Here is a 130,472-nt window from a genome sequence, read left to right on the forward strand (position 1 = left end):
CTGATGGGCATCCTCCCAGCTTTCTGACCACAGAGGCCAATCCTGACCCACCTCACCGCCTCTTCTAACAACACGGGTCTCCAGGAGACAACGTGTGGGCTCCAGAGCTACCCAGCTGGGTTTTTCCTCCGAGCCCCCTTTAAATAGCACGTCCCTGCCTCCTCCACAGCCTGCAACCTTCTGCTGAGAGGAAACCCGAGCATCTCCTATCCGGCACGTGCCCTCCCGTCCCCCAGACAGACCTCACAGGGACACGCCAGCGGCAGCAAGCTCCGGAAGCAGGACACAGCCACCCAGAGGGTTTGTCGAGACCATCAAATAATAATTTACTGTGATTCAATCTGTGGCTTTGTACAGTTGCCGGGGGTGGGAGGAGGCCAAAGGGAGGAAGGGATGGGGAAAGAAAACAAAAAATCCGTTTGCTGCAGGCCCAGGTGAAGTGCGAGATAGTCCTTGGAGGGGCTGATGCACCCCCTGTCCTCTTCCTCCTCCTCCTCTTCCTCTCCCCCTGTACTCCTCCTCCAGATCCATTTGTTTCTTCCTTCGCTTCACCTTTCCTCGCGCTCTGCACAGGGGAAACCTCTCCAAGTCGCGGTCCAGTCAGCTGAAACGAGAAGAGGAAGGATGCTAATTAGTCCCCCTGGCTCTCAGAACCCGCAGCAGCCCTTCCCACTGCCACCCCTCACCTTCTGGGACAGCCCTGCTAGTGCCCACGGAGGGAAAGCCAAGGGCTCTGCAGGCCATGGAAGCCTGGACCTGGCCAGGAAAGGCTTCTGTACATGTGCCAAAGGGAACAAATGCTCCGAGGAGCAGCAGGTGAGGCTCTGGGGGCCCACCAGACCCTCTGCCCTGCGGTGATCTCCTCCTCCCTCCTCCAGGAAAGAGGGGAACCATAAGGCGAGTCCACAGCAGGGCAAGGAGCCAAACCTCTGAGCTCCCCCGGCCACACACACAGCCTTTCCTTTTGTGTCCTGATGTTCTTCCTCCTCCTCTGCTCTTGTCCTCAGCTGGCTAACGCGAGCTGGCGTGCCTGGCGTCCAGTTTGTGACGCTGGAGCTGCACTGCCCGGAGGAAAGGGCTGTACCTAGTCCTGTAGGGCAGGAGCCACGCAGCAAAACATTCTCCTTTCACTCTTCTAGTCTCAAGCCTCCTCTCCTGCCTGCTGTGGGGGATCTGCCACGGGTTGTGCAATTCACAGAGGCATCTCAGGATGCCTGTGCATCTCCGCAGGGGCTGTATGTGCATCCCAGTGCTGCCCAGACAGGCCCTGCTCCTCCGCCCCCATGCGAGCAACCCACACAGGGTGGCAGCAGAAGACGTGGGTGACACAGGGCACTCTTTTTGCAGAGGGAACCGGAGGGGAAAACCCTCCTGGCTGCGGCCAGCCCTTTTGTTTGAAGCCAACGCCGGTCACCAGCAGTCCCCGCAGGAGGGGGCGGCAGCCTCAGCGCAGCCCGCGCGTCCCCACGTGCTGTGAGCCACGAGCCAGGGCAGGAAGCGAGCCCCGCGCTCACATCCCCATCCGGAGGAAGCGCCGCTGAACATCTGGAGGGGCCCAACATCTGGAGAGCTCTCGGCAGCCGGGAGGGCGCTAGGCACGGCACACGGCTCAGCCCCCAGGGCCCACACGCTGCTCGGCGGGGAGCGGAGGGGTGGGGTGCTCGGCCGGGATCTTGCTCATAGGAAGCAAACGCTGCCAGCGATGGGGTTTTTTGGGGGAAGAGCGCTGCTGAGCTGGCGGCCTTTGCCTCAAAAAGCAAAGGAGGGAAACCAGCTGCCCACCTCCACCTTCAGCTGGAGCCTCCAAGCACAGTCACTGCTGTACTGCTGCCTTTCTCTTTACAGCTGTGTGAAGGGATGAAGGGGCAGGTGGGATGTCTGGGAGACCCCCCAGTAGACATCACACCAAGAGTGATGGGTGTGCAGGCTTTTCTCCCAAGCCCCAGCCCTAGGGACACAATCTCTAGCTGTCCCTTACACGTGCATGTCCCTGGGGTGCTCAGCCCCATTGCCTCTCCCTCCTTCCACTACAGAATTCTGCTATCCAACAGGATTGCAGTGACTTAAATACATTCAGAACTTAAAAAAAAGCAAAAAACAATCAAGGAGAGAAAAGAAAAATAGGCAAGCAAATATAGACAATCTGAACAACTCCTTTTGGCTCCAGCACGCACCGTTTGTAGAAGCAAAACAGCCCCCTTATGGCTAATTCTCGGCATTGCATCAGCTTCACAAATCCCTGGGGATACACCTAATGGGAAAACTCTGCTGAGGAACAGAGGCCTTTCAGTCAGACGCTCTGCCTGTGAAATCTATCTGATTTTATTCAGATGCTCTGAAGCCTCAGGACAATGCGATGTATGCATTAGGAGGCGATGTGCTCACACAGCTCCTCATCTAAGCAATTACAGGGTCAGCCTGGCGAACACGCACACCTCGAATACCAGCATCCCTCCGCCGTCGGAGGGTCAGCATGGGAAGGAGCTCTCCTGGGGAAAACATGACAAAAACATGTCTTTTTTTTCAGTGTTCTGTAGAAATTTGTTCTGCTGAATGAGGGGAAAAAATAAACAACCCTTTCCTCCCACACATTTCCTCAGGAAAGTGGGAAGTTTTGCCTTACCTATGTTTTGACAGAAGATGCTATTTCAGTCAGAAATCACTTGAATTAAAAAATAGCCATCGCTGAAATGTTTTCCGACGCATCTGTTCTCCGGCAAGTCCCCCTGCCCTGCTTCCTACATGCCCTGCTGCCCCCTGTCCCCGCTGGTGGCACTCACCGCAGTCACGAGACGACACATTTACAGTTCATGCAGCCGGGGCCGCTCTCGTCGGGCGGATTCAGCTTGCGCAGTTTGTGCTGCCGGATCTCCCGCACTAAGGTGTAGAAGGCATCCTCGACGCCCTGCAGGAAACACACCTGGCTTGTAGCAGCTGCCCGCTTTGAGAAGAAAAAGGGCTGGGCCTGCCGGCCCCCGGGCTGCCTCCACGCGGCGCGGATTGCCGAGCTGGAGGCATGAGACTAAGCCAAGAGGACAGAGAGGAATCCTAGCACAGCCCCCAAACGGTGAGCAAGACTGAGCAAGCGACAGCACGGCCAAGGATTCCTAGTGACTAAGCAGCTTTCAGCAGCCTGAGCAAGGTCTGCCATCCAGGAGGAAAGCCCCTGCTCGTGACGGAAGGTGGGGCGCCCCTCTGCCACCTCTGTGCTCTGGCTGCCTGCAGAGCAAACCCCCGGGGAGGCTGGAAAAGCACCGTGCTGCTTCAGGGCTGCTGCCTGGGCTGCCCTGGGGTTCCCCTGGCTCTGCCTCCTCCGTCTTCCCAGCAGAAACTGGGCCATCCCACGGGCTCGGACCAACACAGATCCTATCTGCCAGAGCTCCTGGTACTGCAGCAGCACGAAGGCATTTAGAGGCCAATTCGTGAGCTTACGTAGCAGTCATCTTCCCTTTGCTGCTGCCTGAGCACTAATCTTCTGCAGATTGGAAGCGTGAGCCCTGATGGGGAGGGGAACATCCTGATGGAGCATTTAGCCTCAGGGAAGCAGCTAAGGCCAGCAGATCTGTCTGCAAGGCACGCAGAGACCAAAGCACACGCTGCCGCTCTGCACTGCCAGGGTTTGTCCTGCTGGGGCACCCCGAGACAGAGGCAGCAGCCTGGGGATGGGCTGGGGATGCTGCCACGAGAATTTATTTCCCCGGTGCCATCACTGAACAGGCTCCTCGGGCCATCAATCACAGCTTGCACACAAGGCAAGGCCGCGGCCGGCTCGGGAGCTTTCCGGCAGCTCCTTTCCCAGCATCTCGGCAGCAGTAAATCAGTGCCCATGCTGGCTTGCTCTAATTCACGCTCCCTTCCCTGCTTGCCGCCACTTCGGAGCTGTCAGAGAGACTTACAGCACGCCGGGTAACGAGCAGCTGGAGCGCTGCTCGCCCGACAGCCTGAGCACACAGCCCTGTCATCGTGGCCGTGCGTCAGTCCTGCCCCTGTCCGTCAGGGAGGCTGCTGGCAGAGCCACGCCATCTCCCGCTGCCCCTTCGCACGCGAGGCAGGGCAGCTGGAGGGAAGGCTCACCCCTCTGCCAGTGGAAGCAACTGTCATAGCCCCAAAGAAGCTGCAAACACCCAGAAGAGGGGGTGAGAGGGAAAGGGTTTGTGACTTGATCAGCTGGTGTTGCTGCTACTCACGGGCTGCAGGCAGAAAGCAACCCTGGACGTGGCTCTCCAGGGTTATAGGAAGAAAGAGGGGAAAAGGGAGCAAAGGGAAGATTTTGGCAAGGTACTGGTCTGAGTGTTAACTGCTCCTCCTCCTACCTGTCTGGTTTTGGCCGACGTTTCTATGTAGGGGATCCCGTAACTCCGGGCCAGGTCCTGTGCTTGCCGCGTCTCCACTGTCCGGGCTGGCAGGTCACATTTGTTCCCCACCAGCACCATGGGGACATCATCTGAGTCCTTCACCCTCTTGATCTGCTCCCTGTAACAGTAAGAGATGCTGAAGTGAAGGCAGAAAAGGCTCCAGAGCACTCCCCACTGGCACGGAGGACAGGTTGCTTCTTCCTCAAGCTGCGCTTCCCTGCTGCAGCGTGCCTCGGGCAGGGCTTTCAGGAGGACAAACGTGACCGTAGCATGTAAGCAAGTAACCAGCAGCAGAATAGTGGGGCAGTTTGGGAAAGAGAAACTAAAAATGCTTCTGCTCTTTAAGTGCAACTGTTTAAAACTTCAGCTTGAAATTACGGTAATCGATACCAAGACAAAAGCTTACCACATCCTCCCAGCGCGGCGTGAACTAAATAAAAACAAATACCCAAGCAGCTACCTGGATGCTTCCAGCATTTTAGATCGAGTTATCTTCCTGAATGGGTAAAAGGTAAAAGTCACCCGAAAAAACACCTGCAACCAGAGTTTGCTGAGCCGATGAGCCAGCGTTTGGCAGCTGTAGGCTTCTCCGCAGATGCACAGGATTTGCTTCGTTTCAGCTTAGCTCAGTTCACTTAAAGTTGAGGAACCAACTGGGAACCAAAAATGCAGTAATGCTTGCTTCTCCATTCCAACCCCTGATTTAAAACTAGGTGGGCGAGGACGAGATCTACTACTTCTAAAATCCTAAAGGCCATTATGACCACAAACAATCCACTCAATTCCCTCATGAGAGATAATAACTTCCTTTGTTTAATAAATCATTTAACTTGGGATGCAAAACAGCTTTTTTTTTTCTTTGCTCACGCATCCAGGACAATTAACGTGGTTTTATTTTAAAGTAATAAAGCATTTTTTTTTTAAATGCTGGTTTCTCTATCTTATTTGAATTCAAAATTCCCATCCAAAAGTAGCTGGACATGCATCACACGCACAAAAAAAAAAAAATCAATCATCTTTTTTTAATATAGTAGAACACAGAAATGAAGCCTGAATGTATGTCAGATATGCCATAAAGCCACTTAAATGCTCGATGTAACATCCTGATCAGCAGACCCGAGCACTAAATCTAGGGCACAGGCTACACTTAGCTGAAAAGAGATACCTCCTAATGGGTCTTAACCAGGGAGAATGAGCATTTCTCTGGGGAAAATTATTTTAAAAGTGCAAATGCAAAGAGCACATGTGAAACGAGATTAAAGCCAGTGATTTACATCATGATTAAAACCCGGGCTTGAAACCAAGCCATCCTGTGAGTGATTCACAGGCACCAGCACAAGGCAGTGGGATGAACGCTACCGAATCCCTCAGGTGCTTTAGGAAAATCCCATCCTTTGTCCTAGGGTTCAGCTAAACCGAGCCAAATTAGCCTCCCGTATAGAGTTACTGCCACGAACACGCCTGTTAGCTGGAGCCATCTCACCAGCTCCCACCACAGAGTTAGGAAGGGCTGTGCCTGCCCCAGGAGCTACACAGTTAGCTGGCAGCCACGTTCGCAGCACAACTGCTGCTCAGCAGCTGCCCGGGGGCACCCCAACACCCGGCCCCACTGGGACCCTGCTGTGTGCGGAGGGCGACCCGCTGAGTACAACCCCCAGGGTTGGTCTGCTGCCTCCCCTCTCCTGGATGGATCATCAGGATCACCACTCGGGGTTTCCAGATGTGACTCTTTTGGTTTTCCCCGTAAAACCATCTGGGCTGCTCGTGCCAGCAGGCAAGGTTGTGCCGGGCCAGCTCCAGTGGCAGGGAGCTGGGCACGAGCAGGAGCAGGAGGAAACTGCCATGAGTCACTTCCTACACTGCTCTCAAAAGCCCCTGGCTGGCTGGCAAGCCATCCCTTGCATCCTCTGCAAACACCTCCTGTCCCAGGCAAGTCCTCAAAAAGGCCGAAGCTCCCCCTCCAGCTCCCCGCACAGCAGAAGTTGCTGAGATCGATTCCACTAACAAAACAATTCCATTAATTAGGGAGGGGAAGGGAGGGGGTCGTAAAGGATCAGCTCTCCCTTTAGTTACCATAAACACTTAAACATTACATTACCGAGTCCCCAGCGGCCACAAGCAATCCCTTTGGATGGGTTTTATCGGAGGCACTGACATTAGCCGTCTGCTCCCTCTCTTCCCTGGGGAACGGCCACTCGAGCTAATTGCCTGTGCTGGCAGCCAGTGCCTCCACCGCAGGGCCTGAAGCGAAATGGAGGGCAGGACGGGGCCGGGACGGGGCCTCCCCGCGGCGCTCACCTGTACTGGTGGATATCCTCGAAGGACTTGGTGTTGTTAATGGCGAAGACGCAGAGGAATCCCTCCCCCGTCCTCATGTACTGGTCTCGCATGGCGCTGTACTCCTCCTGCCCCGCTGTGTCCAAGATGTCCAGCAGACAGGTCTCTCCATCAATGACCACTTGCTTTCTGTAGGAATCCTGCCCGGGGAGGGAGGGAAAGTGTTAAGGGAGGGCACGCAAGGGGAGGTTGGCTCCTGCCACCCCTCGGCACCAGCACTGACTGTTTTCCTAACTTTATTTAGGCCTGGCTAGCCCCTGCCACCTCCACTCCAGGCGGTGAGTCCCATGCAGAAAGGGGAAACACAATTGGAGGCTCCTGGCAGCCGGGCTTTCCTTCCAGCAGCTGGGATATTCGGGGCTGGGAGGTGTTTAACCCGGCCGGCCATCCAGCACCCCTGACACGGATCAGGTGCCAGAGGCAATCGCCACCAGTGAGGCTGCGAAGCGATGGCGAACCTGCTGGTGTCATGCAAACGTGAAAAAATAAATAAAGGAGGCCGCCAGGAGGGTGTTTCCCACAGCCAGCCCCTGCCCAGAGGGGCTCTGGGGAAGGTACGGAGCACCCAGGCCCTTTGAAGTTGTGCGCTTGCCCTGCGGAGGAGACGATTACAACTTATCGCACGTGGGAGAAGCCCTGGGAATCACCACGAGCGCTCTCCCAGGGTCTCCCTCCGAAGGTCTGATTTTCAACACGGGCTCCTCGGAAGCACCGCTCCCTCCTTCCACACCTCCCCGTCACAGGGATCCTGCTGGGGCAGCCCGGGGGTGTCTCTGCCAGCCCTGCCCCATGCCCAATGCAGTTGTCTTGACTCTCGGCCACAGGAGGAGGCCAAAAAGCGGGACAAACACACAGCTGGGGGGCTGTGACAGCGCCATGACACAGCTCTGCCTTCTGCAGCCGCTTGTGGCGGCTACGGTTTCGGCTTAAAACTACTTCAAGCGTCTGCTGCTCTTCCAGCGACCACAACAATGTTATCAGATGAGCTCTGCCCCTGAAAAATAGGCCTGCAGACAAAGAGCAGACACAGCAAAGGTCAACGGCGGGACCGGCAGCGGTGCGGAAAGGGAACGAGGCCAGCACGGACTCCACCCTTCTGCTCACTACAACACCAGCGGCGGCTACCGGGCCTAAGGAGGCCTCGCTTCACCCCGCAGGCAGGGCCACGGCATCGGGCCCGCGGCCTTCCCGAAAAGCAGAGGGCGGCCGAGGCAGGGCCCATGAGCTGGGACCACGCTTCCCGTGGCTGTTATCCCCGTCCTTTGCTTCCATCTACACAGGGAACCTGGGCAGCACTGGGATCAGGGAGCTCACAGTGCTGCTGTCATTAGCCTGTCTGTAATTAAACACCATCTCCACTCCCATTTACAGCCTCCTCGGGGCAGGGGGGCACTGGGGAGGGCAGACGGTGCGTGTTTGGCTGCTCTCACACCAGAGCTCCCTCCCAGCCCGGCGCCCTGGCTTGCAGCCAGAGGACGAGTCCCTCAGTGCACGACATTAACAGCAGGCAACATCCCACAGCACCCCATCCCACACAGCACCCCATCCCACACAGCACCCCATCCCACACGGCACCCCATCCCATACGGCACCCCATCCCGCACGGCACAGCCCCTCTGTGCAGCGTGGATGCTGACACCCCGCAGCTCCCCATCCTCGGCCCCTGATGTCTTACCCCATCTTCTTGCACAACAGACGGGCCGGGCTGCCCAGCTGGAACAAGAAGTGCCGGCTGACAGAAATAAACCCCGCCGTCCCCGCTGGACAGCGAGCAGTGGCTCTGGGCTCTGACCTGGGATCCCAGACAGATTCTCCTCCAGAAGTTGGAAGGACCGAATTAAGTGATCCCGGCTCTCCGGCAACGTTCACACAGGAGCCAGAAATTGCAGGCACTTGGGAGAGGACACTTGGGGCTGCCTGCAGGAGCAGGGACACGGCTGGGACATCGCTGGTGCTGACCCCGCTGTCCCCATGGCTGCAGCACAGCAGAAGGACCCCACCAAGCTAGGTGCCCAGCCCCCCGTGTGTGTTAAACGCTACGGTCAGGACACGACCTGAGGCTAAGGACTGCTAGAAGTTGCGAGGCAAACAGGAGGGTTTCTCAATGCAGCCTGGCTTTTTGCTCCATCCCCACTCGCGCGCTGTGGGACGCTGCCAGCAGCAGACCCAGCAGGACTGGCGACTGCAGAGGAAGGCAGGGATGGCCACGTCCCACCCTCCTGCGGAAGGGTCCAGCCCTTGGAGACCAACGCCGTAAATCCACGGCAGGAGGGAAGAGGGAGCACCAAAACCTGAAATCGCCCACAGCAGTCACAGGCAGGAAAATAAAACAGCGCTCTCGCCTGCGCAGAAGTTGGAGATGGAGAAGAAGGCAACGGGGTCTGTATGCAAGGTGCAGCACTGAGACTCTGGAGCCCTAAATTAAATTCCAGGCTCTGCTACGGACCTTCTAAGTGACCTTGGCCAAATGATGTAATAGCACGTGTTATTAAGTGCTTTTTCTCCTTCCCATCTGTAGGATAAAACCATTTCTGCCTTTATACTGAGCCCTGTCTCTCTTGTTTGTTTAAGTTGTGAGCTCTTCAGGGTGGGGACTGCACATACAACACCTACCAGAATAGCTTTCTGACCTCAGCTGGGACCTTTTAGGCTCTGTGATAATAATAATAACAACTGCGGTAACCACAGCTGTATTTAGACACATCTGGTGGAGAATCCTCCAGGACTGCAGACAGGGAGGTTATTGTCTGAGAGGCGTGACCGAGCTGTGATTTGCATTCCCAGGGTGGACTTACTCCTCCTGCCAGCAGCGGCACCACGAGCACGGTCCTGCCCAAACCTCCCCCAGCCCGAGGTATAAATCATACGGTGGGTGATCCGCATCTCGCAAGCAGGGGGGACGCAGTGCAAACAGCTGGAGAAGGGGCTGGGTTTAAAAGGTTAAAAAATAATAATAATAATTGTTGTTTACACTTGAAATGCAGAAAAGTGGATTTTGAGTACTGAACCTCTCCTGCACAGGTACTTGGCTGCCTCTCAGGTGGGGTACTGAGCCTGACAGACCAGGCTCAACACAGACAGATCCCTGCTGACTCCAGACGAGTACATCCATCTTTTGGACGTTCATCTTTTGCTCCCCGTGATGGAGAACGAGCAGCAGTGGGCCTTGCGGCACACCCCAGCTCTCCGCCTCCCACTGGAGGATGAACGCGCTGGGCTCTGAAGGAGGACAAAAGCCCAGAGCGCAGTGCACAAGCTCCCTGGGCTGTTTCACGGAGCCTGCAAGCTGCAGAAAAGAACCGCAGTGTCATTTTTCCTACTGCAGAGCAGATCTATAACCATGTATTAGGCAGCCCAAAGACAGTCCCTGAACTTTCTGCTCTGTGGAGTTGTGGGGATCTCTTAAAGATAAAATATAAAGAAAATAATCATCAGTCTTCAGCTCTGCTTGGGCTCTTGACCCCACACTGCTTTGCCTGCCTCACCCAAACTGCAGGACGAGCTCTGACAGAAGCCATTTCATAAGAAAAATCTCCAAATGTCCTGCATGGGAAGTCAGTATCTTCACTTTGATTTCACAGAAGGAGAAATGGAAGCACAGGCACAAAATGGCCCATCGGTCCCAAACCTTTAATCTCTCCCTGGGAGGCGGTAAGGAGGAGTTTTGTGCTGCCTCTCCTGGCTCTGCCTGCTCCTGCTGCATCCCTCGCTGCCTCTCTCCGGCAGACACTGCTGTCCTTCTTCAGGACGCACACATCAGTCGCTGTGACCTCCAAACACACAGGCGGCAGCTGAGAAGGGCTTTACAAAGCAGAGGACCGTCCCTGCTCAAGTTCAGACTCAAGCCCAAGCTGATCACATGGGGTTTGCAGCAAAGAGCACTAGGAAAAGACGCAGGCGGCGCCGCTTACCTCTATCGTGGGGTCATACTCATCGACGAAATGGTTCTGGATGAGCTGTATCGTCAGCGCGCTCTTCCCCACGCCACCAGCTCCCACCACCACCAGCTTGTACTCGGTCATCTTCCAGCCGACCCCAGCTCAGGACCTCCAGGAGCAGCCTGACCTGCAAGGAGAGACACGGCCACCACGTCAGGAGAGCAGGGGGCACAGATGGGAAGCCGGGAAAGGCAGAGAGGCTGGGGATGTGTGTGGTTTTCACAGGGATTTGCAGTAGCCACCAAATTCTCACTGCAGGGTGCTCTCCAGCACTGCCCTGGCCTCTCCTCCCAAGCCCTAAACACGGCCAGAAATGGGGAAAATGTGGGATGTCCCAAGGGTCAAGGACTTTTTTTATTCTCCCCATCCAGCACTCCAACTACCCTGGAAATTTGGCCAGAAAAAAACGCCATTTGTTTTGTTCTGTCATGCCGTGCCGTGCCTCTGGGATCCGCTGCCTTTTATGATCCCATTCCCTGGGGTCTCAGACACGGGATGACCTCACCTACAACACGAGGCTTGGTCTACGGTTACAGTGAGGAACTGCAGCATCCAGAGCTCTTTAACCTAATACCCTCCCCGCGTAATGAAGGCTACTTTAAAATGGGGAAAGAAATCAATCAAAGCCAACACAAAAACATGCCCAGCGCCTCACCCTTGGTGCTCTGCAATCCTTCAGCCTGACAGGCCGCGTGCAAACTTGCGAGTGGCGCGAGGTGAGGGAATATAGAGGATGGAATAAGGGAATACAGAAGGCTGGCAGAGACCACAGGGGAGAAGGATGCTACCAGCGAAAGCACTAATTGGGAAGGCTCGTTATAGCCAGTTCCAAGTCGGGCAGCAATGCGGACTTGCCATCACCCTTCGGCGGGGGAAAATTCCCCCCTCCCTTAAATTCCTGCTCCCCTCCTGCTGAGAAAGAGGAACTTCAGCTCGGCGCTTACGGCAGGAAGATTACAAAACCCCGAAGGTTTAAATAGCAATCTCGCCGGGCTGCAAGCCCTGCCTGCTGAGAGCCACCCCAGGGCAGGCATCGCCGCACGCGTGGTCCCTCCACTCGCTTGGCATCCCGCAGGCACAGCTCGCACACCACCAGCCCGCTGCTCCCAGGGGCGAGGGCTGCTCCTGGTAGCCTGGTGTTTGCCATCCAGCCACTGGCAGAAGCTGCCACCTCTCCTGCGAAGACGACGGAGGGTGTTTTTGGTGCTAAGGCTGGCACCCGGTGTACCAGCAGCAGCCACCCTGCGCCCAGCCCCTGTCCGCATCTGCTGGATTTGCTAACGCAGCAGAGATCTCCTCTAAAGTAGGCCAGAACTTTCTGACTTCAATCCCCATCTGATTGCAACCTTAAACCACTCAGACAGCTCGATCACCCGCCCGGGCTGGGAGCAGTCAGAGCCAGCCACCTCTCTCTCTCCGGAGCCCTTTTCTTAGCTGCTGGCTCAGCAGCAGGAAGACAAACAAAGAGCGTGTCCTTCTCAGCACTCAGTATCTCAGGAAAAAGCAAGGGAACGGCTGCAAAAGAGCAAGCACAACCACGATGCAAAGCAGGACCTCTGGTGACTGTGGCTTTCCCAAAAGGGGAAGGCAGGGAAGGGAAGCGCGGGGGCTTCTGCCAGGGAGATGGTAACGGGCATGCAGGGTTACCACACTGCAGCACGGGGATTTGCTGGATGGAGATGCACGGCCTGACGATAAATGTTGTGAAAATCTTTCCTGGTGTGAGAATTTCCAGTGGAGGAAAAACAAGAGTTTGCGTTTCTCAGCAGCTCGTGCAGAGGCCAGACAGAGCTGACCCAAAAGAAAACACAAAAGCACAGCTTCCCAGTCCTGCACCACGCGGGAACAGCGCTCTGGAAGGCTGAGCTGGGTCGCTGCCCGGTGTTTTCCCCACCAAACCAAACTTATCACCTCCGCAGCACCCAGCATCCTTCCTGAGAGCTGGATTCCCAGCAAGCCACGCAGGGCAGCGGGACCAAGAGCTGAGCAAGACCCCAAGGAGATGGGAGCCGTTCAGGAGCGCACCGCCTGGGAAAAGGGCTGGGATCTCAGTGCCAAGCCAAGGGCCCTAGCGTGAAGCTGGAGCTGCTGCTGCATTTCCTGACCTCGTGGATTTTCTCCCGGAGAGAGAGGGCTCCTGGCTCCCATTCAAGCTGTCTAGGAAAGCCCAGCCGAGCGCTTCCGCCTGGCAGCAGCAGCTGCTCCCAGCCCGCTAGCCCCCGAATCCTCCCCCGTGGATTTCACGTTTCCACGATGAAAGTTTTACAAACGCTGCTCACTGCTGAATGCTTACACCCCACCTGTCAACCGGCAGCACGTTTTAATGCACCCAAAAACAGTTCCACCTCTGCAAGTATCTTTGAATAGGTCTCATCCCAAGAACTGAGGAACCTTTCAGCCACAAACGCCGCAGCGTTTGGATTTAGTTCCCTTTGGCAAGGATTCCTACCAGGCAGAGCAGCCCCAAGTCCTCTACAACACACGGCTCATCTCAGCCTGTCACCAGCAGCCCACCATGCCTGCAGTTTGGGAATCCTGCCTGATGACAAGGCAAACCCTGCTGCCTGCACCCCTCCCTCCACCTGCTCACGCACAACACTGCCAGCAGCGTCCCAAAGCACAGCATCCTAAGGGCCTGATGAACCCCCCCAGGAGCACAAAATGCCACCTCTCGTTTTCACTCAAGGGTCAAAATGCTGATGTTCTCGGTGGCCTGCCTGGCCTGAAAGAGGTTAGGGAGTGCAGAGCTGCTGCTCTAGTGTGAATCACAGCCCATCCGATGCTTCATTTTCACTTACTTGCTGGTGTTTTTTTTTTGTTTGTTTGTTTGTTTTTACATTAACCAAGAAGTGAGCTGCAAATCTAACACAGTGTGCTTGGCTGCTGGCTTCGTATCTGCAAACTCAGGCGATGCAGCCTGCAAGATGAAAAGAGAGAGGGGTGCCAGAGGTGTGAGGAAAGTTGCAAATCATGGCCCTGCTTTGGAGAACCAGCTTGGACATAATAAAAGTCTTGCATTAGAGAGAGAAAAAAAAAAAAAAAAAAGCAGTCTAAGAGGAACAGAATGACTTCTTCCATCCTCTGCAAGCTCTTTAAGACCTGCAGGAACAGGCAGCCTGTCCCAAGAGACTGAGCACAAAAATATTGCTCCAGAGGAGAAAAGGGATAAGGAACGACATCACGTAGGAGGCTCAAAGCACAGGCAGATGTTCAAGGGGATGCAGGAAACCTTGGAGGAAGAAGAGCAGAAAGCTGCAGGCAGGTTCAAGTCAGAGGCAAGCCTGAAAGAGAAGGATTGTCTCTGCAGCACATTCGTAAGCCCCAGCACTTATGTGCAAACCATGGCTTTGCACGAGATCTTCAACAGGCACAGACAGGTCCTGGCTCTGGACACAGCTTTAGTTAGAGCACCTCTGGCAACAGATCGCCTCTGCCAGAGACTACCTGACCACAAAGAAGTTAAATCCCAGCTTTTTTTCGCTTGCCATCGTGCCACCAGGCAGCGTAGGGCCTCCAGCCCTCAGTGCTCTCCTAGAAGACAGGCGAGGGTGGCAGGAGGTGGTGCTCAAGCCTCTGGTCATTGCATGGGCCAGCAGAGATGGGAGGAGAGAGGAAAGCAGGATGGGACCATCCCCACCAGCACTGCTGACAGCTTGCTGATCTCTGGTTTCTCTCTGTTCGTGTTGCACCTTGCCTGGTAGTTAATAAAAGCAGTACAGTTACCTGCTGCTGGCACTAAGCTGGTCTGACCACGCTGCTCTTGCTCACCCGCTCCTAAATTTAACGAAGTTCTTTCTCGCCAGCTCCCTCTGTAAGAAAAGCACCTGGTAGTCACAGCGATGCCAAGTGGTTTTATTAACATACCAGAAAGCAGCAAACAATCTCCGTAAGTCGGTAACACAACCAAGAAACCAGCTATCCAAGAGCTTTCTCTCTGAACTGATACTCAGGAAAGGAGTCACCCCTAGATGATACAAAATACAAAATCTTGAGTATAAACAAAACGATTACACTCAATATAAAGACCAGCAGGCCCCTTATCTCAGGAGCCTATAAACCACAGCCTGACCCCAAGGAACAGCCAGTGCAGCACTTGCCATCAGCTGATCACCAGCGTTTCTCCTCTTGGCCCGAGTGTAAGCACAGACAACTTCCTCAATTCCTCAATTTCTCATTACACTTGCACTCACCAGTGAAGGGGAACTTCCAGCAGCGCAAAATGGCCCCAAGATCAAACTGAGTGTGCCTGGGCTGCTCACGCCCACATCTCCAGAAGCTCTGCGAGGTGCCGTAATGTCCTTGCAGTTTACGGTGGGACCTTCACCTCCCACCACCACTGCTTCTCCCTGAGAGCAACCAGCCTGTCCCACTGGGGTGTCTGCAGGAGAAGCACACTTCCAAGCCACCCGTGGCTTATTTACAGAGATAACACGTGCTGCTCTGCACGTCACTCGCTGCTGATCCACGGAGAGGTCTGAGGAAATGGGCTCCTCTGCTTTCCCCTCCGGCCCACAGCACAGCCTCGTAGGGCCAGGCAGGTGCTTATGGAGAGAGGGACAGGTACCCAGGGAAGTTAAAAACACAGCCCATGTTGCAGGTAACAACTAAACCCATTAAAATCCTGGCCTCTGAGCCACCTCTTGACCTGGTACCAGGTTGTAATGCCTTGGGGTTGGTCACGCACACCGTCCTCCTCCTCATCCCACAGGCCGGCAAAGCCAGGCAAAGAAGCCATCGCCAGCAGCAAAGGCAGAAACTAAATTGAGGCAACTTCCCATCCAGGGCCTTAGTGGGAGGCGAAAAGCTCCACGTGCAGGTTTTGGATGGGAAAGCCGCTGGTTGCCTGCTGGGTCTTTGTGTCTGGCTGCCAGAGCTGACAGCTCCCCGCGGAGCAGCGCTTCCCTGCGCAGGGATGCTCAGAGAGGCAGAGTAAAGCGAGGGGGAAAGCCCAAATCGCCCTCTGGCTATCCTTGTGAACTCACAACTGTGCCACCAGCACGGGGAGGGGGCAGGGACAGGCAGGGACAGGATGCCCTGACGCACGGATGAGGCAGGGTAACAGGAGAAAAGAGAGCAGCCGACACTGAAACAGGCCAGGGCAGCGACCAGAGGCACTCACCAACCCAGGGCCGCATTTAACACTCTGCAGGGGTCACAGGCAACATTTTGCAGCTGAGATATGCTTTTTTTTTTTTTTTTTTTTTTTTGAGTTGACAGCAACCAACACCATGTGTCAGGGAAAAAAGCGCCCCGTCCCCAAGAACTGCGCTCTCCCTCCACGATTTCCGTTCTCCTCTCCTTCCCCACCCTGCCCCGTGCCTCCGAAGCAATTGCTGACAGGGAAAAACCAAAAAGCCGGTTTCAGGAAACACATCTAAGCCATTTTCATTTAGAAAAAAAAATTTGCAATGGAAATAGGGTCTGGCTGTTGGGCTTCCTGCTTGCTTTAAAGCCTAACGTATGTGAATAACATAAGGAAATAAATGGGTGAGGAAACAAGGTCTGTGCAACTGGGAAGCTCTGAGAATTGTCTAAATAATGCTTTGAATTCTTTCATTTTTAACATTTCATGGAAAAGAGTCTTTAAAAAGGTCAATTTTGGGAGCAAAATGCTATTGGAAGAGTATCAGTAAGCTTTGGTCCCTGGGAACAAAACGGTGCAAGCCGCACACGCCCCGTCTCGGTGGAGCTACTGCAGTGGCAAGATGCAGACAGGGAGCTGGGTTTGGGGAGTGGAAGGAAAGGAACGGAGCCTGTTGGTCAGCAGCAGGAAATGAGATGAAAACATCTTGAAACAGCAGGAACCCCGGATCCTCACAACCCCAGTGGCACCCAGCTCCAGCAGCACACCGGTACGGGGCGGCAGCTCCCGGCAGGTTCACCCTGGAGCAAAAGCAAGGCTCCAGCATCCCCGTGTTGGTGTGTCCGAAGCCCAGCCTCCCCGCGCTGCTTCCCCCTGCTCCTCGCCCAGCGTCCGGCTATTTTCAGCCCAGGGGATTTCCTGGGCCTGGCACAGCTTGCGTTCAGTAACCCACAACAGCTCTCTTTCCCAAGGACTTGTCCAGCCTCCCCTGAGCCCACGTACGCCCCTGCCACCCACACTGTCCCAAAGCAAGGAGCTCCACGGGTCTGCTCCCCGCAGGGGGACAACACAACCCTCGTGTTGGAGCCTAACTCATCTCTGCCCGCGTCCCCAGCCAGCCCCTAGGTCTTGTACTAGAAGGGGAACAGCAGGGTGGATCCCCACCCACCCTCTCACACGGGGTACCCCAGGCTGCTAATCACATCCTCCAAAACGTCATCTTTTCCAGGGGAACGTGGCACAGCCTTTTTCCCCCCCATTTTTCGAAACACGGGGCAGAGCAGCACGTTTGCGACAGCCTCGGCTCTGCAGGCGGTGGCGGGTGAGGGAGCACGGGGACAGCCCAAGGAAGGAAGGAGAGCGAGTTCCCTGCCTTGCCCTCCCCGTGGGACATTGATAAAAACCTCCTCACGCTCCGTTCAAAGCCAGAGCTCAAAGGAACAGCTTGAGTGACCCCACGGAGCCAAAATCAGATATTTCTAGAGTGTCTCCTTTATTAGTGAGCCATTTCATTTCCGTGATCAAATATAATGATCATTCCTCCGCACTCATTTAGCCCTTGCAGAGCTTTTGCAGGCACAAAAAAAATGCACTTTTTTTTTTTTTTGCAGAAAAGCAAGTGCCTGTGCATCTTGGGGAGCCAATAAGAAGCGGGCAGCTGGGGAGGGAGATAAAGGGAAGCAGGCAGGCACCTGCTGCTGAGACAGACCCCTTTCTGCCCCCGTCCCCCCGGGGCACGTTATGAGCACGGTGACACAAAGCTGTCCCAGCCGTGCTGCGCTGCTCGTGGGCATGAATATGCATCAGGCGTTATGCAGCAGCTAGTCCAGGGCACGCCGCTGATTTACAGGCTGAGCAGGACAGCTAAACAAATCCCTTCCTCACCCTGCAATCCGCCCAGGGTGAATCGCTCTGCAACAATAACGCTCTCCCTGACGGGTGCCTGGGAAAGGGGGGCCCAGAGAGGGAAGAGAAGGAGCTGACCCCACTCAGCTGCATCACAGAAGAAAAGCAAGGTGAGGATTTGCGCAGACACACCTCGGCCAAAGCAAGCACTTCTCACAGGACGAACTTCTCAGCAAGACACGGCTCAGGAGGACGACTGCCAGGGCCCAGCAGCGAGGTGGGTGCATCCTGCAGGTAGCATCAAGCAACAGTCACAGGAGGAGAGAGGTCTAAAGGCACCAGAGCCAAGTTTGGATCAGGAGCCTGTTTGTTAAATTTGGGTCCTGAATTACTCAAGCCTCACTTTGCTGCTCATGGTAAGTTAGCCACAAGAGGACTTACTTTCTGTGATGCTCACATTCCCTCCCTCTGCAGCAGCCTGGATTTAAAAAAAATTAAAAAAAAAATCAGAGCACTGTTGCTGTGGGTGCGTTATTTAAATGAATCACTGTCACGGCACAGATCTGCTGCAAATAAGACTTACACGTCCCGATACTGGAAAGAGAGGATTCTCCCTCTTTTGGCTGAGGAGTGACAGATGAACAGCCACGGCGCAGGGACTCCATCCTGCCTGCCGTGCAGCTGCACCCATCCCACGCCGAGAACTCAGAGCCCAGCAATCAAGCACATAACTCCCCTCACAATGAGGAACCCGCCGCAATTAAGTGACTCGGTCACGGTCACACAGGAAACTTATGGTAAAGCTGGGGATTTCTGCTCCCTCAAGTTCGAGCCTTTGCCACAAGACCGTGCTTCCCGTCCGCAGCTGGGCGTGCAGGGGACAGGATCACCATGCCAGCTCCATCACCTCCAGCATCTGCGGGCAGAACTGCACCATCAGCAGAAGCTGGGGGGGTGGTTTCCTTCCAGAATTTCCTCAGGAGCCTGCAGCAACGACGACGTGCAGGATTTGGGCAGGCTCACAGCCAGCTTCCAAAGGCACATTAAGGTTGAAAAGAAACCACAGAAAAGCGAGGCACCAGACCTGCAAGAGATGTGGCTCCACCTCAACGCAGAAGTTAACTGAAGCTTGACAAGCTGATTAACAAGTAAATAAAGCCTCCAAGAGCAGCAGAGCAGCTGAGGTTCCCCTGATAAGGCCTAAAGGTTAGGCACCAAGGTCTTCTTGAGATCCCTGAGAATATTCTCCCTGTTTTGAAACCCGGTGCTGCGTAACTGGTCCCTGGATCCTGGTCCGTGGTGGAGGCAAGGAGGAGGTCCGGATCCGGCCATCTCACTGCATTTCACGTGGCCGTCACACCCCAGGGACCCTGCCCTGCCTCTCAGACTCGACCATGTGCTGGCTCCACGCAGAGCAACTGTCCAGGGAGAAAAAGGCATCGCGGGGCTCTGAGGAGCACCGGATCAGCACAAAAGCACTGGCAAGCACTCCCTCCAGTCACACCAGCCGGATTTCCCAGTTATCTGAAAGATAACCCGAGCTTCCAGAACGACAACTCGCTGGGCAAAACTGAGTCAGGTTGCTTACGAAGTAAAAGGACGCAAAGCTGAGCTGTCCATTTTTGAAGAAAAAGGACAAAAATAAGGGAGTTTGGATGCAGGCTCTGAACTGGGAGCAGAAAGAAGAAAACGTGCAAGTCTCCAGAGAGAAAACGGCAACCAGGGACCAGACCTGCCCGCAGGGTGGCACAGAGGAGCAGCTGGTGCCATTCCAGCAGGTACCTGGCGATCAAACACAGCTGGTGCTTACAGAACACAGCAACAGCATTTCACCTCCTTCTTCAGGATCTGCTTTCTGCTGCGGGTACACCAAGGAAGAGACTGTGCAAAGTACTGCCCAAACGTCTGCAGTGCAAGCTGGAGAAGTCACAGCTTGGGGAGAGCAAAACTGAGCAACATGAGCCCACAGGTACTCATCTAGCTGAAACGTCCTTTAATGTCCTTTTTCTTTTCCCCTCAGGCATGTCAATATGCCTCCATCATAGATCAACCTTGAAGGGCAAACTCCCCCGGCCCCGCAGCAGCAAGAAACGTTGATGTGCATCACATCGCGGGACGGAGCCAAGAGTACGCAGCTGGACAGGGGCAAGAGGGGGCTAGAGGAGGAAAAGCTGCTAACAAAAAGAAAGGGGACAGGAAAGTTGTTTGATGAAATTAATGCTGAGGATAAAACACTCGGCACAAGCCTGCTGTTATTTGTATTAGTAAAAAAATAAGTATGAAGCCAAAGGGCTAAAGCACCGGTCTAAACAGGCACTGTCAGCTTTCACGTGCACAATAATAGGCATGCTTTCTTTCCCTGTATTGTTATTTCCAGTATAGGCAATCAAAAGAGGAACTTTTGAGCTTTGAACTGTGCTACACTTCCCAGGATAAACAGAGTAGAAAAGCAGCATTCAGTCTGGCTCCCAGCTCAGTTCCTTAGGACAACAGAAGTAATGCCTGGGCATGGAAGATGTCATAGAGGATTCTCAAGTAGCCCCAAAATTGTCTTTTCCTCTTTCCAGTGGAAATCAACCCTAAGTATGAGACCCAGAGCAGGGTCTCGTCCTACTGGGTATTCTCCAAACAAGAAAGAGGGTTCCTACACCTCCCCTCAGACTTTCTGATCCTGCTGCAGGAGCTCAGCTCTACAACGCTGAGGATGCACACACTGCAGACACGTTCCAAAAAGAAACACAGCAGCGTTTATTGGATTTATTCTTGGACTTGGTAAGGCTCATGGAAACGGTTCTGTTTGGCCTCAGAAAAGAAGAACCACAAAAGGCAAATTCAGAGCTTCAGAATTTCAAAACTTCACCTGACAGCCCTGAGCCGCTATGTGTGTCTAGTATGGAAAAGGTGTGAGATTTTTAATTTTCCAGAAGAAGGGAGAGGCTAGCCCAAGCTACGAGTCACAACCAAACTCCTGAGTGTCCAACCTGATATCTGACGTTGGAGGATCGGTTTAAGGGAAAGATAGAAAGTATCATCAATGAAGCCATTAAAGCCAAGCCAGTCAACATTGGCTTAAGGCTTCATGTTATCTTTGTTTTCAACCTTAGCACATACGGAGCATTTAACCCTCTCAGCATCTTGAGACAGGAACAAGGCAGAGTGACATGTCCTGGGAAATGAAGGATTAAAAGTACAAGTACACTCAGTCAGGAGGCACAGAGGAAGACTGCAGAGCAGCTCTGAAAGTCAGCAATCAAAAAAACAAGCAGAAACATGATGAAACATGATGGACCAATTCAGCCAAGTGAAGCATGGTAGAGTCAGAACAAGTGCTGAGGTCTCTTAATTAACCCAAATCCTACCACCTTTGCGTTCCCTCCTGTTCCTCAGCACTGGCTCACGAGGATGAGCAGAGCCTCCAGGAAGGAGCTCCTGCGAGGGGAGCAACAGAAAACCAGGCCTGCAGGTGTCCCATCGTGGTCTCAGGGTTTGTCCAGCCTAGGGGAGCTGCAGGCACATTGGGTAACACGTGGGGACCACAGACAGAACTGCTGTAGCCGAGACCCATCTGATTCACAACACTGTGGCTTTGGTTTAAAATATAAAAAATTAAATAAAATGACCTTCCCTTCAGCCCACTGGGAAAAATCCAAGCATCTCCCTTCAGTCCCCTACCATATAGCAACGCAACCTCATCATTGTGACTAAAACTTACTTGATATATGCTATTAAAGTGGGGGTTAGGAACAGCTAAATGGCCAGCATTGCTCTGAAACAACCAAGTGCTGGGAGCAACTCACACTATCACCCTTCAGCCTTCATCAACCAAACAGGCCCCGTCCTTTCCTTCCAAGGTGTTCAGTATCTGCCCTCCCAAGCACCAAAGATGGTGATTTTATTTCATTTTTGTCAGCTTGCTACTCTAAACATGAATTGCAACAGCTCCGAAGCTGCTGTTTGAGCTTAATGGCCTGGTGCTACGTGTGGCCTGAGGCCTCTCCACTTATCCTCACCCCTACCTGCAGAACTTGCCCGCGGTACCTCTGCTGACTTGGTAGAGGCCGTGAGGGCAACAAATGTCCAAGCAACAACACATGTCACGGGCTCAGGTTGTTCTGTACGAGTTAGAATAAGAAAATGAGAAAACGGGCAGGTGATATGAGCTGGTTCTCCTAAAAACATCGCCTTCTCATGAGGTGACGCAAGCTTCCCAGCTCCTGTCACAGCACGAGCCATCTTGTGAGCCTCAAGTCAGGCTCTATCCGTAAGACATGGAAGTGATCCCTTCAAGCCAACAGCCACAAAGAGCAGTCACATCGTCTTTACCTGTGCACCACCAGATCTTTCAGAGCTTTGTTGAGGGCCTGGGGGCTCTCTTTTGGTTTAGTGTTGGTGGTGGTTGGGTTTTTGTTTTGTTTTAAAGCAAACAGAGAACAACCAAACCGTCCATTTCTCCTTAAAAGCTTGGTAAGAAGACAAAAAAATCCTTCCTTGGAAAAGAAAGATAAATGCAGAGATTAAGATTGAACTGCGATTTTTATTTTTTTTTAATGGCCTTGCCAGTATCATCAGGCCTCCTGGAAACACACTGAAATGTGGGACTGGCTGTAAGATCTCAAACATGATTATTTGCTTTTGCAGGAGCCTGGAGGAGACACAAGTCACCAGCGAGGTTTTGGGAAGTGATGATGTACTGATGAAGGCTCCCTCCTCCATCTGGCAGCAGCAGACTTCACCAGCATTGCTCCTCAGGGCTCTTAAGGCATACACAGCACTTTGTCATTCTCGGACATCGTTCACACCTAACTGGAAATAAACTGCTTCCTCATTTCCCCCTTAAACCCACTCTTATTTTCAGAAAGCAGCTCCCTGAGGACTGTGTCTGTCCCTACAACGAACCTCCAAGGCCACAGCATGGCGGAGTGGGTACGGTTCCTACATAGCTCTCATTGTTCCCACACAGGAACTTCAGCTGAAGCATTAAAAAAAAATAAAAAATCAATGTTTGCAAAAAACTTTTTTAAACAGAAAAAGCCCACAGAAAACCACCAGCTTGCATGTCAAACAAGCTAACTTTAACTTGAAACACTACTCAAGCAAAAATAGACGCTGCACTGTTCTGCAGGGGGAACATATTCACAGAAGAGGAAAATTCATACTTGAACAGCAGGGAAAAAGCAGCGAGCTCTGAAAGCCTGTCAACTTAGCCTCAAAATCCGTCCTCAAAACTTGGGGTAAATGAACTCCTAAATGAACTCCTGCAGTCCAGGACTGATTAGGATCCAGGATTTGGATTTGGAAACCCCTACCAACCACACATCTTTTGTACCACCACGCAATGATGTCCTGCTCCTGTCCTGCCTCAGGTAGGACCTGCATCCCAAACCAGGGTTCAGTGGCTGGACCTGGGCTGTTGCTGCCCCAGGACAGGGAGCAAGCACGTCACACAAGCCATAAACACTTATTTACAACCCACAGGAGGATGAAGGGGCTGCTGAAGTTCTGCTGGCCTGTCACCACTGGTCATACTCTGTTCATCTTCAGCATCACACTTAGAAACGTAAGCAGAAGTTCGTGTGTCTTTCTCCGATGTCTAACACTGGGCAGAGGAATGGAGATGTGCTGCAAAGGAGCTGTTCCCAGCGGAGGCTGACATTCCACAGGCTTAATTTGTCATTATTTCCACTTACTTCTGATCAAACTCGAGATAAACTACGTCAACCCAAACAAGAATCTGACTTCACAGTCCAAAATTCTGTTCAGACAAAAAATTCACGCAGTCGGCCTTTTTTAAAGCCTCCCACATAGCTGCAAGGTCTGCAGAAGACACTGAGACCATTGTGAAACAGTCAGTGCCCCAGCTGGGCTCTAGATGACAAGTGCTTCATGCCACTTTTTAGCAAGTTGTTTTTTGTTGTTTTTTTTTTTTAATTCTGCAGCACCAGAGGAACTGATGCTCTTGAAGAGCACAGAAACCCAAGGAATGCTCAGCACACTCCAAAACACCATGAATTGCTGGCTACACGAGGTCCACCCAAAGCTCTGCAGCCGCACCTAAAACGAAGCGTGCCATGCACCCACCATGGACATTTATTTGCAAAGCACCAGGTTCTGTCCCGCTGGCTGACATCCTGCAGCCTTCACGCTGCTGCTCCTGGGTGATGGATGATGGCTCTGTCCTGCTGGGCACCAGCCGGCTGCAGTGCTGAGCTCAGCACCACGGCACCCCAGCGCCACGACCTGCCTGCACCTCTCGCCCGCAGCCAAAAGCTGCCAGCAGCTCTCTGAAGCCGCGTTCGCAGCGCCACGTTGCCTCTGAAGGCAAACCACAATGCGCTGTTTCAAAGCAACCAGCTGATGAGGAACAACAATAGGCAGAAGAAAAAAAAAAAAAAAAAAGAAAACCACCTTGAACCACTCCCCCTCCTTTCTCTCACGAGAAGCTTATAGTAATTGCAAAGCATGAGAATCTGAACAAACGCCCTGCTTGGGCAACTGGGGCCATCCCCGGGAAAATATTTGCATCTAGGGGATGTGAGAGTTGTGCAACCGGCGAAGTATCAAGCCAGATAAGGCAGAGACCTTTCACTAGGCTTCAGAGAGACACACTCGTCACTCCGTGATGCTGACTCAGGCTAAGACAAGTTGCTTTAATTTTCTCTCCCTCCCTCCAGCCTTCACAGGGGAAATAATACCAGCCTACTGCTCAGGCAGTTTGAAGCCACCGGGCGCTATTTGCAGAGCTGAATCAGAAACCGAAGGAGCCGTCGGTAGGAGCACAGGAGGGAAGATGGCTTCTCCGTGATGGGAGCCTGGTTCCCACCCGAAAGGTCTTAAACTCGTAAGGAAATTCCTCGTGCAACAAGGTTAGCTCTGCCTGGGACACGACATGCAGCTTTACCCATGTTCCATTATTTCCCGTGCCTAAGGCTTGATGCAGTCTTCTGAGCCCTGCTGGATTTAGTTACACATACATCTCGTTTGGGAATTAGACCAGAGAAATTAGTTAGGAAGGTCACACGGTTACAAAAAATTGACAAAGACTGAGGGCTCCTGGTTCCTGCCGCCAGCTTTCCAACACCAGTACACCTGCCTGTTGAGCCGGGAGAGCAGAGCAAACCCACGGCGCTAACAATCCCACGTTAATGTCTCTTTGGGCCCTCGCTGACTTGGCTATTTCCCCCGTGGAAGAAATAACAAAAGCAGCTACCAAAGAAGAGCTGGGAAATGGGGCAGGTCCACCAGCGATGCACCCGCTGAACCCACAACCAGCAGGCAGAAGGCACAGCAAACAGCGGGAGGCGCGCAGGGAGCAGCGAGTGCCTGGTGCTGTGCCAGGCGTTGGGACACTCTTCAAACACGGCCACTATTTGTCGTGCCAAAGTTCAGAGGGGAAGGACGGCAATGAACGCAAAACGCATGCTGTGGGGCTGCACTACCAGCCTCTGGGGCACCTTCCTTCGGGAATTAAAGGCTCCTGAAAGTTTTCCATATGCTCTCCATCTCGGCTGCAGAGCCACATCCATCCCCTCGAGCAGACCTCATGCAGCCCCAGCCCTTCACATCGTGGGATGTAACGCAGAAAAGCTTGTCCTGGATACAGGCAGCTGGTTAAGAGAGCAGGGAGAGGTCAGGTGCATTGCAAAGGGAGGACGAGGCACCACATAGCAAACACTGAGGTATTTTTGCCTTTCTCTGCAGCACGCAACAGGAGCTTCCAACCTGCGGTCAGCCCCAAATTTTCCCCCTAACATACTCTCCGTGACTGCAAAGACACTGGAGCCCCTTTGACATTTCCAGGTCTCTTCGTGGGCACATTACGGTTGTGACATTTGGTCTTCTACTGCACAGGGTCCGTTTACTGTACAGCAATGATTTTCTGCCTTTATCAATCCTAAAAAAAAAACACATCCCTGTGCAGCTTTCCGAACAACACACTTCAGCTCCCTGACAGCACTTCTTGTTTGTACTGCACGGCTTTTGCAGACCCTTCAAAAACCACCCAGGGCTCCTCGCCTACATCAGGAGCAGCGGCTGAGAACCGCAGTTAAAAGGCCTGCAGCAGCTGGAACACAGCAGTGGCTTTCCTGAGGCTGTCCAGAACTGAACGCTGATTTACAGGTATCTGACCTCGCAGGAATTAATGCTTCAGTAAGCAGCAAGGTGGGGCACAAAGCCATGTATTTTTTGGGGGGGTAATAGGATTTGATGCTAACCACACAGGCATGGGATAGGACAAGAAATGGGGCAGGGCAGGCGCGGTGCTGGCTGCCAGCACAGGGACTGAGGCTGAGCTCCGCAGGCTCCTGCTGCAGCCAGCCTCCTTGCTCCCGAAACACCTGGTGCATCACGTTCCTGCCACCGGGCTAATTCTTCTCCAGGAGAAGGCATGATGGAACAAGCGCTCCCAATCAAAGGGGAAACTCAGCCAGCGAAGAAAATCCTCCCCGGGCTACCAGGCTTTATTCCTACCTGTTGGCTCAGCTCAGGTTTGCAGTTTTTTCACAAATGGCTCTCGCCACCTCCGCCCTGCTCCCTGAAGACCACTCTGCTTTCCACAGCAACCACGAAGGCTGAGCACCAGTGGGAAGCAACCCTACAGAACCCAGCTCCGTTAACACAGCAGTGCTCCAGCGTTAAGGGGCATGGGTTTTACCCACCAAACCCCAGAGCACTCACGTTTGCTGCCCTTGTAACCTGGAGGCACCACAGGGTTAACCCCAAGTCCCCACGCAGGTGTCTCAGCTCCAGATTTAGGATTTCGAGGTCTCAAGCCTCTGCTTCACAGGAGGGAGCTGCTGGGAGGTATCTGCACCCTTCTAGCTCTCAGCCAGCAAGGAACTGCAACGAAACAGCTTCTCAAGCAAAGCAGTAGAGGTTTACCAGGTAAGACAGCACACAGCTAAGGACAGGCTATATTCAACGCTGCCTTGCTCTCTGTGCTACTCTTCCTGGCAAAACAGAGGCAGTCAAGGTGGGATTCATCTCACCTACAAGAGAGCCCATCAGCTGGAGCCTCCCTGCGATCGATGGGAAGAGACAGGCGCAATCTGTCTGCCTGCTTTCAGACATCTGCATTAGGACGAGATGAAAGCGCTCGTTTCCTCCGCCGCGCATCCACGGGGGCCGAGGGTAAGCAGCCGAGATGTGAGATGTCAACGTCTGGGCACGCAAATTGCACCCTGATGTTTCTCATCCTGCACCGAGCTCGGAAGCTTTTCAGCGAGGGACTGCACCCAACATGAAAGCACTCCCAGCCTCCGAGGCCTGGAGGTAACACCACACTTCAAACGGCAGGAGAGAGACCGATACTCTCGAGTATCTACCGCAGAGACAGCTCCGCAGCGCTTTTCCCTGGAACGATATTCCAAGTGGATGCAAGGCGTTTCGGGGGCCGCTGGGCTGCCGACGAGGAGGCAGAGCTGCAGGTCTCGACCCGCCTCTGTACCAGCAGAAGAAGAAGGGGAAGCGTCCCAGGAGCCAAATGTTCAGTGCTGTGAGAACTGCAGAGCCCGGCGAGGCTGCAGCTTTCACTTTACACCCCAAAACAGGCACTGGAGCCGGCAGGGAAGGATGCACGCACACAAAGGGGCTCAGGGACAGACACAGGGGACAGGGAAGGAAAAAAGACCTGTGCCATCTGTGTGCGCCACGGGCAGATTTGGGATTTGCAGAGCAGTCTTGAGGATTCTCTGTTTCGTGACTTCTGATATATGATCCTTTGGGGCTGGCAACGCCGGGGTTTGATGCAGACAAATGCTAAATAATGAGTCTGGGGGCAGAAAGCCAAAGCAGAGAGCACACATTAAATGGAGCTGTCACGCTGCTAGACTGGCCGAGGAGAGATTGAGGAGTTATTGTAAGATTTGTGAAGCCATCAGCCCTGGTGCTACAGAAAATAAGAAAATTAGGCTCAAAGAGGGACTGCAGGCAGAATAACTTCCCTGACAGCAGGATAAATGAGGAATAAGTTGCTACAAAAAGCCCTCAAATCAAACAGGGGAAAAAAGCATGGAAGAGCCTGCACAACATTTACCTACAGTGGAACTGAACTGAAGGGTTCAGAAAACAAAAAGATGTTCAAATTAGCTCCCTGAAAGGATGATTTATAGGTGGCAGAGCTTTTTCTTCTGCATCCACCCCACTTTACGCCTACGATGGGGTCTGCAGGCTCCCACCTCAGATTTCAGCCATCATCTCCGTGCACCTTCATCCCAACAGGTACCTGCTCCCACTGCTTGTCCTGCTCCACGCATCCGCTGCCAGCCACAGCAGGAGCCCTCTGACTATTTTGATTTGTTTTTTTTTTTGTTGTTGTTGTTTTTGCCTCCCCCTCCCTGGGGATATTTACTAAAGCTGTGGCCTGAATAAGCTTGTTCTGGAGGCAGGCTTTGAAACAAAGATGAAAACCCAAACTGTCCTAAGAGATGCCGCTCCGACTGCCGGCCCATGCTCGCTGCAGCTCGCAGAGCTTTTCAGCCGACTTCAGCAGAATTTGAGCAAGACCTTGTAACCCTGTCGCAATGCAATCGCCAAGTCCTGCCAAAAACCATGCGCTCACTAGCATGCTCTGAAAAACCCCAACCCCCTGTTATGCCCTCAGCTTTCCCTCTCCTCTCCAGGAGTTCACACTTCGGACAAGGCTGGTTTTGAGGGCCGCAAACTGGCCTACAAAACCAACTCCGGACTTCTTTACTTAGAACTGGACACCTCTGCTCCAAAACTCCAGCTGGATTTCCGTTGTTGTCTTAAAAGAGCCCTGCGATTGTCTTGTTTTCTCTTTAAAGCATAGAGATTGCGGGGAGAGAAGCTGCACCCATGCACTGTAACTGCAGCTCCCAGTCAGCTGTCCTGCGCCTTCAGCAGCCCCTAGCCAGGGACTGGAGCATACAGCGACTTCCCCAGGCGTTAGACTGTGCAGATCTGACCCGCCGTGCCACCATTTATCACCAAAACCAGTAATAATTCATTCCTGCAGAGCATAAAATGAACCAACTGGCTTCCACCTGGAGCTACTGCACGGAAGACTGGGGCCTGGAGGGTTTCCCGACAGCAGCAGCAGCAGCACTGTGTATTTTTAAAGCGCTGGCTTGTGTCAGATATTGCAGAACCACCAGGCTGGCTCTCTGAAATCCTGTCTCCACGCCTGCTCTCTGCCAACGGGGAGCTTGCTGTACTGCAGGCTCAGCAGGCAGGGACCTGCTGCTTGTGTTTTCCCAGAGAGCGGCTCCTGAATCACACTGCCCCTAATTCCGAGCAGGCAGGACGGGTCTCAGGAGCACGGATGCAGCCTCAGCCCTTTCATCCATTTCCAGCAGCAAGAGCTAGTCTTAATTTTCTATCTGCAGGCACACCAAAGGACTCATCCTTTATGTGTGTTCAGCAATGCAAGCTCCCAGAGACACAGCCTGGCTCCTGACGTGCTGCAATCCTCCACCCTTCCCTCCTAATCCATCCGATCTCCAGAGGACAAGGGGGTCTTCTCCTCACCCACCTCGGAGCACCTCCACAAACACCTCCCTGGCATCTCCTGCCTGCCACTCCAGCCGAACAGCCTCCCGTTACTCACCTCCTCTCCTGAGCAGCTTTATCATCCGCTCCTCTACGGTTTCCCTGAATTACCCCAGAGGTGACCGTATTTCAGCGGCAAATTAAACTGTCACAATACATTCCTTTCTACACTGTTTTTTAAAATATGTGAGCCCTGGCTGCAGGAGAATTGTTTTGGATAGATTAGATTAGGTGCCTGGGAAACGAGTTCAAAAAAAAAAAAAAGCATAAAGGTTTTTTGCTTCTCATAGAAATCTACCTCTCCCTCCACCACCACCCCACCCGCCAGGAAGTTTTTTTATCCTAAAATACCTCATCAATTAACTGCATCTGGTGTTTTACATCCACTCTTCTTTCCATGAAAAGTGCCTCAGAGCAGCTGACGAAAGAGAGATGGCTCATTTCAGAATTACCTGCTGCAAGCAGAAATCAAGAGCCAAAAGCTCTCTGGGTTTTTCATCGAGCCTTCCTCTTCTCCCTATCCAGAGGGCTACCACATTTTTGTCAATTACTCAAGTTTTCTCACTATTTTCCAACCCACAACAGGCCAAGACACTTGGGTTTACTATGGGGCACCAACTCATTCCTGAAGACATGATGCCACTTACAGCTTTGAAGATTTACACGGAAGGGACATTCACATCTGTTTGAAGACCTGATACCAAAAATATTTAAAAATAAAACCCCGCTTTCTTGAGGCTCTTTGTGGAGAGAAAGCCTTTCACTCCAACCCTCTAGCATCTTTCAAAGAAACTCTCCCGTGGAGGCTGAAGCTGGGCTGCAGTGATATGACCAAGAGAAGCCCATGCTGCAGCTCCAAGGCACCACCAGCAGCGGCTGAGATGAAGTGACAGCATTTTCAGCCTTCTGCACCTGAAGAGATCTCTAACTAGGTGTTGGAAACCTTCGATCCCTGATCCCTTGACACCGGTCGTATCGCAGGGACGGGAACGCAGAACTGACACAGCACCGGGCAACACGTTTGCATTGACCTTGCCAACAGGGTCTGCCTGCTGCAAAGCACAGCCTGTCTGTCCACGGCAGGAGCCCAGCAGTACCTGAAATGAGTTACCCAGTCAGATACGGATGCAAGGGGAGACCAGAGAAAAGTCAGTCACAGAATTAGCACATGCCTAAGCTGGAGTCTGTCCCGTTTGCCTCCAAGCGACTGATGTTTTACCCATTTACACTGAAAAGGTTGACTTCTCAAGCCCACCCTTCTTTTTCTGGAAGATGAATTCTAGCGTCTTGTGTAACACCAAGCGCTCTGACCTCTCTTTCTTGCTCTAACAAAGCCAGACACAGAGAAAGAGCACACATGCTACTGTCACTGCAGAAATACATGAGCCAGTGCCACACCAGGAGGCTGCTGCAGCAGCTAGCTGGGTAATGAAAAGGACAAGCGACTAAATAAATCACTTGCAGCCTAATTTCATATGTTCAGACCTATTTTATACACACTCCTCTTTGGTTTGGAGAAGACTGTGAATGGAGCTGGATGCAAACCACAGAAGGGCTGAAGATGGTGCGAAGGAGGCATCAGAGCAGATCGGGCACTAGAGCAAGCCCTGACTGCCTGACACTCCAGCTGATGAACCGAGTTCGCTTCTCAACGAGCCTCCCAGCAAGATCCCGACTCGCTTCAGGCCTAAGTGCTTGCAGTGAGACTCTCCTTAGAAGACTCTTCACCAGAGCCTGCTTTTCTCAGGGAGACTCTCGGCTGGCCACACTGATTCAGCCTGGACTGGCAGGAAAGCTCTCAGCCCACCTCATGCAGCAGGCTTGGGGATGCCTTCTTCCACAGATCTCGTCTTTCACTCCTCGCCTCTCCTCCTACAGGGCTGTGCTGAAGAACAGCTTGAGGGAAAGCAGAAGTGCCCAACCCCATTGTGCACAGGGGCTCCTCTCATTTCACTCCTGCTCCCTGACTTTTTAGATCTCACTCACCGCCTTCTCCCACTGCCAGAGCATCCTCCTCTTCGTTTCACAGGTCACAGCTCCTCCCCAGTGTCTGCTGCTCTCCAAGGATGCTAAACAAGCAGATGATGTACAGGCATCTTCCCCGAGAACTGTAGCTGTGGCAATGTCTCTTTTTTGCATTTGTCAAGTTACCGCTCCCACACGCATCTAAATTCAGCTCCATCAGCTCCTGAATTTAACTTAAATGTGAGCAGCCTGATTTGTAATGGGCTTAGCTATGCAAAAGGAAAAACCCACTTACAGATGTGCCCAGTGCTGTGTTATGCAAGTACCTATCCTCTTGCTGCCTCTGCCTTACCAGAGCACCCTCAGCCAGGACACCCCCCTTTTTTAGGGGACATTGTGCACTGAGCCACCCAGCACCCTGCTAGGCATCACTCCCAACAAAGCAGAGGGTCCAGGGAGAGACAGCAACAAGCTCAGCCAAGAGCAGCGAGAGAGCCAGGGCTCCTGGGTCCTCAGCCTTGCACTTTACCCACCGAGCCCTCTGTCAGCACCGGCTCTGGCGAGATGGATGGCGTTCAGGGATCGCACTTCACCGTCAGACAGACGCCACGGGCAGGTCGTGCATTAAGGCGGGGGTATCGCAGCCAGCATGGAAAGAGCATTCTCTCTGACGGGAGACAGACCATCCTACTAAAATTTAAAGCTGGATTCCGGCTGCAAGGAGTTGGTGATTCCAGTTTTGCTTTGCCTGAACAAGCCATTAATCAGCGCTGGTTTTCATAAGACCAAGAAACAGGCGGCAAGGACAGGGAACCGAACAGATAATCACAAAGCGTTTTCCTTTGGATAGCTATCATGCTAAACTAACATCACCAGCTTTCTTCTCTCCCCACAGCAAATCAACTGCACAGGAGCACTCCTCCTGGCCTCCTCCTCCCCGGTCAGTGGTGCTTTGTAACTGCAGGCTGCCCAGGCTGCTCCCTGCACAGTGCACTCGAGTGTTATCCAGGGCACTGCACGCAACCCAGAGGCACGGCGTAACTCACCTCCAGCAGAGACCTTTCCTCCTGGAACGAGAGGGCGTCATCGCGCAGCTCCTAGCACCGAAGCAGGGAACTGTGACATCCGTGCCTTAGCTCATTCGCTGCAGCACCACCACTGCAATCATCAGCGGAGACAAATCACTCGCTCTGAACGCTTCCATCACTTGCCTCTAGACTGTCTGAGCTTTGCTGCCAAGGCAAGACAAATTTCCTCCCCTGAAATGCATCGCTTTCTATTTCTCGCATTGTTTTCAAGAATATTCTCTGTAGATTTCATCCAAAAAAAAAGAAGTCTTATCCATAACAGCATGCTCTTTTTTAGGACACTTTAATCTTTTAATACAGGATCTGCTAAGGTGAATATTCTGCTTGGTCAGGCACAATAACCTGCTCGCCTCCTGCCACTAAACCAACCAACCTGACATCCAGGCTCTGAAAAGTAACAATAAGGGAGAAAACTTCCAGTGCCCTAATAAATCCTCCTGCCCTACTGAAAGACACCTCCCGGATGTAACCTCAGAGGGCAGGAAAGGGAGGAACGACGATGCCGAGAGCAGGGAACCAGGAGGTCCAGGAGGGTTGATGGGGGTATGTCAGGCAGCAGATGAAAACAGATTGCATAAGGATACAAAAACAAAGAACAAAGTCTGCCATTTGGTCCTAGTCATTCTCTTAGGATACAAAGATACTGGGATATTTAGTCAAAATCGCTTCAAAAAAATAAAAAGGCATAGGGGAAAAATAAATGGCAAGAATGAGAGCTGGAAGAAAACTCCAGAATTGCAGAAACACCCTTCTCACAGCAGCCAGAAAGTCAGGGGAGAGCTGGAGGAGCATCACCACTGAGCAAACATCTTCATATTCCTACACAGACACTGCCTTTGGTTCAGCTGGCTAGGAGCGTTCAGTAAAAATCTCCACCAAGGTGGAAAAAAAGGGGAAGATGGTTAATTTAGACCAAACAAGCATGAAAAGAGAGGCAGAAGAAAGAATGAAAGAAAAACAATGACAGAGAAGTGAAAACACTACAGGGAAAAGAGAAAGGGGAAGGAAAAATGAAGTGAAACAAATACTGAGAACAGCTCAGGGAAAGAGAAACCACGAAGGAGTGGAGTGAAACTGGAAGGGAAAGATAAGAAGAGAAAGAGGAATGTGACACGGCAGAGCAGTTGACTTGCACTTAGCAAATAAATCATTTGTTTAATCTCATCTGTATTTGTCAAATAATTTATTTGATTAATACTCTTTCGTGGTCTTCACCCAGCTATAAAGGGGATCAAATACCGTTTCATAAATGTACTTGCTAGATTAATACAGGTAACACCGAACATCTTCTACATTTTTATCTGCTGCCTATCAAGCTCTGGTTGTAAGCTTACACTTCAAAACTATTATGTAGAAAGCTGATAATAAATTACAATTAGATAAGCGTGCTCAGCGCACAACCATTTTGCTTTCCTAGGCTGCCAGAAGCAGTGGCACAGCGTGTCTGGGAAGATGGCAGGCGAGACGGGCCCTGGCTGGCACTCCTGCCTCTTCCCTTTTTCTGCAGCCTTCCCCCCAAAATCGCTCTGCACGGGGTAGTTTTTGTCTCTGTTTTCATTGTATGTAACGTTCCCCCATATTCAACTTCAGAGAGCTGTTTTAAGTCAAGAACATGAAGTTTTTGGTCTGGGTTACAAACACGGGGAGAACCGACCCTAAATTAGCAGGAGGGTCAATTTGGAGTGAGGGGTGTCTGTGCTGCACGGCTACGTCTCAGGAAGCAAAGTTTGGGAAATTAGCTTTGCTTCTCCCAAAGGCAAGGCAAGTTGGGTGAAAGCGATGTGGAAAACGATGCACCAGTACCTCTCCTTACCCGCCCAACCCTGGAGGCCACGGGATGCTGCTCCCACCTCCCGTTCACCACCTCCCGGAGCCGGAGCCGAGCAGCAGATTTACAAGAGAACCACCCCGAGGGTAGCTCCCCGGGGCTCTCCGCCAGGCAGAAAAGCGCCCCTCGGGTCTCCAGCCTTGTTTAAATATTGCCGCATAAGCGATACCCCCGAGCTGAGCTAATTATTGCTAATTACAGGATCGCTCGAATGTAAACATAGAAGGTAGGACCGGGCACGCTTCGCCGCTCGTTTGTTCGCCGAGACTGAAAGAAGGCGTGCTGACAGCTCCCACCCCAGCCCGCTCCTTCGCGGGGAAAACAGCCGTCAGTCTCCAGGCCCACCGAGGAGCCCGAGCAGGGAATTCAATCAGCATCAGCCGCCCTGGTGCTGAAATGAAGCAGCTCGCTTGTTATTAATCACACTGGGAAGGCGCTGGAGGAGCAGAAAGAAAGGAGTGGCGAGGCTGGGTGCACGGAGGGGGGACACACACGGACTCTGTTACGAACACCTGGGAAAATCGTGCAAGGCCCCGGCAGTAAAAGCAAAATACTCGGGAGCTCTGCGAGGACAGAGAGGCCAGCAGCTCTGACCAGGGAAAACCAGCGCCCATCAGCCTTACAACTGATGCTCTGGTCTCTGAGGCAGGCAATTCCTCACCGATTTGGGGTCAGACTTTGCAGAAGAGCCTAACCCCCAGTAACTGTTGAGTTAAGGTAGCACGAAGCCCCGTGGGCTCTGCTGCTCAGTCCCTCTTCCAAGGTGCACGACCCAGCGATGCCACCCAAGCGGGGTTAAGTCACAACAAAGCCACCCCGGGGCTTGTACCCGGCCTGCACCTTACAGGGCTGCCCGGGAGCACCTCTGTGCACCGCAGGTTGACGAGACACCACTCAGGCCATTTAAGCAGCGCAGCCGTGCCTCACACACACCGACCTTCGAGCTGCTTTCAGCCTTTCTGCCATCACCCCCGAGCTCACCAGTCCTCTCCCGTTGCTCAGCGGCTCTTTTGTCCATGGGCATGCCCCACAGCACACGTCCAGGAACCAGGCGGGCTGAGCTCCGGGGCTGCCACCCTACAGAGCTGGGTGTCCCTTGGATTAATGGGGGTGCCGGTGGCCCCACAGCACGGGGCACCTTGCCCCACGTACCTGCACCCCCGCCACCTGCATGCGGCCCTATGGCACGGGGCAGCGCCTGGGGGTGCCCGGGGGGGTGGCAGGGGGGACAAGGGATGGGGACAGGGGGCAGGCGAGGGGAAGGGGCACAGGCAGGGGGGGCAAGGGACGGGCAAGGGGGCTCGGGGGCCGAGCCGTGCTGCTGTGGGGCCGCCCCCAGGGCTCGGCACAGGGCGGGCAGGCACCGGGGGGCTGCGGCTCGGTGCCCCCCGCTCCCCCCGGGGCCGGGGACACCCCAAACCCCCCCACCAGCGGCACCGGGCGGGGGCGGCCGCCCCGCTAACAGGTGGCTGCGGCTGTGCCCGGCCGCGGGGCGCTGCCCACACCCCCTCCGGGTCCCCGCCACCCCCCCCCGGTCCCTGCCACCCCCCTCCCCGTCCCCCCGGTCACTCACCGGCTCGCCCCCCCCTCCCCCGCGCCACGGAGGGATGCGCGGAGCGGAAGTTTGCGGCGGAATAACGACGGCTTTCTTCGCAAAACGCCCCGAGAGCCGAGCCAGCCGGGGCGGGGAGGAGGGGGGGGGAGCCCTCAGCCGTGCGTGGGGCCGGCGGCGAGGTGAAGTTTCCACCGCGGTGGTGGAGGCGCCCCCGGTGCGCAGCGCCCCCCCCGCATTGGCACCGGGCGCCGGGGCGCTCCGCCGCCGCCGCCCGGACAATGCGCGGCCGGGCGGGGGGAGCCGAGCCCCGCCGAGCCCCGCCGAGCCCCGCCGAACCCCGCCGAACCCAGCCGAGCGGAGCCGAGCGCGGCCGAACCCTGCCGAACCCAGCCGAAGCGCGCCCCGGCACACGCCCAGCTCCCCCCCTCCCAACGCACACGCAAGTCCCGCCCAGCTGTCACTCACCGCCGCCCGGCGCTTCTGATAGGTCCTCCCCGCCGCCACCGCCCTCCCCGTGGGCTGCGCCGCCTGTCAATCACGCCCCGCCGGCCCGCCCCCCCCCGCCGAGGACTGGGAGCGGGGCGGTGGCGCTGTGAGGCCGCCCTGAGGCGCGGCCCCAGGGTGGCGGGGGGGGAGCCGCACACGACGCCCGCCGGCCCTCCTCAGGGCTCCGCCATCGCTCGGGGGAGGCTGCGGGAGCCCCCCCCGGCGCCCAGCGAAAGCCCCGGTGAGGGGCGAGTGCCCCACGGCCGTTGTTGCCCTTCCCTCGGCCTCGCCGCCCGCCGTCGGGTTTCCCCCACCCGGTGGTGGCGGTGGCGGTGCCGGGGGAGATGGGGCTCGGTCACGGGCAGCCGCCCTGCGGCCTGCCGGCACCCCGTGTGCTCGGGCAGCCAGCCCGGTGAGGGCTGGGGGAGCCGCCGGGCTGCTGCCGGCCCCTAGCTGGTAGCCTGAAGGCTAAACCCGACACACAGGGCGCTTAAATGGCTCCTGGACATGTCTAGGGAACACAGAGCTCCAAAATTGTCCAGGAGCCACATAGGCAGGTCATCAAAGCACAGGTAGACGAGCTGGGTCAGCACAAAGGCAGCTGAGGTACACGCTAGGCAAACATAAAATACTCAGGTGTCATGTCTGAAGCGGCTCTGTCCGACCCTACCTGGGTGCCACAAGCAGCACGGTTAGATCTGAGCTTGTAAACCCCATGGGCACGGCTCCCTTCTGTGCACCCGGCTGTGCCAACGCAGCGCTTGTGTCCTGTCCCAGCACACCTATGTTATCTAATGCTTTTGTCAGGCACTGCAATTCCCCTGCTGCTGCGGAAAGTGAGCAGCAGATCGTAGCACCTCGCAAGCCGGGAGCATGCAGAAGGATCACGCTTTGAGGCAGGACAGTGCGATATGCCTGCATGAAGCCTGTGTTCCTAGCGCTGGAAAAACACCGCTCGCTCTGATGTAATTTTCAACCACATCACCACAATTTATTGTTTCCATTAGAAAGGTATCTAGTAATCTGAAAATTGATCTAGAAACCATTGTTCTAGATACTACAGTTGACACACAATAAAAAGAAAGCTCATGCCCTGCAGAGCTCATAGCTGGAATAGATTAAGCAAGTTCTAAGGACACCCGTCGAGAAGCCGTGCAGGTTTTTTCAGGTCTCGTAGCCATGTGTTGCACCAGCACAAGCAAACCTGCCAGAGCACTTTCTAAAAGCCAGAACGCAAACAGACGGGTCCAAACGAACAGGGCGAAGCTTTGACTTACTTTGAGAGTTGTTTGCTTGCTCCTAACAAGCCCTCCTGGTTCTGAACGACCTCTCGCTTCTCCACGAAAGCAAGGACCGCAGCTCGCAGGAACACGGCATCTCTCCCGAGCAAGCCAACGGCAGGAGCAGCAGCGAACACAAAGGTGATGGGTTTCTCCACAGGCAGCCACACGTACGCACAGCGCACCGCCTCTCCGCCCTGCCTGTCTCGTCTTGTCTCACCACTTTCTGGTGAGCAGGCAGGGTACTGGGGCGTGCAGAAATCTTGCCTTTTGAAGCACCCTGAAAGCAGGGTTGTATTTTTCAGTACCTAGGTGGCCCAGAAGAACTGATCGGGGAGCAAAAACCAAACGTAGTGTAATAGACACAGCTATGGGTGAACCTCAGTTTCACGCCTCTTGGGCTTCTCAGTGACCTACAAGAACCGAGAAGCACCAGGAGACGGGACTGAAACTGCCTCTTGCTCATTCCTCAATGCCAGATCACATCAGGATGTAAGATACCTGAGGACTATTTTTTGTTGGCGGCCTGCTGGAAGACAGAGGCATAATCATCCATCGGTGAGTCATAACCACACAATCACACAGGGATGATGACATAAACTTGTGAAGACACAGAGCGTGATACAGCTTAAATATGTCTCCCTGCCCCCCGTTTTGTTGTTGTTCATGTTGGTTTTGATAAAAAGGCAAAATACTGGGATAAGACCCTGAGTTGCTGCAAACCAACACAGCTTTTGGCAAAGCTGACAGATTTACACTTGCTTAGGATACAGCCTGATCTACAGATAGAACCCTCTTTTTTTCCTTTGTGGCAAACTTCGAGGAGGGCAAAGAGAAATATGCACCTCTCTAGAAATCCTGAAGAGATACAAACCACTGCAAGCCTTGCTTGGCAGGAAAGGAAGGCTAGTCTAATACTGGGCCTACTGACACACAGTGCAATAAAAAGGAGATGGGGAGAATCTCACAAGAGCCTTACTGCCACAGAAATACTGTCAAAACAGAATCTGCAGTGAGGTTGAAAAGCTGCTCTGTCATTCTGATGCCTTCATTTTTTCGTGATCATCTTCACCAAACTGTACATAGCATGCAAGCGAGAGGCCTTATCTCATAGCCTTGCTTCTCCCATCAATATTAGTATGACTTGTTAAAACAGCAGTCTAAATTCAGTCCTGGAAACATACATCACTGATTTTTCTAAGTGCTATGACCCCCAAAATAATCGTAATTCCCTCTGTAACCTCTGCAAGAAGAGACTTAGCATGACATGCAAACATACAAACACAAGTTTATGACAGACAAACTTAGGCCACAAGCTTCCATAATAACTGAGCTTGCACATCAGCTATAGGTCAAGGCTATCCCCCAAAATTTTGGGATGTTAATCTATTTTACGGATTTTTGTACCAGAAACACCCAGGTAATTGCCAAGTTGAACTAACCTCTCTTTTGTCCTTAAAAAACAAAACAAAACAAACAAACAAAAGAAAAACACAACACCCAGCAAAAAAAACAAGAAATAAAAAAGAAAAAAAAAAAAGAAATAAAAGAAATAAAAAAGAAATAACAGTTGTTTTGTTGTTTTTGTTGTTGTTGTTGTTGTTGTTGTTTTTAGCTTCACAAGGATATTTGTTTAAATATATCCAGATTTTGCTCTCAGCTCTATTTTTCACCAAGAAAAACAGAAGGGTATATCAATTCTCAGCAGGCACAGAGGGTAGATGAGTGGTGTCAAGTTGCTTTTGTTGTTCTCCTGTGTCTTCTGTCACTTTGCCATATCCACATTTTCACCTAGCTGTGTTCTAATTATGCAGACTACTTCCTGGTTCTTTCTGTAGCTTTTGAGCTCTGGCTAAATTCAGGTAGTCCATTTTCCTGGATGCATATTTTCTTCTGTGTAATTGAAACTTTCTTGAAGTGTTTGCAAGGAAGACTGTAGCATTCTGCTCTCCTTATCATTGTCTGAGAGCGTACTGAGAAAAACAGAGGATCTGGTGAACTCTGCTTTCCCACAGCACCATACTCTTCATGATTTTTTAATTTATTCCTTCTGCAGCTACACCAGACTCAATACACCTGCAAGTACTTTTCCTGTACTAGGATGTTTTCCTTGCTCATCTCTCCCTGAGCATAGGGGATGAGTAATGTCATGGCAGAAAGCAAACTGATACATGAGAGAGTTTTAAAACTTTAAGTTTTCTAGGGAATGCAAATTGTTTCCTTTTCATATCTGACAATGCAACACAAGTAACTTGTCATGGCAACCGATTTATGAAACAAAAAAACAACAAACAAAAAAAGATCATTACAAGGTGGTTTGTTGCTATAGCAAGGGAAGAAGCTGAGACCTTATCCTTTCTGTTCACTGGTGAGCTGCACATCATCTAGGTAACAGAACTTGTCAGTAGAAGTTTATACTGTAAACTTATTTATATAACCTTATGTTATATGTGGCAGCACCTCTGTCAGCCTCCCTGATACTTGGACCAAAACCGAAGTGCAGTCAGAAGGAAAGAAGGAAGTGTTCAAAAGAATTGAAACAAAGCTGGATTCTCAGAAACACAAGGCCTAATCCATTTCCGCAGCAAGTGATGCAACTCTGCAGATGCCAGTAAGGGATGAACCTATTTCTACTGAAATTAATTTGGCTTCCATTCTTTGGCAGTTGCCATTCTTTTCCCAATTGCTTTTAAGGGGAAAACTCTTCTCTGCAGATCTGGGAGTATTCTGGAGTTACCTGGGACAGAGGATGGGATAGGCTCCCAGTCCATGTTCAAACCCACTCTCTTTAAAGGGATGCTTCAGGGAAGGGCAGACCGCTCCATATGTGCAGGTGTTCAAAGAAGCCAGTGGAGCTACCCTGCACTTAAGGTAGGCTCATTTGTAAACCTCGAGTAGGTCTAGAACACACACAAAAAGTTTGCTTTATGCCTGAGCTAGAAAGGATGCCTTCTGGGGGATAGCCTTGAAAAATGAAAGAAAACCTGAAAGTTTCTTAATCCCTAGGCTATTGATATGAGCTACAAGCAACACAGCTCCAACCGAGTGATAGAATAAAACATATGCTCTCCCTTTCTATTTTAAAAACACTCTCTCGCAGTTAAAGTTTAGCCTGTTGATGTAGTAGTAAAGTGGTCCAGCATGAGAAATGGCAGCCAGCCTTCTGAGCTGCCTGGGGACTTAAAGATAAAAATGTTGTAACTCCCGGACAATCCTTGTCTAACTTCCTGATGAGGTTGTGGAGAAAATACTGCTGGATCACAAGCCCCAACAATAGCACGACTTGGAAAGCAGCCTTTGAGAGAAGTGCTTAATGTATCAGATAAATCTATATGGGGATGCAAGGCTATAGCTTACTCCTGACAATGAATTGTTGTGCTGTGAATGACTGGCTATAAAAACACTATGGGGAAAATCTGAGTCTTCTGCAGCACAAAGAAACGAGGAGGTAAATGAAAGTCATTAATTACAGAAGAAAATGCATGCTAAAACTATTCAACGCTATAATTTAACACAGTGTTCTAGAGAATGGAAGAAGTCTGTCATCTAATCCTTACTGCAGATTGCACCAAAAGATACCACAAGTGTGAACTTCTGCCATCGTCCCAAGGGGCTGTGACGCACAGAGACACCTGAAACTTGGAAGCAGAAGTCCAGCTGAGATACAAGACAGAGGAAGAAAGAAGACCAGTGAGTCCTGGTTTCTTTCTTTTTTTTTTTTTTTTTTTTTTAAGACAGATACTGAGCAGAACTAGACAGATTTCCTGTAGTAATTAATTAACAAAACCAAACTCTGAACTAATTAATCAACCCAAATCAGTTAGCAAAACCTTCCTCGCATACCATCTCCAAAAATATTGCATTGCTTCAGATGACCCAACTGGTGGCTGGGCCTACTGTATTTTTAATCCTAACAATAACAGCATTAAGGTTGGATTTAATTATACTAAATAAAGTACTCGAGCTTCTTTTAATCAAACCATTTGAAACATTGCAGAAGATTCTGGGTGGACAGAGCAAAATCATTGATCTCAGAGAGTAATCTAATCCATGTCACAAACTTTCTCATCATGGATTTCCTTTTTGAAATAAACAAAGAATTCAGGCAGCGCCTTGCCGGGTACTCCCAAGGACCCAAGCTCCCCCAGAGAAAGAGAAAGATTCCTATTGACTAAATGGATTTTGCTACCAGTCGGATTTGATCAATTATAAACTGAAAATAGAAACTCACAGACATGAGATGCTCTAGAATCACAGAAGGAAAAGGCTTTGTAGTCAGAGCTTGGACATGGAAGGTGTGCTCCACAGTTTAAGAATACAAACAACTGCTGATTCCTTTTTTCTATTTAAAACAAACAAACAAACAAAAATACACAAAAATGGACATCATTCAAAGACTGGTCACTTTTAATGGGCCAGTCTCCTTGTAGAGACACTGTAGGAATGAACAATTGTATCTCCCTACGCATGACAGGTAGTAGTTATTAATGTGAAACCCTCACCTGGGAGGACGGTGGTGTGTCAGGACATCAAATTATGCTGGCGATGGAGAGAGATGAGTTGTAAATCATATCCATATAGGTCAGAGGCTGTATTTAGAAGTAGTGGTGCTCTCTACCAGTTGCAGCCTGATGCGAAGCACACTGCCCTCTACAGAACGCGTCCCATTTGTTCCTGTGGGTACTTAAGTCCCTAGCAAATGTTGATTTTTTGACTTTTTTGCATGGGTTATAGCTGATTGTACAATGAGTTGAGAGCCTGAGGTACTTAGAAATGGCACAGATTCCTCTATGAGATGTCCCTGCCTGACCAAGAGGGACCAGGGCTGATAAGTGTCCTCTGTCCACTTCCACGCAACCCCAGGCCTCTCTGCCAAGACTGCCAGGGTAGATCAGCAAAGGTCAAACAGGGTACGAGGTCTGCTAATGGAGAAATCTGCAAGTTAGGAGCCATGCTGACTTTCCTGGCAGCGGTTTGCTGGCACGTGTGCAAGAGCTTTTGTTAGCTGTCAGCATGAGTTGAACGTCAATCATTCTCTTGGAGCCTGATCCTCAGATCACTGTACTCTGAGGGAGGTTTTTGCCCTCATCTTCACGCAGCAGCAGCTCAGGTCTCTGGAAACAGAAAACCCTACTTCTTTTTTTTCTTTTTCTTTTTTTTTTTTTTCTTCTTTCTAACAAGCCCTTGCAATATTTAGGCCCCTTGTGATTTTCATTTTCAGACCCTATGGAGACGTTTGAACACTGGCACACCAGCAGTTTCTTTATGGGACAGTTCGGATCACTTCCCATGCTCTGGGTCATCTATGTCACTTTTGCTGGCAGGAGCCAGATTTCCAGGCGTGGAAACCAGATGAGTTGCTAAGGGATGTCTTGGTCTCTCTGTCATTTCTGTATTCACTGATGTGCAACAGATTTATCTTCGTGTAGTTCGTCTGCTTCTCTGTAGCAGATGACTTTGTACTTAAGTCTGAGAGACCATTCCACATGCACTCCTGGACAAGACATTCTCATTCTTTTTGAAAAAATCTTCTTACTCCTTTGTCAACTAATGCTGATTTCCTTTCAGTGTTGGGGAACAATTGTTAATTACATCTGTTTCTCACAGAAATTTCAAAGCAATGTTGCGCAGCATGATTCAAGTATGCACACATGGTAAAACTAGATAGAATTAAAGACATTTGTGTTTATCCTGTTAAACTACTGGTTTCTTTCCCTTTGATTGCTTTTTAATGTGCTGGCTGCACATTGTCTCTATCCCTGCCACGCATCCTTCCTTCACATCATGAGAGTCAAGCTGCTGACCCTTTTCTTTTCTGTCACATCTTCCATTAAAGTTTTATTTTCCTTCCATAAGGATTCTTCCATAAGGATCCCCGAACCTCTGTGCCCACCATTTCCATCAGCCCCTTCATCCTCTTCAGTGATCACCTAAAATCTGCACTGGCCTCAGCCTCCACCTTACTTACAGCAAAGGCAGACTTTCCTGCAGTGCAGCCACTTGCCACCACAGCTAGAGAACCCGAGTTATACTGCTCCCTGTGAGCTAAACGTTTTTGAAGTCAGACCTCCTGTAAGATTCCTAAGTCAAGATGTCCTAATCAACGTGTAGCGCATTTCTTCTTTGGCCTCAGACTCTTGGCATTGCCCTTCCTACTTCCAGTCAATGTACTTAAGTTGAGAAAATAGTGAGACTGATGTACTGTAACACCAATTAGAAATGTGTGAATCCAAGTGATTGACTGAATTTTAGCCATTGACTACGAAAACATGAGTAAGCTAACATTAATCTACAGATGTTGTATTAACACTGAGGGATTTCCCAGCCCTCATTAGCAATACACTTTGATAAGGATAGAAAGCGTTAGCTATATTTTCCTTTCAGTAAGCTGTTTAATCATCAGAGCTTACTGGCATTGGGATTTGGGAGACTTACACGATCACAAAGTGAATTAAGAGTAATGCAATACTCTCTCTCTGGCTTCCCTGTGATATCGCACAGAGGAAGCAATGGATTCAGGTCTGCCCTGTTCCCAAATTTAAGGGCACTGGAACATTTCAGGCACCACGTGGGGGGTGAGAACTAAGTGGGAAGGTGCTGCCTCCTTAGTCAAGACCTTCCTCATTTCTAGGAGCATTCTTGTAACAGCTGTCCTGCAGTGACCAGCACGTGCTGGTGAACTTGTTACGGCACGGTGAGCAGCACATTCTTGCTGATCACTAAGATCTGATCCAAAGCTTACTGCAGGCTATGGGGAAGATTCTTTAGTGGCCTTTGGACCACTGTGTGGACACAGAAACACAACAACTGGTAGGTGCAAGGGGAGAGAACCCTATATTACCACTGCATTTCACCCAGAAGAGATGGCAAAAGAGATTCTACATCCCAAACCTGTATGTCCCAGAACAGTAAAATCAACATAAATCCTACCTAACAAGTAATTCAAAAGCACTTTCTCCCCTTGTTTCTGACTCATCTGCACCCCAGCCTTTTTGAGGATCTGGGGTAATGAGAGGAGAACAGCGCCCTTTTTGTGGCCACCACGTGCTCACGGGGCTGCCAGCCTGCCCTAGCCCTGTTTTCCAGTCGCTCTTTTAAAGTGCTCTCTATCACTGAGCAGCTCTCATTTAAAGTTCTCAGACATGAAGTAATCCTTCTAGCATTTCTAGAGAAAAGCTGACAACCATTAAACCTGTTTTACAGGTGGGCAGGCTGAGCTCCAGGCCACCAGAGATCACAGAGCATATTTAGGGCCAAACTGCCTGGGCTGACACGTTCCCCCTGCAGGGGTGACCACCTAGGAGGAATATTAACCCGCTGAGTTAGAGGAGACGAGTGCCCAGGCAGAGGGGAGGGCTGGCCACACAGTCTGCTGTGACTCTGTTTATATACCTACGTATACACATGACTACAGAGTAAATAAACCTAGCTGGCCTTGTGGCTTCCATCCAGGAGTCCCTCGAATGAAGACTCAGTGTACAGTAAACCAAAACACAGCGCTCTGCCCTTTATGCTGAGCCATCAGGCAGGTGGAAATGGAAAGCTGTGCCCGCCTGCTTATTCCCGAGTCACCTTCTTCAGCATTTGTTGTTGCCCAGTGTGTTAGCGTGCTGCTCGCTGGAAAATAAATGACTTAATTCACTGCAGCAGTGAGGACACTATTAAAAATTAACCCTGGCAAATGGTCCTGCATATTTTTCAGGCAGAGCCAGACAAGGGGGAAGAGGAGAGGAGTGCTGTTGAAATCTGATTTGCAGAAAAGGCAAGTGTTGAGTTTTTATTAATATGGATAGCTCAGGCTTCGCTTTAATAAGTGCAGTTGTTGGCAACTGATGATCAAAACTCAGGGAGTTTAAGGCACTTTGTAAAGTTAAAAGCAGTCCAAACAGAGAAGACCCACTAGGCATATTGCAGGGAAGGTCAAAGAGTGGGTAGGATAAACATGGATTATTTTTTTTGATGTGTAATATATTACCAGCTTACAGAAATAAATGAATTTATTTCTGTAATCACATGGATGTTATCACTACCTATAAGAAATGTGGTCCATAAATGAAAACTCTTCAGTTTTGGTTCACGTATGGCACCTTTTTCTCATGGCATCACACCAATAATCATATCCTATCTATAGCAGCATGCAGAGTATATTTACAGAAATGAAGGGTTTGCATTAAAAATCTGAGGGAATAGATCAGCTGTCAGACAGATCCCTCATTTTCTTGGCTTCGCCTGCCCCCAGCACCCACACGGTATCCATCAAATTGTCTCGAGACAAACCCTTACAGACCGCATTTTAAGCAAACGGAGGGCTTGGGCAGGGTGCCAGGCTTGGAGAGCAGAGAGCTTTCTGTCTGTGCTGACGGTGGGTGCCTTCCCACTCCCTGCTGTCTGCATGCTGCAACCCAGCGCAGGGGAGCTCAGCTTTAGGCTCAGCAAAAAATCACTTGGTGCTCCTTACTCCCTTTGTGTCAGTCAAAGAAAAGGATTTGCTCTGCAGCCTGCTGCTGTTAGTGATCCAGACGATGACACAGAAATGGCACCTCGTTCTGAGAGCAGGAAAACAAACTCCAGCCGTGTCAGTAAACCTCATTCATCTGGCTTTGGTGTAGCAGCGATCAGCATGCTCCATCCCAAGCCTGTTGCTCCTTGGGGCCGCCCCAGACCCTTGAACAGCTCCATCCGTAGATGGGGTGATATCTGTAGACAGGCTGGAGGGTAACATAAGCTGCTGTGCCAGGTGCAGTGACTGTGCAAGCAGATCTGCCCGCTGGCTGGCACGCTTCTCCCAGAAGCATCTCATAGCTGTTGATTTCACACGCTGTTCTGCGATCTAAGGGCCAAGCTGGGGTCTGCGTGTTTCTACCGAGTCACCCGCCTGTGTCCATGTGGCAGAAGTATTTCAAAATGTCAGGCTTAAGCAGATACTGTGTTCCAGCGGGGAAGATGATATAAAGCTCCTGCATAAACAATGTTAAGAGTTTCCTGGTTGAAAGGTACTCAGCTCTTGCTATGCCCAAGCTGGAGACTTCTCCTACTCCAAGATCTTTCCTTATCTGTGGCATTTCAATGGCCATGGTTGAAATATTCTCCAGATTAATTCCTGCTTTTTACTTATTCTCTCTTCTTTATCTCTCAGACAGAGCTTTTTCATTAGCCCTTGTTCCTGTCTATCTTAGTCAGTCATCTGAGCCCCCAGGCACCAAATCCCTTTGGCTCCATTGTCCGGCTCCAGGGAGGGGCCATTTCATCCATGGGGAGTGTTGTGGAATAAGCAGCCCTGGTCCTCTCCGGGCCAGGACCTGGCCATGCCCCACGCCACGCAGCAGGAAGACTTCCAGCCTTATCAGCAGGGTAGGGTGGTCACAGGGACCTCTGTTTCTAAGCAGCAAAGATGTTTGCCTAACACAAAAATACAGCGTATCAGAAAGTCGTGCTTGCAAGCCTTAGGATACTCCCTGAACGTATTTCCTAGATAGCTGCTGTATAAATGATGAGGAAGTGATTCAAGCATACGATCACAAACAAGAAGGTGTGTTGTGTGATACAAGATTCCTGCCCTTGCTGGGAAGCTGACTCTGTGACAAACAGGATTTTTCACTGTATGCTTTATGATCCTTTTTTCATTGCGCGCAGTCGACAATCAATTTCACTGAACTCTTGATGCAGCCGAGCATGCTGCTGAAACAAGACACAATAGTTGTCTGGGAACGCAACACTCCATAAATATGTTCTTTGTGGAGGTGGGAGTTTTGGAAAGCCCAATAGCTTTAAGTTAGTTTGGCATCTCTTTTTGGGCTAGGTGGTGGGTGTGATCTGAAACTTCCATTGATTTCTGTAGGTTTCGAACCACACCCATTCTTTGATTATTTGTTTGTTTGTTTACCTATTTATTTATTTATTTCCCCCACCTTTATATTTCACTCTAGGTTACAAAGGGCTGAACACGTTGTGAGACAGATATCTCAAAGCAGAAAAAGATGTCATATGCCAAACAGCTCCCGGTGTACTTCCAGCTGCTCGATTCTCTGGAAAAGAAACTTGTGAACTGCACCTTCAGAATCTGCCTTCCACAAACCAGGACCTAGCTGGTAAGCACTGAGCACAGCTGACTGCTGCACACATGTGTTTCCACTGACTTTGAGGGAAATGTATTCTTAACACCAGTTGAACTGGTACCCTGACCTGCTACTGCGGGGAGTAATCAACTGATAACTTCGATATTAGCCAGCTGCCACTGTTTGGTACACAAGATTACTGTGAATGGTCTGTTAATGAATGTTCCAGGGATATCACATCCACCACATGGCATAGGGAGTGACTCTATAGGTTTGTGTGTGCTCAGAGGACAGGTTTGGGCAGTGGTGGCACATTAAGAGTTGTTAGGGGGTGAACACATTTCAGCACCCTGCTCTGTAGTATTTTAGATGTGTCTGTCTACATTAGCCTGCACTACAAAATCACAGGAGCCAAACACTGTATGCAGATTAGTTGCTGCCAGAGAGGAACTGAATTCCAGTTACATGTTAAGCTCTTGTTTTGGTATAATGCTACCGAAAGGCATGAACTTCAGCACATCTCAGAACAAAACTTGAAATGAGTCAAGTCTCAGCATATTAGAAGGGGTCAGGTACAAATCCAGCACTATTTTGCCCCCTTTATGCTTTCCAAAAGTTCAGATCCAAATCAGAATGGAGGTTGTCAAAGGTCCATCTCCACTGCTAAGTGTTGAGCAAGTCTGGAAATGCAAGGTCTTTCCTTGGACTGCAGGAAGTGAGTAGAGATGAGACACGATATTGCAGGAGGGTCATGACCCCTACAGATAACAGTAGTTTGCAGTCATGAGCTGCTTCCCATTCTGTATTTCTGTCTTCTGCTGGATGGATTTGTGCAGCCACATACACAGCATTCAGCCTAGGCACTAATCCACACTGCAAAGGTTTACCTGAGGGTCTTTTTTGTGTTTCAAGAAGAGAAGATGCTGGGATGGAGTGTTTAGCCAGAAGAGTAATCACATAGTGATGAATTGCAGGGTTCACAGGTAGAGAGCTGCCCTGTAAGTATGGCTGGAGGCTCCCATAGCAGGCAACATGCCATGTCCGGTGGGGCCAGTGGGGCTGCTGACAGATCCAGCCTTGAAAACAGACTGTCAGGTGAAGAGTTTGAGGTAGATGTGAGATTTGCACGGACTGAGACGTGTTTTAGGGTTTTCAATCCTCTGAAATACCACTCGAGTGATTGTCCTGGTCTCACCCAGTGTGCTGAGTTACTTAACAGAAATATATTTTACTGACAGCGCATCAAAAGTACAGGAGCATACCAATAGTTCATCTTCTCTCATCACTAATCCAACCTGGCTGCTGGAATAACAACGTACATAGTCCTTTTACTAAGCATGTATTATGCAAAATCAGAGCCAGGCCTATAAGGAGGGTATTTGGAATTCAGGCTTCTCCTGTAATTTTTACATCGAGGAAACATCCTTCCCTGTTTATGAGGATAGGATTCTTTCTAGTAGCTAGCATTGACAAGGAAGTTACACAAGGCAAATGACCCAAATACAGATGAATCCCAAGGCTTTCCAAAAAGACTTTCCATGAGAGAGGGAACCTCAGCCTCTTAAATTCTAGGGAAAAATCCCAGCATGAGATGGCAATGGGTTGCATCACTTCATTCCTGTGAAACTTTTGCTGGACTCACATCCAGGCTGTGTGCTACAGAATAAGAAGCAAAAGCAGTTATGTAGGGTCAAGGGTTCCTTTGACATAGCAGATAAGAAGCTCAGCCATTTTTGGCTTTGTTCAACTCATTCACTGATGCTGAGCCAGAAGCAAGCATAAATCATCTAGTGGACCATGGAGCTGAAATACCCCAGGGAGCACTGGGAACAGGCAAGTCACTTAAGACAAAAGAAGCACTTTGGCTCTTTGTTAGGACAGAGAGCTGTGTCCTCTCAGATATTGGTGCTGGGCCTGGGATTACATAGGTAGATACAGGGGGTTGTTCCAGCCCAAACAGCAGGAATGTCTGACCCCTCATCTACCTGCTGACTTCCTCCCTACATCACTGCAGACTGTGTCCCCGACACCTGACACCTTCCCTGTAGGACAGGGATTTGTGAAGGACTTTTGTCAGAGCTCTTGCCTTGGTGTGGCTTGCTGCGGTGCTTTTGGAGTGATGGCTGAAAGCCTTGGTGTACATGAGTTGCATGCAGAGTAAGCTTTGAACTGTACAAACTGCATGCAAACTAGTGGTGTAATTGCATGCAAACTGGTGCTTTGCACTGATTAATTTTTTTAAAAGGCCCAATTTCTCCACTGCTTCACACCATATGTTGTCACTTACACTGATGGGAAGTGAATATAAATTGACACCTTTCTGATTTGGTAGCATTTTGTGGTGGCTTTGCATTGGCACAAAAGCAAGTACATGCTGCAAAGCTGCTGGTTCCCCTGCCTGAAGACAGCTAGATGAATTTCACAGCTAACGCCTGCCTGGAAAAACAGAACAGTAAACGCAGTGAGGTCACAAGTTTTCTTTGCACTGCAGAGAACAAGTGATGCTCCTGAAAAACTGGCAAAACAGTCCTTGACCTTAACTCTTTTCCAACATCAATTCATTTTTCTCCTAGTTTAATGTTGAAAACTAAGTTGTAACTCAATCATTGGCCATGGAATTCATCCCAGAAGAAATGCAAGGACCACCAACAATGTGGACCAGGTGTGAATTATAAATAGAATCAGCAAGAGGCCTTCTGTGTCCAGGGGCATTAATCCCACAGCCAGCACTATTCCTTTTATATTTTTCTTTTAAGCCTGCCATTTTTAAAGCCCTCTCAGCAAGACTATCTCTTGCTCAAGACTTGTTCAGCACCAAACACGGTGAAAACTGTAAACTAAATGAAACCCCTATGGTAGTCCTATAGTTGTAACAGTATTGGGTTTTGTAACTACCAATTCTTTCGTAAAAAATGTTTGTTTGACAGCTGTGGGGCAGCTTTAGACTTGTCCTGTGCAGTGGGACAGGATGACACATAGCCTGAAAGAGAAGATGTGTGCAATCAGCATCCTTGGGCTTCCCAAACACAGGAAGTGGTTTGACACAAAAGAAACTGAGAAAGGTAGATGGCCTTGAAGAGAAATGCAAAACAATAATTTTTATTTTATACACAGACATTTCAAGTTACCATTGATTCATCTTGAGTCAAGAATGATAAATACCAAGGGAGTGCAAGCATGCTTTTCTGGCTCTCAGTATTTTTTCAGATTAGGAAAGTTTTTGCTTCTTTCCTGTGAAAGTGTGAAGGGAGAGAAATCCTACCTCTATTTATTTACTTATTTATTTATTTATTTACAACTCTTAGTTTAAATTAGGCAGAATTAGGAGATGAACCCCTCTGGAATTAGGAAATTCTGACTTGGCGTGTTAATACAGTAACCTGTCTCACCTTTGCTACCTCATGTCTCTCATCCCGATCAGTCACCTCAACCACACATTAATGCTGCCACTTCTGGGCAGAGCCACTTTGTTGTGAGCCAAAATCTCTTTCTAAAACAATAATGCAAAGGAAGGAAAGAACCTTCTGGTATGGCATTTGTGCTGGATATTGCTTGAAAGTAAGTGGAATTCCACGGGATTTTTTCCCTCCCAGCATAACTGAATCTGCCTAGGGCTTAAGCTAATAGGATACCCCTCCAAAACAAGCTGGTGGCACCACATTTGAAGCCTGTCAGAAGCTTACCTTTTCTCTATGAAACTCTTCTCCATACAACGGTCCTACTTGCTATTTTTATTGCCTTCTAGTATGCAAAAGACAAATCTAGAAGCTCTACCAACCCAAGGAGGGGTCTTTAGGGGGCATGCAGCAGTGGGAGGAGATGGGCTCTGTCACTCAAGACCAAGGTAAGGCCCTGGAGTGCTTGGTCAGCTTCAGAGTCCTCATGCTGCTTCTGGGTTACCTCCATAAAGTCAGTTGGTTTACTTCTTTACAGTAGCAGAGACAAATAAATTATGATTGCCAATGTTTCAATGTGAGATAAATATTCAAAAAGAATTTAGTTAAAATTTGTTTAGGTCTAGTTCAGCTTGAAAAGATACAGCTTTGTACAAAATGCCATATGTTGCCTGACGAAGCTTTCCTTTCAGATTGCACTTTATGAATTCACATAAGCCTGTGAAAAGGAGCAAAAACAAATGCCTGCATTCAGTGAGTCAGAGAAAATGTTTTTTAACTGGATCTTCTCATTGCCCTTTCTTTTCATGCCAGATGTAGTTACATCAAAATAAATTCAATTCACAGGCTTCTATCGTCCTCTGGATCTTTGGATCAGTTCTTAGTCCCACCAAGGCTCATTCATTGCTTCTGATGACGTCCTGAACACCTGCTGGGATCAAAACTGTTCTTACATCATCTTCTGAACGCAGTGACTTTAAGCACATGAAATCATGAGGTTAATACTATAATTGAGGTTTCAAACAAAGCTCTTTCTAGGGATCTGAGCTGAGGTTTTTCAAAAGGCCACAGTAATAGCAAGTTCGTAATCAACACAGGAATAACCAAAGGTAAATGTTCTGCCATACAGCAACATGGGGGAATGGTCCAGAAGAATGGTCATCCAGTCTGAATGAGGGAGTCACAACCACAGTTTAAATTCCTCACAGATTAGTTCTAATTTTTGCCTTGTATAAAATGGTGGTGAATGTATCTGTTCTGAGTTATCTACTTGGAATAATAAACTTTTGGAGGAACCTCTTTTACCATACATTCTGTATTTTACCTCGTAGTGTTTGCTGTATTTTATTTTGTGTAGAGATTAAATAAGAAAAATTGGAAATCAAATCAGAATGGAGAAAGCCTGAAGATAATCTAAGTGCAGACTAACAACTAAATTTCTGTTCCTCTGCTTTCAATTGTAGTGTAGCACTCTGGCAGGGGTAGGATGGCTAATGAAAACTGAATACACAGAAATTGAAGTTATCCAGAGAGAATGCAAAATTTCAGGAGTTTAATACACTTTACCTGGCAAAAGAGTAATTTCTGCCTTGCTGTACTGAAAGAGCATCTTAAACAAAATTGGGATGATGCTACAGAGACTGAGGACTGCAAATGCGGTGCTGAAGATGCTGAGAGGCAAAGGAGAAGTGGTCTAGGCTAACACATACTTATCAGTCTGAATCCTAACAGTACATAAAACTTTAAAACAAATCTTAATTGAAAGCATAATTACCAAGGAAGATTACAGCTACCCTTTGTAAGAGGACTAATCTTCTAAATGAAGAGACTACTACAGATCTAGGTAGTTTGGGACTTCAGAATAGCCTTCAGTACTGTGCCCCAAAGGAAATGGGTTGTTTGCTAGAGAAGAATGTATTCTCACAAGACAAAAAGGTGTTTACAGAGCTGGCTAATAGGGAGAAAAGATTGTGCTGAAATGGGGAGTATCAGGCAGAAAATTTGTAGTGGAGGTTCTTACAGACAATACTCATCTTAATTTCTGTTACAGCCCTTTCAAAAAAAAATAAATAAATAAAAATAAAAAAGAAGCATGCTAATGACATTTGATAATGATTAAACAGCATGATCAGAGAAAGATTGGAAAAGGGGATGGGGTAATAAGAACAGAATAAAATGTAGTGATACAAAGTGTAGAGTCAGGTACTTTGAAAACCTTTGGTTGTAGTGGGGATTTCCACTCCCCTTGTCTTCACAGATAGGGAACCTCATTTTAGTAGTCAATGATTATGAGCAACCAATTCAATATGACCTCAATAACCCGTTCCCAGGATATACGAGACATGGTATTTCCAGTACAGAAAGGAGACTATTTATTCCACTGCATAAGACCTGGAGTAAATTACACTGTTCTGGTCACCCATCTTCAAGAAGAAAAGCTAGAAAAGAAAAACACAGATGATAAGAATTGTGAGCTTGCCTTTTATGATGGGAGATTTTGAGCTTGGCTTGTATGACTTAGCAAAATAAATGTCAAGATGAGATGAGAGTGGGCCCTATAAATATATCAGGAAAGCAAACATCAGAAAGGAGGAGTTATTTTTAGCTGAAAAATATTTTGGCAAAAGAACAAATAGGTATAAACTGGCAATAAATAATTTTAGCCTATAAATTAGGAGGTCTGCAATCCTCAGAGAGACACTTTGCACCCATCTTTCAAAAGAACAGCCTGACAGGTAGAAGATACTGACAGGTAATCCAAATGATTCCCATGCTGTTATTTGCAATAGCAGGAAACTGGTTCCCCTAACCAGAAAACCCCTTCCTGGTTCTGTGCTTCTAAATAACAGTGCAATGGAATTCCTAAATGTTAATAATAAAACTTTCAACTGCAATTAGTGATTAATCAGTAATATTCGTGAGTGAGTGGGATGAAGGTCCCTTCCAATCCCTAACATCCTGTGATTCTGTGACTGGCTGCTGTTTGGATACACAGGATAAAACCACAAGGACAGCTGTATCTCCTTTTCAAAAGACCCCAGAAGAAAAGCGTGTCTGTCTAGGCTTGGTTTTCAGAGAGAGTTTCACCTGATTCCATTCATTTGGGTAGCATCAAAATAATTAATCCAGTCTAACCTGTTTTAGCTTGTGGATTCTCACCTGTAATGGTGAGATCAAAATCAGGTCCAAGGTCTCTGAATGGGTCCAGAGTAAGCTAATTGTTAATACTAAAATTTAACATTTTCCACATTTCACGGCACAACTGAAGTATAACTCCTATAAAGCTTCATGTATGTACAACATGATTCCTGGATAGAGATCACATCAGTTCCACAGTTATTAATTTACAGGTTTCTCGCTGACCTTAGCTCAGCTCTGGGAATGGTGCCAGAACAATTACAGTAACTCTGAACAGTGCAGGCATAAAGCTCCTGTATTTACTCTGAAATTGTGCCAGATTTTCTCTTGCTCAGCGATGGAAAGATGCATTTCTCCTTTGATTGGTTTCAAATAGTTCAGGCTGTGTTGGCTATAACAAGATTATTTCAGCAAAGAAGCAGAAGAATAAACTACTATGCAGAGGTGTGCATACACTATATACTTACTGCATGGATAACCTTTAGGAAATGTAAACCAAGAATAGATGTGGGGGGAAACTAAGTCAAGGTGACTTATGCTTGTTATCCAGAAGATAAGTGAAAGAATTGGGAATAAAATTCAAGTGGCAGATGCTTCATTTGGTGTTGTTTTCACTGAATCACACTACCTTCCTGGAGCACGTCAAGGCCCGTTGCCTTCCTTCCTGTGAAGGTGGGCAGCTGGACTGCAATGACAGCAGGTGGAGCTGAGTGTGCTCATCACCTCGGAAAAACAGGCCCCTGGTGATCTTCTCTGACGTTAATCAACTGTCAGGCCCTGCAAGAGGGGAGGCAACACATTTCCTGATCTGTGGTCTAAGATAGTGTTTTCCAAAGCCTAGAGTGAATTTCATGTTGTTGCAAAGGAAATGATGATGCAATCCTCCAGCAGCTGCTGTGCTCCAGCATCCTTGCAAAGGTACGGTATATATTGACCATGTGGGTACCGATGTGTGCGTGCAAGTAGTGTGTTCAAAATCCCAGCCTCTGTGTCTCCTGCTCAGACCTATCTTCCTACCCCCAACAGGAATGGTGCTAAGGGTTGTTCCCAGGAAAACAAGGAAAATCAGAGAAGTAAACCCTGAAAATTCACGCTTTTCACATGGGACTGCTGAGAGTGTGATCTCCTTTTCCTAGATTCCTTATTTATGAATGCTATATCCAAAGTGTGGAAATGTTGATTCTTCCTAACTGCAAGTGAAAATGATAAGAGCAATGTTCTGAATAAGTACATTGTGATGAGTCGGAAAGATCAGGTAATGTGTGTCTTTGAACAGGCAAATTTAATTTATGGACAGATGAGTCTGGATGATCGAATTAACCCGGTTTAATGAATTACTCCTTCTCAGTGGAGCTGTGAAAACTGTCTGTATTGTGCTTTAGCCCTCGCTTTTTCAAATAAATCATATTAAGGCAAAGTAAACAAGTTTGGTTCAGAGAGTGGGAGGGCTATTAGTGTGGTCAGTTACGATGGCCCTGCAGATGCCTGGTAAATTGTTGAATGGCAGGAAGTTAATCCCATACACTGGCCTGTCTGTGCCCTGGGTGCGTACTTAACACTAATGGCTGTGTCTTCATTCCCAAGCTCTTAGTTCAGCAGAAACATGCCATCATGCCTAACATATGTGGTACAAAGATTTGCTTTGGAAAGTCTGTGAAACACTCAGATGGTATACTTAGGAATGTCCCAGAGAATCCCCCCCCCAGCTCCCCCCAGAATTAGTAAGCATTCTTTTTTCATACCAGGGGCTGAATAGTGGAAAAGTAGCAGGATGATGTGCTAGCACTGCCCACCCAGGAGACGGTGAATGGGCACGAATGGGTACGAATGGTGCATTGCTGCTCACCCGCCGAGCGTTGCACCGACAGAGCAATGGAAGTTGGAACACGTCTGCTGGACCCACATTATGACAAACCAAATGTCTAGTTTTTCTTTTGGCTACTCTGCTGTGGAAACTTAGGCTTTGTTTCATCGGTTTGTTTCTTGGGTTTATTTATTACTTTTTATTTTATTTTATTTTTGTGTTTCAGCACTGAGAGCTGGAGGGGTAACCAGCCCTGGGAGAGCTGTTAGCAGTGCACAGGGTAGCCAGTGGGGTGGCACAACCCCTTTTTACAGGATTCCCAGTTATGTGCCAGTCTGCAAAGCCGCCTTCAGATCCCGAAGGGCACAGCCATGCCCCCACAACCCCCTAATTTTTCCTTAATCCCCGCAAGGGGCCCCCTGCCAGCCGTGCCCGGGGCCTACCCGGCGGCGGGCGGTTGCCGGGTGACGGCCGGCCCCGGGCCGCAGGTAGGGGCCGGCCCTGCCGCGGGGCCGGGCGAGGCGGCTCCCAGGGAAGGCTCCGGGCCCCTTCGTTTCACGGCTCAGCCCGGTTTCGGCAGCTCCTAACCCCGGGGGAGGCAACCCCGGCTCCTGGTGCCTCGGTCGGTCGCAGGGGTGGCAGCCCGGAGCAGCCGGGCAGCGGCGCAGGGCGGGGTTTGTGCTTTGTTATTAACTACTTTGCGCTAACTAGCGACAGAAGGCGGTGAGGGGTAGGACTTAACCTGCTAAATGCCTGTTACAGACCTTCAAAGGGGCTTTTGTAGCGATTCAGTTGGTCGGCTGGGCTGCATCTGGCACGCTCCGAGGCTGGCGTTGCTGTAGCAAAAGGTTTGTTTGGGGCTGGTGGCCAGCCGGCTGTGCCTGACCGTGCCTTGGTGTTTCACGCTGTGGTAGAAAAAGATTTCGGTGAATGAACAGCCCAGGTCGCTTCCAAGTTGTGGAAGCATCCCTTAGTGTTTTTGTTTTGTTTTTATGTTGAGCTTTTCCATAATTTTCAGCTCCTACTCAGCAAGTGATGGCTGAGTAGGCATCGTTTATAAAAATGCAGCATCTTCATATGGGTTTGAAGCCTTGTTCAGTTTCCTGCAGAAAGGGCTCCTTGTGTGTTCCTGGTATGCTCCTGGTATGTTCCCTACCTTAGGATCCATATGTGATACAGAGAGTGGTTTAGGGAGGAACCCACTAAAAGGAAGAGGCTTATGATGGAGATGTTGCCCGTAGTTTTTAATAGACAATAAATATACTGAATAGCTCAAGCTCTCCCATCAGCCTGTCAGTAAAGCCTGTGCTGTCGTGGCTCTGCACCTAACCTGTAGCATTTGCTTGGAAAAATCACCATTTCGTGATATGTATGTTTCTCTTCACCTGTTTGTTCTCCATTCCAACTGCTTTTGCAAGGCAACATTTTCAGGTGTGTGATACAGTGAAAATATATTCAGTGTTGCCTTTTACCTGTTACAGCCTGATGCCAAGGCTTTCTGTAACAGTTTCTGCTTATTCTCACAGCCTAAGAAATGACTGGGTTTTGAATAAATAATTGTTCAGCAAATAAGCTCTTTTTGTACATGTGTAGATTCTTCTGTACTAAATCCTTCATGTTCTCATGTTTTCCTTGGGAAACTTCAGTTACACTTTCATTAAGCTCTTCTAGGCTGTAGATCTTAATGTCCTGTTACACTTTGCAGATCTATTGAGCATGATCTTCTGTTTTAGCTGATGAAGAAGTACTTTTGTATTATTAACTGTAGAATGCTCAGTCTGTGTCATGTTGTTTCTGTTTTGTTTTTTTGTTTTGTTTTGTTTTTTAAGACCATGTTCTTACTGTTGTTTAAGCAGGATATGGAGTAATGAAACAAGAAATTGCACTACAAGCAAATGCGTCATTGAAGGTAAATGGAGATGAATGACTGACTACTCAATGAAAGCCTCTACAGCAGTGGGATGGAAAGCAAAAGAGAAAGAGCAGCAGTGCCATTGAAGAAAAAGGTAAAATAACTGAAAATGTATAAAAGACTGAAAATGCTTCGGTACTTAAAAAAAAAAAAAAAAAAAAAAAGGCTCCCATTTATTTTATTTCTCTATTTTATGTGTTTTGTCTGACAAATAATTTGCACAAGAGAGCTTTCATTAAAAATGAAATGTTCAGATATGTCAGAGCTCAGGGTTGCTGTTGTTAACAGATTTTTTTTTATTGTTTTTTTCTGGTCTATGTGTTCTCTGTTGGCCTTAATACTGAGAACATGGGTAGGGAGATGAAACTTCAGACAATGTGTACCATCTTTAGTGAGAGAAAAATGGTCAGTGCCCTGTGCTCCTCTGCGGGCTGTGCAGTGAAGAGTGGGAACTGCATGCCTGCACATTCCTGTAGGTCTTACCTCAGGAGATTGATAAGTGGGTACATGCACCTATGGCAGTTTGTTAATTCAGTCGTACGCTGCTGTCAGTGGAAGAGAGAACATCAGACTCCGTCCTCAGCCTTTGAAATCATCAGCCTGTTTTTCCTCAACTCTAGGGACCTGATTCCATCTGAAAGCAGGATTCAGATTCAATACAAGACCAATGTGAGTGTAGTATGAGAGTAGGGTGATTAATTGTTGTTACTATTAGTGTGTGTGCACTTATTTAACTGAAGCTTCTTAAGGGCATGGTTAAAGAAACACAATTTCCAAGTTTGAAGTAGTATAAAATTTAATTCTGCAAAATAGTATCATTATGTGATAGACCATAAATTTGGGATTGCCAGATGTGTCACTAATGTGAATGGTTTAATATTTATTCAGGAGGAATTATGAATAGGTCATTTTTAAGTAAGAAAATTCATGAGCTTCTCAGAGAAATTAATGTGTAAATTTAATTTGCTAGTAAAATGGTTAGTGTCTTTATACTTTCAGTAGATTCTTAAGTTGGCTTAAAAAACACTTGGGAGGGAAGCCTATTTTGTATCAGTAGGACTGCAAGTCCTTGCTATAATATAAATCATAAGTCCAGATTTGCTGTGACAGATATAATAAAAGCTAATTTATCTGTATTAAAAGGAAAAGATTGTAGACTCTGGCCAGTTCAAAGAAGCATTATGTGATTATTATATTTATTTATTTTTATTTTTTTTAAGAAAAAAGAAGAAATTCAGAAAGCACTTTTATTGTAGTATCTCACATGAAGGATTTGAAGTATAACAAACTCTGATTCTTTGTTCTGCAGCTTTTACACCTTGAGTTTTAATTTTTCAGCACTGAGTTCTAGCACTACTTTGGTTTCTCTTTTTTAACATTACTAGTATAAGTAACGTTTGGGTATGTTTTTGTTTTATTTTAATAGAGAATCCATCCAGGTTCAAAGCAATGAACATGGCGAGGAAAGGTGTATAGAATGAAGGGCTTGAAATAAATTACTGCTTCTTGGGAAAGAGCATTCAGCTACTGTGCTAGTTCTCTGAAAATATCATCTTGCAGCTGGTCAAAAAGAAACAGTGTTAAAACTTCTAAGAAAAGGAATCGAAAAGACTATAAATTCATGTCCTGTCTCTGTGCCTGTATCTTGAATCTTATGTGCAGTTCTGACCTTGGAAAGTAAATGGCAGAACTGAAATTGGTTCCATGAAATAGAACAAAGATGAGAAATGGAAAAGAGACAAAATAAAATAAGACTCTTCAGCTAGAAAAAAGATGCAAAAGAAATGTATAAACTAAGGAATGGTGTGGATAGATGAATAGATTGTCCATGATTGTGTCTAACCATTTGTGACTTCATTTATAATTTTAGTCTTCACAACAACCCATGACAGTAACCTCTACAATCTAAACAAAGACGGTGCAAAAATACCCTTTTTTCCTTTTAAAAAACTGCTTTTCGTTAATCCATAGTCGTTGGATGACTGCTTGCCGTAAGACGTGACAAATAACTGCTTCCCTAATTATTTTCCCTGGCTGTCAAACACAATACACCTTTTGGCTCGGGATGTTACTAACTAGCTGATTGCCAGAAATGAAGACAATATGTCAGAGGAAGGATTGCTTGGGACTACTTCTGTTTCTGATAGTATTTTTTTAAGCATCTGTTTCTGCCTAGAGTAGCTAGCTGGCCCTCTGCCTCAACCCAGCACGACAGTTATAACACAACCTAATTAGTAGCCTAAATTGATTTTATAAAGTCCTTTGCACTGTAAGTTGTCTGCTCTTGCTAAAATTTTAGGGCTGGGTGTTACTAAATAAGCTCCTGCACCGTCTTGCACTGCTTGGTGTTTTCCTATGAGTTAAATTAGAATTGGTTTCCTCTTATTCAATATACCCCATGTGAGCAACACATGGAAATCGGAAACATCCCAGCATTGAAAACGACTCTTTGAATGGCTTCGCATGCCATGGAATCTCTTGCTTCAATCAGTTTAATTACCTAATAAAACGGGCTGAAAATTGTTGAGGGGCAGCAGAGCACTTTAAAACTCAGAAATGCTATATGTGATGCATTTTCATCCTGCATAGAAGTTTGGATTTCAAAGGGCTCATAAAGGCAGTGCAACAGTAGCTGGAAAAAAAAAGTCTGTTTTTATTGTCCATTTCTGAGATGGAATCTGGGAATGCTTCTAAACGGTGGATAATAAAAATGCTTTGAAGACCAAGAACAGTTTTTCTTCTTGGCACCTTTAGACTATCACCTTAGGTCCTGGGTCCAGGGGCCAGACTAGCCTGAAAACAAGCAGCAATGTTGTAAGCTTGATCTGGTATTTTGCTCCTCCCTGGTACGTCATTCACCCGTGCAGAGAGACAGTAGTGGATGCATCTCTTTACTCTGTGTCTCAGAAAACAGAGCAGCACTGTGACAATTTTATTCTAATGAACAGAGAGAGCCTACAAGAGCTTTGGACATAAAGGGGAAAATGGGGAATGTATTGGAGAGACACCAGTGTGCAGGTCACTCAGCTTCTTCAGGTGGGAGAGGATCAACTGATGTTAAAGTCTCTTGCCTTAAGCCCCAGACAAAGACAGTAGGGCTAGGCTAAAAGCAACATTTATACAGGGTGAGAAGGTTTTTTGTTTAACAGGACAAGATAATTAGGGCAACACTAAACCAAAAAGTAAGTTTGCAATGCAAGGGAACACCTTCCTTCTTGATATTGTCCCTTGTCTTTGCAACACTGACATTGCCTTGTATGTAATATCTTTCAGTGAAATTTTAATTCTCTGTGGGACATACAAACTTGCGCTTTAATCCTCTGCAACTGACGAGAGTCAATTTCAAACTACTTGCACAGCATGGCTACCAGCAGAATATGGTAGGATCAAGACAAATCAGCTGGCAAATGCGTTTAATCACTGACAAAAGCTTTATTTATCAAATAGCTAACTCTGTGCTAATAGAAGATACCCAAAGAACTCACCCGCTGGCACTAATTCAGTGAGATGGTTGCTTGAATGATGAGTTAGCTGTAAGCCACACATTCAGATCTTGATTATTTTTTATTCCCCCTTATAATATGTTTTCGTCATGCTGCTTCTTACTTTTTAAAGATATATTGCAGCCTGTGTACTTAGACAGTATTGTTTATTTTTCCAGATGTTAAACATCTTAAGTGGAGAGATCCCTGAAGATAATTTTTCTTTTAATGCACTCAGACTGGAATACAGACTGAAGGATGTGCAGTGCTGATCTTGGGCACTGAGGGTTGTCTGGCAGCCTTTCTGCAGCCCAGCTCAGAAGCAGTATGCTGGGATTCATGTTTTTAAGTTGTCTTAGTCAAATCAGAAACTAAACAAGAAACAGCTGGGCAACTTTTGCCTTTACCTGTGGGACTTTTTGTTAACCAGACTCCCTCAGCATGCCGTGGCTGATTAATTAGAACAGGGACCGTCAGCCTGCTCGTAGACCACATGTCATAGAGGTGTTGTAAAGAAGAAATACCTATTTTTGGGGCCTTGTGGGAAAGCCTTTGTTAATACTTTAAATGATACCAGCAAATACTTCTGTCTTAAGTGAGGTAGGTGATGAACGTTTTTACTTGGGTACTCCCTTTTCACTAGGTGTAATTATTCATGTAAGTCTTCAGGATTAGGGCCTTAAAACAACAGTGCTGAGTTAGCTTTTCCTTTTGGAGCTTGGAGAGCATGTAGCACACAGATAATTGCCTGACGCTTCAAGATGGCCCTGTGTACCCCAAAACTGGTTGTGATTTCTTAACCGTATTGCTCTTAATAAAGATACTCTTTCTACAAAATCTTGCTTTATGTCCTCAGAGCATCACAGCTAAAGTAAAATACCTTGTATCTGCAATTTAAGTAACTGTTGAATATTTGCTTGTTATATGAGACTACTGGTCCTTTTGAATGCTAGGAAGGTAAATGATGTGGCTGACATTTCAGAGAAAATAATTGCTTGGGTTATTGTCCTTTGAAGGTTACAGAATATCTGATGGATATTAGGATAACCAATCAAGCGTTAAACTTGAGACCAAATCTGAATTCATTCTGAGAGGATGCACGTATCTGTGCATTCTGTCTTCTGAAATAAGATAGGATGTTGGAAATAAGGTCCAAAGAGAAAAATATTAAGCATTTTCTTATGAAAGCCTTCATTTAGGCTGGTACTATGGTTCAAATTAATATCTGTACATTGGGAATAATTGAAAAGAATAATTTACTTTAACAAAGCTGAAACTGTAATGTTAAGGATTGCTTAAAAATAATTATTTTCCCCAATTTTTGTCTCCAATGACATCTGTTACATTTAAGGTGTTGATGAAAGGTAAAATGGTGACGGGTTCGTCTTGTCTCCTCCACTGCCGAAAACAATCGTAGGAGACCTCCTGGCAGCATCTTGGGTGTGCTGTTTTTCCACAACCTCTGTTTTTAACCTACTATTTCCACATCCTACCCCTTGCTTTTCTCCTCTTATGCTGATTGTGGAGAGGGGCGAGGACAGAAAGCAGAAGAGCCTCTGGAGACATTTCCTTGCAAAAGAAAATATAAGAAAAAATGTATCCAGGGCATCTTGCAATTTCAGCCAAGGATTTAGGTAATCCATGCTCGTTCAGCGTTCGTAGCCATGTTCATTCAAAGTGCATAACCACTTGCACCACAGCAGGTATCAGTGAATGTTCGTAGCCAGTTAGATGTTGCCACTGATCCCTTCCTACCACAATGCTCTAAAACTAAAAACAATTGAATGGACTTTGGGAGTGTCTTTGACACGTAACAGCACATATAATAAAGAGCAATGTGCTTTTTATCCTTCTATCACAACATTTGACAAGCTGGTTCCAGAGTGATTTAATTTAGAGGCATTTCCAGTACACGTGATAAAAATTTCTCATCACCTTATAACCTCTTTGGCAGGATGTGGGAAAGTATTACCTATCTAGCTTTTTTAATAGATGCAATCTGTAGATATATAAAGGAAGAACTGGTGGCATTTAAATGCATTGCCTTTTTATTTATTACTGCTCTGTTTTGGAAGAATATGAAACACCTTTTACCTCAAGAGTGTCGTCTCAAACCCAGTCTGGGTTTGTAGTGTGGGCTTTCCTCTCTAGGGCCACTGCTTCTTTGGATGACAGCGCAGTTTGAGCTCAGCTTTGTGCATGGAAGAATGCAAAGACCAGGAAGCTCCCAAGACCTTTTCCTGAGGACTGAGTGGGATGCAGATCCTGAGGCTTACCCACCATGGCCATGGCAGCTCTGGAGCAGGATTTACATGTAATACCAAGGGACCTCTGGGTGCTCGTACAGCTTGTAACACCATAAATAAGGAGGGTCAATATGTTTGCTTCATGTGCAAGTTTGGTTGCTTGAACCAAGGCCTCAAACTGGCTGAAAGATTAAATAAAGCCACCATTTTAAGCGTTTGAGTCATTCAATGTCATTGAAGTTGGTGAATTTTGAAAGATGTTGAATGGGAGGAGAATTGTACTTGATATTTCAGCATTCTCATAAAAACGTTTCTTAAAAGGGCCATATAAGTGGAATGTTTATGAACCCTTTATAGTGTTTATGTGATCACTTAATATTACAGCAGCATTGCTGAAGTAGGCATTACCTCCTTCTGTTTAACAAAATCAAATGATTAAAACAATATCATCTACTCATATATGGAGGGAAAAAAAAAAAGATTCCCATTAATACCAAGTCAGATGTTTTATTTTCCAGCATTTTAAAGTTGCACCTGCTAAAGCAGAGTGCTGTGTTGCAGAATGCTTTATATCGCATAAATGGAGCAGGAACTGTTTTTGCCATTAGGGGTGGATTATTGTAACAGTAGTTTCCTGATGACATCATAGCAAATTCCAGCTGCCCAAACAGTTATTTTCCAGAAGAGGTTATCTGTAGTGCACTTGCACAAAATTACACTTAAAAGGACACTCACAGTTCCCTTAGGATTTATAACCCAGACCTTTGTCAAATCCTTAGTGAACACCAAATCCTTTGCGGTAAGTGTGGCCCCTGCTGTAACTTCTGGTTCTGGATTAAAAAAAAAAAAAACAGGGCAGCAGAAACCAAAGCCTGCAGTGCAAGTTTCCTGTCGTGAAGGGGTGGTAAAATGGCTCTGAGATGTTTTTCCTTCTGGAGAATTTTTCAGCTGGTGACATAAAGATAAGGGCATACAGCTTGTGGTACCCTACCTGCAATGACACGCTCCTCCCTGTAGAGAGGAGCTTTAGGAAGCCATGGGTAGCCAAAGAGCAGAAGAGGATGGTGGTTTAGAAACTGGCTTAAGGGAGCAGAGATTCATTTTTGTGGGGGATGTTATCCTCCTTTGTTTGGGGCTAGGCAAGAAGAAATGAAATCAATAGGAGTTTGCTAGGAGCTGGGAAAGAGGATCTGTGAAAGCCCAGGAAAGTGTTTCATCTCTACCACAGCAGAAAAAAAGAGAGGTAGAAACCCACTCGCCTGGGCTCCTGTTCTCCTGCCTAAAATCATATGGGCTGTGAGATAATCTTGGTGTCTCTGAAGGCTAGCTGAAGACTGATGTGTTTTCCATTTCCAGATGACTCAGTATTCCAAAAGGGCTGGGTGGCTCATGTGATGGCATCAATGCAATGCCTGCAGAGCTGCTAGAGGCAGCAGAAACTTGCAACAATCATGTTGGGGGCTTTCAAATGGTAAACTGAGTATGCTGAATATTCCCTCGACCTTGGGGACTTTGCATTTTATTTCATTTCCCAGAACGTCTTTAATGCACAGATTTATACATCTCTCCTAGGGTAAATCTTGGTTGATTACTGTTGTTTGTTTTTAAACAACAGTAGCCTAATTGTTTAGACAAGCTCTTTAGGTAATATCTTGAAGGCTGCATTAGAAATTATAATGCCTAGTCACATCATTCACGGGGTATTTCCCAGACTTTAAGGAAGACTTCATTAATACGGAGTCAGACATTTCTGGCAATTGCTGTATTTGAAACACATGTTAATACACATTTAATGAAGAATTCACAATTCTATCATTGACTCTTAGATAAATGTTGTAGGAAGACAATTAAGTCTTGGAGTTTTACCAGTTTGTTGGATCCTAAGAACATCAAATAACTCTTCTCTGCCAAATTTTCTAGCAAATTACAGTATTCTGCAGGGATTTCTAATAACATGTTGTTCCAAGGCTGATTTAATTTTAATAATAATTTCTCTTAGCTTGGCTAATCTATGTATGTTGAAAGTATCATACAGTTTTTAGTGGAGCTTCACAACGCACCCGTAAATTGAATAGCTTAGCGTTATCGTGCTCTCTGCAGGAGGGAGAGCGGCAGCGGTGGAGGAAGCTGGTAGATAAGCTGCTTGTTGGATCCGGGGTCTTCCAGCTCGCTGGTCATTCATTTCTCCTGCACTCATTGATTATCTGCTCCTAGTTATCAATGCATAAGAGCCTGCGAAATCGAGACCCCTGATGCAAATCTCTCAAACACTAATTCACCATCTTCTTTCATTGTTTTATGCTCAAAGTTCACATGCAGGGTAGGCCCCCCTCCTTTTCCTACAAACTTCTGCTTTTACCCAAGTCTTCCATCTACTCATTGGCGTTGCTTTGCTTTCCCGTTTATTTCTCTGAAGGCTTGTTAGGTTCTGTTAGCTTTCATTGTTTTTGGTCTCCCAGAGTCTTGCAGGAATGTTCTGCGCCACCATTCGTATATATCCAAAGTATATCCAACGCAGCCATCTTCTCTGGGGAGTACATCTTCAGGTTCGTGACTTTTCAGACCCCTTTAATAACAACACAGGCCCTTGTGAGCTGTTCCCCTGAGGCTAACGTTGAGGTACCAATCTTAACTTTTCCCTATCCCTTGTTTTGAGGATGTTTTGAAGTGATGGAAGCACGTTCAAAAGATTAGCTTTGTTTGCTGACAGTACCTCAATTTCATCCCAGACAATCTGTGATGAAAATACTTTTCTCCTTTCTAATCCATTGTTACAATAATTACAAGCAGCGGATCGATAGCAGGAAGTATAGAATTGGAAGTGTTACTTCAGGTCTTAGGCCACAAATTGATCTGCTTGTCAACGCGTAAGTAAGTGCTGTATCAACACATATTTCAAAGATTGGAGGGCATGCTGAAGTGTAATAGCGATGGACTGAAGGAAGGAGAAAAATAATTTGTTTTATGCAAGTGTATTAACTCTTTACAGCCCAAATTTACACAATCTTGCTCTTCTCATCTATGTTTTGCACTCATGTTGCATCAGTAATTTCTGACTATTGACCCATTTGGCTCCAGTAATGTGCAGGATTATCTGGATAATAATGACTGCTTGAATTAGGAGGAACCAACAGTATTACACATGATCCAATGTAAGTCTCTTATAATTGTCAAAGTATCACAGCATTTGTGTGGCAGATATTCTAATCCAAGCCAGTTATTGAGCAAAATTAATTTTTTCTTAGGGAAATAAAGGCAACACCACAAGACCTTCATATCACGTAAGTTTTTTGAATCTCCTTGGACAACTGATGACTGTTAGAACTCAGTGTGTTGGCTACACCATAACTATGTGCTCTGAAGAACAGAGAGGAAAGAAACCCAGAAATTACGGAATTCTTCAGAGGAAGAAACATGTTAGAAATTGATAGGCTAATTTTTTTCCCCAGAAAGTAAGAAACATGGTATTGTGAGATCACTTTTTCCTCTTAATGGAAAGAAGTGTGGTAGTTGTACTACTATGGGCACGCTGAGGTTTTAGAAGCTGCATGCACCACTGCTCAGCTCGTTTTGTGGTATTTATTTTATAAGCCATTAGAAAGATTGAAAAAAAGTTATCTGTCTCTGAAGAATGTGTCCTTTTATATCTTTGAGAAACGAACTTTGTGGTGGCTCAGAAGTAGCACACTTAAGAGGCCAGTTTCATTTCTGGGATTGCTTATCAGGTACGTGCAGTGACTCCTGAGGAAGAATATTTTGGTTCCTCTCTTCCTAATGCTAGGAGGTACTGCAGGGAGAGGTTTGGGGGATTGTTAGCTGTTCTTCTTCAGATAAGGGCTACTACTTTTTTCTGACTACTGAGTCTTTTGGATTTCTCTTGCCTGGGTGTCGATGAAGGCTTTTGACTGGATGTGAGTAGTGAGAAAAGTCATCAGAGAATCACAAGGTGGTTTGGATTGGAAGGGACCTTGAAGACCATCTAATTCCAACCTCCACCAGCCCAAGTTGCCCAAAGCCCCATCCAGCCTGGCCTTGAATGCTTCCATGGATGGGGCATCCACAGCTTCTCTGGGCAACCTGTGCCAGTGCCTCACCACCCTCTGAGTAAAGGTGGTGGTAATTCTCAGCTCTCAGCCACCAGTGAAACCTCATCAGCCAGTTATAATTAGCTTGATTATTTAATTACTTTTCCAGCACTAAGAAAAGGTATTGCCTCACAGTGGAGAATCGGGGGGGAAACTGCAGGTGTCTCTTAGCCGAATGAGGAGGCTTTTTGTAGTCTAGCCTGTTGTTGATACAGCAGTGTTTCCAGCTGTGATGCTTCCTTGCTGCCAAGTAATAGTAAATAGCTGTATAAATCATAGCAATGCTTGTACTGTCTGGGTACAGCTGACTGCTTTTTGACTCGAGCTGGTATACATATGCTTATTCTCATAGTTCAAAGTTAATCGTTAATATTTCTGTAAAAGGAATAGATTCAGAAAAGGAAGAATAAACACTTCTGAAGTGTTTCATCTTCAAACTCTGGATTTCATTCCTCACTTAAGGCATACACAGCTCTGTTTAAATTATACTTTATTTTTTTCCAAGGCTCCCTTCAGAACTAGCAGTCAGTAGCCATGGCCTGAGCAACCTCAGTATCAGCGCATGTATGTTTACCTTAGGCAAGGAAATGTACACTGCTGCTATATGTGCTGCCTACAGGCAAAGCTCACAGGGCTGGAGAGAAGTAATGATGTCTCCTGGTGCTGACATTTGCAGCCTGAAGCCCAGCAGAGTCTTGCTGTGTGCTGCTGGCATTTCTAAGAGGGGATGGGTATAGGAAGCTGTAGGTATGCCATTGGCTTCTTGTACAGCTGCAAAAGATAGTTCACTGTAAAAGCTTAGAGTGTAAGCTGTATGAGGCAGGGCTATGATAGCTCATGAGGGTGAAGAAAAAGAAGAGTACATCTGATGTGGTGCATTGCATTGAGTTGTTTCTGATTAGAGAATCCTTTGTCTCTCTAGGCACTAACTTGTGACGAGAATCAAAATAGCGTTTACTAAAAATAAATATTTTTGCTAATAAATACAGGCAAAAATCAGCCTATTTGTTATCCTTATATTCAAAGCATATCAAGATGGAACTGAAGAGGAATCCTGGCAGAGCTTCTCGTCCGGCTTCAGCTGCAATCCGTGTGACTGACTTGAGTTGGCGAGGTAACCTAAATCCCCGTCCGCTGATTAAGGGTGGTGGAGAGCTACTTATGGATGAATACCTTTCCCCCAGGAAACTGGTGAGTAGACATCCAACGATTTAAAGAGAAAAAGGAAACTGGCATATAAAGAGCTCTATTAACATAACCTTCCAGCAGCTCTTGTGATGATTGCAGATTGTCGCATATTTGACAGACTTCTGCATAAAGTGGGTTCTGTCTTATGGAAATTTATCAAATGTTTGTCCTCCTTTCTCCTTGTTTCATATAAAAATATGCCCAGCGTGAATGCTACTGTCTTTATTGCCAGTTTTCTTGAAGCAGCGTGAAGAAAAGTATCGGTAGTACAATTATAATTTAAAACAGATCTTGTTAATGCTGTCTGAAGTACCTTGAATGTTAGCATTAGAAAAAGCTTCTTACATGAATCTTGTTCTACAGATTGAAAATGTAACTTTAAAAGGACAACTTTTTTTCTGAATTAGTAAAATCCTCTGTCCTGCTAAGAAGCCAATTAAAATATTCTGTAAGTGTTGTAAACATTTTCTATATTTATCAAAGTGTGATGTTTCAAAGTGCATTTGAAAGCTGTGTTCCGTTTTGACAAGGGGAAAATTATTTTGGCATGCAGCTTGTTGAATGAGAGTAATGTGTGGAAATGTCTAGTAAAGGAAGACCTTCTTGTATGTTGTGCTGTACTTGCTCAGGACTAATTACGGGTGGAATCCTTTGGGAGCTAAAAGCTGAGTTGTAGCCTTGCTTGTTCCTGCAAGAGGGAGGGAGAGCTACGAGCAGAAGGTAAAAGGGAGAAGCTGCAGCTTTCCATGCTGCAGAACTGTGTAGAAATTTGTGAAACATGGAGGGGGTCAAGGCTGTGTTTCAGATGCTCCCAGAGACTGGGGTGGTGTTCACTGCATCCATAACCCTCTGTGCATTCACATCCTGCAGGGGCTGTGTTCCAGCTGATGTCTCAAACAGCAGGTTTACTTACATGCCTTCCTAGACATTCGCCGATCACAATTTTGACTCTGCACCGGAGCTTAGATAGGAAGTTGTTCTCAGAATCTCTCTTCTCTTGGTACCTAACTCTTCCTAAGCAAATCATTTTCTGTCGAGTATGTATTTTAAACTCTCTGGAAATAAAATACAGCCTATGACCTTACGATCTATCCCATTCACTTTCCTTTGGCCAATGTCAACCGCTGACAACTTCTTGGTCTTTTTTTAAAACTTGGCATGGAGTTTGACCAGTGTAATATGTTTGTGGCCTACAATACCCTGTATAAATCCAATAGGAAGTTCTCAGATTAGTCTGTTTTCTTAGGGCATGAACCAAAGCCCATTAGAGTAACCAAAACAGCTGTCCTTTGACTTCCATAAACTCTGAATTAAGCCCTTAGAAAGTTCTTTAGTTGGTAGTGTTTTTTTTTTTTCCTTTTCTAGAGCTGTGCCGCTTTTAGTTCACAGTAAATTGTAAGCAGAAAAGCATGCTAAGTCAGTGTTACCCAGTTTGTTATTTTGTCATGTTTCATTTTTTATACAGATCAGAAGTTAAATTCTCCTCCAATTCTAGCCTTTTTCTTAGTAAATGAAAGCAAATCTTTACGATTCATGTAATAAATTACCTCTTGAACTTAATTGGGTCTTGCCACTTTAAGATTGTGCATATTAACATTTGTAAGGGATTCACTTAAAAGACTTTTAAATGGCTGCATACTGTCCGAGTAATTTTTCTGGACACAGTTATCTCCTGGCCCTGGAACCTGACATTTGTGTTGGCATAGCCGGGATACTTCCTGTTGAGAGGAGAAATTATATGACATTGTCAAGGAAACATTAACAATGTTTATAGCTTGTTTTAATAACATTTCCAATTTATCTATTCTTTGACCTTTATGTTGATCAAATTGAGACTGCTGCTTCCATAAATTTACTTCCTCTGCACTTTCAAATGTAAAAATAGAGATACTTTTCAAACACTTCAATCTGGAAAAAAAAAAAAAAATCACGTGCGTATTTTTAAAGGAACCACCCATTGATAAGCAAATGGTTTGAAAGGATGTTTTGCTTGAATCAACACACTTACAATATCTTCTTGGTTGTCTTTCAGTTGTGAATATTTTAAAGTTATTGATTGTTTTCACTGAAGTGCTCTAAGAAGGAGCTAATAGATTTTTAAAATACATGCTCATTAAAGTTAAATTACTTCACATTCAGATAAGGACATAGCCCTGTCTGTACCTGCATATTTTACTCATTTTGTCCTTTTTCCAGAGGGATAGCAGTAGCAGTCTCCATTTACTAAAGGAATTATTATTCTATGCTAGCAGTCTCAATTACTAAGGAATTTCAAAAAGGTGTGTGTGTATTCCTTCACCTTTTTTTCCAGTTGTCAGAGGAGAGCTTGGCCTTAAATGATTTCTTTATAAAAATGCTTTTTCCTTTCTTTTTTGTTGTGTTGAATGCCAAAGTACACGAGACAGACCACTACTCCAAAGCTTGCCCATTTTGCTCTTCTCCACAGCAGACTCACTGTGCTTCGGTCTTATGCTTGTTCACAAATTCTGTGTGATTCCATATTCTAGTCAGGTTAATAACATCTTCTGTAGCTTTTTGCTTGCTAGTACCTCTCCTGCTGTGATGTCACACTGTGGCCTTTTGTGTTTGCATACTCTTCATCCAAGCTACAGGTCATTTGATGCAAGGGTTGGTATCATTAGCTGTTCTTTTTTATGCTTTCTGCTGGCATCAATATCAATTTTCTGTTGTGCTGTTTAATCTTCATCTATATCAATAGTTGCTCTTGCTTTCCCATTTGTGCATGTGCTATTAATATTTCCAGCTCCCTTCTTTACCTCTTCTTTGTGTTGTGCTTGTGTTATTATCATATGATACAGAACACTGTGATTCTCTGTGATGCTAGGGTGAGCAAATTTTTCCCCATTTTCCCTTTATTCTGAAAACTGGGTATTAATGGAGAATATACTGCAATTAATTTTCAATTTTATTGAGGTTGTGGAATAGATTTCTCATTATGTATGGAGGAACTGAAATTAAGAGTTCCACCTGTCTTGACTCAGATTTTTAACTATTAACCCTCCTATCTGTTCTCAGTATTTTGCAAAGGAAGGCTCTTTTCCTGACTTCCACAAGAAGTATTCAACTTCTCAGATTAAACTCATCTTACAGGGTAAAATGATCTTCCAGATAGTGTCACGTTATCAAAAGTAATCGCTTCCATTCCTGAACTTGTCTTATCATCATGGTTTGTATGTGATCTTTAGAGAACAAAGGAAACGTTCTTCTTATTTCGCTATTTATTGATCCTGCTCCAATTAATCATGTTTTTTAAACTTAGGAACACGTGTTCGGAAGTGGTGTTTAGTTTTGTTGCTCAGGAGGTTAGGGTGTATTTCATATGGTATGCACTCATCCTCATGGGGAGAAGAAAATCCTGGAGGGTCCTGGAACAACAGATTGGATTCTTACTGAAATGACTCAATCATTTCCTTTTTTTCCTTGGCAGAAAGTTTTCCTCGCAGTTGTAAGCTAAATGAATTTGAGAAGAAACTGGAATCAAGGGAGCAAGAGCAAAATTTTGCTAATTTTTCTTACATGGAGTCAACAAGATGGACCTAACTGATTTAATTTGAATCTTCTGACTCCTTCCTTACAATTGGGTAACCATTTAAAACTAACGTAACAAAAAAAAAAAAAAGCTTCAAAGGGACCTCTGGAGGTCTTCTACTTCAACCTTCTACTACAAGCACAGCTAGTTTCAAAATTAGATCAGATTGCTCAAGGTAGTAGTAAACATAATATTGTGAATAGGAAAGAAGCCACAAAGCCTCATTTAGTTTCAGACCTTTCCTTTGGAATGTCCTTCCTAACTACCTTTACTACAGTGAAGGCTTGTACATGAGAGTGCTCATCCTGCTACTTAAATTCCCACGTTTTATGTCCAAATTATCACATTAGCAGACTTTACGTACACATATGCATGCCTGTTGTAACAAACAGATTTTCGTTTGCATATAGTAGCAGCTGCTCAGCTGACAAAATTACAGAACAGAGCCTTGGCTTCTGAGTGGTGACACTACACTGAAATAATGTTTGCAGCCACATGCTATGCACCTAATTGCTAGATAGGAGTAAGAATTAATATCAGTGTATGGTATATCTGTGTGAGGGAAAGTAAATTCTTAAACAAATTTGTAGCAAAAATTGATGTTAGGACTATCTCCCCTCTTAAGTTTGTGATAGTTAGACAGAGATTGCTTAGCAACCTGTAGCATCGGACCCTTAATGGTGGTTTCAAAAAAAAAGGTGTCAGTACTGTGAACCCCCAGCATGGGTCAGGAGCTGGACTGTTGATGGCAGGACAAGGCAGGGATGGCAGGGATCTTGTCCCTTGAGCACACAGAACTATTTCCATGGCTTGGGGGCTTCAGTATGGGAGAAAAGACATCTTTATTGATCCATCCATCAACAATTAAACTTCACAATTCTTATCCTCATCTACCCTTTTTGTACTAGCCAAGAAGATTCCCAAGAAGAATTCACAGACTGCATGCCAGGCTAATCTCTTCATCTGAGCTGGGAAAAGTGTGTCCTTCTATGTATATGCAGAAAGCAGTGAAATAAAGCTAAATATTGTAATTACAGGCATCTGCAACATGTAACCATTTCTAAAGGAAGATTATATGTAGGACCACAGAGAAGTTCTGTTCCCTTTCATTGAAAATCTCTTGACTTGGAAATACTTAAAACCTCATTAATGGCCTAGTAATTTTCTTCTCAGAAGAAATACGTTGTTGTACTTGTAGCAACATTTATTTATTTTATTTTTTGTGCAGGAAGAGATTATACTTGGATTGGGAATTAGAAATAAAATCCTTGTAAAAGCAATGAATGCATGAATCGACATGAATCTAGTATTTGCATACAGGTGTAGTATTAAAAGAAAATAAGCTCACCACTCAGGAATTCCTGTGCTAGCCAAATTAACCAAGATCAGCAAAATAAACGCACAGCTGGAAATGCTTCTCTGACAGCTGCACGCAACATGCTCTTCAGCAACATATCTACTTTTCTTAGAGTATGTGAAAAATCTGGGGAAGAGCGAAGAAATCAGCTGTATACACCAGCTTTAATTGAACAGATATTATTTGCCAATTAAGGAATTTACAGAGAGGTGCAAGTGGGACTTGAACCGGATTTCCCTGCATCCCCAAGTGCCTGTTCTGCCAGTTGGGAAGCTCTGCAAACACAGAAACATTTTTCACTTACGGTTTTTCACAGAATACTTATGTCTTTTCTTGTCAGTCAGAAGAAAAGCTTTCCAAACATGCTCTCCAGTTAGATATTGGCCAGACATTTTGCACAATGAGAAAGGTTTGTGAGCAGTTAAGGAGTTGCTTCATAAAATACTGGCAAAATTATTTACCAATAGCTTTTGCATGATCTCATGGAAAAGAGTTTTCCTCCTATTTTGAAGGAGGTACAGAAATGTAAAGTGAACTTTGTCCATCTTTGTTTCGCTTCTCATTTAGTCTTTGAAGAATTGTGCATTGCTTTGCCATGGAAATTCATCCTTTCAAATAAGCAATTTTAGGGTGGAGTGTAACACTCACTGCACAGAATCAAGTTGTCAGGCCACAAGAAAGATTTTGGTATTTGATTCTTCAGAAAGCACCTGCCTTCTCCATCTAACCAATGCTCACGTTAGTAGGCAGGTGGCAGGCAGAACTCTCTCTGGACTCGAGCAATCAATCTGAAATTATAATTCATTTTTTCCAGGCATTTTTCTGCTGTAAAATAACTGCGTGTATCCAGTTCTCTGCCTAGAGTAGATCCTCGGTCCCTTGCTGCAGCTGTAAACAACACAAGAAATCCCTAGATGGCACAGCGCCTTCATGTCTGTAAGCATTCCTGCAGCACAGGCAGGGAAACCTTCTGTCGCTGGCTGTCAAAACAGCCTGTGGAGCTTTGGGCAAGTGGTCAGGACTTGAAGCCACAGTAGGACACTTCTGAATTAGGGCAGGAGCTTGTCCTAGACCTGGCACAGTCCTAGGAGTGAAGAGCTGCTCAGTGCCTTTGCACCACTTTTACTCACATGGTGCCAGACATCTCTCTGTCCAAGCAGCTCATCCTTGTCAGTGTGTTTGGCTGGGATTTTTTTTACAACCTAATAGCAGTAAAATTCCTCCCAAATATCCTTCCTTTTAGATTTTGCTGCAAGTTCCCGTGCTTTGACATTAAACAGCAGTATAAAAAGGAGATCCTTATTATTTTTTTATTTTAAATGTTTCCATGTCCTTGCCTTAATCTCCTCCATTCCCAGTGCCAGAATTTTAGCTATGACATCCGAGACCTGTCCAGCTGAACCAGCGTGCCAAGAAAGGGATCTGGGGAGTGGGAGCACCCTAACTGCCCACCCCAGGAGCTGCTCAGCCTTCTCTTGAACTGCTGCCCTGACCTTCTGCTTGCCTACCAGCTTGCAGTCACACCTGGGGTTCTTGTGCTTCTAGTACCTTGAAGGGAGCTCATATCCTCAACCTGAGAGCTTTTCTTCTTTCCTTTTTTTTTTCTTTCAAGAATCTCCTCAGCATCAGCAGGCAGAAGGACAGTGTTTTTCACGGAGGTGGTTGGAAAAGCAGTCCAGGGAAGCAGAGGCTGTGAACACATGGAGCCTGTTGCATCTGCTTAACACATGCTTCAAGCAGCTATCAATAGTTCAAAGGGCTGCTGGTGGCAGCTAATAACCTTTTACAGCGTTGGAGCAGCAGCTCTGCTTGTTGCAGCACTAAATATTGATGCACTAAGGGACTCCTCTCTCAGCCAGGGGGGAAAGTACAAATAAAGGGTGGATCTGGAAGAGGAAAAGGAGAAAAAAGACAGTAGTTCCTAATACAAAGCAAAAGAAGATGGAAATGTAGAAGAGAAGAGAATATAATCTTACACAGCTTTTATTCTTCAATTTTGAAAGAGGAGGACAAGGAGCAGAGCTGTACCTCTTGTGGTCAGAGCTGTGAAAGGAGGCTGTGTAGGATATTGCAGGGGGAAGGACGGCACAAAGGGAACTTGCAGAGAGCAAAGGAGAAAAACAAAGGCCCCTCATGGCACCAGGGCCTTCTGCTAGTCTACTGACAAAGTATATGACCCAAAGCTTATTACTTGTTCTGAGACCTCTTTCTGTTCTGTCTTTCAGGAAAGCAGGTACTCAGGCTACTTTGATGGAGATGAGGGAGGTGTTTTTTCAGGAGTTGGATTTAATGACAATAAGTTTGCATCTAACTTCAGCAATTCGAGTGCATGGTTGTGTGCCAGGATGTCAGCTAGCTCTCACTTCTCATGTGCTGTCATGCTAAATGACAAACTGTCGTCTGCTGAAAAGAATTGCTGCAAAATAAGGCTTGCAGTGAAGGACCTTGTGTTTTCTTGGGGGAGAAAACTGTCTGTAGCTGGTAAGCTTGCTGCTTTGGAAGAAGAAAAACAGTTCTTCTGGGGACCATACCTGGGGATAGAAAGTAAATTTCGGGATGCCACTGAGCTCTGTCAAGTTTTTGCCTTAGACCTTTGTTTCTTATGCTCTAGTGTGGTGGCAAGAAAGTCCAGAAACTTTCTTAGGCTCAGCCTGCTTAAAATCACAGCGTAAAAATTCAAACTAAAAATAATTTTAAACACAATGTTTTAAAGGTGATTCAGAAGCAAATGAAGATTTTGGATAGTTCTGCTTCCGAGGAGTCTGATTCAAAGCCTCACAGAGGGAGCCAGGTTTTCAAGGAGGGCTGCTCAGCTGTTTCAGGAAACCATGCCCTTCTAAACTGTCATCTCAGCTCCACTCAGACTGTTTTGGTCCTTTGTTTGTTAGGGGATGTGGAGCCATTTGGGTGAATGAAATTGCAGTCACTTGTGAGCAATACAAATTTTACTTGATGAGCGGGAATGTTGCAACTGCCCTTTTTCCCTACAAAAATGAACTGGATGTTCTTGCGGTTATTTTTTCCTCCCCAAACTCATAAACAGAGGTGGTCCTACACACATTCTCTTCTAATGAATCATTTCCCCCTTATTAGTGTTGGTCTCCAGATGAAAACAAGCTAAAGTATGTTGTAACTTTCTAATAGTAAGAAAAATTATCTCCCATAGGTAGAGATTATTTAACGTGAAGGAACAAAGTCATTCAACAGCATGGCAAAAGGCAGGTGACAATACGTCTTGCCACCTGTGTTCTTGGTTGTAATGCTGAGGAGAAACTCAACAAAATCAGCCATTTCTTTGAAGCAGACTTTTTTAGCTGTAAATCCTAACTCTTCTGGCACAGAAAGGTGAAAATCTAGCAGCTGTATCACTATCTGTAGCCTCAGCTCTTTCAGGCAGTTACGGTGACCTAAAGCCTTGTTCTCATCTCTCTGGAGTATTTCAGACCCTTCCATGAACCAGTAACCCATCAGGAAAAAGGGGCAGAGTTCCCTCCTGGCCTATTTAATTAAATTGGTTCAAGAAGGATTCACTGAGCACCCAAAGCTGATGCAAATGAAGCAGTGGGACATGTAGTGGGGAAGAAAGGAGGGAACAGGGGATGAGAGCAATCTTCTGGCAGTTGTAACACATCAGAGAGTTTCAACAGCTTGTGGAATTGCAGCCTGGGACCATAGGACTTCACTGTAGTTTTCATTGGCTGCCCTAGAGCTTCCCTCTCTCGTTTGTGAATAATTTCTGCTCATTTCTGTCCTCATGCTAACCTTTGCCAAGTAGGTCATATTACTGAGTGGGCTCTCTCAGGCTTTTTCTTTGGAAAGTGGCATGCCAGGATTTTGGTTCAAGGCTCTATCATTTGTTGTGATTAAGCTAGAAAACAGGTAGTCTCAACTGACCCTATATTAAATATAGAGCAAAATCTGAATGTATGTGTCAATGCCAACTTCGGGATATTTAGGGAAAGAACCTGTGACAGTGAATTGCATTCACACACACCCTTGCTTTCTGCAGCAGTTGATCATATCACGAGGGTTTTGCAAAAACAAAAGGTTTTGGAGGCTTCCATTGACATTGGCTAACTCTTTTAAAAGAAATTTGTAATTCTTGTAATTTCTGTTGTGTTCTACCAGAAAAGCAAACCTTTTAAGACCATCTTGAACTAAAATTATGTTTTCTTATGATAGCTTCTGATCAAAACACATTGCTTAGCCTTTTACAGAGTTTTACTATCTAGCACCTTCTTGATTAGAGGTGACACTATGATAACATTTCTTATCTGCTAAGGAGTTGTACAAGATTTACAAGTTTTTACAAATTTACACAAGTTCTAAAGTATGGACATGTAGTTCAAATGAATTTAATTGGCATGTAGGTCTTTTGTTTTGTTGCTTGAATTTAATGCTCAGCCTGGATTCTGTGAGCAATGTAGAATTTATATGAAATTGGAATAATTCAGAGCTACTAGAAAAAAAGATCTTTCAGTGCTAAATTTATTTTGATGTGATCACATGTCTAGGCATTTTGACGTGGAGCACATGCTGACACAGCACAGCTTGAAAGCCTTTGTACACCTTTTTGCTCCTGTATCTGTTTTTCTTTCATGAGAATAAACATATATCTCTGCTTATCTTTACAGAAAGCTTTGACAGGGATAGATGATCTGCAGCAAGTGAAGGCCCTAGAGATGCGAGTAGATACAAGAGAGAACAGCTTGGGGAACTTCGGTAAGAAAACGATTTATCCTCTGCTTACTTTCTCAAATTTTCCTTTATTGTATCTTATCAGGACTGGGGACTCAGAAATCAACAGCCAGTGTAAAGTACTGTCCTGCTAGGGAGTTTCTGAAACTTGATCTCCCTTGTATCTCTCACTTGATCACTGTTTCCTTCTGTGAGGCACTACATAGGACTGAACGCTACAGCAATGGGATGAGTGACACCACTTCTGTCTAATGCCAATTAATTTGAACAAATTCCTCACAAATGACATGCCTCTAAGCCTTAAATGAGCATTTACTGATTACCTTGCCCCCTAGGGTACTTGATGCTACTCTAGCGAGACAGAATAGCCAAAGTTCAGTTTGTCTCCACTGGAAGATTCCCCTGTGGCTGAGAAATCACTAGTAGTATCAGGCTGCTAATATTTGCAGCAGCCTATGTTTGCTTCCTGCACTGCCTCATCAAGCTGTGCTGGCAATTGTGCCTGAGGAAGCTCCTCTAGATACATCATCTGATGAGCCCCAGGAGGCCCTAATGCTTGTGATTTGTCTCTGTGTCATCATCTCTGCACTGGAGAAGTAAGGAAGTACTGAAGGAATTCCTTCTATAGCAGAGTTAACACTGAGTATATGAAAGATTTACTTTTTCCAGTACTGGCAGTCATTTCTGTCAGCAACGTGTAGGCTTTCATCACAGCCAAGTCCATCTTCAGCTACACTGAAACAGAGTAACTACTGCAGGGTAATATTTTATGTGCCAAATGGAGTCACACCCCCAAAAGTGGGTGCTGGTATTTTCAGACAAGCAGTTCATTTTCCCATGCAGACCACCAAGGTATGCAAGTGACTACAATGTAACAGCCAAACAGCTTTCGTGGGCCTTTTGATGACAATGTATGAAGAATGGAGAAAGCAAGTGCAACGGGGGGTAGAGGGGAGTGGGTATGTCTTGCATTGTACATGCCACTTTATATTGGTTATTCGGTTTATTTTGCAGATAGGTCTCTTTATGATAAGCAGTTGGTAATTTAAGGTAAATTACATCTGTTTCTTTCGGAGTTCATGATCAGTCGAGTCATGTTTCCTCCAGTTGATAAGAAAATCTTATTATGTGCTTTCTACTAGTGCTCCAAAGTGGTGCTCCCATTCCTATGTCATTTTACATCAGATGTTACAAGCTAGCAAAATGTCTTACCTTATCAGTGATTTCTGTGTCATGCGATTATCTTAAATATGTAGTCCCCTCCATTTCTTCTTTTGAACTTTTACCTTACCGCCTCTTACTCCTTATGTGCTCACACAAACATACCGCACTCAATCTTGTAGATTTTCTGAAGTATTACTATAGAAGAAGAACAAAAAAATATGTATATAATTTACATGTCTCTGATCTCTCTTTTTCATGTGTCCTCCATCCTTCCCTTTCCTTTCCATTACTGGAATAATTCCCTTTCTTTCTGCTCCTTTGGATAGGTTTTTGCAACTTCTACAGAATACAGAGCACTATTCCCATGTTGCAAACAATTTCCATCTTATGTCCAACTGTTTGCACCAGGAGTTGGACTTTGGGGGCTATAAAGAAAAATAAAAGGCAGCTCTGGGTCCCCACTGCTTGTGAGAATAACAAAACATCAACACTATCCTGTGTGTGTTTGTTTGTCTTTATGTGCATTACTTTCTCTCCTGTGAAAATCTCTTTGAAAATGCCACCAGATGGCTAGGGCAGAAAGTTTGTCACTTAATGCTTCCAGTGGTCACTGGTTTGCAGTTTCTCCACAACTTTTCCGGGCAACCTCTTCCACTGCCTCACCACCATTATAGTGAATAATTTCTTCCCTATATCTAATCTAAACATACCCTCTTTTAGCTGGCTTATGTTGAGCTTCTCACCAACCACCACCCCCAGGTTCTTCTCCGGGCTGCTCTCAATCCATTCTCCCCCCCAGCCTGTATTTGTGCTTGGGATTGCTCCACGTCCCTTCCCTCCAGAGTGTCACCACCCCACACAGCTTGGTGTCATCAGCAAATTTGCAAAGGGTGCGCTCCATCCCACAGTCCATGTCACTAGCAAAGATGTTGAACAGTGCTGGTCCCAATATTGACCTGTGAGGAGCACCACTCATCACTGATCTCCACCTGGACACTGATCCAGTTACTAGAATGCATGTAAGTCCATGGAACCTCGTAGTTCTTGAATCCCAAATTTACACAGAAATTTTCACTCAAGAAATGTTTTAAACTTCTTGGTGATGCACAGATTGTATCCCAAGCCTCGAGGGTCTGCATCTCCTTAGCAAAATTTCCAGAGTGATTTAAAACTTGTTGCTTTTCTTATAAGCATTCCACTCATGAGATGTGATGAGCTTTACAGTGTAATCTTGTCAACCTTTCCCAATTTGCCAGGACAGCCTTTCCCCAGTGGTGTGACATAGCAGGAAGGAACAGTTATGTTTCTTAGGGACAGGGTGTGGGCTAAAACCCTAAAATCCTAATGTGAAAATGTTCTCATGTGTTCAGTATTAGAATAATGAAAGGCTTCATGCCAGAACTTGAAATTGAGTCTTTGTGGGGCTGGGGGCAATTGCTGAAATCTCTAGCTATTTGTTTTCAGTGCACCTTGCTGAGTGACAGGCACAACATTGAACCTCCCTGGCAAGTCGTATATCCAGCTTTGTGGAATTTGGATTTACTTCTGTGTTCTCTAACTGCATGTAGGCTTCAGCTTGTACTCAAACAGATGGGCTGTTTCCTTTTTATTAGCTTATCCCTTCAGTTTTGATTGCTGACAGATCTGGGACCGTTTTCATGACCAGCTCATAGAAATCCCTGTTGAAAGTAATGGTGGGATATAGTCATTTAAGACACTACATAGTTCTCTTATTTCTAAGTGATTTTAATAGCTACAAATCAAGTTACCCACAATGCTGTTCCCTGGTACTTATTCAATTGTTGCCTTCTGGCAGCCAGTCTAAGTTGATTATGTGTCTGGAGACCGCTGCTTCCCTTTGGTGAGGCAGCTGGTTTCTGCTGCGAGGGGACTGCAGAAGACTCTCTTGCTGCTCGGCAGAAAGCATTTTATCAAGGAAAAGCTCTGCTAAAGGTTCGGAAATAGGCATATGTTGCTTTTCATACAGGGTTGCCTTATCTGTTTCCTTCAGTTCTATTTGTCAGTGTTTCTTTACAAGAGGCAAAGGCAGAAGACATCCATCGGCAGGCGTTGGCAGGACCTGGGGCAGGCCGGCACTGAGGCTGCAGGCACGGCTCCAGCACGTGTTTCTGCCCAAGCTGCCTTTAATTGAGCTGGTATTAACAAGCTTCACCGAGGACATGCAATGGCACAGGGCTAGACAGCCTCTCCAGGAATCAGAAATACATCCAGCAGTGAATTCATATTAAACCTTATGCTGATGCCTCTTTTTGTGAGGTTGTAATCTCAGGTAGCTAGACTGCAGCTAGCTCGGGTTTGTCTGCAGCTGCTGCAGTCTAATCTCCAGCTATATTGTCCATTTCCCCCCAGAAACGTGCAAAAAGGCACGCTTAGAACATACATGGGAGTAACATCAAGGTGATGTAACTTGATCAAACACAACTGAAGTGAATTAAATAGCCTGCTTAATTTACATATCAGGTTGCTGTTGCTGGAAAAGTGCAGCCTGAGTTCACATGCCTGTTCTGTACTGTAATGTCATCAAAACACATGGGTTCCCTGATGCCAAAGCCAGCATTTGTCAGTCATTTCTTCTGTGTATATTTTGCAGTAGGTCATACTCCAGGAGGCTTAGCAAGTCAAGCCAGGATGATTTTTTGCTAACAACAGAAAAACGATATACATGGTATTGCCTGCAGAATACATTGCAATATAAACAACAAGTGCAATTAATATAGGTATTGTAGCTTCTGGAGTATAATTAGACCAGCAACCTGCCTGCTTTCTCGTTAGTCCTAATTAGTTATATAAATGTCACCTGCTATACTAAGGCAGCTCAGAAAGATATCTTCATTACTACTCTACTTGTGAAGTGTATTACTTAAGGCAATGCTGTTGAATGTGCATGTATCGCTTTTATTCAGCAGTGTAGTTAGTAATCTGAGAATTGCAGTCTCTGGACCTAAATATAGCAGCTCTGAGGTAGGTGTTTGCAGAAGATTCATCTTAGAGAGTAATTAGACTTTACCACAAGAATGCTCATTGTGTTGGTGGACCAAACTAATTTTCATGAAAACATTCTGCGTACTACTTTGATTTAAGTGCTGTTTTTGTTTGTTTGTTTTAAATAAGTTCAGTTTTGTTTTGTTTCAAAGAAAATGGTATGAAGCACCTACCTTACGCTTTGATTTCTTTCGACTCTTTATTCAGTTTTTGCTCCACTGGGATAGTATGGTTGAATAGTTTCACACTTGTGCATTGTTGCTGGTTGCTAATTTCAAAGCCACATAGCAAAAGGCTAGTAAAGGGAATCAAAAACAGGAGAGCATTGCTAGCCATTCTGTATTCTCAGATATTCAGACCAGCACTGTGGTCACCAGCACTTTTGTGAGTGACTCTATTGTTTAGAATTTAAATTATATAGTAGGAACACAGTTCAGAATGAGGAATATATTGTTCATACATTAAATATCAATATTTAAAGTTAATCATGTTGGTATTTTAGGGTATCTTTATATTCATATAAGAACGAATTGTGTCCTTGCTCTCAGGAAAGATGGCATGAGGGTTAAAATTAAGAAAATTAGAAATAAGTTCTTGCGTTTGTATAGGACTCTTACTTTGTCATCCTTCTTTTACACTTTTCTCTCTGTATCTTAATCTTTTGGTCTCCAGTCTGTATGCAAGGAATTGGAACACAAAAATAGGCAAACAAAAAAAAAAATCAGTCAATGATTTTTTAGCACTGCAGGACATTTATGTATCTAACAGAAAACTTAAAAGAGGGCAGAACCTGTGGAGCTGAAAAAAACATTGTTCGAGTCTTGGTGGCAGATTTTTGCACTGCTGCACATAGCTTACTTTTATTTTAGTCGACAAAACAACCCGTTAGGGTTTAACACTCTACGAGTTCCCAGGGGTAGCTTGTGCCAAAATACAAGAAAATGTCCGAGATGGGGGATCGTGTTACAGTAATGAAATAACCAGATGTGAAAATTGTCTCTTCAGTCTGTAACGCTGGCTGCCACACCCCACTGCCTATTTGAGTCCTTTAATAGTATTTTTTTTCCTGAACCAACCCTAAATGTATTCAGTAGAGAGCCTTTTTTCTTGAGCAAGTCTCTCAGTTTCTCTTGAGCTAGCCTTTTTGACATCTTAGTCAAATCTTCTGCTTCATACCACTTTTTAAAACCTGTTTGCTTTGTGATATTTTGCTTTTTAATATTTTGCAATAGCTTTTGCTTGAACCTCACTGGCTTCTGGGACTGAAGAGGCTAGATCCATCTTGTTCTTTCCTGAAATGCTTCAGGAAAAGTCAATTAATCTCTCTGTGCCTCAGGTTTCTTATCAGTAACGTGATAGCGATCTTTTTTAATCATCTAGATTTTGATATATTTTTTTTTCTGTGAGGTCTTTCTCAGCACATGGATTATTTCTACAGAAGTCTTTGCTTCTGTAGTGTATGTGACTGCTGTGAATAATTAACAGGGATATTAGTATTTCCTCTGTCAGGACTCTGAGGTATTTTGTTGCCATACCTTATAAAAACTTGCTCAACGTGAAAGAGTATGCCTTGCAGGATGGGGTGGTGTGTTTATAATTTGTACTCTAATTTTTATGTACTATGGAGTATGATTAAAAATAAGGCTAAAAACTGCACAATGTGTTTTGAATTTTTAGTGTTTTCTAAAGAGCTTTGCAAAGAAATGAAGTTGTTTCCAGTATGGCATGAAATTCAATATGTGGATTATAATCACTCCCAAATAGCATTAGATAAAGATAATGCTTCTTCTGAAACATGATTTATTAAAATGTTTTTGCCATAAACATTGTTGTTCTGTTTGGGGAAATGGAGTGAACAACATGACCTTCTTTGTTTGCTTTTGAGATCCCACTCCTTTTTTTATTATTATTATTTGTTTTTCTTCTCTTTTTGATCCTTTACAAAGAGCTAGAGCTAGAATGTCCTTCTTGTGGTCACTGCTAAATCATCCTTGCCAGACAGGGATTAATTAGAGGGCTTATCAAAATATTTAAGAATAGACTTTAGTGTCTTAGTAACAATCCAGTCTGTCTAAAAATGGTGCTGCCTCTTCATGGTGACATATTAAACTGGAGGGTTCTCTGCTAGGGTAAAAATTTGCCCTTGTCAATAGCAAATGTTTCCTGTGACTTGAGATTACATCCAAATTATTCTGAGCTTGGAGGGATTTGGTCTGTGATTTTGGGTCAGAGACATGTACGTAAGTAACCAAAAAAGAAATTGTTTCATAGGAATAGAGGAAGATGTGAATGAAAATAATAATGAAGGAGTACTGCGTTTTTCATAGATATGAAACTTCTACAGTTGAATAGTGAACAACAAGGATTATGAATTAGAATGAAAAAAACAGTCACCATGAAGCCAGTTTTTGTTGTTGCCTCTCTGGAAAGGTGCTGTATCAGGATTGTCAGAAAGGGGTTCCAAAAATGATAATTCAGTAGTCAAGCCGACAATACGTATCTGTTGCAAAAATGCAAAGGATGAAATATTTCCTGAGCGAAATAATCTCATTAATTTTCTTAGAAGAGGTCCAGCACAGATCTGGCAGAAAATGCATGTAAAATGAGATGCTTCCGTGTGTAACTGTCAGAACTTTCCTTTATTCTACTACCAGGTGTGCAAAATGATTCTTTATTCTCATCCCGTAGGTGCCTATCTACCTAATCTGAGAGAGCTGAAGTTGAACAATAGCTTGCTTGTAACTGTGAGGTAAGAAATAAATGATAACTGAAACAAATACATAAAAAATAACAGCCCTCAATTTTATTTAAATGATAAAATCTTCATTTATGCTGCTTTCATTTCTTCCACTTCCACATGCCATTATAATGGATTAGGCCCAGAATATATGCTCTGCAACCTCCTAAATTTAAGGACAGAACCTAAGCTGGAACAAATCAGTGTCGCTGCGGTGATGCCGATGAATTACCCTCCGGTCTGACACCAGGAATGTTCCTGCCATGCTGAAGTCCGTGGAAATTTGCTGTAAATTTGAAAGGCACTAAGATTTCACCTCTTGTGCGTGCATGCTTGGATTTCAGAGTGTTTCAGCCCTTGGGCTTTTATTGTGCACAGTAGTCTGTCCTATGCAGGTCAGACCAGTTCCTCAGCTGATGAAAATCTTCACTTGATTGAAGTCAGTGGAGCTGGGTTTACTGAAAGCTGCTGTGAAGCTTCATCTCTGGCTTGCTGAGCTCCATGAGAGCATCACATATTTTCTCCCAGAGAACTGGGGATCTGGGAGGCGTGGGAAGGTATAAGTGAAAATCTTCTCAATGAGAAGGCAGAACTGTCTTCTGTCCCCCGTTTTGTTGTTTGTTTTACCCTTGATAGTTAACGTGTGATGGAAAAGTTCATGTCAGGAAAGGACTGTGTAAAAGATCATCTTTATGTTAAACAGGTCTGCTCTCTGGCTTTGCATTGCTACCTACTAACTTTGTGGAAAAAAGTAGACATGTTACTAATTCTTGTTGAGGAGAACATGTTCCCTAGTGGAAAGCAGCAAGAAATCCTTCTCTGTCCCATACATCATCGCTAAAGTAGCTAACAAACTTTCATTTTTTATTACTGGTGATCGTTATTAAGATCTTTGACTGAGCTTGTACTAGTTGCTAGAAGGAAAAAAAATGTAAAAGAAAATTGAGCAGATTTGATCTGACAGCCATTATGAGAATGGATAACCTGGGCTGTCATTTGTTCTGAGTCAGAACACAAACTGCTTCTCAATCATAAATATCCTTTTAAAGAGAGGCTTTGAATCAGCGGGAAAAAATCTACAGATAATAGTCTTTAAAAATGCTACTTTATCATTCAGTTGTTACACTTTGATCATATTTTCCCTTGTTCTGATGATGAGATGAAGTATTTGCAGTCTAAATATTTTTTTTTCCACTTTAAAATCTGTAACGTGGAAAAGCGATGAATCTACATTACTGCAAATATTTTAATGGCAACCAACCTTTGCTGGAAGCATGAAATTGCTCAATTTCTGTGCAGTAAGGAGTGAGTGAAGGAATTCTATTTTTGACAATATCAGAAGACATTATACTAAAAAGAAAAAAAAATGGTTTGGTCCAAAAATCCGTATTCAATGGAAATTGTTTTAACCATTTATGTTAGTAATGAATGCAGGATGCAGTTCAGGAAAACTTTTGAATATGACCATCTAGTTTATTTGACTTAAGGCTTCAGCAGGATTTTGCACCTTTCTTTGTATTGCAAGTCTAATTTTTTCCATGAGAAGTTTTTGCAAACCGTCTTCTATGAGAAAATATACCTCTGGCACTTGCTGCAGGTAATGTAGGCTCTTGAGTTTTGATTTGATCAATTATAATGTTGCTATGTTTTGGCTTGAAGTCTGTTATTGTGACAACTCCCAGACACACAGATTCCAAGCAAGGTCGCCTTTAAATACATACTCCTTTAAATAAGCAGGCTTTCTATGTGCCAATTAAATGCAATTTTAGGGAAACAGGTAAAGGAAGAACAAGAATCTGGTAACTCTCCCAGACCAGAGCTCAGTCAGTGCAGGACAGGAGCAGCTTTCATTTATTAGTTCCCATCTTCGACAATCTGTCACTGATGAACATAGATCACTTAAGGGCACAGCCTACGATGCAAGCACAGCCTGAGTACTTGAACTTTGTTTTTAGATGTCTGTATCATGTCAGTTTAATACCCATTAATGCAACGTTGCTGTCATGGCAGTAGCGATGTCTGCTACAGCTAACGTGGCGTAGCTGCTGCCGTTCTAATGGTCTGTTTCCAGTTACTCAAAAACGTTTAAAAAGCTTATTTCCAAATTAAAATTGTTGATGCTTGAACTTTGCCCAAAAGCTGATTATTCTGTCGTATTCAACCAAACCCATGTAACTGATGGTTTTGAGGATGACAGAAGAATGTTCTTCCTTCTCAGGAAAAGTAATTCCTGTAAACTTTCTTGGGGATAAGGTCAGAATCATTGTGGCTGTAATTTGAAAATGGGCAGCAGATAACAGGAAATGTCTAGCGAGGACAGACTGTAGAAGATTGGTCTGTTTACTGAAAAGAAGGTAGGAAAGAAAAGCAGGCAAAAGATTGAGAGTGTTTGATGTATACTCAAGATGTTAAAAGTGAACATTCTTTTCATGCTATCTTACATGAGAAAATATAATGAAGCATTATGAACAAAAGACTATCTGTGTATGCATGAGTGGGTAGCAATACAGGAGACTTGCTTTCTGTCATTTATTTTTACTTTGTTCTCTCCTGTAAAGTTTTCTAATTATTTTAGGGTGAAAAAGAATTAAAATATCTCTTTTCAGTTTGAAAATGGGAAAAGCTGCTTTTGATGGCAAACAGCAGATAGCAAGGTGCCAAAATAAGGATTTATGATCCTTGCTTTGGTCACTGATTTTTTTTTTTTTGAAATGTTTTGTCCTGTTTTTTCCTGGTAATTCCTGAAGAAGCTCTGATGCTATTGATTGGGAATGTGGTTGAGCTGCTTTACCTGTGAATTAATGGTTCCCCCCACCTCCCCCTGAAGTTACTTTTGAATACTTGAAACTTAAAGGCTATATATAAGTGTAGGATATCGTTATCAACCATTTCATTTAATTCATAAGGAAAACATATCCAAGTTTATTTGCTGATAACCCACTTTGGCAGTTGAAGGGGAACATCTTTTTTGTCTTTTTCTGGGTTTTTGTTTTCTAGTGGCCTTTTGCTAAGGGGGAAGAGCTCTGGAATACTCAGTGTGCTGCGGAAAGAAATTACTTCAGACTCTTGTTAATTTTCTGAATTGCACTAAGTTTATGAGGTCCCCATTTGGTGACCTTTGCCCATCTGCTAGCAGCCAAGAAATTCTCAATTTATGAACTGATAATTGAAGACAAACATGGAACCTGTTCTGAAGAGAGTGCATCTTAAAAAACACCTTTCTTTTGTGATGACACACGGTCCTTCTCTTGCTAATGTTTCCAGTAAAAGAGCTATATTTCAAGGCCAATGGAATTATTCCTTCTGCTTTGGCATATCTCCTGTATATTTTAATCCGATTGCTTTTATTCTTAATTCAGGAATGAATTAAGAGAGATGTTTTAAAATGTTTGATAAAATCTCTATGAAAGGGCTTTTAAATCAGATATGGGAATCTCAGGACTCGGTTCCCATAAGGTTATAGCAGAAGCTGTTTCACCAGCTGAAGCACATTTCTTCCAGTTCAGCTCTGTGCATGGCAGCTAGCAGAGGACTGGGCTGCTCCCAGGGCTACTTAAGCAACAGTTTATAAAAGAGACTTCTTGAATTTCAAGTGAGATGAAAACCGACAGGGACAAAATAAGTATGAGGGTTATACTGAAAGGAAAGGAGATTTCCTTCATCCAGATACAGTTTACATTTCTTCCCTGTGGTCTGCATTGTATTCAGTCTTGAATTGCTCTTGCCCTATTGCAAAAAGACTCCCCCAGAACGAGAGTGTGTTAATCTTGGGCAATTTGGGTCAGTAAGTCATCAAGGGAGAGCAAAAATGAGAGAGAGAGTTGTTGTGAAGGTTAAAATGAGCAAGGTGCAGAGTGCATGCAAATTTGTCAGTGCCCATGCTTTTATTCTGAGTGTTAGGATAGATAGATATATTTTACCACCAGCTCCAGGGGCCAAGACTGGCTTCGTTGGAATCTGTGTATTCACTTTTTGAAAGGTTTCAAGCCCTCTTGACTGTGAAAAGATGAGTGAAAATGTGAAATGAGTGGCTTGAGTTGAGGGTATTGCTGATGATTTCATGACTTTAAGCAACCAGAACCAAACTAATTCTTTCTTAACTGGGGGCAAGAGCTTTAAAGCCAATGTTTAAAAATACCTTCATGACCTCAGTCAGGATCTTCAGGAATTTGCAATTAGCAATATTACGCCCTGGTATTCATCCAACAGAGAGTTTAGGCGAATGCTCACCTTTTAAAGTTGCAAGAAGTTTGACTTCGGTGGAACTGCTTGCCAGCTAGGACTGAACGTTATTCTAGGTGCTTTGTGGGACCTGGAGCAAGTTGCACCATCCCATAGCAGGCTCATCTGTAACAGAAATAGCCCCAAAACTGAAAGTGCTGCTGATGGAGTGTCTGAGCATCTGCTATTCTTTGGATAGTTTTATCTCAAACAGATGTTATGGGACATCATTCCCTTTAATCTTTTTTTTTTTCTTTATCTTTCTTACTTATTCCTTTCCTTGCTATTTTTTCTCTAGTTTCCTTCTTCCTCTTCCAGTCTTTTTTTTTTTTTTTTTCAATGAGGGAATTTTACGTCTGATATGTATGACATAAGTACTATGTATAAATACCTACCATTTTTTGTGCAACAGAGGTCAGCATTGCTGAGATAAAATTCCAAAATATTTTCTAAAATCATTCCAGATACTTAGTTTGTGTTAAACATGTCAGTGTTTGTTAATGTGTGATCTGTTTGTATGACAGCAGTGCCTAGAGAGTTTAATCAGGGTACTGTTGCATTGTGTTGTGCTGACACACACAGTCAGAGAGCTGCTGCTCTGCTTTGGCCTGGGTGAATCTCTGTGTCCTTATTTCAGTGCCTACAGCAGCACTGCTTGCTTTTATGTTTGCTTTTCAGCATGGAAAAAGCATTTATTTTCAAATGCAAGTTAGTTTATTTCATAAAATGTTTCTTTTGCTGCTTTTGTATAGCCAGCCTGAAAGTCTTGCAGCAGTTAAGGTTGCTGTGAAGTCAATCTTAAGAACATATTCTTTGAGAATGCAGTGTGCTTGCCAGGAGCTACGAAAGAAAGCATTTGAGTTGAAACTTAATCTCTGTATTAATAAGTTCTCTGTATTAATGTCTGCACATCCCTGGGAATATCATAAAACTTGGCAAAATTCCTGTGACCTCAAGTTTTATTTAGCAGTGATGGGTTTAAGTATTCATATTATTGCTATTAAAAAAATAATAATCATGATTTTGGGATAGAAATGCAGCTATTTTTAATTGACCAGATTATTTTCAGCAAAGCACAGTTAGCCGGTCTGTGTTAAGTCCTAGCAAAACCTGATTGCCTAGAGCATTTACCAGCATTTACCACCACTCAGGTGGTTGAAATCCTCTTATTTTCCTCCTTTTCCTTGTACAGCTTCCTCTGGGGTCATCTTCATTTGGCGTTGTCCAGCCAAGAGATGTGGCTCACCTTGAGGTGAGCACTCACTGAGCTGAGGATGTGCTGACAATACGGTGCTTTCCAGGACAGCAGACTAGAGGGGAGATGATGGGCGTTTTTCAGCTTTTCTCTTCTCTTAAGAAAGTCTGAGGATAGAGGCATCCTGCCTTCCTTCTCCGGCATTTGAGGATGCACAGTTGCTCCCACAGAAAGAATCCAGCCTGTACTTTCTCAAGTTCAGTGAGCAGAGAGAAGTGCATACAACCACACCTTTAAAAGCCACGTCTCTGGCTCTCACTATTTGTATACTATTTCTTTTCCTCATCCTTTTCCAAGAAAATACATGAATAAAAGCTTTTATCATTTCCAAAGAGCACCTTTGAAATTCTACATTAACCACTGTTTTGGTCTTACAAGCATTGTTTGTGTGCAAGAATCATCTAGCTACGTGCTGATCCCTCCTAGTGAATGAGAACCTTTTGGGGGATCACAAACTCACCTGATTCAGGGCTTATGGGGGCATCCTTACTCTTTGAACCAACTGGAGATAGCAATGGCAGCAGTTTACCCACAGACTAGAGGGAATCAAATGGCTTCGTGGCTGAGCCACTGGACCAGGATTTCAAAAATACAACTTAATTATGGGGTTAGCTGTTGTTTCTACTGTGGGAACAGGCTAGCTGCAGAAATTCACCATGTTTTCAATCTCAGTCATTTATTTTATATATTACTCAGGGGCAGACACAGTCTTTTTATGAATTATGTGCAAGGCTTTTCCTGATGGGATCATGATCTCGGTTACATGCTCTGGACACTACTATAATATGATAAATAAAAATGTTAGTGGTATCAAGTAGATTTCTGGCAGCAAATAAATGCTTTACATGCCCTGCTATTAGGGTTTGCAGCTGCTTTGTTTCAGATGTCAGGGCTGGAGATTGCTTATGAATATATACACCTAAGTGATTGTTTTATTCAGTGATAAGAAAGAATGGTTATAACCATCATCTGAGAAAACCCAAAGAACTGGGTTGGGAAGCAGCAGTAATTACACCATTGCTGGTGGAGCTATCCAGGCTCCATAGTCTCCTTATCAGCTGTGGTCCAAGCAGCCATCAGGAGGGGTTGGCCTCACGGATATAGGCAGGAAAATAATGTTATCGTCAGTGCAATGTGTTTGCAGGTTGCTTTGATTCCCTCCATCACGAGAGTTGCTTGTCTGCAGCTTGTTGGTTTGGACTTTTTTTGGGGAAAGGGAAGAAATAATTGGGTTCAATGGAAAATGATGGTCTTGGAATGCAAGGTAAGTGCTGATTTGAAAAAGGGAAGGGTGGGAGGAGGAAATGAAGCTATTTGATTGTATTCATCAGTTGGTAACTGCCAAGCAATAAGTATACACAATGAAGAAATAAATAGGATTTCATTGCACAACCGGTTCTTATAATCTAATTTCTATCAAGTATTCTCCATGTGGGATTTGATTTAGTTATTCTTATTTTCTGTGGACGCATTATTGCACACTGAGGGCCTGTTGCTATTTTTCCATTTGCACGCTTCTTTCTCTGTAGATTTATTTCTTATTTGCTGTTTGGCAAAGTTATATCGCTTTGCCCTGAGATCATTGCAAACTGCATCAGGTCTCTCTGGGATGGATCAATACCTGCAAGAAGAAATACCAAAATGCCTTCATGTTTTAGGAAGTGTGATTTGGGATTCAGCTAGCAGGCATAACACATGCACAGTTGTCCCTCTTTGCCTTAAGCTGCACTGCTTGTTTTTCACATGGAGAAGCTGAAGACAAAAGTTTGATAGTGAAACCTTCCACCCACTTCCAGTGACAGAAATTTTAGGAAGGATTGTGCATTTGACAGACCATTTGTACATTTCCTAGCTATCCTATCAATCTTTCCACAGACAGTGACTTAGAGAGTTTGCTCTGTTTATTGTTGTCTAGTTCATCTTGCCCTTAGGAATTATCCTATTAAGGTTCCACAGACTTTTTTTTTTAACATCCTTGCTCTCAGCATCCAAAAGTAAATCTAGTTTTAAAACACAATAATTGTTCCACAGGAATTTATTTAAGGGAAAAAAAATGTTTATTACCATATTTTAAATGTTGGCAATAGAAACAGTAAGGAGGACTAGTAAAATTTTCATCCTTTTTTAGATAAACACATTAAAATCTAGTTGCTAAATCATCCTGAAGATTTAAAAATATTTGAAAATGTATTTATTTGTATAACGAGTCTTATTTTGTCATTTTTCTGTGTAAACAATACTGCCTCTATTGTCTGAAGGACCTTCTGTAAAGTTCATCTATGCGAATAAGCAAAGGCTGTATATTCTCAGTATTTGCTCTTAACCTGCAATAAGCACTACTTTAAACAAGCAGTTTTTTGTTTGTTTGTTTTTCTTTCTTCCAAGAATCTCATTATTTTTACTAAGTAGTTTATGTTAAGTGGCATCTACTTTTAAATTCACAAAGCATGATAATTAGGGAATGTCATCTCTCCTTATACATGTTAGTACTGGATACCACTCAGAGCATTCTTATATTGAATTGTGTTTTTTTTTTGTGTTGTTTTTTTTTTTTCATTTTTGCATTTCCAAGTGAAGTAAATGGTACAGAAGAAAAGTTAATTTCAACACAGTTTGAAAGAATCCTAGCATCACTTTGGTTGAAGGAGACCTTCAAGATATGATTCTGTGAAATTTATTTGTCTCTTAAACTATTATTTCACTTCCTACCATCCATGCTTAACAATAATACCAGCTTGGCTTTGCAGTGTGAACTAGCTTATGCAAACATTCATCGGTATGTCGGTTGGGAAACCTTTGTGTTCACCGGAGAGATAACAGAGAACCACTAAAAATTGATGGTGTGAGTGTATACTTCTGAATAATGTGGCAGGTTCTGGGCTACCTGACTCTTGTCCAGCTGTTTTGGTGCATGTTTTTCCTTACTTCAAAGCCAAAAGTCAGCCAGATCAAACATAATAGCATCTGATAAGAATGTCTTTCTTGATATTAGTGTAGAAATTGTGGAATTTGCTGGAATTGGCGTGGAATTTGCTGTACATCCAGTCTGCACCTGCTTTTGCTGCACAAATTGGTGCGCAAATGCATTTGCTGCACACACAGAAAACACCTGCAGCAAATTGCTGATTGGGCTCCTGTGAAATAAGTATTGTGCTTCTGTCTTGTAGTAATGTGCTCAGAAAGGAAATCTGATAAGGTCTCATCTGCCTCAGCAGTCAGTTTGGTGAACTGTGACATCCCCCAAGGTTCTCTTCTGAATCTCCTTTGCTTGCTGTAAGACATCTGGAGGCCAACACAAGCACAGGAGAATTCTCCCTTGGAGTTAACATTGAAGGAAAAAACTTTGACTCAGGACATATGTCGGAGAGTATTGTGACAAATCTGGAGTGAAGGATGCAGCTATATTAGAGGCTAGGAGAGAAGAAATTTGGGGGAGCTCAACTGGCATTTGTCAGTCATTCACAGACCCAAACTGTAACCATATCTGTTCCTTGCCAGCTTCTGTGTTTTTTCTCTTCTTGAATATATGAGCAGATAAAAAATAAAAGGGGAAAATGGTACAAAGAAGAAATGGCAGCCATGGCAGAAAGTCATTGGTGCAGTACAAGCATGCCAGATCTAAATAATCTCAAGAACCTGCATTCCAGTATATTCAAATTAAATAATTTTAAATTACATCCTCTCTATGGATTTTCATATCAGCCCATTTCTACGGTATCTCAAATGTTTTTTTTCTTCTGGTGAAAACTCTAACTATTGCCACGACACAAGATGAATAGGATCTCACAGCTGGTCTAATTCTTTAGTTCTGTGTGGTCAACTAATCTAGAATTTCAGCTTTTATGATACTCAGATTTTTTTTGTTGTTTTTCTTGTTCTTTTTGTTTTGTTTTAACAAAAAAAGATTTTTAACAGCAGTGAATCTATCAGCTGATTTGGGTCTTTTATGAAATATTCCTTCTGCTTAACCCGCAGCATTGAAAGCGTCAAGCCTTGATTTTGAAAGATGAGCTCCACGTTAAATCAAAGTTGCAATATATCTGTCGTTTGAGCTCAGACCTGGAACGTACCGTGAAACAGGCACACAATTTGCAGAGGACTGCAGAGGTATTCATGCAGGAAATTTCAAGTGCTGTGGGATTCATTCCTGCAACGTAAATAACTCATTCTTTAACCACAGTTTCGTTATCCTTTACTATTTGTGTGTAAACTTTCAACAGTGGGAGTGGAGGACTGCCAAAGCTATAGGAAGTGGCAGTAGCTCTGGGGCTAGACTGAGGGACAATTGATACGGGGCTGTGACAGTTTTATTTACTGCCTGTCTGAACTTTATTTGAAAATTCCCTTGCTCTTGTGGGGCGTGCAGTGCACCCAGTAAGACATAGTGCTGTGTGTTGGGTTTCTGCAGCATTTCTGTGGCACAGCTTCATATCGAAAAGGAAGGTCAAGGGCAGGTCTTGGCCTGTATAATCAGCATAGCAACCCCTACTGCTTCTACGCTGTGGGAGCTGAGGTAAAGCAACTGAGAGTTCATCGTTACCCATGAACTACCTGCTAAAATGCAGCCAGGTAACTAGGCTGACAAGCGATTTTAGTGATCAAAAGGCAATTAACACAAAATTTTGTTATCGTTCCTGTGCGTGGTGTATATTGACGGGTTTGGAGAACCGCTCTTTGTGACTCTGGGTACGTCAGCTTTGATCAAGCCTGTTACTCTGCTCTGGGTTTTATGGCAGCAGCTAAGAATGAAAGCATTTGAAACTGAAGCTACAGTTCGCTTTGCCATGCATATTAAATTTAACAGAAGTAAACACCTGGGCCCACTAGAAACTCGTTCCAGAAACGTGTGTATCGGTGCTCTGTGCCGTTTTCCAAGACCTCTGTCCTTTGGTCTCAACAGGGCTTAAAGGAGGTATAATCTGCCATGGAAGATGAAGTACTTGCAAGTTTAATCTTGCAGCTGCCACAGTGAGTTCAATGAGAAGAAACAATACTGTATGAAAGTGTCTTAAGCAGGAGGAGAGGAACAGCCTGGAGATGTGGCTCAGAGGGGCTGAGATCTTCTGCTTTAGAGGGAAGTGCTGGCCAAAAGCACGTGGCCCCGTGACGATCGCAATGTCCTTTAGCAAGCCCGTGAAAGCTGTGGCAGCTGGGTCTCGGTTTGGAGCAACCACGAAGCTGAGAAGGCAGAGTTGCTGACTGTACTGGGCTGGACAAAGCGTAAAAACCTGAGTGCTCTCCCCGTTTTATCACTTGTGCATCACCAGGGGAGTTGCATTTCCTCCCTTGAGATCAGTTTTGCTGTCTGTGAAGTGTGAGGCAGAGATCCACAGGTTAAAAGTGTTATACCTTCATCCCCCTTTCAAACCTGAAATTAAAAAAAATAATAATCCTTGAATTAAAACAGTGAAATCTTTTTCTTAGGAGAAATGCTGCCAGTGCCATCAGCACTGCAGGCCATGTGGAAAACAGCTCTTTATTCCTTTGAAGGTTATCTCCCAAAAATGGGATAACAGAGACACCCACCCTCCTGCAAAGTCCCTGGGCAACAGGAGCTTTTCAGTCACAGGGAAATATTTGTGTGAAAATAGCCAGGAAAAAAGTCATGAAAACAGAACTTCACGGGATGGTTGTCATTTAAAAAGACCACTGGTAGATGCAGACTTTCTTTTCAGCCCTGGTGACTAAAACACACCTTCCTTCCTCTGTGTCTAAGGTTATGAATTGAGAATTGCCTGGCCAAGTCCTTTTTTTGCTTAGCTTTTGAAGTCTCTGACAGCATGTCTTGACATGGTTAGGAACACTGACTGAGAAAAAGCTCTACAGTTCAGAAGGAAGAACGAGGCCACAGGATTAGGTGTTACGTTTCCCTGGCATTTCAGCCCAGAAGCACGCTCCTGGCAGGAAGGACAGGCTGTGCTCCCTACCCGTGCACCTTGTGTGAGGGAGCACAAGGTGCTAATGGCAACCTGAGCGCAGCAAGCTGCAAGACAGAGGGCATCCGAGCCAAGGGGCTCAGCACATTGCTACTTGGATTTGGAAAAGTTAGTACAAAAGCGAGCAAGGCTGCAGTCCTGCATCTCTGCAGTCAGGTCTTTGCGTTCAGGTGAAGGTTGTTGGGCTGCAGGGACACGAGGACATGGCCTTAGCACTGCTTGCATGGCTGGGGGCTGTCATGGATTTGATCAAGTAAGAGCCACACATGCGTGCAATCAGTTTTACAATTTCGAGTATTTTACAGCTATTTGGGAGTACAATGAAGCTATTATGTAAGCTCCCTATTAGAACATATGTTACTGATTTAAAGAACAGCCAGGCTTTGAAAGTTTTTTGCTTCTGATGTCAGAATTATCAGTACAACAAAACCATTGTGTACTGACATATGGGCCGGATCGTTGTTATCACTATTCGGTTTGATAAATTCAGCTTGATCTCTGTAGAGATTTTTTTGTCTTTGTTTTGTAAGACAGTAGTTCAGTCACTCTTTTAAACTCTTTCCGAACACCGGCATGTTCATTTTCTGAGTGACCTTTGAAAATAAATAATACCAGCCTGGATCACAATTTTAGATGTATTGCTACTGCAGATTGATTCAACAGATGTGTGTGTTTTAAGATATTGCTTGCAAGTTCAATGGATTTAGTGCTTTATTTATAGGTGAATGATTATAAAACAGTTTCCAAGAGAAATGATGGTCTTGAAGCTGACGGCTGTGCAGGACTGGGTTCTGTTCGGGGTGGTGCTGTCAAGTGTTTACTGGGTAGCCTGAGCTCAGTGGAACTATTCAAGATTTATTATGGTGAAACCAAGAGCAGGATTTGGCTCTCAAGGTCTGCTCTCCATCCAGCAGAATTTTGGCTCAAACGAGTCAATCCCTAAAGAACAAGAATGCTGGATTAATGGAAGAACATGTTCTTATTTCCCAAACTGTTATTAGGTGTTGTCAGCCAAACTGTTCCTTGCCCCTATGCTCTCCCCCCAGTTTGGGGGAGTGATGACAGGATGGGAGCATCACATTTCATGGGAAAAAAATCCCATGGTTGCACACAAGTGGGGAGGGTGTTGCCAAGACCCTCGCAGAAACCCAGAGCTGTTTGATGAGTTCCCTCCCCAGCAGCAGTATCTGGAGATAGCTGGAGCTTCAGTTGCAAACCCTTCTGGTTATTCATTTTAATGAAAAAAAAATGATAATAATAATTATAAGTTTGTGGCTTCAAGGTGAAAGTAGGGGAGCTTTTGTTGATTTCTTAGCACTTTTAGGTATTAAAAGTGTGATTTGGTATTCAGTGCACGTTCTGTAGGCAAATGCGTAGCTGTGTGTGGAGTAATTCCTCTGGAGGACACTGGCTTGGTGACCTCAGAGACTGTAACCCTCTGTTTATCACAGCCAGAGATATGACGTGCACATTCCCACCCCGTGCTCTGCCTCTCCGCTTCAGTGCCCTGCGTGAACCATTGCAGAAGTGAGCAGGATTTATAGCTGCTTTGCCTATTAATTCCTTGCCCTTTCTGTAAAGTTAGCAGCTTCCCCATCGCTCAGGGTAGGACGCTCGCCTCTTGGAATTGAGTGACCTGTTGAATGTATTAATGGGAGCTGTGTTTCCTCAGTAGTGTCCTCTGGTTCCTCCTGTGTGCTCTCTGTGCCTTGCACATCACCAGGGCAGTCCTGTGCTGCCACAAGCTTTCTACAGCATTTCATCTTCTTCCTGCTAACCTCTATTTTTGGAGCAGGTGCTGTCATTTTCTGTACATTTGTACCGTACACAACACAGGTAGTGTCTTGTCTCCAGTGTGTCTCATTAAGGTCAGTGCCAGTCAATGGTTTCTTTCTTATGCTGCTGCTTAGCTTTGCAGCCTTACAGCAGCCACGCTCCAGGGGGGAGTTATCCATATTAATTAATTTAGAGGGAGTTTTTTTCTGATAAAGCAGTGTGATTGACACAGCTTCCAAATGAGTCTTTTGGCAGCTTAAAACATTTGCAGGTGCACTGTGCTGCTGTAGCACCTCTGACCGAAGATCACTCGTTATGGGCGCAGCAGCAAAGATCTGCAGGGCCAAAATTTGGCTGTGTGAACCAAAAACGTCAGCGGCTAACACAACCCCTGAGTGAGTCAGGAGAATTTTGTTCCTGTCTTTAACTTGCAGCACAAGGTTTGCAGTCTGGGTTAGGCAGAGAGAAAGCTCAGTTCTGCTCTCTGCCACGGGCAGCAGGGAAGGAGGGACAGACACACGGTAATTTGGGGGGACACAGTCACTTTTAATAACCCTCTTATCAAATGCTGCGTTGCTCTGCAACGTGCAGGAGATCTGCCTTGTCCAGGTACCCAAGACTTGCGAGATATCCCCTAATTCTTCTGTCTGGGCAGTTTTGATCAGTATAACCTCAAACGTGCTACTCCTGATTTGCACCCAGGTTAGCTCTAGGAGAGTCAGAGCTGTAACCTATTCAATGAACAGGAATTGATCTGAGGCTCCACAGCTTGCAGCATGTATTGTACATAGTGAGCCAAGCGTGCTTTAGAAATAATTGTAATTACCATATTTTTCTGATTGTATCTGCTGTAGGAGAATGCTTGAAGATGCATTAGCTAATAATTCATGGGGAACCTAGTGCTGAGCGTGACTTTGCAGGCAGCATGAACAGGGACTGCTCACGTTCATGTGCACTTGATTTATCTCTAGCTGGCAGTGGAATTGGAAACCGTAGCTGTCCCATTTGCAGACGGAAAAATATGATTCAACTCTGGGACCATTGGACTTCTGAGTAGGAGCAGGGGACTGCTTCTTCAAAATGTATTAAGAGATCAAGGTTTTAGCAGTAGAAGGGATAGCTGTTTCTTCTCAGGGCCTTGTGTAAAACTGTGTAGGAATTAATAAATTGCTTTGGTTTGGCATCCTGTTTATTAACAGAAAAAAAATGTTAATAACAAGCATATTAACAAAAACTCCTTTTGTAGCAAAACGCCTTCACATGAGAAGTACAAGACAAATAAAATCCCTGTCATTCCTTACTACACCGTGTGCAAAATAATAAGGTTAAGGTTGTTTCAACAACCTGAAGATAAGAATGACCATTTTCATGTACCCATGACCGGTGGTTTACAGGAAAGACAATTCTGCCCCAAAATGATCCTGAAAATTGAAAAACTGATCAGTGCTTTAAGTGGGTCATGAAATGAGCAATGCCCTTCCTTCACATTACTTGTAACTGCCATATTTGCGTTTATTGATGTCTTGGCCTTGGTTGATGGTAGGTTCTGTTTTTATAATTTAATTTTTCTTATTATAGGCACACGGCTTACAAATCAAATAATAAATTTCTGTAACTATTGCTTTGAGAGGCATCTGTTCCTTAAGGAAGCTTTAGGACCAGTGTTTTGTTTATAAAATATGCAGTGTAAATGGCCTCTGGAAAATCTTTTTACAAGGTCTTGAGACATGAGGACATACGGGGATGCCATGGTAAACAAGGAGCAGCCTTGGACAGAGAGATGTCGTATGGCTGAGGTTTTTTCTTACTTGCTTTGATCATTAGCTCCGCAGCCCTGTCTGTACTTCAAAAGCTGTAGAAGTATCCTTAAAGATGCTATATGATATATCCAGGTTGTGCTTACTTAAACCTGCAGCAGCCAGGGAGGAGACGATCAGAGGCACCACCAGTGTCTGGGCTCCCTGTAGCAGGTAGGGAAGGGATGAAGTGAGATAAATCTGAATAATGCCGGTGGACAAACCATGCCACCTAAGGCAGAGGGGCAAAAATCCCCCAGACCTGTTTATTTCATCCTGGAAGCTCTTTTTCAACCCTGTATTTTCAAAGTGCCTGAGACAGGCATCTGGGGATGTTTGTTTTTTTGTGCAGCCATGCTTTATTTTGCCTTCTGCAGTCTCCTTTCTCCTGACAGCCTGACTTAAGTGTTCAGACTGTGGACAAAAACCACAGATCATAATATAATACTTCTGTCCCTACTTGCAAAAGCACTCCTTCCTAACCTCTTGGGCTGCCTGCCTGTGCAATATCCCCAAAGCATGCAGTCTTTTTTGCTGCAAAGCTGCATCAAAGCTGCAAGAGGCTCTCTGAGGGCAGTGCAAAGTTGTTCTCTTTCCCTACAGCCCCTAGTGATGAGATATGAATAAGGGAACTGGTAGGTATATTCCAAGATGAGAAGAGCCCCTGTGACCATACCGTTTTATCTTCTGCAAATTCTCTGAGGATGTAGCAAATTAGAATTTTCTGCTGATTGAAAAATAACCTTATCTGGTAAGAGTGCTGTTCCTTTCAACTGCAAAACACAAGAAAGGTAACTCCATGAAAGTACAGAGTGAGATGACTGTGCAGTCAGATCAGATATATTTGGGTTATAAACGTGGAGTAAATGGTGCCAGCATAAACAAACCTCACTTAATGAAAGAATTAGCTCTTGGAAGACTTTGAGTCAAACTGGACTGGAACTGGCACTGGACTCATTGGCATACAAGAACAAAAATGTCTGTGGAAGAAAGGTTTGAATTACAGTTGTATTCTCCACCTTCAAAAGGTGACAGTTTTTAATGTGATTTCTTGTAAATGACATGTTTTGAAGCAAGAAGCAGCGGCCAAGTCTTAGGAAACATAAAGCAAGTCTTGAGTTCCTTTGTCCATTCAAATAGAGCCTGAATTGTTTCCTTCTTAAGGGATCTTGGAACCACGTTGTCCCATCTCCATGTGCTGTGGATGGCTCGTTGTGGGCTCTCAGATTTAGATGGGATCTCGTCCTGCAGCTCTCTAAAAGTAAGTACAGATGTGTCCTGCCAAATGATGATCCGATAACTATCTTCAGTTGATACTTCTCTCTTTAATTGCAGTCTTTGTTCTCTTCTCACCCTTTGTTTTTCTAAAGGACTTTGAATATATGCCTGGAATTGCATGTGGTGATTTAAAAGATGCTACAATATTTTTTTTACTTGAGGCGTAGCATTCAGACCCTTAAAATGTCTGATGCAGCATAGTGTTCATTTCCATATTAGTCCTAGGTGGCAACAGCCACACTTGCAAAATGTTCGCTTCCATGCTAATTTCATTCTGTGCCATGTAGTATTTGAAATATTTTGCAAATCTTGAGTGTTACTTGTGTGAGCCTGAGGTTTATGTATTCTGTTTACTTCTGCTCAGGAACTCTACATAGCCTATAACAACATCTCAGACCTCAGCCAGCTGAGCTTGTTGGATCACCTTGAGGTTTTGGACCTGGAAGGGAACAATATTGAGGACATCAACCAGATGCAGTATTTGGGACTTTGTTGCAAATTGAGGAGTCTGACTGTGGAGGGTAATCTTATTTGTCTGAAGCCAAATGCAGAATCTGCAGAGGTGAGAACACGGTTTGTACACATTACATTAATTTTTTGCTGAGGTTCAGCCAGTGTCAAAAAAAAAAAAAAAAAAGAACAATTTTCAAACTCCTGCTGTTTATCATTTAGCCAATAAACACCTCTTCTCACAGCTTGCAGTGCAAAAAGGAGTCTTAAAGGAAGAGCAAGTAGGGTGTGGACACAAACTGTAGGGGTTTTCTTAGGGGATGTGCCAATTATAATGTCTCAATTAGATGTCTCTCTTTAGACTTTTGCATTTCTTCTGGAGGATCCCCTGTCCAACAGCAAGTTCTTCAGGACCACACTGCTCAAAAGTTGAAGTTGATGTTGAAATGACTGGGAAAAGCTGTATTGTAGGAATTGCGTGTTGTCCTTTTCCTTAAAATGGTAAAATGAAATTATCAAAAACACTTTTTATAAAAACCTGAAGATAAAAAATATAGCATTTCACCTCATACATATTGAAGTGATAAAATCAGTTCTGCAGAGGAATTTTGGTAAAAGCATGAGATTATTTGTGTCACAGAGATGAAAACAAGTAATACATGATCTGCTTTGGGTTTCAGGATACTCCACAAGAAAAGTGAGGAAGATCTAGTTCTACATGAACAGTCTCAAAGCTTTATTAATCTCTTTCCCTGCTTTGAAAAAATAGCATAGGGTATAAAACCAAACATCTTTGCATCTACTCTGAAGGTAACAGGAGGAAAATCAGAATTTGAGAAACTGGATCAAAAGAGACTGTTCTTCATTTTGGTCACATACAGTCAAATACATACCAGAGGATGGTTTGTAGCCAACACGCTATATACTCTCATCCATATTTTTTGGAAGGTCATGAGCATATGCATACACATGGGTGTGTAATGCACAGCATTCACTAGGGATGGCACATCCCATAGAGGCACCATAAAGAGCTGATAATGCAGGGAGTAAGAAAGCAGAGCAGGAGCTGGGGCTGTGTCTCCAACGTACCATGTTACATATCTGCCCTGTGCATTTCAAAGGAGTTGTTTCCATACTGTTAATTTTCAGAAAAGGAGGGGTTTGGTGTCCAAGACTTGTCCTGGACTTAGTCTTGAAAACTGAGGTGCTATCGCTAAAACTCAATCATGTAGTAGATAGGTGCATATTTTAAATCTCCACATTTTTTTTAGATTCGTGAGTTGTTAGTATTTTTGAGATGGAACTACTGGCTTGATCACATTCCGCAATAAAAGCAGCAGAAGGTAGGGCTTTAGTTATCATAATGTCATATTGCCTGTGATTTGTTTAGCTGAGGAAATCAGTCTGTGAGCTGCTGCAGCACGTTGTCATGTAATGGGAGCTGAAAGAGGAGCATTACGTTGTGGTGTGCCTTGTTGCATTAACCTGTGCTAAATGGTTGCCTCTACTTCTATGCAATCTGTTGCATTCAAATGCCGGCCAGAATTTGATGAGAGACTCTGCACAATAGTACGTTTTACAGAGTGTAAGTTAACTGTGGACTCCCACATGTTGGGAAGCTGCTCTGCTCTAGGGTGGTTACAAAGCTGGCTCTGTCCCTGGCTGCCTAGCGCATCTTGTTGGGCATTGCCACTTTCTTGGTTTCATCTGACACTGTTTGCATTTCTTCAGGGTATAAAAAAGTCACCTATATATAGAAAAGAGTAGATACAGACTCACTTTGGTGTGCTCTAGATGGCCAATTTTCATTCCTCGATCTCCTTGTTGTAGTGTGGCTCTTGCTACAGCTCTGTAAAAGCTCTCCTATTTATTTACTTCTCATCTACAGAATGGTCCAGCTAGATTTACTGCTCTTTCTTCAGACTGCCTGTTTGCTCTCTGTAATTTGATTTTCAGATGAGCTCATCTTCCTCTGTTATCTAAACCAAAAGCAACAACCTGATGATAAATTTTGCAGCCTCTGTTGCAGTAATGTACCATGAGCGTAACATGATGCTGCTCTCAAACAGGACATGGCTATAAATTGGCTCTAGCCCAGGCTCTGTTCAGAGTACATGTGGTACGTGGTAACATGGCGATGGGTTGACTCATTTTCTAAATTAAGATTAAAGGCTCAGTTAGAGGAGTTCAGTGTCTGCCTCTTAACAACAACAATTACACGCTTTATTTGGTGAGTTCCCTCTGCCAGCCTTGGTGCTGCATTTTGGGAGGGCGGGAGGGAGTGTACAGCCATCCAGCTACCACTGAAAGATTTCTGTTTATAATGGCTCCGTGTTGAAGGAGGACTTAGCTGTCTGAAATTTTCTAATATTGCTCGTAATGTCCTGAAAAGCATAACATTTGTCTGAATTAAGCAATTGCTTTATAGGTAGCTGATCACTTTCAGGGAAGCCACCCATTCATATTCTGCCACTAGCGATGCGCTCTTGCTTTATGCTTATTTGAGTAGGAAATGTATGAGATCACCATCATTGTTGCCATTTGTAATCTGAGACAATTTTCCATTGCAGTATTTCCATTGCAAAGCATCACAACCCAGTCTGCCCTGAGGTATTGCTAAGTTTTCCCAAAGAAGAAAGTGCCACGTGGAGATGCCTTTCCACTGCCGGCATCCACCAGAACAGCCCAGTTCACAATGTGCTCTGGGAACAATTGTCGCTGTTCTTCATTGATCTTGTTGCCTACAGGTCCCAGGCATTGTCACGTGTTCATGAATATTTTTGTTCAATGTCACAAGCAGAAGGGAGCTGCATCTGTGCTTCACCCTTTAGGTGTCACAGTGAGCCCACATGCATTGGGGGTGATGATGTTGTTCTTCCAGCACACTGAAAAGCAACCCCAAAGCAGTTTGTTTTAACCTTTTGTGCACTTGCTATTGGCATACAACCTCTTGCCAGAAGAAAGTATGGTTAGAAGTAAGTCATCTCTTCTAATGATGTATAAAATCATGTATGGGTACCCTGAGGAGTGCCCCAGAAAGTCAGCGTAGTTCGTTCAGTGCACTGTACCTTTATCCATCAGCAAGCGTAGCTGCACTCATAACCTGTTTTCAGTCTTGCTGTAACCTCACTGTTGATGCAACAACCAGAGAATCACAGAACCAGGCAAAGAGGCTGGACAAATGCTGAGGATGCCCAGGCTTTCCCATCAGTGGCTGCCTTCATTTTTGTAGCATACATATTAATGTAACAAAGATAAAGACCAAAGTCATCAACACATGAACGGCAGAGAGGCGTTTGGGCAGGAGGAATGTGTTTGCACTCAGAACATGTTTGCGATCAGTTTGATTAGAAACCATGTGAGGAGAAAGCACAGTGAGTTGAAACTCCTGATGGTATTTATTTTAGTTGAATGAGGCAAGTAGGTTTACTTCATAGAAGTATTTCAGGTTATACAGTAGTCATACAAATTGAACACCGTCATGCTTCTGAAGGACGGTCAGAACTGTTCAAGTGACCACTTTCTCAATTTCTACAGGAGCCAGGTTATAATTACAGAGCTGAAGTGAAAAAGCTCATTCCCCACCTGGAGTATTTGGATGAAATACCAGCAAGCCAGACTGCTATCCCCCCTTCCAAGAAGATGAATGAGGACTGGCTAATCATCAAGGAATCCATCAAGGAAGCTGGTTTAGCCAGAGACATTTCATGGTTAGGTACGTCAGATTTCCTATCAAGGTTCATTTTTCAGGTTATGATGTGTGAAAAAGAAGGATGAAGAGCAAGCTGGCCTCTTCAGAGCCAAAGCTAAATTATAGAGAAGGGACAAAGAACTTTGTCTTCTTCACTTGAGAGGTGGGGAAGCTGGGATTCAGTACGGTGCAGATTTAAATGAAAGCTGTCCAAAGCTGGCCACTAAGATCAGAGAAATGCAAACGACTTGTAAAGCATCAAGTGAATGCAACAGTAACTGGGAGTCTGTGCTTAGCATTCATTCGGCATGATCAGAAGAAGCAAAGCTTGGAAAATGTTTCATCAACAGCTGTTCTCAGCCCTTTCTATGGTAGCAGTCAATCCCATGTCGTGTGGATGTAGCAGGATATCCTACTCCAATTTAATAATAGGAAAGGCAATTTGGTCACCACGCCTTAATGGTAGCAACATCCTAGCAACTGTGATTGTGTGGTCTTGTAATACATCTATTCCATTTTCTTTGCCTTTGTGATTAAGTCCATTACATTCATTAGGACAGAGTAGATGGTTTGAAAATAAATCTGTTGTCCCTTTGCCTGTAGCCTCGGTTATAGTTCAAACGTCTGTGCTTTTACATATCGTGCTGCATGCACTTTACCACATTCCATTAAATATTACAAAGTATTTCCTATAACTGCTCCTGTTGCTTCCCATTAGTGTGGGCAATGCAGTTAGCTTCCCAGCCCCCACGGCTGAGGTATGCCTGCCAACTGTACTCCATTAAAAATTTAGTTTGTTTTGGAATAAGTACATATGTTTGTCATTTATTTAATCCCTGTAGGTCCAAATCATTAGATGTAGTAGTAGTTATGGTAGTGAAAAAATCCATTAAAATTTGATCCCTGAGTGATCCTGCTTTGGCAGCATCAGCTATGGTTCAGAGAACTAGTTAACAAAGTAGACTGAGAGAAACAGTGGGGAACGAGCACAACATTTTGAATTCATATTGTTTTCTAGTGTAGCCAGACTTACGTTTTTGCCTTCAGCTATAAACTGATGAGTTCACTTGGTCAGGTTCAAGCATCCCCATATTGTCTTCTTTCCTATAGCAACGTTGACTCAGGTACTCTGCATATGCTGTGTGCTTCATGGCTTTGTGTGAGCAACGAGGTATTTGGAAGGCCTCTAACACTGAGCTCCTAATGAAATGGCCATATTATTACAGTGCTGATTGCTCCGCTGTGGAGCTGGTAGATGCTCGACATTTTAAAGAGCAAGCTATTCATCTAGGCACTGAAATGAAATTTGTTCTCCTATAAATTGGTGGCTGCACACGCTGCTGGTGCAGCTGTACTCTGCTCCCAGGACAGCAGGCCGTTGGGCAGGTAGGAGCTCACAGCTCTACCTCCACTGGCTGTTGTGTAATTCATCCTGTCCTGTACCATTATGAAACTAAATTAGCACCTTTCTTTCTGTGCTGGAGAAGTGTGTGAGATGATACTGGAAAAATCTGTCACTGCAATTCCCAGATTACCATAAGTCATGGCACGTGGTTTGCCCTGGTTGACTAACAGCCCTGGGAAGGTGGCTGTCACCACCTGCATGGTGTCTGTGCATTAAGGAAAGTGTTTTAAGGCTTGGGGGCTTGGACTGTACCTGTGGCAAGCCTGTAGTTGTTCCCTGGGGCCAGGGGTGCCTTGGGCAGCAATGAGGGGCAGCTTATTCCTGCCCTAGGCACTGCATTGGCAGCATGCAATGATGGTGTGGTTTACAGCCTGCTTACACTGCTGAAACCTCTCCCTTAGGTCCATGTCTTGGGGCTGTGGCAAAGCAGTCTGGATCCAGCCCAAGACCTCCCTCAGCTTCCAGCCCTGGAACTGCTCAGTGGTCTGCAAGTGCAGGAAGATGTAGCAATGCCCCCCTGTTGTACGGTGGCTCTCTTCTTTCAGATCCGATGGTTGCTGAAGATCTGTTTCCAGAAGATGACTCCAGTGATTTGACATATGGTAATACAATTTTTTAATCCTGTACTTTCCCACACCTCCACCTCCTTGTGAATGTTATTATTGCTGATGAAAGCCTGGGTGCTTTGAATAACACCCACCCATGCAACTGCTACATCAGGTTCGGCGCATGTTTTCTTCCGTGGCACTTACCTGCTCTAGCGTGGGCTTTCCTTTACTTTCCACTGCTGCAGAAGGTGCAAGTTATCTGGGCTTCCCCCTTCCCATACATCATGTCTTTCGTGACAGCCACGTGCTGCAGTGGTGCACCCTTGCTGAAGTTCCCTTTGGTGAAACGCTCTGCTCTCACACCTTCACAAAAGCTGTCCTGCTCAGTCCTTTAAATGACCTATCAGCCTTGATGGGGCTCGCTTAAGTGTAGCTTATGTGAATAAATCTGGTCACATCTTGTTCAGTTGTTGTGATGTGGTCCACGCAGTGTAGTCCTCTAGAAAGGCACGGTGAGGCACATTAGCTCCCCAGTGGATTACATGCTGAAATGTGCAGTGTGTGTACTGCAGGCTTTCAGCATGGCAGGGACACTGCCATCAATCACCCCTTTCTTTTGGGTTTCCAGGGTTGGGTCAGTGAGAGGAGTCGGTTCCTTGACTTCACATACCTGATCTCCAGGCTAGATAAAGAATTGTCTCTGCATAGCCACATGGGGAACCTGATCCTGCCCAAGATCAGGCTGAAAAATAACCCAGCAAAACAAAAAAATACATACTCTGTTTTATTCTGGCTCTGTTTCCTGATCTTACTTCCCATGTGACCACACCAGTGTTTGCACCAGCACAGTGGAGGAGGCAAGGTAGGAGCAGAAGGAAACAGAGAAACCGCCTCTTAGCATCAGCGTCAGACCATGTAAGCTGGCAGTGTGAACCTACATCCTGAATTATTACATCTCCCCTGTATGTAGGAAATTATGCAGACTGGTTTCAAAGACAGCACATTTTGCTAAACACCGGAGTAAAATATTTTCTTTTTTTTCCTTTTTTTTTTTTCTTAGGACTCAGCCAAGTTATTTGTGGGAACCCCGTCAAGGCCCTTCGTGCAAGGAGGCAAAAGCTAGGTGTATGTTTTTCTTGTACATGTACACTTCGCATTCCTGCCAGCTCACCCACATAAATTCCATGATAAACTGAGTTTCAACTGTGATTTCTGGTGGCTTACTCTCGTGTACAGTCCAACCTCCAACACCTGCTCCCCTCAACTCCCCCCCCACAAAAAAAAGGGAATTGTGCTTGAAGAGGGTGCAGAATCTTTTGCCCTGATGTTACAAAGCCTCTGTGCACACGTGCTAGTCCCTGCTGAGGCGGGATGGTAAAGAGCTGTGAAAGCACATGGGACCACTTTGGCCATGGAGTTCAGACTTCATTAATTTGTTTTCAACAAGTATTTTGTCTGGACGCAACCCCAGTCTGTGCTCCCTCACACACGTGCCGTGAGCCCCCAAATAAAGAATAAGGCAATTAGCAGACAGAAGTCATTTATGCCATCCTGGCTGGTCGAAGCACAGGGCAGAGTTGTGAATTTTGGTGGTATTTCTACAACAGCTGTTAAGCAAAAGATTTTTCAGGAGTTTGATGTTGGTGTAGGTAGTCAGGCCTAAAAGGCTGGGGCTGTTGACTAAATAAATATCAAGCCCAATTTTGTTGTTCTCAGCCATGGGGTAGTGCTGTGGCCCTGCAGGTCAGCCTGTTCGTGTCAGCGGGCCAGTAACTTAGTGAGAAAACACCCGTGGGATTAAGGGTGGGCAGTCTGGCTCACCATGATTAGCTTTTATGGTCCCTGAGGTTCAGTACAGCACGGCCACATGTGCATAAGTTCAAACAGGCTGTGCTAAATCAGGGAAACGGCATGTACAGGACACCTGCATCTCTGCTCTGTCTGCAGCTTCTCTTAATGCTGACAACAGATGTTAAAGAACCACTGGAAAAAATGCAGCCCTCCCTTTCTCTCTGCTGCCACTGCCCAAACACTGGAAGCTTTTCTGACGCAAAAGTGAACATCTGATTGAATTACAGTGTGTTGTAAGCTGGGATGTGAAAGGAGACTGCAGCCATACGCTGAGTGATGCAGTATCTGCAGTACTGGTCTTAATATGCTCATTGGCATAGATGCTGCAGGCTTACACTTGTTTACAGGAGAATAATCTGCCAGAGGGATATAAATCAAACCTATTTGTTCCTTCCACCCTGGGTTCCTCCTGCTGAGCTCCCAGAACTATACCAGTGTACAGGGCAGCCATGAGGTTTCTTAAAATAGAAGAGGTGAGGGGTGATCTCAGCACTCCAGAGGAACAGCATACAGATGCCTTCCGAAATACAAAGTCCAGAAACTGAGCTGGAGAAAGTTTCTGAGGTTATCAAGACTACTTCTGTCATTTTTCAGCCACCTGCAGTGAGCCCCTTGAAACAGTGCAGTCTGAAGATGGAAAACCCTTATGTCTCTGTAGGAGGAGAAGATCTGAGCCAGAAGGATGTCTTTTCTGAGCTGAGAGTATGGAGAGAACAGCATAAGCGGTGAGTGTGGGAGAATTCTTGTTATGCAATAGACCAGGGATTCACTTTCTGCTGTAAAATAAAATAAGCTCTTTGGCCACCTGGTGGCAGTTTCATGGGATAGCCCCTCATCTTCTGCCTTCCCTTCCCTGCAGACAGGGATGGAAATCCTTATGGTGGTACCCCTCCTGAGCGGTTTATGGGATGGGGAAAGGAAAAAGAAACCTTGGGGAGGTTCTGTCCTCTCGGCACATATAGGGTGGGCTTGCTTGCTTAGAGAGTATAGGGAATGACTTTTCATAACAAGTAAGATATTCTTGGTCCTGTCAGTGTTTGCATTCTGACAGTGAAAAAAAAAATAAAAATGAAAGCACGTGAGGATTTTCAAAAGTGTCACGCCAGCCTGACCAAATGGAAGGCTGAAAGGAAAATAACAGCATGCTGAGATTCCCCCGTCACATAGACAGATGATAGTTGTTTTAGAAGTAAAGATCACTTTGTTTCTCTGAACTTAATTCACATCCTAGTACTGCCCCATTTCACTTGGTTAACTTCAGGATGCTTCAGGTTAACTTCAGTCATAGGCAGCTTACATGCCTGATCCATTTAGACTGATTTTCCAGATCTCCAGGTAAGTGCCCAATCACTGTGGGTGACTAAATCCACAGTCTCAGCGTTTGCCTGTGTGGCTACCCCAAGCTGCGCTTGGCTTGCTGCATATTCTCAACTCAAAGGCTAACTAGATGTGTAATGCTTACTCAATGTTGTCCAGGTGCCCGCAAACAGGTCAGCAAGACAAGGCTGACCGAGCAGTGAAGATAACTGTTAGTGATGAGGAAGAGGATGAAGCCTTCAGCCTGGCTGCCAGCAGTGAGGAAGAGTTGAGGGAGACTTCTGATGAGGACCTCATTGATTCTTCCTGCCACTCCTGTGTCTCACAGTCGTCTTCAGGTATTGGGAAGGGTTGGCATTGTGTAGTGACAAGTGCTGCTAACTGTTCACAGGTAGATTTATCAGTACCTGCAGTGTTTTCTGAGATCTGGCATCCATGCTGTAGAGAGCAGTTTGGAAACCCTATTGTAGAGCCAGACCCTGAGTAAGCCGTTCTGTTGTCTAAGCAGGACATGGTGACTGCCCATCAGTTGGTATATTTCAGCACAGAATTAAGGGAAATAAACTTGATCTTCTACCAGCTTAGCATCCAGTCTAGAGGAAGGACATGCCTTTGTCTTTTACCTTGTGTAGTTGATTTGTGGCAGTCTCAGGTTAGTATAAAATACCGTTGTTCCAAATGAGCTATGTCTTACCCCAGTTGGCACCGATGCAAATCATGGCTGAGCTGATGATTAAGGTTCAACCACACGGCTGGGAATTCTGGGAAGATGTTCAGGCAAGAGATTAAAAATGAAATGTGCTCTTTTACTCAGGAAGAAAGCCAAAGACCTCTCTGGAATTGCAGTTAGATGGATGAAAGCAGGATTGTTGAATATCGTATTTAAAGCTATTAGAAACATTAATAATGGTTATTCCAAATACATATCAGGTAGAAGAAATTGCAGAAGTATGACTTAAATTTATTTCTATTGTTAATAACCACATTTTTGCTTCAATAAGTATTAGCACATGAATTTGGGGTTTACGTTTCTTATATGAGCAAAATGTATCAATAAAGAATTGGAAAAAGATAATAGTTTTGGAAAAAATGTAAGCATCATAATTAGTAAAATAATTAAATTATTCAAAGGCTCTCTGTATAAAATGTAAGGTGAATTATATCTCCTTAACAAGAACAGCAGCTGTTTAGAAAAATTCAAATGAACGGCCTCTTGTCCTGTGGCCACAAAAGTCTTAAACTATGATCTCGTGACCTCTTTAGATTTAATATGATTTCTTCAGATTGAGTATGATGTATTGTGATCTCATCAACTTTTTAGATTTAATAGACAATACCCAGAGTACCTCTGTGTGCCCGTGTCATATCCCTTAGGACCGTAAAAGTGAATGGATGGGCTAAGATGTGGGCGTTGAGATCTGTTGGGATTTGGTTATGAGATTGAGTGGTTTCAAATCTAGTATCACCTGGGGGTGGAGGGTCACCCTGATCACAAGCAACTGGCCATAAAAACCAAGGTTCATACAAGATAATCACAAGCATTTATAGATGTGAGTGTTTTACAGAGCAAATACATGATACAAGATTAGCGGCTGACTGACTGTTCAGCAAGGCAGTTAAACACACGCTGACCTCTGCGATTTGAAAATATATTTCAAGGTTTGGAGAGGTATTTAAATGTCTCAGCACTGAACTTTAGAAGTGTCCCCCTACCCAGTGTGATTTTCTGACAGCGGAGCTTCTTGCTGGAAATAATCCTGACCAGAAAAGGACAAGTCATCTGAGCAAAACCAGTCCTATTTAAAAGTGTATGCAGCATCAGATCTATATAATCTGCTCGCTTTGGAAGTCAGTGAGTGTTATTTCAGGCCCTTGAGTCAGGCATACTGGTCTTTTAGAACATCTTTACTTAAAAACAAACAAAAAACACCATCAAATTCAGGCATTTTAAAATCATACAGTGTGACAGAAACTGTTCAGTGAAAAATTTATGTCAGATTTATATGGTTACCTAAACAGTAAAATACGTGTCAGTCAGTTAAAAGTTATAAAGATGAATTTTCTGTGCCTGGGTTTTTGTGGCACATTCTTTGGATTGTGTTCCTGCCCCAGACTCTGCACATCGGGTAATTAGGTACAGTTGGTTCTTTTAATAGACAAGAGCAATTGGATCCCTGCTATGTACAGAATGGTTTTAAGCATATATGCCTGCACGTTCTCTTCATACATCACCAATACAATTTTTCTTCTGTGTATTTCACCTGAGGATTAGATGGGTTAAAATCTGAACAGAATCTCAGACCCTTTCATTAACTGGGTCAGCCATTGAGGAGTGAGACAAGCTGGTAAATTGCTGCGTTTCCCTGCCATGTTTCAGATTCATCACATGCTCAGGAAGGCACAGCATCCTCCAGCCTGAGCCATTGTCTAATTCCATCTCCGCCGAAAAGCCCTTCGCCTGCCTCTCTAAGGGGTGTTGCAGCAAGATGCTGGAAAACGAGGAACCACAGGGTCAGGTGCCTAAAACTGCCCAGCCAAGAGGAGGACAGGCAGTGGACACAGCAATGCCAGACAAGGGATAGGAAAGAAACTTCAGCCCAGCCTCTGGGCAAGGAACTTGCTCTCCTGAGCCTGCACAGTGCGCCAGCAGCACATGAGCCTTCACCCTGCGGATCTCGAGGAGAGCACCAGCCTGATGGGAGCACGGGCAGGCAGAGACCTATTTCAGGACCAGCAGCTGTTGGATCAACAAGCATCAGGTATGCACGCTGCTGGCAGCTCTGCCTGCAGGATGTCTAGTGAAAATAGAAGGGGCACCACAGCAGGAAAAAGCAGAATTCTGTGCTGGCTCCGGAGTCCCCTGCCTGTTCTGTAAAAAGAACTCCTTTTATTTGTGCTGGCATTTATCTTCATCCTTCTAAAGCTAAACGAAACATTTTCTCATGCTACTTATAGCTTGAGCACTTGAGTTTTGTATTTTCTTGAAAAACGTCCCAGAATTTTCCTGTGTCCTTTCCGCTCCACTCTCATGTTCACAGTGCAGGGCTGTTATCTACGTCTGTGGCAGAGCTGTCTAGTGGTACTTGTTCAAGACTCCCTGGATAAATCCCAGAGTGAGTTCCTAATGTTCCACTGTGATTTTTCCCCTTGTGATTTACATCAATTCATGCTAGAAAGCACTTTGAAAAATAAAGTAGGCATTAGATAAGTGTCACATGCACCAAAACATGGTTGTTTCTTGACCCTTTTACTGTAAGATTAACATCATATTGCTTCTTCAAAGAACTAAACCTGAAGAGTTATGACACCTTGATTTCTAAGTGAACATAGCTATTACAACACAGTACGCACACAGAGCACATGCCTTGTGTGCAAAGCTGCTGTGCCTTGTGTGGATCCTGGGCCTGGCAGCTTTTGGTTCTGTTTTCAGAGTGGGAGACTTCAGAGCCTATGGGGAGAACGCAGATATCCAGCCCTGGAGTGCAATTTCACTGTGGTGATTTTCTCTCTTTTTCTCAGGCCTGTCATGGACAAGAGTCCCCTCGCAGTGATCAACCATCACCTGCCAGTTCTTCGCTCAGCTACAAAAGCCTCAAAGAAGTTTGGACCAGCAAATGCAGTTTGGCCCCCGACTGCTAGGGCCACGCTGCAGAAGTTGCCAGACAGACCTGCTGTCTCGACAACGTCTCGGAGCAAGGGTCCCAGTCCTAGAAGATAGCCTGGGTGTGTTGGAGCCATTTACAGAGCACGATCTTCAATCACTGCATGCAGTCCTTACACTTGAAGGATCGATGCTGTCTTTCAGCTGTTTCTGCAAGCTAAAAGCAGAGCTGTGCAAGTAGAGCAGTTTAAACAAATGCTATGATTTGCCTCAATTAAGGCTACAGCTGGTCCAGAAGTGCTTTCTTTAAAGAGCACCTGCTGATCAACATAAGAGCTAATCAACCTCTTATTACAGAAAACATGGTTATTTTTGCAGAGTTCATGCACTAAAACAGAACAAGGCTTAACATATTTCCTCTCCTCTGCATCATGCCCTGCTCAGTGAGTGAGGCAGTGACACTAAACCAGACAGGGCTTAGAGCCTGCAATTTCTGGAGTGGGCTGGAGGAGGTGAGGGACATGGGGCATTTCCTATCACACACGCCAGCCTGGCTTAGAAGCAGCCCCGTTGTCCTCGGTATTTAGGGACAAAGCCAAGGGTTCAAGAGGAATCCTTGACCTGAGTGTGTTGCAGGGGAGAGACACAATGCCCACATCCCCAGGACAGGAAGAGCCCAAGAAGGCCGGGTGGTTTCAGAGCTTAGCCCATTCGGTCTCCTTGCATTGCTGTGGAACCAAGTGCTGAAGAAGTGACTCGTTGCTCTGTTAACACGTTTATTTGCTCCACAGCTGCCTGGAAGGACTTCTTTCATTTGCTGTGGGTAGGCGTTGCACACCAGAATCTCATAAGTGGTGCTAACCTCTGCGAGCAGGCTGTGCCATGTCAGAGCCTCCTCTGTGTGTACAGTTGGCTGTCTCACCTCCAGGTTTTTAGGTCAAATAGCCTTTCCGATTCCATATGACCAAGTAATTTTAAATAATGCAGCAGCAAAGATGAGGCAGGAGAGTAAGGAAATGATCTCTTGTTTTTCAATAGGGCATTTACTTTATATTTGGGTGAGATTCAGAGCAGCTGTTTTAGTGGCTGCAGACTGAAATGCTGATCCAAATGTCTGGGGCATGCAACTTCATTGAAATTGCAGTCTGAAACCAAACATCATCACGTTTTTTATAGTTTAAATTACCATGTTAGATATATATTTTTAATCACTCGATAAAACAGTAATTACATGATGAGTTAATTAATTGTTTTATGTCTTCTTTCTACCGGTCAGCTTAAAGGAAAGGAATGAAATGGCAGAGAGAGCCCCAAACCTTCAGCTTGTTGTGGTGCTAGTTGCACCACTTTCTCATACAAAATAGTCTGCGGCTAGACACTAGTTTGCCTGGTTTTGGTGGGCACCAGAGGGAATTATACACCAAAAAGCCTTAAAAACTCCGTGGCACGTCATTCTGTGAAACACTATGGATGCAGGCAGGACTTCCAGCCAGATGTTGCCCAACAACGGTGCCTGTGTCATTAAACTGGCTACTAAAATTGACTCTTTGCCAGTGTCACTGGCCGTGACCAGAAACATCTGACCTTGAAAAGAAAGAAGAAAGTGGCAGCATAGTTTTCCAAAGCGCTCTGCACCCTCCCTGTGACTGAAGTCCGCAGCCCTCTCTGGCAGTTGGCGCGGGTAACAATTCGCCCCTTCTCTGTAGCAGGGGTGAGGGGTAGGGCCGTGTTCTCCACATACTCCGAGCCTCCTCCTCCATTTGCATCTTTGGTTTCAAAGGGGCTGAAAAAAGCACAAGTGGGTTTTTGTGCTTGGAAAATGGGGTGGCTAGACTGGTCTGCCCCTGTGCATCTGCAGATGCGAAACTCCGGGTGCACATTTGGAAAGTACTCCCAGAAGTGCCCGTGAGCTCTGCTCTCAGCAAACGCAGCTCGGCTCTGTGCAGGTGTTGGGCAAGGAGCTTCACTGGGGTGCAGGAGAGGGCTTGGAAAAATGATGAGAAAAAAAATGATTTTTTTGTCCTTGCATTGCAAAATTACCATGAGCTGGTTAATGGTAAGAGGGTAAAAATGCTTGAATAATTAGTAGTATGTGTATGGGTGTCATCAGAGCAGTCCTCACTACATCTGCCTTCTGTGTCATCATTTATCTATCACGGAGACCCCTAATCTCTTGTCCGGGTCGACCCAGCCTTGATCCCTGCACCATCTCGTGGTGGAGTAACTCCTCGGGTGTGTGTGTGGCACTGCGGGCTGGGTGTGCGAGACACGTACTTGAACCATGTTCAGATCAATTGTTCTTGTGTTCTCTCAGCGTCACTATGGATTTTTTTTTTTGTGTGTGTGTCCAAAGGTGACTTGAAAGCCAGAGGAGTGAAGAGGTTGGCGTGAGCGCTGTGGCACCTTGCAGCAGGTACAAAGTGTGCTGTGGCAGGACTGTCCTGCAGCACACAGCAGCAGTGCCAGGAGCTAGGGCCCTGGGATACGCGGGGGTTCTCTTGGCCCCAAAGGGAGGTATAGGGGGGGGGGGGTTCATCATGGGTTCTTCTGTCACTGTTTCTTCTGCATTGATTCCTTAAATATGGACAAAGTCTCTTAAGGAACAAGTCCTTGCCTCCAGCTGGATTGGACCAGTTTGGGATGTCAGCATCCATCCCTCCATGCCTGTAATGGCCCAGGAGCTGCCGCTGCCTTTAAGCATTGTTACATTATTGGCTTCTGCTGCTGGCTGCCAAACTGATATTTAGTGTACGAGCAGAAGAGAGGGGCGAGATCTGCTCCCCACCACCACCTGTTAATAAATCAACACCGCAGGGAAGAGCTTTCTGCCAGAAACGAAGCCTCTTCAGCGCGTGCTCCTGGTGGGTCTGTTTATTTCTCCAAAGCACTTCCCGCTTAGCGGGGGCGAAGCAGCCCTGCTCCCCTGTGCCTTTTTCCTCCCTCTTATGCTTTTATTACGGTTGCTCTGCTCTGGCAGAAGCTGTCGTGCTCCGGGACAAGGAGCAGCTGAGGTTTTGCTAAGGGAGCAGGAGCAGCTGCACTGCTCGGGGCTAAGAGAAGAAGGATTTGGCCCCAAAGTGCTGCTGCTGGGCATGGGCTGCTTTGTGCTTGGAACAAATTCCTCTTCACTGCGAGATGGCTGTCAAGGAGGAGAGAGGCCAGGAGACATCTTCAGGGGCATGGCTACTCAGATGGTTTGTGCTTTAGTCTCTCTGTTTATAAAGTAGGGTTTGAGGTGGTTTTGACACCTGCTTGGTGCCATGCAACGCCACGGGAGCCTGTAGCAGAGGCAGCCGAGCATCCCGCTCCATCCCCCAGCTGCTCTGAAGGAGCGGCACTGCAGTGTGGAACGGGTGGTGCTTGAGGGCCCCTCTCCAGTTTTCGTCTTTGTTTTTCTCCTGCTGCTCTGAACCAGGCAGCCTTGCTGAAAGGGCAGAGAGCAAGCTTTTCCTTGTGCTCTGAAAGAAAATGGGGTTAGCTCACAGACAGCATCGTTTTTTAAACCTCACTGTTCATCTCTAGCAGATTGCACTCCAGAACCCCAAATGGTTTTACGGCAGGCTAGAGGTACCAGGCCCCTGCCCCTCGGGAGGGCCTGCAGCTCCCCTGGGACCGCGCTTTGTTGCGTTGGGGTGGGTTGACCCAGGCTCAGCAGTTCAAAGCCTCTGAGCACTGGGTAGTCAGGGGGTTAGAGGCACAGAATCCTGGTCCTGAGCCTGGTGCTTCACGGTGACTTCCCAGCCAAATGCAGGAGGGCACTGCCACACACGAGTTGTCCTTCGGGATTAATTGGTGACACGAGAAGAGGCTGGGCTGCTGTGCAGGGCTGCGGAGGCCGCTGTGTGTAATTACGGGGTGTCTGGTGGCAAACGAGCCTGGCAGATGGAGGAAGGCACTGAGACAGCTCCGACGTGCCCTCGGTGCCCAAACCAGTTGCTGCGGGAAGGCCAAGACATTTTTCCCCATCACAGCTTGCAAAGCTGCCCCTGCCCTTCCAATAGTCTTTGGAGGGCTCGGCTGTAGGGTCCCGTGATTCACCTGGATCTTAAATCCCACAGGTGGAAAATAAATGACCAAAATAAGGGGTCAGGTTCCTGGGCGCAGAGCTGCGGTGTTATTTGGAAGCCTAAAAGCTGCCGGGGGGAGCGGGGCTGGAGGAGCAGTGAGCCGAGCCGTGCTTGGTGAGCAGGAGGAATAGCTTGGGACGGACGCTAGAGGGGAGGAGAGAGTCTCGCAAGCTTTGACTTGGAAAAGGAGACGGGGAGACCAAAAGCAGGCGGTTTCAGACGGCTTGGGGTCCACGTCCCCTTCCCTGTGCCTCGCTGGGGAGGGATCCCGAGAGGGCAGGGCACCGAGGGGTGACAAACAGGTGCCCATGTCACCCCGAGGTGCCCACCACCCAGTGCTCATTGCCTCCGTCCCTGCCCTCTCCCTGCTGGGATCTCCTTCATGCATGGCTCCAGCCTGGATCCTCGCCCATCCCTGGGCCTCCTTCTCGATGCTCTGAGGGATCTTCAGCAGGATTTCCTGGACGAGTTACCAAATCCTCTCCCTTTCAGAAGCTCAGGACCCTCTGGAGGATGTCTCCTGGTCTCATCCCTGTTGGGCTGGGGCAGTGATAGGCAGAGATTAGAAACATTGATTGGTCTTGTGGGGTCAAAGCACCAAGTGTGTTTTTCCCCTGGGTGGTCACTAGGAATTACTTGTCTTTATTGGGGGGGGGGGGAAAAAAGCTAAAATGCCGTCTTCTCCCTGATCGTCCTATCACTTTCATGGTATCTAGTGTCAGATTGTGGTATTAAAGGGCAAAAAGAGAGGTGTTATTTTCCCCTTTCAACTGCTATTGCACAATACTGACTTTTTTTTTGGATTATGAACAGTCCAGGGGAAGCTGGAACCCAAACACAAATCTTCGGATTAGATTAGTGGCCTGGAAAAACAAAGGAGAGGCCCTTGTTGCTACGGAAAGAGTGACGGCTTCACCTTAAAATCGAGCAGACTTTGCAAAGAAGGGTTAGCTTGTCTTTTTTTTTTAGTATATATTTTTCTTTGCAGTTTGAACAAAGCAAACACGCCGCGGAGATAAGAGCTTGCGAACGGGTCAGCCCCGAGAGGGGAAGAAGAGGTGGAGCAGGTCAGCTGGCTCAGGGGATTTACAGGGGAAGATAAGCGAAAAGAGGGAATGTTTCTGGGAGGTCCCAGCTCCCAGTAACCATTTACATTCGGACACTACATGTGCCGGACTGGTGGCACCACCACTACTTGCACTGACGGTGTCTGAGGGTCTTGCAGCCCTTGGCAGGTTCAGTAAGGTGGATCAGGGTGGAAGAGACAGAAATTGTGAGGCAGGGGCTTTATCATAGCCCTTGTGAAAGTGCTGTCCCACCAGTTAAACATAAATAAATGAATATGAATGTGCTGATGTGTATGTGCAGAGCTGCTCCTTCGCTCTGCAGGCCCCGCACGTGGCTCGGCAGGGATCCTGGGATGCCGGCAGGGTTTGCCTGGTTGCTTTTAATGGGCGCTGGGGCTGTTCCCTGCCACATACGATTTATTCATGTTCTGGATCACGGAGCTTGAATGGTCTTTCCTATTTCCAGTGCCTCCGCCGCGGCCTCATTTGCAGGGTGATTCATGAGGCGAGCTGCAACAAAAGCTTTCCTCCCCCTGCCCTGCTGACCAGCACAAACGTTGTCCCTTGTCACAGGAGCTTCTGGCTTTTTGGGTCCCCAGTCATCAGTCAGGGTGATTTGGGGCTCCTGCATCAGCCCCATATCCTGCTGCTCCAGAAGTGATGTCCAAGAGAAAGCTGCCCCCAGCCTGGCCGGCTCTCTGTGCTCAGAGCCACACAGGGCAGCATCCCCTCACCCGCCTTCATCCCCATGCCGTGGCTCCTGCTGTGCTGCTGACACCCTGGGAATGGCTCCACATTTCCCAAGGCGGCCTGTCTGGTTTTTTGTTTTTTTTTTTTTTTCCTTAACATGAGCACATCACGATAACAGCCATGATTGGATAAAATGTTTGTTTTCTGCACAGCACAGAACTGAAGGGCGGCTGGCACTGCTCCTCGCCTGCAGGCTGTCAGTCCTCTCCTTATTTCCCCTCTCGGCAGCATCCCTGCAGCAGGACGCCCGCGGGACACATGGAATGCCCCATGGGACCAACTGTGCCTAGGGCAGGTGTTCGGGTGAGGCCAAACACCCGGTGCTGCCATCGCCCAAATTCCTGCCCCCTCACCGCACGGCGGTGCCAAGTGCTGCTCTGCCCCCCCGGCTCAGCCCTGCAGCATCCCGCCTTTTTCTTGTTTGTTTTTCTCCCCTTCGGAGCTATTTCTTTACCTCCCATATGCCGTAATAATTACAAACGATAACTTCACAGCTGCTCTGCTATTCCGGGCTCGGCAGAGCCGCGCGCCTCCGCCTTTCCTCCCTCCCACAGCTCCAGGTCAGCGTCTTGGCCCCGGCACTCAGGGATTCCTGTTATTTCTTCGACTCCGGAGGATCTGGGCCCTTTTCCCCTCCGTTGCCATCTGTCTCCCCCCCACTCGCCCCAGCACCACCAAGGGGGACAGGGCTGCAGCATCTTCCTGTTACCATGGAGAGAGGCGAAGCGGTAAGGATGCAGCCCCCCAGCCCTGAATTTAAGGCCTGTGAGCCTTAAATGCTGCTGCCTTGGGGTGACAGCAGCCGCAAAATGGGGCTGGTGGTCGGGGGCTGTGTCCTGTGCCAGCCTGGGCTGACCCAGGGAGTGCTCTGCTAAAGAGATGGGGATGGCGAGGGGTCAGGGCAGCAGGCAGCACTCCTGTCTCGGGAGAGAAGAGGCACGTGTTGCGTTCCCCGTTACAGACCTTGTGGCTGGTGGTTTGTGAGCACTGAGAGCCCAGACTGGAGGTACAGGGGGACAAAGGGTTTCTGCTGGCTCCTCCCGAGGCAAGCGCTGCCATCAGTCCTGCCCCAGTCACCGAGCATCTTTGCCCCAGAAGCACGGCTCCAGCACTGCTGAGGCTTGGCAGAAATGTGTTCAGGGAGTCAGCAAGACGTGTGAGGCTCTGCCTGGCACCAGCGTGCCCACGAGAGGCTGCTCCCTGCTTCCCAAGCCGTGCGAGACAGGCGTCTCCTCGCCTCGGTTTGCCAAAATCTGGGTGCGCAGCACTGATTTTCCAGCTCCAAGAGCCCTGCTGGAAGCCCTTGTTTGAACCTGGAGTAGAATGGGTGACATCAGGGGGTGACATCTCCTCCCTGCCAGACCCCACGGGACACCTGCGCTGGGTCTCCCCGCAGGACAAGGCAGACACAACTCCTTGGGGTCATCCCAGAAACTGAGAGCGGGCAGGGGGGAGCATGTCTGTGCACCCTGAGGCTTTTCACATAGTGGGGCTACCACAAAAATCCCCACCAAGACTCTCCTGCAGCGTCCCAGCTGCCTGCCGAGCCCTGTGGGGGCAAACCCCCTGCGGTGGCAGTGCCACGTGCATCGCACACGCCTTTTGCTGGTGCACTCATGAAAGGGGATGGATGGGTCCCAGAGCCTGACAGAGCCTTGCCAAAGCAGGGCGGCTGGAGGGCTTGCAGACGCACGGGGTTAGCTCCAAATCCAGGCTGATCTGCACCAAAATTGCAGCCCTTATCTCCACCCCAGCCTTGCAGCAGGGTCACTGCAGCTAGCTGGTTGTTGGTTTCTTAGCTTCAGTCTTCTGGATCATGTGCCGCAATTAATCTGGTCTCTCAGAGGCGGGATGAGTAGGAGTCAGAAATGAAGCTGTAATCGTCTGTGCCTTTGGCACGGAGGGAAGGAATCATTTTGCAGTCTCATCTCCCCGCCGGTCGCTCTAGGAAAAGCCTCCATCGCTTCAGCGGCGCTGGGAGAATTACCCTAGCACAGCTAACGGGGCTGGGCGAGGCTGAAGGACGCGGGCGCAGAGGGAAGCAGCGGGGCCTGGGCCGTGTCACCGCTCCTTGCCTGGTTTTGTCTGAATTACCAGGGGCAAGTGCCCGGGCCCTGTCCCCAGGCAGGGTGACCAGGCTGCCACCAGCTCCCTGCTGTCACGTTGTGGTGCCAGGCTGCTCGTCCCCGGCACCATTTCCTTCCCATGTCACCCAAACTTGTCCAGCAAACACAAACTCCAAGGCCAGGCCTTGTCCAACACTTGGCCTCTCTTGCAGTGGGAAATGTGAGGTCCTCTGGGGGTCTGCTGCTCCCCATGCCCTGCTGTGCCAATCACTATCAGTAGAAGGCCCAGTGTGGAAAGCAATTAGGCCGGGAAGGCTTAACGAGCCCTCATTAACAGGCCTTCGGAGCGGGGCTGGCAGAGGAACCCGCACCTCGCTGGGAGCGGTTCCCTCTGCAGCCCATGGGGAGTGGGGAGGTGTTGAGGCTGAAGGCTCCAGAGACCCTTTGAATGTCCCCAAAAAGGGACGTTTCCAGTGCAAGTGGCCATGGCTGTGTCTGCAGGGACAGGGCTCAAGTGACCGGGGTCTCCATCACACACCCTGGGGGTGTCTGGGCTGCCCAGGGGACTTCACAGGTGTCCCTGCCCTGCTGTGACTACAGCAGGGGGTGTGAAATGAGCCAGGAGCTGACATCTGCACTGGGGACATAACAGAGTAATGTTCCCTTCAGTTTAATTAATGATTTTTTTTTTTGATGAATTATAAATTAACCTGAATTAAAAGACCATTTATTTCAAATGAGAGCGTGTACAAAAAGATTCCGTGCAGTTCCACTAAGCTAATCTAAACTTGCACTCTTAATTATTAGGGATTAATTTTCCAAGAGCGCACGCGATGTTTTTGCTAATGTAAACACCAGTCAGATAACGTGGCAGGCGTTCGGAAAGTGAACAGTTTTTGTCTTCTATGGGGTGCAACACTTGATATAAACATGTCGCTCAGGCATTTTGTATCACTGCCTCATTCCCTTTCCCAGGCAAGAATAAGCTATGCCAATGTAAATGGTACTGCTTTCGTTTTACAGGGGTATGTATATGTTTGTCTTTAATAATAATGATAGTAATGATGATGATGGATGAGTTGTTCTGCTGTAATTACTCCAACAGATTTAAATCAGTGCAACTTCTGGGCACTAACAAGGCTTGAGCCTGTGGCCAGCAGATGATGGCAGAGGCACCTGTGACCCGTTTCTGCCCTTGCCCCTCCTGCCCACTCCTCTCCAAGCTGTTAGGTGCTTTCTTGCTGCTCAGGATTGATGCACCCACAGCAGAGCCAGTGAAAAAGGCTGGGGAAACTCCTTTCATCTCTGCAGCACCTCGTTTGGACAACCACGTCCCCTCCAGAGTCCCCTGCTCCCCAGACCTTTGATCCCCCCTTGATCCCATTGTCTGTGTTGTCCCTATTCCGTTTTGGTGCATTTGTAGCCTGTAACAGCTCCTTCCCTTTGTTTTTATCCTGGGCAGCATGTATGGACAAGATAACATAGAAAGAACAGCAAGCAAACAAACCTCACCGAGGTCAGTTCTCCCCTGGCTTAGTGCGTGTGATGGAGGCGGGGATGGGCTGAAACTTCCAGCCACTCTGAAGGCATTCATACAGCGAGGACCAACAGCACAGCTTGGATCCTCAGATGAACTTTGTTGCAGGTAAAACCCCAACGTGAATCTGTCTTGACAAACAATAACTCTTTATTTTGTTTTTCTAAAAAAATGTTTTTCAACAATTTTCCTTCCTCTTGGCCCCACCACAAATCCGCTCTCCCCACTCTCTTCTAATCTTTTCTTTGGCGGCTAAAACTATTATCTTTATTGTTTCAGGGCTTGGCTTCTTCCTGTTAGATCTCCTAATTGGATTTCTCCTCTCCAATCTACTTAGTCTCTTCTGTGCACCCAGCAAAACCCTTTAACCCTTCAACACCCCTCTGCCTCGCTGAGCCGGCTGCCCTCGGATGCTCTCTTCTCCCCGCGCAGCTCTGATTTAGCTCCCTCTTGGCAGCATCACTCATTTCCCCCCCTCTGCGAATAAGTGAGCTGTGCTTGATGTTACTTCAGAGCAGCTCCTCTTCCCACTTGGCACGGGCACGGCTTCCCTAAGCGACGGCTGTCCTCCCTCGTCTCGCTGCCCAAAGACAATGTGCTGCTTCCTAATCTCCTTCGCTATCTGCGGGCTGCGGGGGGGCACAAAGGCTCGTTTGGTTTTAACCGAGAATAAGCAAAGAGACCCACATAACCCTCCAGAAAGGCTAGCAGCAGCTCTGAGGTCACGCTAGGGCCAAGCAGTGCTGCTGAGAGCTGGAGGGGACGGGTTCATCAAGCCCAGACTCTTCTTTTCCCCTCCAGAAGATGTGAGGCCATTTGATTTTCTCCTTCCCTCCCCAGGCCGGACCAAGGTTTGCAGGAGAAACCTGCTGTTTTGAGGCGTCACAGGCACAGGGGACAGCTGAGGGCAGCTGCAGGCAAAATTGCCCAAAAGTGACAAGACTTTGGCTGCGACTAACAGAAAGCTGAAGCTCTGCTCTGGGCATCAACTGAGGCAGGAGGGTTTCTGAAACCAAGCCTGGTGGTGCCAGAGGTGGTGGAATAAGATCTTCTACCAGCGAGGCACTGAGATGTGAGTGTGAAAGGAGGAAAAATGGGGAGAAGTGGTACCCAAGTCCTTCCTACCTGGCCTCTCAGCCCAGGTCCTGGTGCCTGGCTCTTGGCAGGCCTTGATGGACCTGGTCCCTCTCCTCTTTTCCTGCTTTTCCAGCTTCTTTGTGACCTCAGCGCCTTTGTGCTTGCGATTCTGGAGCGTGTTGCCGTGGTTAAGGCTGCTATTCCCAGCAGGAATATCATCCCACCTGTGAGACGGATAGGTTTGGACATCGGGGTGTGGATGAGTGCACATGATTACCCTCACTCGCTGTTCCCACTGGGCAGGTGGAAAAACAAATCTGCCAGGTACAGAAAGCCCGTCAGGGGAACGGCAATGGGGAGAGCCCTCCTGTGGAGGAGCTGGTCCGAGGGAGAGCGGGCAGGGATTAATTTGCTGAGAAAACCTATAGCTTCAAACTGGGTCTATTTGAAGGGTTCATGTGGAAAAATGGTGGTCAGGGTTCTCTCTCTGTGTCCTATCCTTGTGTTGGCAGAGCTATGACAAGCTTGGTCCCTGGGGCTTTCCTGGGCTCTGGTTGCCCTGAGTGCTCAAGGAGCTTGCAAGTTATCTCTTTTTTCTTTTTTTTTCTTTTTTTTTCTTTTTTTTTTCTTTTTTTTTTTTTTTCCAAGCTGGAGGGCTCGGGAGAGGGACAGGTTCACACCTGTTACATAGAGCATTTTTCACTGTTTAAGTGGGAATGTGGAGCACAAGTTGTCTGTTAAAATAGTAATAATAAGTTCAGGATTTTATGGGGGGCCTTACAGTGTTATAGGCTTTGCCTGTTAGACCCATTTATGGGATCTATGAGATTAAATAATGTTTTTGTGCCTAAATAACAGCTAAGATCGCTTCTCTGAAGGTCTAGGCACTGCCTGTTGCTCACTACGAGCATTGGCTTTTGTTTGACTGGGATCGTGTTTTATAACAACCCTGCTCAGTTTGCAGTGACCCCAGCAGGCAATCACACCGCGGCTAATAGCAAACTCACTGGCAGGGGCTTAACGCTGGTATTTGCTGCTGACGGTGGAAGGTAGCTGGTTGAGGTCTGTGGCGATGATGTGGTGATTAGGGTGGGTTGTTGGTCACAGCACAACCAGGTAATTGCTAACGATGAGCTAGTGAACTCCCAGGTAATTGCACCTTACCCAGCCAGGTGTGTTGTCACCAGCTGTGTTATAAAGGCAAAGCTGTGAGGTGTGTGAAGGGCAGTCATTGTCTCCATGTGACACTGCTGAATCACGGCCAGAAAATGATCCCTTCCCCTTACCAAGGAAAATAATGCTTGATCTGTTTGTGTTTGCTTTATTAAAGAGATAATATGCTCCTGGTAAGTCTCGCTTGTCTGTCAATTTGTGCCCCTTCCTTCTCTCCTTATCCTTTAAAAACTGCTCAGAAGTAGGGATGTTCTGCTCTAGGACATGTACCCATGTCATGAAAACAGGTCAGAAGGGGAAAGAGAGGCTTCCTTACTGCCCCTGCTAAGGGGCAGCACGGATCCCACCTCTGCTGGCCACCAGCAAGCCCTCCCAGATGCAGTGCCTGGCTCGCTCACCAGAAGGATTCAGCAGAAACCCAGGCTTCCCTCAGCACCAACAGCCCTAGGTCCTAGGAGAGCAGGCATCACTAACGAGGTTATTAGAGGGAAACGTTAATTCTACTTTTAATGAATGTGGGATCTGAGAGAGCTTGTGCGGTCACTCGCTAGAGCCCCGGTGGCCCTTGGGCAAGGTTCCCCAGCCCTCTCTGGGTGCGTTTGGGCTCCTCAGGATGTTATCCATCCTGAATGGATGTGGAGCTGGGAGTCCTCACCTTGCCCCCAGCCCTTGTGTCTGGGGCTGTGTCCAGCTCTGCATCGTCCCCAGCCTTGGCTCTTTGTGTTTGTCCACTGCGGTGGAGAAGCCCAAATTGCTTTGTCCTACACCGTCTGCTTGTGGGGGAGAGGGGTGGAAGCTCAATCCCTATAATTGCCACCCTCCTCTACCCCAGCAAGCAGTAATCACAGGAGCTGTAGTGACACCAGAGTCCTCTAAAGCTGCTGGAGTCTTCACCAGCAGGTCCTGCGGGGCTCTGGGAAAGGCGCCGCCTGAATTACACCCGTTTCACAGCCGGGAGGAAGCAAGCAGAGAGGGGGGCAGAAACCTCCCTGGAAATGCGAGCAGGCCTTGTCACATGCTGCCAGAAGCAGAGCAAACAGCAGGTGAGGGCAGGGGCTTTCCCCAGAGAGCTGAGGGCCCGTGGTCCTGCGCTCACCCACCCCGTGGAGCAGCTCGCAGGGGGGGGTCTGCTGCCGGGAGCGCTCTGGTGCAGGGGCTCGTTATCTGCTGGAGCCTTCTCATTTCACCTCATTATTAATGCAAAGCGGTGTCAGCATCTTCACGTTACTTGTGTGGGCTGGTTAACCGGTGCCAAACTGGAGCAAATCCCTTGGAAGGACAGGACTTGCTCCCTAGCACCTAGATGAGCACAAGGCCTCGTGACACTGCTGTTGAGCCTGAGGGTAGCGAGGTGCAGGCAGAGGTCTGAGCACACGACTAAAAGGCAGGGTTGATCCAACCCATGGGCCCAGGGCAAATTATTTGGCTTTTTCTCTTCCCCATTCCCTCTCCATCCCCTTTACAACACAAAGATACAACTTTTCTCTCACATGAGGGCAGGGAAGAAACTCACAAAAACGCCTGCTGAAGTGCTCGGGAGATGAAAAGCAGCAAATGATAAGTTGTATGGGCAATATAAACAAGCCTGGCTACAAATCTGCTGGGCCAAATGAGGGCCGAGGAGGGTTTCGCTGGTGGGTGGCACCCACCCCCTAATTACAAGGCTCGCCTCCCGCTCCCGTCACGGGGCAGCATCCTCTTGGCTGGAGGGTGGCTGGCCCTGTAATGCCAGAGTGGAGGTAGGTGAGGAAAAACTCGCCATGCCGGTCACCTCCAGGGGCAGGAAATCCCCTTTGGGGGAGGTCGGTGTTTGCTGAGGGTCAGAGGTGGTCCCCTCGATGCCCCTTTGTACCCTGGGCAGGCTGGTACCCTGTAGCCCTGGGGGCTGCGTGATGCTCGCCGTGCTGCAGCTCCGAGTTACAGGGGACATTTGCAAAGGGAGAAGCAGGCGAAAGGAAGCAGGAGCCTCCTCTTGCATTGCACCTCCCTCTTGACCTGGTTATTCCTGCCGGCCCCTGGCAGAGCGCTCCCTCTGCCTCCCGTCCCGCAGCTGCAGAGCCAGCAGCCCTGCTTTGTCTGCTCTTGCTTCTCGTGGGGTGAGTTTTTCCCACGGCATTGTCATATGGGCTGGGGGTTCTGTAGGATCTGGGGAAGTCCTTCCCATAGCTGCTGTTAGATTCATTTCCCCTCTCTGACACCTGATTTTGGGGGGAGAAGCTCTGGCATTTACTACTCTGGTCCCACACCAGCTTGTCAGCTGTGGACAGACCTGTGAAAACCCTACTGGCATCATATGGAGAGACTGCTCCAACTCTTTGTAAAGAAGCACAGCCCCAGGGCAAAGTGTAAGCTTTAAGAAGTAAATTTTGGGTACTCCGCTTTTTGAACCTTTGCAGTGTTTCTGGGTCACGCTTCCAGTGTTTCTTCACAGCGTTGGTAGCTAAAGCCTGGTGGTGTATGTGCTGAGGGAAGTGAGACACCCGTATTGTCAGCTCCTGTTGGGGAGAGGAGAAACACAGTGGCATCATCAGGGCTCCCGGATCTTCTGTGATCCACCAAGCCAGGTGGCTTGGTCCTCTTCCACGATGCCCATGGCTCTCTGTTCCCTGCTGCTGCTCGCGTTTCACCTGCACTCCTGCCCTGGCCCTAAATAGCTCTTCCTTCAGGCAGAGCTCTGCAGAGCACCTGGAATAGGTTTGCTGGGTCTGGCTCCTTGTTTTGGCTGAGCACAGCAGCAGTTTTTGGCCTGGGCAGGGAGGCAGCCTGGGATCAGGGGAAGAAGTTGTCATTCTGTGCCTTCTGAGCTTTGTAGGTTAAGTAAAACCAACCGGAGCCAGCGGCATGGAGATGTGTAGGTGCCTAAAGGTGCAGGCTGGTGTCTGAGCACTGCTTATTTTTAACCTGGCTCCGACACCTCTGCACTGTGAGCTTTGCAGCAGCCTCCTGAAGAAATCCTCTCCTCTAACTCAGCCCTACCGCTTCCTACAGCCTTTCCCTGCTGCTTTCTGCCTGGAAAAGCCTCCTGGGGCAATCAGCACCCCCCCCAGGAGGGTGGCGCACAGAGGGTCAGCTCAAAAGCAACTGAGCTCTGAAGACTACCTCATGCTTTGCTAGGAGATCTGGGTTTTCTGCTATTCTGTCTCAGAGCTGACAGCTTCTTTGAGACAGGACGCTGGGATGTCGGTGTTAGTGCAGGATGGCTGTGCCAGCCTCCTCCTCTTGGTACTTCTACCAACACTGCACATTAAGTTATTTCTTCCAGATTTTACTGGCCTAAACTGGAATTTTCTATGGATTTTTTTTTCCCCTACTAGGAACACTACTGCTTGAACAAGGTATACTTTCAAGCAGCCAGTCGGTGAGCTTTTTTTCCAAAAATCTCCATTTTCCCTTGAAGTCAGGGCACAGCTCCGAGCACCTGTCTCTTGAAAATCAGGCCCCTTTAAGATATCTTGGGCTGCTTTGAATCACTAATTGCTTCTGAATACTTAGGCCAAATGTTTTATCACTTCAAGCTCCCATAGCAATGCAAATCTATACAGCCGAGCAGCCTCTCTCTATGCATGGTGGGGATTGGTATAGATAAGGATTAAAATGGAAACAAATTCAGCCCTGGGGGTCCTCTTTGTTCCTCCCTGCTCTTGGAGGGGTTGCCAGGGCTACATTTGTTCCCTCATCTTTTTGGATGGGATCCAGCGCCCCTTGAATGTGAAGGAAAGACCCGGAATGGCTGGAGAGGGCTGGATTAGGTCCTAGGTACATACATATTTCATTGGCCGTGCCAGGCTGGGCATTGTTTTTGCTCCCTGGCTTCACAAAGGTGGTGCTTTCTGAAACTCCCCCTCCTCGAGGGCGACGTGCTCCAGCATTCGTCCTGTCTGAAGCTTCTGGCTCTTGGGTTATTTTCGGCTTTTGCTGAATACTGCTAGTATTTTCCCAGCATCTGCCTGCTTGGGGGAGAAGGGGATGTGAGCAGGACCTGCCAGAGAGCTGCTTGAAGGTGCCAAATTTAAGGGGAGAAGCTGCCGTGGCACGTCCTGTTTGGGTCGCGGCGTGTGTTTTGGGGCTCTGCTGGCTTCTGAGATTAGTGGCACTTTGCAGAGCCTCTTCCTTGCTCAGGTGCCACTGACATCTTTAAATAACCCACAGCCTAAAGGTGAATTGAGGTGGAAAATCCAGGCAAGCAAGGGCAGCCGAAATCCTCCTCTCTGCTTGTATCTCCTGTTATTGGATCTGCCTGCTGTACAACCGCGTGCTGGGGATGGCTGTGCTCAAAAACTGCCAAGAGCTCAGTGCTAGGGAAGTGAAAGCCAATTTATTCACTTTCCAATAGAAAGGAAGATACATGCTGAACGTGCATCTGTCGGATGATATTTCTATTTCAGGAATGCTGTTAAGTGGAAAAGCAACTTTGTTTGCATGATTTATGTAGTTACTAGAAAACCTCAGGTTAAGTGTGCAGGGATGCTTTGTAGGCATCAGGTACCATTTACCCTCAGCATAACATATAATAAAACCTATCGTATCT

At 46.3% G+C, this 130,472-nt stretch overlaps 2 protein-coding genes and 1 long non-coding RNA gene across 18 annotated transcripts; 2 read left to right on the forward strand and 1 right to left on the reverse strand.

Annotated features, from left to right (window-relative positions):
• Positions 1–301: 301 nt before the first annotated feature.
• Positions 302–35,929, reverse strand: HRAS (HRas proto-oncogene, GTPase). Its single transcript, XM_068684462.1, has 6 exons — positions 35,521–35,929; positions 10,604–10,757; positions 6,654–6,832; positions 4,314–4,473; positions 2,781–2,905; positions 302–604 (listed from the first exon to the last, which is right to left on the reverse strand). Exons 2-5 carry the CDS (start codon positions 10,712–10,714, stop codon positions 2,786–2,788), a joined length of 570 nt encoding a protein of 189 aa, XP_068540563.1. The 5' UTR covers positions 10,715–10,757; positions 35,521–35,929; the 3' UTR covers positions 302–604; positions 2,781–2,785.
• An 18,689-nt stretch (positions 35,930–54,618) lies between these two features.
• LRRC56 (leucine rich repeat containing 56) lies at positions 54,619–116,078 on the forward strand. 16 transcript variants are annotated; one of them, XM_068684468.1, is made up of 14 exons: positions 54,619–54,774; positions 57,517–57,666; positions 68,412–68,576; positions 78,115–78,202; positions 85,034–85,094; positions 101,231–101,327; positions 101,709–101,906; positions 105,332–105,509; positions 107,292–107,492; positions 108,499–108,563; positions 109,884–110,014; positions 110,766–110,944; positions 112,984–113,365; positions 114,126–116,078. In XM_068684468.1, the coding sequence occupies exons 2-14, from the start codon at positions 57,622–57,624 to the stop codon at positions 114,322–114,324; spliced, it is 1,989 nt and encodes a 662-aa protein (XP_068540569.1). In that variant the 5' UTR covers positions 54,619–54,774; positions 57,517–57,621; the 3' UTR covers positions 114,325–116,078. The 16 variants fall into 16 exon arrangements, with proteins under 16 accessions (XP_068540569.1, XP_068540568.1, XP_068540570.1 ...); XM_068684467.1 differs by lacking the exon at positions 54,619–54,774 and adding an exon at positions 55,684–55,830; XM_068684469.1 differs by lacking the exon at positions 54,619–54,774 and adding an exon at positions 56,041–56,334.
• A 4,521-nt stretch (positions 116,079–120,599) lies between these two features.
• On the forward strand, positions 120,600–126,109 carry LOC137857675 (uncharacterized). Its single transcript, XR_011097224.1, has 3 exons — positions 120,600–120,819; positions 123,620–123,802; positions 124,554–126,109. It is a non-coding gene; the product is annotated as an uncharacterized lncRNA (long non-coding RNA).
• Positions 126,110–130,472: the final 4,363 nt, after the last annotated feature.

Source organism: Anas acuta, chromosome 5, assembly GCF_963932015.1.
Source record: "Anas acuta chromosome 5, bAnaAcu1.1, whole genome shotgun sequence".
In the NCBI taxonomy this organism is placed as follows: Eukaryota; Metazoa; Chordata; class Aves; order Anseriformes; family Anatidae; genus Anas; species Anas acuta.

Coding starts and splice junctions, on each gene's coding strand:
- LRRC56 (XM_068684468.1), top strand. CDS start 57,622: ATGGAAAGCAAAAGAGAAAGAGCAGCAGTGCCATTGAAGAAAAAG. Junction 78,203..85,033: donor GAACAGCTTGGGGAACTTCG/GTAAGAAAACGA, acceptor CTCATCCCGTAG/GTGCCTATCTACCTAATCTG. Junction 110,945..112,983: donor TGTCTCACAGTCGTCTTCAG/GTATTGGGAAGG, acceptor GCCATGTTTCAG/ATTCATCACATGCTCAGGAA.
- HRAS (XM_068684462.1), bottom strand. CDS start 10,714: ATGACCGAGTACAAGCTGGTGGTGGTGGGAGCTGGTGGCGTGGGGAAG. Junction 4,474..6,653: donor GAGGATATCCACCAGTACAG/GTGAGCGCCGCG, acceptor TTACTGTTACAG/GGAGCAGATCAAGAGGGTGA. Junction 2,906..4,313: donor CGTCGGCCAAAACCAGACAG/GTAGGAGGAGGA, acceptor TGTTTCCTGCAG/GGCGTCGAGGATGCCTTCTA.